Here is a 121,896-nt window from a genome sequence, read left to right as displayed (position 1 = left end):
CCGTAAGGCGGCTTCCTCCGTAGCGAACGAGTCCTACCACGTGCGTCCTTTACATCCCTCTCGCCTCCCTCTCAAAAAGACGGGAATAGAAAGGGGGGGGGAGGGCGGGGGACCCGGGACGTGTTTCTTCTCCCGGCTGCTGCGATCGCAAGAAAAAAAGGGGTGCAAGGCGCACGCCCTCCCCCAAGGAGAAAGTTGGTTTCGTCGGCCAGCGCTGAGAAGCCAGCGCCGCCTGAGCACTCGCTTTCACCACCACCACCCCCGCATCACAGCCTCCGCGATGCGGCCGGCTTGTGCCGAACTCCGACCCGGGGGGGGCGGAGCATGAGCGGGTTGAGATCGGAGGCGGCTGGCGGGCCCGTCGCTGGTGCGCTCTGCAGCGAGGGCGTTTCCTTATTCGGCGTAGTAGCGCCGCAGAGCGAAGGGAAGAGCTGAAGCGAGTCTGGCGGGGACGCCGAGGAAGGAAATCCCGGGAGGAGGGAGCGCTGGCGGCTCATGGAGGTAAGCGGGCTGAGCGCATATCTGGGCGGCGGCGGCGGCGGCGGCGGCGGGGAGGGGGGAGCCTCTTGGAGCAACCAGCCTCCTTCCCGAAGGAAAGCGGTTGGATCTTCCGCTCGCTCTGCAAAAGATGCTGTGATGCCAGGATGCGATCCTCCAGTGGCGGCCGTCTCTCTCTCGGATCTCCCCCGAGGAGGAGCTGGGTCTTGCTTGGCCGGGTCCTTCATCTTGTCCGCTGAAAGTTGGGTTCGTGGCCCCTCGATGAGGCGGAAAGAAGATGATTCAGCTGCCTGGTGCGCGTGAGTGAGTGAGTGAGTGAGTGGAAATGAGTCGATATATCAATGCGGCTTCGGGTGTATAAGCTGGTCCCAAACTGAAGGGGGGTGACGAGATGCCTGGAGCAGAAGGGGGGGTCCGGTGGGACTGGGACCTTGTTTCCGTTTTTTTCTTCCTTTGCCCCGGTCTAGAAACGTGTTTTTCTGGGCTGGAAAGCATTCGCCGCAATTCGCCGAGCTCAAAGCCTCGGATCCCAGATGAATGGAGGAATGCAGCCGCACCAGCTATTAAGGGAGAAAGTCTGAGCATGCTTTTAAAAACACACACCCTATAATGCAGGGGTGGGGAACTACTTTGTGGTGGGGGATCCCAGTTGACCCGCACTTACCCTCTGTGGATCAGATGATGTCAGCGGGCGGGGCGCAGCCGGGGAAAGCCCCGCGCAGGGAAGAAGCCGTCGCCTGTTGGGGAGGCTGCGCGGCGCGTGAAGCGCTATCTATTTGCCCTCCCGATTGGATGGGGAGTGGAGGGCCAAGGGGAATCCTCACTGTCACCTCTGATCGGTTGTAGCAAAAGGGGCCCACAGCTACCCCTCCCAACCGGGGAAGATAACAGCCAGGATTTCTCCTCCCGCTGTCCTCCAGGGGTGGGGGTCTTGGAGAGGGAGCCAGTGGGGGACCGCCACAGGCTGCATTAGGTTTCCCATCCCTGCTATAACAAATGCACTGTTGGTTAGCAGAGTTTTATGGGAGGGCCACGTGAAGGAAACTACCGCACAATTGCGCTCATTTCACATGCCAGCAGGGTGATGCTCAAAGTCCTACAAGCTAGGCTTCAGCAGTATGCGAACCGAGAACTACCGGAAGTACAAGCGGGGTTTCGAAGAGGCAGAGGAACTAGAGATCAAATAGCCAACGTTCGCTGGATCATGGAGAAAGCAAGAGAATTCCAGAAAAACGTCTATTTCTGCTTCATTGACTACACTAAAGCCTTTGATTGTGTGGATCACAACAAACTGTGGCAAATTCTTAAAGAGATGGGAGTACCAGACCACCTTACCTGTCTCCTGAGAAAGCTGTACGAGGGTCAAGAAGCAACAGTAAGAACCAGACATGGAACAACCGAGTGGTTCAAAATTGGGAAAGGAGTACGACAAGGCTGCATATTGTCACCCTGCTTATTTAACTTATATGCAGAGTACATCATGAGAAACGCCGGGTTGGATGAATCACAGGTCGGAATTAAGATTGCCGGGAGAATTATCAACAACCTCAGATATGCAGACGATACCACCCTAATGGCAGAAAGCGAAGAGGATCTAAAGAGCCTCTTGTTGAGGGTGAAAGAGGAGAGTGCAGAAGCTAGTTTGAAACTCAACATTAAAAAAACTAAGATCATGGCATCTGGCCCCATCACTTCCTGGCATATAGAAGGGGAAGAAATCGAAGCAGTGACAGATTTTACTTTCTTGGGCTCCAAGATCACCGCAGACGGTGACTGTAGCCATGAAATTAAAAGACGCTCGCTCCTTGGGAGGAAAGCTATGGCCAACCTAGACAGCATAGTAAGAAGCAGAGACATCACCTTGCCGACAAAGGTCCGTCTAATCAAAGCTATGGTTTTCCCAGTAGTAATGTATGGCTGTGAGAGCTGGACTATAAGGAAGGCTGAGCGCCGAAGAATTGATGCTTTCGAACTGTGGTGCTGGAGAAGACTCTTACGAGTCCCCTGGACTGCAAAGAGGTCAAATCAGTCAATCCTAAAGGAAATCAACCCTGACTGCTCATTGGAAGGACAGATACTGAAGCTGACGCTGAAATATTTTGGCCACCTAATGCGAAGAGAAAACTCTCTGGAAAAGACCCTGATGCTGGGAAAGACTGAAGGCAAAAGGAGAAGGGGACGACAGAGGATGAGATGGCTAGATAGCATCACTGATGCAATGAATATGAACTTGAGCACACTCCGGGAGAGAGCGCAGGACAGGAAGGCCTGGCGTGCTATGGTCCATGGGGTCACGAAGAGTCGGACACGACTGAACAACTGAAGAACAACAACACTTGAAGGAAGGGAAGTTGGGTAGGTGTGTCGGTCAGGTGTCCGTTGAAAAGCAGGGCCGCCCGGAGTAGCCCAGGGCTGAAACTTTAAACAGTAGCAGTTAACCAAGCAGAAGGCTCTGACTGTCATACCCAGGCTCACTTGGAAGGAAGCGTGCACAACACTTGTTAAGTTTAAGGTGTTAAGTTTATTTATAGTGGGGGAGGCAAGAAAAGCCATACAGGGACCAGAGTATGTTTAGAAGCAACATTTCAGGTCAGAAATAACTAAGGGTACCCAACTTGGTTTCAGAAGCCTTTGCCACATGTGAGGTGAGCCTCCTGAGCCAACCACTAGCTGGCTGAATAATTTCCTCAGGTTTTCAGGAGGTGGGGATTTCTCACAGCAACCCAGCTGAATTCATTCAGCCCAAGTGGCAGGAGTCCTATTCTAGCCTTGAAGGGCCTTGAGACTAGAACAGCATGAGAGAATGCACAGAGGTGGTGTAACAAGTGTATGCAAGCCATGTTTGCACAGAATGGTAAGCCAGGATTCTTCTGGATACCATGAAGGGCCTATGTGCTAGTGCATACAGTCCGTTCACTCCTGCTTGGTTTCTCATGTTAGCATGACCAACTAAACAAGGCAGAAATGTTTAGCTTTTCATCGAAACCTGGAATCCTGACTTGCTGCTGCCGTTACAAGCCAGGATTGTAAACCAGGATTTGTTCTTGGTTTACAAATTCTGGCTTGTTTGGTAGCAGCAAGCCATGATTCTGAGTTTGGACCACAAGCTAACTAAACCAATTTTTGATTGTTTAACTAGTTGTGCTGGCAGAAGGAGTCAAGCAGGGGTGAATGGATTGTGTGCACCAACATGCAGTTCATTCACAGTAAGACAGGATTCTTCAGAACACCATTCTGTGTCAACGTGGCCAATAATTAATATCCTTGTTAAGGACTGGCTGCTAACAAAACATGTTCAAATGATGGTTTGAAGTGAGTTTGCAAACCATGTTTTACATTAACCATGGTAAAGTTAATGATGGTTAGGGCTGCTTACCCACCTCTATGGTCTCTCTTCTTGTGAGGTAACAAGTAGCTCTTGCTGCGGTCTCAGTTTTTTTTTTGTTTCTTTGTTTATATCCCACTTTTGCTCTAAAGGTTTCAAGGTGGCATACATGGTTCTCCTTCCCTCCACCCATTTTATCCTCAGAACAACCCTGTGAGGTAGATCAGGCTGAGAGGTGGTAACTAGCCCAAGGTCATCCAGTGAACTTCATAGCTGAACAAGGTTTTGAACATGGGTTTCCGGAGTCCTAGTTGAGCAGTCTAACCACTATGCCATGCTAGCGTGTGGTTTCGTTGTATATTTAGGATCTTAACCAGAATTTAATTCTGGCAAGCAACAGGAACAGCCTTCAGAATCCTGTGCCACAGAAGGAATCTATTTTTAAGAAGCGACTTGCAACGCAAGGAGGCAACAAGTTCCTCTTTCAAAATGACACTGAGTTGGGTCTCTTGTTGAGACTCAGCTTCAGAGACATGGACTGGAGAAGAGGCATTGTTGCACCCACCCTGCATCTTGCTCCTCAGTTTGTATATGGAGGAGAGTTATGGGCTTTGAAGTCTTCCTATAATATGGAAATGCTTCAAAACAAATTGCTGAGAACAATTCTAAGTTTGATAAGGTGTATCCCTGCTTCATTTTTACATTCAGAAACTGGTGTAATACCAGTTAAATCTATCATGGTCATCAGGGCCTTTAATTATTGGCTCAATATTTTTTTTCTCTCCTTCAGCTAGATTTCCTAAACTGTGCCTTTTAGAACAAATGAGAGTTAGCCCATCAAACACATTATCCTGGTTTCAGACATTAATTTCTTACATTCATTATTATGGTTTTTCCTTTAAATATTTTACCACTTTGAATGTTGCCCATAGCAAAGAGGTTTTTAAGGAGAGGGTTTACAGTGTTTCTATCCAAACGGATCTCTGTTCACTGTCTAGTAACAAGATAGCACCTTGGTTTGCAAAGACCAAGCTTAAATTTGAATGTGAACACTATCTGACTTTAATTACAAACCCTCGTCTTAGATCCGCTCTCACACGATTGAAGATGGAGCAAATGAAAACAGCAGTTTTAGAAGGGCGTTTTAACAAGACTCCCTATGCCTCGAGACTGCCCCTGCTGTAGTGGCAAAGTGGAAGATCTGCCTCATTACTTATTCTACTGCCCTATTTATTCCCGAATTCGTTCTAAATATTTGCATCGTTTTCTTGAAAAAAAGTCCAGCTGGTCCGATTTAGACAGAATACATTTTTTGTTTACTTCCAAAAGGCAGTCTTACTGGCATTGGCCAATTTTGCTCTCACAGCCCAATCGCATAGAGTTAATTTTACAACCTTGCAGGAAATTAAAAATTGATATGATTTGTGTGATTTCTTTTGTGTATGTTTTATCTTTGTTATTATTCTGCTTGTTGTAACCTCTGTTTGAAACAGTAAAAGCTTTGATTGATTGATATTGCTCATCCCGAGTAAAACCACTTTGTTAAGCAGCAGGTACAAAAGAGATACACACCTCTATGGAGCAGGGAGTGAGAAAGCTGAGCCTTGTAGCTTCTAGGAGCAACAATTGCCTGTCAAGGTCACCCAGAATTTGTGGACTCCTGGTCAAGGCAACAAAACATGCTTAGCACTAACCATTTTTGCATGTTATTTCTGCACTGGGCCATTGTCACTGGCAGAATTAGATAGCTTCCCCATCATTGCACTGGCAGTTGCTGTGTGGGATGTGTTTAATACAGTCATCATAGGCTCCTACTGGACAGTACATGTGAACGACACCAGGGATGAGTGACACAGCAGCTCCCCACCACCCACTGCCATTCTCTGAGCTTGTAAAATTTTATTTTGTTTTATTTTTAATAATGATTTAAAATGTGATAATCGTGTTTTAATTTAATGCTTCACATGCTCAGCGCCTCTCCAGCGCACCACTCCGTGATGAATGCATGTGCGCGCGCGCACATATATGTATAATTGGTAACCTGGGACATTGAATTCAGCGCTGTGGGCTTCCTCCTACAATTCACCCTTTCCTGTCTTTTAATACAGGGCACAACTGGAACCTTGAGTCGCAGGTGGAAAGCAGCATGGCTGCTGCTTCTGGCATTAAAGGCCTCTGGGCTGAAAAAAGGTAAGGGATTGGTGTCCATTGCTTCCCTCAAACAGATCTGGCTCCAAAATTCTACAGTGGAGCTCTCCTTGATTGTGGTCCCCTATTCTCTCATGTATGCGCACTCCCACAGCTGCATGGAACGGCTTCTCTGTGGCAGTATCCCACTTGGCTGTGGTATTTGTGTGAAGAGCACAGCCTCATGGGACTTTCCTGCCAGGGGTTGACAATTTTAGGCTGGCCAAGCCAAGCACTGAAGTCACCAGCCGCCCCTTCCTGTCCTGGCAAGGGGAGCATGCTGACTTGGATGCCACTGCTTGGCAGTGTCCCAAGCGCCTTTGGGCAGCACACCCAGCCTTACTCCACATCTGCTGGCTTTTCCCAAGGGGAGGGCTGGTGGGGAGCATTCCAGGTGGGGTGCTCCTGTGTGAGGGTGCTCCAGACCATCAGGCAGGAGCATCCAGTTTTCCCTTCCCTCCCCCAGCCATTCCTGACTACACCGTACCCCAAACACCTTTGCAGCTTCAGAGTTTCAGGGGTGGAGGCTAATTTTTTTAATTTATTGTTATTCATTATACATTTATATTGGTCATATCTCCAGTATCCCTTGAGTTCCTCCAAGGAACCCTAAGCGGCATACATGATCCTCCTCCACTCCATTTTATCCTCACAGCAACCCTGTGAGGTAGGTTAGGCTGAGAGTCAGTGACTGGTCCAAAGTCACCCAGTGAGCTCCATGGCCGAGTGGGGACTAGAACTCAGATCTCTTGAGCCCCAGCTCAGCACTCCAGCCACTGCATCACACTAGCTCTCAGTTGCTGGCCACAAGGCAGTGTCACACTTACCAAGGTGCGCATAACTGTCAAAGCCTGTTTCCCACTCAGCTGGCACCCCAAGATGGTGGTGGTGGTCATACATAGCACCGCAGGAGGAATCTGTCCCAGCAGCTAGGTCTGTGTGTTGGGGCATTGTAGGGAGCTTCCTTTGTGCCTTTGAGATTCATATCCTTTAAAAAAAAACACTATCAAACCTTGTCATAATGGTGGATTCATAGGATAGAATCCCGCTAAAGTCTTACTTAGAGTAGACCCACAGAAATGAATGGGACTTAAGTTAGCCATGACTAGCTTGCCCCATTCCTTTCAGTGGGGCTACTCTAATTAGGACTTTAGTTGGATTCTACCCATAGGCTTGAGGATCGGTTTGTAGCTGTGACATAAGTGCGTAACTTGTCCCAAGGCTGAATCCTGGAATCTGTTTTCAAAACCTGGTTGAATCCTATAATACAGGAGGCAGTGAGAAAAGTGTATCAACTGGTCCAGAATGCTGCTGCCTGGTTGTTTACAGGCATAGATCATGGGCTGTGAATATTGCATTATGCTTGTTGCAGTGATGCCATTGGGCTACAGTGGTGTAATATCACGGAAAGTTCATAGGCTTGTCCAGGTACAAAGCGTCAGCGTCGGAATGCTCTCAGTCCAGCTTCTGGAAAGGAAAGGAAAGTTGTTAGTTTGGCTTGGGTTAAAAACCTCTTGTAGACTGTTGGGACAGAGGGATGTGTGAGGCAGGCCAAGGACTAGAAAGCTACATGGAAAGAGGTCCCAGGAAGCTAATAAGCAGGGAATCTGGAGGTGAGGAGGCTGAAGGAAGACGAAAGACCAAGCAGTTGTCAGGGTTGGATCGGAGCCCAGAGAGCCCCAAGCAGTTCTGATTCTGAGGAAGAGATAGAAACCGCGGGAGAGGAACCCGTGCACTGTTCAGAGGAGCAGCCAGGGGGAGAGCCCCTCCCGGTACACATTCCTGAGAGTGATAGTGACCCTGGCAGGGAGAGGGAGGCACAACAGCAGTTTCTGGATGCTAGGCGCTGGTGCAGCATCAAGCGGGAGGTGGCAGGCGCTGAGAAGAGGCGCTCAGCCCACTTGGCGCGATGGCAACAGCGGCACCCCAATGCCCCACGGGAAAGGGGTGGACTCTCTCCTCCTAGCCCATAAGTTCAGAGGTTTCCTGCCTTCCCCTCCAAACGGAGATCAACTGATTCCTAAGGTTAGAACCCCCAAGTAGGCAACTCTCTTAGGTCTCACTCGTAGGATCAAGCAGTTAGGATCTGTAAGCGTCATTAGGTTGAATGGAAATAAAGCCTTGGAAAAGAGTCCTATTGTCTGCGTGTTGATTCTGGCTACCTGAGGATCTCAGAAGGCAGCAGGGGCGACCTCCCAACAGCAGTGGTCTATAGAAAGCTGACGGAAGTATAGGTACAGAGGACACTGCTGCATGAGGAAAAGAGTAAGGGGGACAATGTTCAGGAACAGGGGCTAATGAGAGAGGGGGCTCTTGGAGAAAAACCCCTCACAGGCTTTAAGGTCAGGAGAGGCAGTGGGCCAGTTCACACATCACAGCAGCAAATAGCCCACGATTTTCCAGGATGCACACAGTGCACGAGCCACTTCCTCTTTCTGTAAACAACCTCCAGTCAGTCAGATCAGAGGTTATGAGTGTGATGTGCAGACCCGGACTGATACGTTGTTAAGAGCCTAAACAACCCAATGGTTAACCCAACAACAAACCACGGGTCAACTACAGGATTTTTTAGCCCCTAAACAACCCATCAGTCCAGGTTTGCACATCATGCTAGCAACTTCCGATTGGGTCGATCAGAGGTTGTTTACAGAAAATGGAAGTGCCTCATAGGCAGTGCGTGTCCCTGCGAATTGTGGATTAAATAACCCAGAAATTGTCCACGATGATGTGCAAACCAGATCGCTGCATTCTTTTGGGGAGGGAAGCTATGAATCATGGTGGCCAAAGAAAGTGGGATAGAAGAGGCTAGTAGAAGTAGACTGAGAAACAGGGGTCTGAGGAAAGGTTAGATGGTGGAGGCATAAAGTAGAAGGAGCCAAGGGGAAAAGTGGGGCTAAGGCAAAATGGAAGATCTGTAAAGTCTAGAAGGCTGTGACGTATTGGCAGGAAGGAAGTGGAGAGTCTAGAGAACTTTGTGCAGCTGGGGACTGTGAGTAAGAAAGGCAAGTAGGCCTCAGGTTGTCAAGTTCAAACTGTGAAGTAGCTTATTTTAACCATGGCACAGAAGGGAGCTTCTATGCCATAGCAGGGGGGCAGCCAGAAGTGTGGCTTATCACCCATTTACTTGACCCTTGGAACCGTTTACTTGATCCTTGTAACTCTTGTGTGTGGACAGGGGGTGGTGGTGGAGGAATGACTGACTGCGTCCAGGACATGGTTAGTGCTACTTTAAAGGAGGCGGTGGTCTCAACCACTCTTAGTAAGTTGTTCGTTAGGCGACTCCCAAAGAAATATTTTTGGTCAATGCTGATTATCTGAATCCATTTCAATCCAGCTTCAAACCAAGGTTTGGTACAGAAATTACCTTGGTCACCCTGGTGGATGACCTGTTCTGGGAGAAGGGCAGGGCTGTGCTCCTGTTGATTTCCTGAGACCTCTTGATAGCTTTCGAGACAATCAACCACAGTATCTGATTCTACTTCTAGCTGGCCAGTAGGTTCCAGAAGGAGGTGCTAGATTATTTTAGTTCAACCCTGTGGCGCATTCATTGTGGAGTGCCCCATGACGCATATATTATGGTGTGCCTGGCAGTGGCAGAGCCGGCCCTACCATTAGGCAAAGTGAGGCAGCAGCCTCAGGCAGTGTGGGGAGGAACAGTGAGGTGTTAGAGGACAGAGCTGTGTGTGTCACATGGCCTCCTTGTGCCTCCTAAGGTAGCCTGCTGCCCAGGGATGCAATGGAGGACATTGACCAATTACCGATGTTGAAGTGGGATCCAATGTGACACTGGTCAGCTTTTATATATGGGTTGAGAGAGAAGATGCCATCTTGTCTTTCACCTCAGGAAACAAAATATCTTGGGCCAATACTGTGCACTGGAGTTTCCTGCAACAAACAGTGTGTGGGGTGGTATACCATGTGGCTTGATAAATGCTCATTCACATGCATCTGGGAATTCTGATTGAGCCAGGTTTCCCAGACACACCCATGTAGGGTTTTAAAGGCATGCATGTATGTACACCAGTAAAGCAGTTTCCTGAATGGCTTCAGGAGTGGGTATAACCTCAAGACAGGAAGAGGCCGGGGTGTGATGTGAAAGGAGTTGTGCTCAGTTGGTTGCCTCATCAGCCGTTTCATTGAAAGATTAGAAAGCCACTGGAAAGATTACCTCAAGACTCTGCAGCAGCTCTCAGAAGGCAAGCAGAATGATGGGAGAAAGAGGATGGAATTCATCAAGTGACTTAGAAGATGTTAACCTGGGTTCCCCCTCCCCCCTTTGTGGTACAGCTGAGCATGTCTGGGCTTTGTGTTGGGAGGGGTGGGAGGGGATCGCTTGGAGCAGCCTCCCTCAACCTGGTGTCCTCCAGATGTTCTGGGCTACAACTCCCGGCATTCTTGACCATTGGCCATGCTGGGTGGGGCTGATGGGAGTTGTAGTCCAAGACATCTCGAGGGCATCAGGTTGGGGAAGGGTGACTTGGAGTATGGAATGTTAAATAAACTGAGGGGTGGGGTGGTTGGAGGGGGCATAAAATGACTTTTTAGGTGGTGGTGGGAATTTGGTCGGGTGAAAGGAAGGAGAGAGCAAGGAATCCTAACTTCAAGAAAGGTATTATGGCACCATGGTTCTCATTTACTGCCTGTGTTGAAGCGCTTCAAATTTTTTATCAAATTCCAACCAAATCCAGTAGCATACATTTTTTCTGACTAATACACACATGTACACAATATCAGAGACATTCACACACACACTCCTTTTATATGCTGTACACATTGAATTTTTACTCTTTCATTAGGTATTGAGCTCCTACTTGGGCTGTTTGCCTGTGGATGTTCCATGAGCACATCGGTTATAGACTAAGAATTATCATGAGTGAATTCCTTTGTTTCTTTAGTGATCTTGATTTATTATTACGTATGTTCTTTTTCTTCTTTTTGTTGCCTTTATTTTGTTAACTTTATTTCAAACTAAAAGTTCATGGGGGAGAAAAGAAGGGAAGAGGGTGGAGAGTAGAGGGGCTTAGCTGGGTGGGAATGGGTTTAGGACAGAGATAGGCAGCCTGGTGCCCTCCAGATGTTTTGGACTACAACTCCCATCCGTCCTAGCCAGCATGACCAGAAGCTGCCTTATACCGAGTCAGACCTTGGGCCACCTAGCCCAGTATTGTTGACACTGACTGGCAGCCAGGGCTCGCCAGGGTTTCAGGCAGGAGTTTTTCCAGCCCTACCTGGAGATCGCAGGGATTGAAGCTGGGACCTTCTGCATGCAAGGCACGTGCTCTGCCACTGAGCTACGGCCCTTCTTTCCAGTTGTAGAGTTACCGTTTTGTGGTCTTAAAACATCTGGCAGTATGGGGGCAGGGGTGGCACCAGATTGCCTATCCCTGGTTTAGGAGATTAGTTGTTCTAATTGCATTAATCCCAGACTTCAGTTCATTGTGGACTTGTTTTCATTGTTCCTCCTCGAAGAAACACTCCATTAATCCTTGATAATTGTCTGTGAAACCCCTCCTTAGACCCTTTTGAGCACGTCCCCTCACACCTACACTGTACTGTTACAGGACACTAAGACTGCGATCATGGCTTACAATAATAATTGATACATCGTAAGTGTTGCTGCTGCAGGCAAACACCGTTGATGCTGTTCACAGAGTCTTCTCCTCATGCTCAGTGGGCAGCCGAGGCTGGTGGCTCCGATGTCAGTGGGGCAGTGAACCTGCTCCGAGTTTCAGTCAGAACTCTAAAGGAGCTATCCAAGGTGCTCCTTTAAAGTTCTGACTGGTTCTGACTGGAACCTGGCATGGATTCACTGCCCCACTGACATCAGAGCTACCAGCCTCCCCTGTCAGGTGGCCTCTTTTTTGTGTGTCTTTTTTCAGCGATTCCACGGACAACTTCACTTGCTGCTGTTTGAGGGCCTCCAGAGAGGCTCCCAGGGGTAGCATTCCACTAGGCCAGGGATGGGGAACCTGTGGCCTTGCAGATGTTGCTGGACTACAAATCCCATCATCCCTCACCAATAGCCATGTTGGCTGCGGTTGGAGCTGGAGTCCAACAATATCTGGAGTGCCCCCCTGCGCTAGGCCTTGACAGCTACCATGGAGGATCATATAGCTGGTCAGGATGGTGGGGAGATTTCAGGAAACCGCTGAAGCAATGGCAGATGGGCAGAGCCGGGCTGAACTCCACCCTGCCCTCATCCTACTGTATGCTGTTCTGCTGTCCCCGCTCCCAGATAATTGCTGCATTGGCTTAGGAGGATCCTGAAAATTGTTTAGGTTTCCTCTCCCAAACAGTAACCTGTATCCCTGCCATACATTACGCCCATACCATGGCATAGATGATTTGCAGCATCCCAATTATGGATGATACTAGAACATGAAGTCGAACACAGGGTGTGACGTGATCTCTTTGTGCTGCGCTGTGTGCTGCCCTCCATCAGCAGTAAATGATACGAGATAGGGGCAAGAGTTGGACCGGACTGGACAGATGTTGCATTGTGGTTGAGGGTTATGATCTGGAATCCCCTGGTTCAAACCTGAACCCTGCCATATACTCACTGGGTGAACGCTATCTCTCAACTTCAGCCCTTCCTTCCCATAACATGTGGGTGACAATATTAGCCTACCTTGCAAGGTTGTTGTGGTGAGTGAATTACATGAATGTTGACTTCCAGTCAATGATGGATTTTCCCATGGATTTTAATAATATGCTGGCTACAATTACTATGGTTTTGGTGTTGATCTGGGACTATATCTCTGTTTGCAGGTGACCCAGATGCCCCCGTGGGTCTGCAGTGTTACCTGTCAGTACCGGACATCATTATGAACTGCAGCTGGTTCATTCAACACCCCCCAGATGTTAATGCCATGATTGTCCTCCACTACGAGAGCCTAAAATTGTAAGCCAAGTACCGCTGCTAGTGAGCCACTGTGCTGAACTAGCCCCAGTTAGCCTGGGGATTTCAGTTTGAAGGAAACAGGACTTCCCAAACGTCAGTCAGTCAGTTGGCTATTAGCCTTCAGGTGTAGATGTGTCTGCCTTACTTGTATGCATGGTTTGCAACACCCACAACACATTGCAATCTGCCCAGGGTTTTTTTTGGCAATGTTGATCTCTGAGGCCAGCAGCAGCGGGGAAAGAGCGATCCGTGTGATCGGTGGGGGGCAGAATTCAGGGGTGGGGGTGTCAGAGGGGCTGCAAGTTGTGCACCCCTGCCTTAGAAGCCCCAAATTCACAAAGGCTATGCTCAGAAGAAAATTACGCATGCAAATCACAATACATCAATACATTCATTTTTGCTTAACTCAATTTGTATGCTCCGTTTTGAACTTGATACATCTGCAGAATGTAGGGTTTAGTGGGAAAGTTTTGTAAGGAGGGGTGTGAGTAAGTCGTGGGCACTACCAATCTGCAATTAGGGAGGTTCGGCTATTGGGCGGTATAGAAATGAAATGAAATAAATAAATAAATAAATAAATAAATAGGGAGCTGCACATGCTTGGTACTGATTGATGTTGGCTGCTGCCATGATTTCTTTATTTTTGTGGTCTCTTTTTTTTTACTAGCCGTCCTAACCAAATTCACTTGGTAAAGGCTCAGAGTGAAGAGAACTGGCTGCTGATTGGACAAAGCACAGTGATACAGGGGGACGACTGCAGCGTCTGGGTGGAAGTTCACACTGCAGCTGGGACTGCAACCTCCAATAAGCTAAACTTCAGCATGTATGAGATAGGTTAGAGAAACTAGGTGCAGAGGGCCAAAGTGCTGGGGGGGGGTGTGTCTAGACCAGCTTTCCCCAACTTGGTGCCCACCAGATGTTTTGGACTTCAGCCTCCATCAGCCCCAGCCAGCACGGCCAATGGTCAGGGCTGATGGAAGTTGTAGTCCACAACATCTGGAGGGCACCAGCTTGGGGAAGGCTGATCTAGACAACCTTGTGGATACGTTTTAAGGAACCTTTCTCCCCACTCTAACAGAGTACCAGCCTGTTTTCTTTCCCACCTGTGCAGGCCCAGTGTTAGCACCTGGCACCCTCAGGCCACTCTTGAGGTCCTTACAAGGCCTCCTTGCACTGACACTTGTCCTGGGGGGGCACCTTCCAAACAGTTGGGTCTGTGAGCCACCATTTTAAATTCCTCACAATGTTCCCAATATAGCATCGCTCCAGGGCCTTGTGGGAAATTTTCAATGGCAGCTCAGAGCCACCCACTGACGCCATCTTCCAGTGGGTTGTGCAGCACACTGAAATGTCGCCTCCCTGACTGCCAGAAGGTCATCCCACCCCCTACCCCCGGCTTCTGAGAATTCACTAGCCATGTTCTTCCCTCGGTTCATTGGGACGAGTAACTTCAGTAATAAAACTTAGTGAAAGCTGAGAGTAACTTGGTCAGTTCTGTGCTCACTTTGTGAGAGTGTGGACATGCTGAGCTTTTACTATGTTCCCAGATTCCTCAGTGTCTGCAGTCCAAAGTAGGGATCTCGGAGAAATCCACAACAGAAACAAATGAGTTCAGATTTTGATGAACGTAACTGGCAGATTCCACAGCGGACTGGCTTTCCCTTTGTCAGGCGGATCCCACTGACTTGTGGACCGTTTTTCTAACTTTCCGGATTTTGCACAAATTTTGTTGTTGAAAAATACACAAAAAATTAAAAACCGGCCAAAAATGCGCATTTCCCCATAGGCTGAAACGTCAAAATGCACACCGGGGGGGGGGGGGTTTGCACATTTGGGGGGAATTTGCACATTTTTGCAAACACCCCCCATGTGCATTTTGATGCTTCAGCCTATGGGGAAATGCACATTTTTGGCCGGTTTTTAATTTTTTGTGTATTTTCATTTTTGCATGTGCAAATTTGCACAAATGCATATTTGCGCAAATTTAGGAACTACAAGAATTAAATTCCTTTGATGGGCAGTCTGCAGAGCTAAAGTCACCTGACAATCCGCAAAACACAGACAGAACGGATTTCACACAGTCTGTATATCCCTAATCCAGAGTGCACATGCCTGCTGACTGGTTGTTTCCTGGGAGTGGGACTGGGTTAGCTTTGGTTGTCGGGGCACAGTGCTGCTATCCTTAGCAGTTGTGGGTGGGGAATGGAGTTCAGTGGTAAGAGGCACAGCTTCTGTTGCCTGAGAGTCTCTCCTCTGTTGTGCTTCTTTCAGAGAAGCCTCCTCCTCCAGAAGTAAAGTCTGTGGAGTGTGATTCCTATGGGGCTGAAGTAACATGGAAGCCACTTATTGACCAGCATCTCATCTATGCCCTTCGATACAGGGCATCCAAAGACCATGACTGGACCTATGTGAGTCTGTTGTGTGTGTGTGTGTGTGTGAGAGTGAGAGTGAGAGTGGGGGGGGGGCGGTGTTTCTGTGTGTGCCTTTCCTTCCCTGCCATCTGGCTTGTCCTATGAGAGGAGAGCTCCTGGCTGAGGAGACCTGATGCACTTAAGGCGTTTTTGTGCCAACAAACTCAGCGGGGTGAGGATGTGCTCAGCAGGGAGCCACAGCCAATCCTGGCTCTCTGACCACTGTACCTACGTGGTACACATGTTTTCAGACACCTACCTGTCGCATCCGTACGGGGCAAGCGCACCTTGAAGCTGCAGTGCTGTGGGATAGAATCAGAACCAAAAGCCCCAGTGGAAGTTAAGCCACATGCATACAATCCTAGGCATGTCTCCTCAGAAGTAAGCCCCATTGACGTCAATGGTAGTCCCAAATAAATGTCCATAGGCACTAGAGCTGTGGCCATTCCCGTTGGATTCTTATGGGGATGTTCTGTTTTTTGCTTTGACTGGGGTTGTGATGTGTGTGTGTGTTTGTTTTTACCTGATTTATAAGCTGCATTATAAAAAGGAAAATAAAAAGCATTATGTTTTGTTTGTTTTTACCTGATTTATAAGCTGCATTGTAAAAAAGAAAATAAAAAGCATTATGTTTTGTTTGTTTTTACCTGATTTGTAAGCTGCATTGTAAAAAAGAAAATAAAAAAGCATTATGTAAAGGCTATAAATACCAAAAATAATATTGGTGACTATTTTCTTTCCCAGCTGCCTGAGGAACTTGTAGGCCAGGCGAACCACTACATTGAGGACCTAAAGGCGTTCACTTCCTATGAGGTGCAGGCGCAGTGCAGGCCGGAAAAGGGGTTTTGGAGTGAATGGAGTCCTTCCAAGCACTTCCGAACTCTTGAGGCTGGTAGGTACCACCCCGGAGGAAGCAGAAACCCATTCTGATTAGAGATGGATGCAGTAGCAGCACCGCAGAAGCCTGGTTGATATGCACGTTCTCAAACTGTTGCATTCACATCTTACATTTTGAGATGTATGCTTGACACTCTTGGATGTACAACTACAAGACGCAATATGTGGAGAGGCTCCCTGTCTAAGGAGTTCCCTTGTACTGAAGGGTTTGGGTAGGGTTACCTTAGACTTCCAAGATTCTGTTTCTGTTCTGGGAAGAGGTATGGGTCTAATAGTTTAAAACCGTGACCTCAGAGCCTCAGCATCTGGGTTCAGTTCTGTCCTTGATAAATTACCTTTGTTCTCTGAGCCTTTCTGCATGAGGCATTTATTGTATGTTTGCGATTCCTCACTCATGGTAGTTTGCAAGCGCTTTAAACAACATTGTCATCCTCCAGGGCCCCCCATTCTTTGCAACCATTTTAGTGGGGGGCAGGGTTTCTAATGACGAAAGTTGGGTATTTCCATGAATGGCAGCATGAACTTTTGTGTAATTGTGCAATTCGGCTGTACCACAGCACCACCTAGTGGTTGTGTAATGGAACATATAGAAAGGCAGAGAAAGGAAACCCTAGAAAAAAACATGTGCAAAGGAGCAGATCTTAATCCTACAAAGAATCCAGAAGCGCAGGCCTTGGTAAAGTGGCAGGTAAGACACCTCATGTAGAAAAGCCCTTTGCTTGTATCCGTATGGAAAGAACAGATAATTCATGGTGCTAGCCCATCGTTTGTTTCTTGCCCATATTCTTTGGGGAAAGCACCTGGGTTTGTCCAGCTGCTCTATTAATTCTTGCTAACCATTTGTTGCCTCTCTGTTACCTTTAGGTCCACTGGGTCAGGTAGATGTGTGGCAAAAAGTTGATGTCTCTGACAATCAGAAACGCCTCCTGCTGTGGAAGGTAAGGTGGACCCCACTGGCCTATTCCTTACATGCACCGCTCTTATAGTACAAGCCAGTCCAGTTTCTCTGGGGCTGTGTCAGAAAGTAGGTGGAAGGATTTTAGAGACAAGCTAAGGATGATCTGGAGGAGTGAACATAAGAAGAGCCCTGCTGGATCAGACCAAGGTCCATCTAGTCCAGCATGCTGTTCCCATAGTGGCCAACCAGCTGCCAATGGGACGCCCACAAGCAGGACATGAGTGCAACAGCACCCTCCTGCCCCTGTTCCCCAGCAACTGGTGTACATAGGCATACCCCCTCTGATCCTGGAGGTAGCATATGGAAAGACAGTGTTCGGAAGGTGTAAAACTTATCCCCATGACTTGTCAAAAACCACAGCTAAGTGATACTTTTTCAGGGCACAAGTATTAGAGAATGCATTAAGAATGAGCTTGCGCAGGAAGGCACATGAACACCTTTCCACTCTGTTTAAGAGCATAAGAAGAGCTGTGCTGGATCAGACCAAAGGCCTCTTAGTCCAGCATTCTGGTCCCACCCAGATGCCTCAGTAGGAAGCCCACCAGCCGGATGTGAGTGCAATAGCCCCCTCCTGCACTTGTTCTCCAGCCACTGGTATTGAGAGGCAGACTCCTGCCTCAGATACTGGAGGTGACGTACTGTATACACATAGGTTTTATACACATATGAAGCTGCCTTATATGAGTCAGAGCATTGGTTCATCCAGCCCGGTATCATCATCTCTTTCTAGCAGCAGCTCTCCAAGGTCTCAGTTAGAGAAACTGCCAGAACTCCTTTAGCTCAATGGTGGGGAGCTGTGGCCCTCCAGATATTGTTGGACTCCAGTTCCCATCAGCCCCACCCAGCATGGCCAATGGGTAGGGATGTCCAACAACATATGGAGAGCCAGCTGTTCCTCAGATGTTCTTTAACTCTCACTCTCTCTGTGTGCCTGTCCTGTCCTGTCCTGTCCGGCTGTCCTGCCTTAATGAGTCAGTCTATACTCTCATTTTGAGTAAATTGTGAGAGCGTTTCTGTGCGTGTTTCCTGTGTCTGTGTAATGTTTGCTGCAAAAGGGGAAGTTTATGTTTGTATTTGAGCTCTCTCCCATGGATGAGGTATTAGGTTTTTGCTTCCAAGAAGCATGGGTGGAGATTTCCAGTAACATATGTAGTAAAAATGTTTTGGGTTCTTTTGTGTTGTTGAACATAAAATAGCTCTCTCTGACTGTGTGTTGCCTGCATAATTGTGCTGTATGAGTCCAGCATCGGGGGCACAGTAAGGGGCTAGCCCCAGGGCCCATCATGGCCTCGATCCAGCCCTGAGGATCATAGCTTTTGAGTTCTCCAGAGCTCTTCGTCAGGCAAGATGGTAAACAAAGCAAAAGGAGGCGGGAGGAGGAGAAAAGTGACTGATACCCAAGTCATGGAGTCTTAAGATGGAAAGGAGGCTGCAGACATTCAAATTAGACTCTACCAGTTACAGAAGCTCTTCTAAACAGCTTGAGCAGCACCATTTCTCTAAGACCAGCAGCAGAGGCTGGAGCAGCTTCTGAGCTGGGGGGCTTACTGGTGACCCCAGCATTGTCCAGAACCGTCGTGAGTTGGGGTCCTTTTGCTGAGAAGTGGGTGACCAGACCTATGGGTGAGAGAAGAGAAGGCATAGGTCATCTTTCCCCAACTTGGTGCTGAACGACTATTCCCAGCCTCCTGCTGGGGGATGCTGGGAGTTGTAGTCAAACCCATTTGGAAGACACCAAGTTGGTGGAGGGTAGCAGGCAAGGCCAGTCTTAACTTTTTGAGTGTGCTGGCACTTGGCAGGGAGAGGGTTGAAATGACTCCAAGGTGCCTTTTCATTCTGCTGCTCTCAATAAAATTTTGTTTCGCTTGTCTTTCACTTGCCAGCTTGGTGCTTTTAGCAGCTGTGTGGCAGCCTGTGCAGGTGTTCTTATCACGACAGTGTTATGCTGAGAGAAGCTACACCCTGTTGGATTTTTTTTTGCCCTGTGGCGCAGCTTGTAAAGGGCACGCTACCAAAGTAGTAACCCTATGTACAGTGTGGTGGTTGCAAACGTGAGGAAGGCCTGCCCTGATAACCTGCTCCAGAGGGGCAGGTTATGTGTGGCTGTGAACGTCCTGGCTGCAGGATTTGTTCATTCTCTCGCCCTCCCCTTCCTTTCTTATAACCCCTTTATTGACAGTGAAAACCTCTGCCCTCCTCCCTTTTTACAGGCATTGGACCCAGAGGCAGCTCAGGGAAACATCCTGGATTATGAAGTTAGCTATCGGGACCAGGGGGGGAACCTCGTCAAGAAGATGTGGCCTTGCTGCAAAGCTGTTCTCCCTCGCACTGCCAACTATGCCTGGGTATCAGCACGCAATTCTGTGGAGAAGACGCTGCTGGCCAACCTCAGCTTGGAGCAAGCAGGCAAGGATTGATAATGCGGCAGCAGAGGCCTGTGGGGCTTCCTGCACGGGGTCGAACCAGTAGAGCCTGGTGACTCCTATTTCGGTGGGGCTGTGAATCCACTCTGGGTTTCAGCCAGCACTAGTCAGAATTCTAAAGGAGCTACTCAAATTGCTGGGTCCAGCACCTTGGATAGCTCCCTTAGAGTTCTGACTGAAACCCCCTGCAGATACACAGCCCCACTGAAATAGGAGCCACCCGCCTCCACAGGTCTGTACAGTCCTTTTCTCTTGTGCCCTATTTCCTGCCACCTTCATTAGGTGAAAGCTGAGTCATCCTCCCGCTGAAGGAAAAGCGGTTGCTGTTGTCCTGTGTGCACTCCCCCCCCACCTACTGGCAAGAGCGCTTCATTTCCCGTTGCCCTTTCTCTCCCCACCCTTAAGAAAATATCTTCATCTATGCTAAGTGTATAAATAGGCCCATGAACCACTTGAGTTCATGCCCAATGGAAATGAAATGGGGCCATCCCAAAATAAGGTTGTGATTTCTACATACTCAGTGGGCTCCCGTTATAAACAGAGGTGGGTATATCCCTTCATAAATTTAAAAATTAAATTTTTAATTTATTTGTTTTGTTTTGTTATTTGTTTTGAAAATGAATTCAAAACAAAACAAAACCCCACAACCAAACAGTCAGGCAAGGACCTGTAAGCATCCAGGAGCTCAGGAATATAAAGGATGTGAGTTGATGGGGCTTGGAGAGGAAGGAGAACGGGAAGGGCGGGAAGAAGAGGGACTTGGCCTACTTAAGCCCCAACAGCTTATTGTAGCCGTCCCCCGCCTGGCACTTCCAGATATGTTGGACTACAGCTCCCATCTGGCTGAGGATGATGGCAGTTGTAGTCCAACACACCTTGGGGGTGCTAAGTTGGGGAAGGCTGGTTTATCGTAAGTATCCTGGAGGTGGGGATTAAGGTTGTGTGCAATAAAAGAGGTAAAGTATGAAGGATTAGGGTATAGAAATGTAATTTCTATACCTTAATCCTTCATATTTTACCTCTTTTTTATAATTTTAATTTTAATTTTTTAAATAAAATTGTGATTTTATCAAATTAAATAAATGAATACAGGATTCCAATACATACTGAAATCCCTTAGTTGCTAAGAGAAGGGGAGAGAAACATGTGATGGAGAAAAACAATCTGCAGTTCCTTCTTCAGCTGGGGTTTGTCCAGATTTTCTGCATCTTAGATACAAACTACATGTTACCTTTCCTGCATAGTTCTGGCCTTGAGGGCAGTGTGTTTTTGTTTTACAGATTGCCAGCTAAAGAGGCAGATCTGGATTGGAGCCCTAGAGGGGGAGGCTTTAACCCTTTACCCCCCGGCTATGCTCCCATCTGGATCAGGGGGATTGCTCTTGCAGTTTGCATTGTCAAAAAAAATCTATTGAAAGAAATAGAAGGCAATGTATTGAGGATGATAGCAACGCTCTGTAAAATGACAAGCCATTTTGCCTTTTCCCAGCACTCCCTGGTCCCGAGGACGTCCGGGTACTGACTGAAAAAGGCCTGGGTCTCAATGTGACATGGAAGCCCAGCACAAGCCCTCTGTGGGTCCAGCCTGAGGAGTATGTGGTCGAGTGGAGAGAAGAGCTCCGCAGCAAGAATGAGATGTTGAACTGGACACGCAGGCCTGTTAGCAGTGAGAGTGCCCTGCTGAGAGGTGAGTGGCAGTGCAGGGCACGGGGGCAGCTTAGGGAGAGAGAAACTCAAGGCCAACCTACATGCGCCATTAACTGCACTTAGGCAATTAATGTGTACATTTATTTTGCTATGTGAGGACATAGCTCTCCAAAACTATGAGTTGCATTTCGAGGGAAGTTCCCACTTGGAATGTAAATAAGCAGCTTTGGAGAGGTTGTTTTTGGTCCATGGCAGGAAAAGACAATGTTAGATTTCCCCCTCTGCAGTCCCCCAAGGATGCTCAGAATTCTCCATGACTGCTGTTGACTTAATAAAAAGCGTGCACACTCATCACACTTATGCAATTCACCTCACGTCTGTGTCTCCCCCAGTGTTTGCAAAGGGGGCGGAGTAGGAGGCATGCTGTGCCAGCCTACATAGAGAAGCTTAATTTGGGGCACATGGGATGTGGCGGTTGCTGGGAGACCAGGTTTGATTCCCTGCTCTGAGGGAAAAGGCCACGGAATCCAGTGGATAGAGGGTGATGTGGTGGGGGTTTGCCTGCGCTTTTGGATTCTGCCCTGGTTTTCCTTCAGAAAATGCTGAGTTTAACGTAGGGAATATCCATATTAATTTTAGTTTCTGCAAACAGGTCATATATGTCTCCTGCCCGCATATGTGTGGGATGGAAAGAAACTGTGGTAACAAACCTGTAATAACGTCAGGGGCCATGCTTTCTCCATGCTTCTAGGGAGTGGCTTGTGCAACATACGTTGCTTGCTGGTGGTACCGCCTTCAATTGTCTGTCATTTTTTTTGTCTCCCCCCGCCCCTTGCACTCCTCAGGTAACTTTATGACAGCGCAACCATACCTTGTGCATGTTTATGCTCTGTATGCTCATGGATACAGTGCTTCGGACCCAGTACGAGCCTATGCCGCGGAAAAAGGTATTCTCGGTGGGCACGGGGGAAGTGGCACTTGTCAGCACGATTGGGAAATGTTCCAAATATTCCTCACACACCCCCACACACCCCAACTGATGTATTAGCTTTGTCTTGGCAGGGAGGCGCGTGTGTGTGTATATAGGTGTGTGTATATTTACAGTTATATGCATGCGTACGTGTGTGCATGTGTGTGTATGAAAGATAGAAAGACTAACAACTGAGCATCCAAAAACATATTTAAGTGAAATGTTTCGGCTTCCACCCTCATTGGTAGCTCTGCTGTTAAATGGATATCTGGCACTCCTAATATCCATTTAACAGCAGAGTTACTGATGAGAGCGGAAGCTGAAACGTATTTTGAAGTAATACAATCCATGTTATCTCATTCCCACTTCATTCTTCGAGCCTTTCTACATGAGGCTTTTACTGTGCACTCGTGATTGCTCACTCATGGTAATTTGCAGGTCCTTTACATTACATCGTCATCCTCCATGGTGTCTCCTGTGCTTTGCAACCATTATAGTTTTTTTTTTCCTTACAAGGAAAATCTGGTATTATTTAGAAATAGCAGAATGAAAGTCTTGTGTAATTGCGCAATTCCGCTATACTACAGCATCATCCAGTGACTGTATAATGAAACATACAGAAAGGCAGAGAAAGAAAACCCCTTAATCCTGCAAAAAATCCAGAAGCAGAAGCCTTAGTAAAGGTGCAGGATAAAAGCCTGATTTAGAAAAGCCCTTCATGTGGATCTAGACATTGTTCCAGCTTGCAAGAAGGGGATAATCCAAGACTCAGGTTTCCATGTTTTAACACCATGCTAAAGTATAGATCTTCTTATTTATGTAGCCTTTTAACCAATCCAACACAACTTCTCCTAGTAACAAAGGAAGTCCAATCATCAACTGTATGTTATCTGCCACAATTGCCCAATAAGGCTGAATTTAAATACCGGACCACAAAAAAGGAACACCTGGAAGCCAGGGGAAGGGCTTATTTAGAAACATCATGCCCACTAGGCATCCTGTCCCCCCCCCCCAAGCAAAGGAAAGACCAGACAGAGGGAACACAAACAGCATGTAACAACATCATAGAGACCGTTGACATGCCCAGAGCAGCCCACACGAGGTCATCCCAGTGCGCTAGTGAGGGCAGCAGCTAAGGTGTGGCTTTGGGGTGCTGGGATACTTACGTGTGAGCTGGGGTGGGTGGCAGGATCCTGCCAATGGGTCACATCCATGGGGCAGCACCAAAGGGGATCCTCCCTTTAGGGTTAAACAAGGCCAGGTAGTGTGCATGTGTGAGACAGACAGACAGAGAATATAATACTTAATCTGGATAGCATGTAATGGTATTAGTGCAAGGTTTTAACTACTACTTCCTTTTAAAGCAACACAAACCAAAGAACAATCTCCTGTCTTAAACACATAAGACATCTTCAATAAGTACAGTTTTATTTAAATCCCCTGTCCACTTAAATTTAGAACATGAGACAAGACCTGCTGGAGCAAAGGCCTGTCTGGTTCCACATCCTGTTTCTATAGTGGCCAACCAGGTGCCCCAAAGGGAAGCCCACGAGCAGGAGGGCAGCCGCCCCTCTCCTGCTGTTGTTCCCCAGCAACTGATATTAAGAGCCACGTTGCCTCTGAGCTTGGAGGCAGCATGCAGCCATCATGACGTGTAGCGCTTGATAGCCGTGTCCTCCGTGGATGTGTCCCAGTTCCCACTTAACAGCCATCTAAGTTGGTGGCTGTTAGGACGTCTTGTGGCAGAAAATTTTGTAAGTTAACTCTGTGCTGTCTTTTGCCATTTTAATTTAATCATAATTGGATATATTGTAGATCATCAATCGTTGGATTTTAATTAGCCATTTCCTGATCTGTTCAGAAGCGGGTATTTCCAAAATATCCCTTGCACTGTGCAGACATGTATCCATAATAAAGAACATTAACTGTAGATAATGCAAGATGGAAGGTCTAGAAATGAAACCACGCTTTACGCATGTACCAAAGCACTCTGTCAGTTCCAGCCTGTCCTTCTCTTTTCTAGCACCATCAAATTGTCCCCAGGCACTGCAGGACAGAAGCGTTTCCTCTACAGCCTCTTTCATCTTCTGGGAGGAGATTCCCTTAGTGGATCGCAACGGGCACATCACCCACTACACACTCTACCTGAAGCAACCATCTTCAAGGACCCTCGAGGCAAATATGACCAGTAAGTGAGACCCAAGCCCGAGTGGCAATTAACAGCATGGATGGGGAGGAGGGAGGAATTGGGTTGGGGTCCCCCCTGGATTTGCCTCCATTGAGCGCTTTGTTACAGCTGCCTACATGGATTTCCTCTAGAATTTGCAGATACAAAAGGTCTGTGGCAATTTGGGGGCTGGGAAAGTTTCTGTCTAACATTTTCGGGTGGGAAGCTGTATTTCTTTGTTCATGTGCCTGTCCCGTTCATGGATAAAGCAACATGGGGTCTGTTTTTTTCAACAAAAGGGGTGTGTTAGTGAGAGCAGCTGAACCCTCCACTGCCTTACGTTGCTATGCCCTGTCACTTGAAGCAGCTCTGGAAGTGAGTGGAGCTGGGGAGAAAAGTGCCACAAGAGTCCCACCCGATCATATAATTGTGGGTATCTTTCAGCTTGTATGACTCAGGGTTGTGGACGAGCTGCTTGGAGAACTGAGGCCCACCATTTGCCCTCTGGACCCTTGTCCATCTTGGCTCATGAAATCAGCAAGAGCTGGGCTGGGTATTTGGACCTCAGAGGTGATTGATGCCTCCTTGAAGAAAGAGGTGGTCCCCACTAGCTGAAAGGAGGCAGTGATGAGGCCACCGTTAAAGAAACAACGTTTAGAGCCAAAGGTTTCTGGTAATTACTGCCCAGTGTCAAATTTGCCATGCTTGGACAAGGTGTTGGAGCATGTGGTGGCTTCTCAACTCCAGATAGTATTGGATGATGCCGATTATTTGGATCCATTCCAGTCTAAAATTAGTGTGAGTGTGAGCACAGCCCCATGTGCATCCAGAAATATACATGCACATGCATCTTGGCACATGCCATCATACGTGCACACATCTCAGAGTCTTTCTACACTATGCTTTTACTGTGCGCTCATGACTGCTCACTCATGGTAGTTTGTGGGCGCTTTACGTAACATCGTCATCCTCCAGGGTCTCTCCTGCCCTTTGTAACCATTTCCCTGGGTTTTTTTAGATCAAGGAAAGTGTGGTATTATTTAGAAATGGCAGAACGAGACTCTCGTGTCTTTGCGCAATTCCGTTATACCACAGTACCATCTAGTGGCTGTGTAATGAAACATATAGAAAGGCAGGGAAAGAAACCCCTCATAAAAAGTATGTGTAAAGGAGCCGATCTTAATCCTGCAAAGGATCCAAAAGCAGAAGCCTCAGTAAAAGTGAGGGATAAAAGCCTCATGTAGAAATGCCCTCGGTCGGCAGGGATGGGGAGGTTTAAATCTTCCCACTAAGATCTAGGGATAGCTGGGGTGTGTGTCGAGGTGACGGCCTGATGCCTTCTCCGTGGATTGAATTTGGGCACAGCATTTTCACCACAGAGATGCCAGGACAGTGTCTCAACCCCTTTTGGCGTCACCAAAAGTTATGAAGGCCATGTGGGGGTTTGGTCTCTGTCTGTCTTTCTATGCCAGAGACAGGGGATGTGTGGCCCTCTAGATGTTGTTGCACTGCAACTCCCCTCATCTCTCACCATTGGCTCTGCTGGCCAGGGCTGGTGGGAGTTGCCGTCCATGAACATCTGGAGGGCCACACGCTCCCCACCCCTATGATATGCCATCTTTCTGGTTCCTGCCTCCCTGCCCAGCATGAGGCTGGTGCTGTGAACCCTGGATGGTGGACGTTGGCCGCCGGCTGCCTAGGCTCAGCCTCTCTTCTCCTAATTGCAGTTGATGCGACAGAGAGGAGCCGCATGCTCTCGGGTCTGACGCCGGGGACGTCCTACCAGCTCTGGATAACAGGCTCCACCTTGGCTGGAGAAGGCAGGCCCAGCCCACTGCATCACTTCCACACGCCAGGTAGGACGGGATGTTGGGCTGCCTAAAGCAAGTGAAGCCTAGTTGGTGTGTGGACAGGAGACATCTCAGGAAACACCGGAGCAGGAGGGGCCCTTGATATGCATGATGGAGGACACCTCTTTACCTTCGAACCAGGTCTGGTCTCGGGGGCACCTGCAAGGAGGAGAGCTCTGGCCAGCCCTGGCTGTTGTGCAAAGGCTTCTTGGCATCTGCTCTGCCTAAAGACACACACACACCTGGGAGATCTCTGTCATTGGGGTCGGGGCCACCTAATGTCAAGGGGGTGGTGCGGTATTTCCCTACAGCACCCTGCTCTGCCCAAGTGCAGGATTTCTACTCTGTCTCCTGGGAGTGAAGCGCGACCTCATGTGGGAGAAAGTAAAGCAGCTCACACCCTTGTTGCAGGGTGGGAGGTTAATTGGGGACTGTCGATGCATGGTGGCGAGAGTAACCTTGGTGTCATCCTCATGATCTGCAGATGGCCACTGGCTGCGCGTCGTGGTGGTACTCCTGCCAGCGGGACTCCTGGTTATCGTGGCCTTGGTTGTGGCGCTTGCTAAGCGCAGATGGTAGGTAATGAGAGGCGGAGGGGGAGTGTGGTCGGGTCACATGCTGTCTCACCCAGCCTCTGTGGGCATCCTGAGTTTGTGGTGGGCACGGGTCCTCCCTCGCCCTGATTTCTTTTGTAGTCCTGTGCAGAAGCTCTTCTCCACTGTCTCTTCCCCGCTAGGGTCCGCAGCTTCTGCCATAAGATCCTGCCCCCATGTTGCTGGGAGGAAATTCCAGATCCAGGGCACAGTGCTGTTGTCCTGAAGATAAATGAACAAAGCACTGCACCTGGCATGGTAAGAAGCAGTGGGGGTTAAAAAAAAACAACGCACATGCACATTGCAAGAAATTTGCAGTGGGGGGTAGGTGGGAAGTATCTGACTTCTGGAAAGAACTTACAGACCCGGCCGCCTCCATGTTCTGAGTGTTCCCAATAAGAACTAAGGCCAGTAACAGATTAAACAACGCTAGATGATTGATCAGCCATCTTCGAACAGACTAACTGATCATGTAATCTGTTTCAATGCATGTGTTTATTGCCCAAATCCTTAAAACTGAATCAGTGTGTGTACACACCTTAATCCTTTCTTCTATATATTGAAAAGATATGTGCCTTGTTAAGATCCTGACGGAGGTATTAAGGTGTGCACACACCATGCTGATTCTTCTGGGAGGAGGAGAAAGATTGGGCTGTCACTCTTTCTCTCTCTTCTGGACCATTTGCTATTGCTGTTTGCAGGCAGGTAGGTGTGTGTGTGTGTGTGTGTGTGTATACACTGTTTGATCTGCTGGTTGGGAGGGCTCCAGCTTCTTTCTTGAAATGGTGCCCTCCTTGGCTGGCATCTGTTGCAGCTCTTGCCAGTCAACTGGCTTGGGCTGGGGAGCGCATCCTTCTACCGCTTGAAATGGAGCGCTCTCTATAGCACAGACATTTTGCAAGGGCTGCAACTGGTCTGCTCGTTGTGGGGGGCTCTTGTTTCAGACATGAGTCAGGAGTCCTTCCAGGCAGTAAATGTGTTCTGTGCAACATCTGTTTAGACATTGGGGGAAAGTTTCTTTCTCTTTAGAGAAGAGCATTCTTCCCTTCACAACTAACCCAGAAGTAGAGCATTGATCAGTGACTCCAGTGGGGAACTCATGCAAACCACCCAGAAAACAAACTGGTGTGAACACAGTTGAGGATAATTTGAAGTTCAATATATATAGCCAGTCTCTGTCCAACAGCAAGTGGCTTCTTCAGTGTATTCTTTTTCATCCCATATTATTGCAGCGCATCAGCACCAAAGTAGTTTTGCTATTGTGTGCCCTTCACCTGTGGATGTGCTGATTTTAAAAATGGCCTCCACTGATTAGTGGATGTTTTGTTTGAGTTACTAATTAAAGCTTACAGTCCTAATAAGAACATGTTAAGAGATGCAGTACAAATCTTATGAACAACTAAGAGTAAAATCCCCAATGAATGGAGCTTCCATTCATTTAGATTTTCCCCACCCTGTATTAAGGGCAAGCTATAATACATCCATACCTTCTTTATCCTTGCAAAACCCTCATGATGTAGGTAACATTCCCTCCTTTTTTGGCTGTACCCTTTTCATAGCAGCCTATCAAAACAGAAGTATGAAGTATTTTAAAGACTGACAGAGTTATTGTAACATAATGCATGCATATTGTAGCATAATGCACAATACATCAAATGCATGAAGTGGACTCTCATCCACGAAAGCTTATGCCACAATAAATCTAGTAATGTTGAAGGTACCATAAGACTCTTAGTCTGTGGCAGCAAAAACAACAAACGCTTCCAGGGATTTTTCATAGAAATGTAAGCCTATGAAACTACTCCTGACATGGAGATGGAGTGCTGAGGGAAAGCGGCACCAGTTTTAATTTCCTTGTGTCGGGCTGTTGAAGGCACAGGAGCACAGCCACTAAAAAAATAAACACATGGCAAAGCCCATCACTTGATCCACTGGATCAAGGAAATTACCCAGGATCATGTTGGGTGGCTGGGTCAGAGCAGGAGACTAAGGCTGGTCTCCATGCAGAAGATGGTTGGCTTCTGGCTTTTCACTTTGCATCCTGGAGAGCTTGGAATTTTGGTGAGCAGACGTCCACAAATCCACTCACCAGGGGTGACTTCCTCCAGCGCCCTGGTGAGCAGGGCATCTAGCATCACCAGACAGATTCCCTCCCCAGAGGTAAGAAATAGCATGTGTCCTGGGCACTGACTGTTTCTTACCTTTTCCATACTTCGGCAAAAACAAGAGAAGAACCTGTTTTTCTCCCATGCCCTCTGCACCTGATGGAGGAGTGGTGGTGACCCCAAATATTGGCTGGCTGGTAAGCCAAGCTGACTTTTATGGATCTCTGCCAATGACATAGGGTGGCCCAGCTTTGGGATCTGAAGAATGGATCTCAGATACTCGAGAGCCTTGCTAAGGATTTATCTGGGGGAATCCTAGGGAGGCCTTTCCATCACTTTAGCCACTTGTCATGAAGATGTGGTGGTCAATTATTGTCGATTTGCTGACCGTTGAGTCTTCATATTACTCCCCTGCATTTCTTGCAGAATGCCCTAAGCCAGGACCCAGCCCTGTCCCCAGAAGGAGTGGACATTGTTGAGATAAAGGAGCCAGTCCCACAGCCAACAACGCCCCCTGCTCCGGTGGAGATCTCTGGTTATGAGAAGCGTTTCATGCCCACCGTGGAAGAGTTGCAGAAACTGTTTTGAGAAGGGAAAAATCAACGCTTTCAACCCCTGAGGTCCACTGAGGCGCTAGCCCTGGTCCGGCCAAAGTTCCGAGTGGCATTTCGTGGGGGTTCATTCCTCAGCCTGGGAGATGGCTTAGGAAAAAGTCTGTGCCATATTCTTTAGCCTCTGATGTGCCTTTATGACCAAAGAGTGGGACTTCTGGTTACAGCCCCAGGTGGTCTGCAGAGACGATGCTTCTGTCCTCAAAACAGCACCGAGTGAGCCCTGGCCAGGGAGGACAGAGACTGTGCCGGATGTCTGTGGGAGGCATCGCCCCGCTCCGGACTTCCTCAGGGATACAGGGGACGTCCTCTCCTGCTGAGTTGTCACACTTCTACCTGGGCTCAGTCTTTCTGCCCAGACGTGATCTCATCTCTTTGCCCTTCTTCAGCCCATCGCCTGGATGCTGGAACCAAGAAGGGAGAGTTGGGATGGCCGCTTCTTCCAGATACAGGGGCTCCGTTTGTCTGATTGGGCTCTGCTTCAGACTCCCATTATAAACAGCTGCTGCCAGAAACAGAGTCTTGACATCTGTAGCCCCAAGACAGTGAAATTACCTCATGGGTGAACAGAGGAAGCCTTTGCTTCCTGTTGAGAAGGGCTCTAAAAACTTTACTACTTTTTGGGGTGGGGCGGGTTCCTCTGCACAAGGAGTTTTATTACTTGTCACTTACAAGCTGTTGGTTAGATTTTAAATATAAATTTTATATGTTTTTATAGGATTGTTTTGTGTCCTCTTTCGTAAGCTGTATGAAAAGCAGCATAGAATTGCCTGGAAAGGATGGGTTGCGTTTAAGCAAGACCACATAGAAGATGTTGGGTGCATACAGAAGGGCACTTTGGTGCGGTTTTCCCCATCCTGTCACTGTGACCCTCACTTCCTGACCTTTGTAACACTTGCAGCTGTTTCCCCATTGTGAAGCTGCTTTCCGTTCACCATCTCTATCCACCATCAAACCCTGGAGTGGCATGCTTTCCCCCATCCCCCAAAGAGAAGTGTTTTACATGCCAGGAGTTCTGTTTTTACTAAGGATCTGATTAATATATGTTTGAGGGGTGTTCTTGCCTTACTCTTCAGTCTTCAGGTGGGTGGCTTGTTCTTTTTAAGTCCCTTTAGAACATAAGAAGACTCGTGCTGTATTAGATTGAAAGTCCTTGTTGCCCAGCATCCTGTTTCCGCTAATGCAGCCTTCCCTAACCTGGTACCCTCCAGATGTGTTAGACTACAACTCCCAACATCGCATTGCATGGCTGCCTGGGGGATGCTGGGAGTTGTGGAAACTGTTTTGAGAAGGGAAAAATCAATGCTTCCAACCCCTGAGGTCCACTGAGGCGCTAGCCCTGGTCCGGCTGAAGTTCCGAGTGGCATTTCGTGGGGGTTCATTCCTCAGCCTGGGAGATGGCTTAGGAAAAAGTCTGTGCCATATTCTTTAGCCTCTGATGTGCCTTTATGACCAAACAGTGGGACCTCTGGTTACAGCCCCAGGTGGTCTGCAGAGACGATCCTTCTGTCCTCAAAACAACACCGAGTGAGCCCTGGCCAGGGAGGACAGAGACTGTGCCAGATGTCTCTGGGAGGCATCGCCCCGCTCTGGACTTCCTCAGGGATACAGGGGACGTCTCTACAGGGGATACACATCTGGAAGGCACCAGGTTGGGGAAGGCTGCGCTAGCAGCTTGTCCAGTTTCTCAAGAATGAGGCTTCAAGCAAGCGGGGCTTTGTTGTTGCCCCATAGCAGCTGGTATACAGAGAGGCTAATAGACATCGATTGACCAGATCTTCTCATCGGCTTCTCAAGTCATCCAAAGCATGGGTGGGCAGAATGTAGGTCTCCAGATGTTTTAGACTTCAACTCCCAGCTTTCCTGACCATTGGCTATGCTGCCAGGGGGCTTCTGAGAGTTGATGTCTCAGTCATCTGGAGATCTACCTTCTGCCCAGCCCTGATCTAAACCACTGTCGAACAGCACATCTTGTTTAGGCGCGCATCCCTCATTTTGTGCGCATATCCACAAATACCTCTGTGTATTCCTCCATTGTCCTTTGTGGCTAATGAAGCTCTGCTGTATGTTGGGACTGTGCAAATGGAGACGGTTCTGATGCTGCTTTGGCTCACATACTAATCCCACAGCAGCGCTTGCTGTTTCTGAAGATTCTTGGCCACCTCCTTTGTAGTCACTGCATGTGAAGAGAGCGCCAGTCCCTTCAGTGTCACCGCCAGCTATGGAAAAGTTGTCTTGGTAGAGCCTGAACAAGATTTCTTAGCTCAGAGCTGTGACCTTGAGCAGGGATTAGCTCTGTTATAGCACTACACTGCGGCCCATGAAGGGCCAGGGGAGCCAGGGAATGCTCCCCGGGATGGCTGATGTGGAAGCGTAGGAGTGTTCCATGCACTGGCAGAAGACTGCACCCTCGGTGGAATCGCAGCTAACAGGACTTGCAGCTGAAATAACCTGAAAAAACGTTTCTAGGAAAGATAGTGCTGCTCCCTAGAAAGGTGCATGTGTATCGAGAAGGGCAAGCCATGTATTCACACAATGTATTCATACCATGAGGTATCTATGTAGCCTTAGTTGCACACTTTCCTGCAAGGGCAATTGGCAGCTCTGACAGAAGTTTAAAAGTTGCAAGTACAATCCCCCTTTGCCCACTAGGCGGCAGGACAGTTCAAGATGCTTTGGACACAATTGCTGCCCCTCCTCCTCCCTCTCCCGGTCCAATCCACCAATTCCATCCATTGAATTCCTGTTTCATTGCTTCTTATTTTGCCCCAGCAGTGGTGTCACACGTAGTCTTCATGCCTTCCCCAACCTGCTCCCCTCCAAATGTTCAGGCTTTTCTACATGAAGCTTTTAATCTGCATCTTTACCGAGGCTTCTGCTTCCAGATTCTTTGTGGGATTAAGGTCGGCTCCTTTACACATTCTCCCCCCCCCCCGCCCCCAGTATACTTTCTCGCCTTTCTGTATCTCCCATTACACAGCCATTAGGTGGCGCTGAACACCCCCCACACACACACAATGATTGCAAAGCACAGGAGAGGCCCTGGAGAATGATGGCATCATGTACAGGACCTGCAAACTATTGTGAGTGAGCAATCATGAGTGCACAGTAAAAGCCTTGTGTAGAAAGGCTCGACAACTTTCATAAGCCCCAGCCAGCATGCCCAATGGTCAAAGATGATTTCTTTATATTTTCATTTATATCCTCCCTTTCCACTAAAAATAGTACTCAAGGAGTGAAGGGAGTTGTAGTCCAAAACATCAGGAGGGAACCGGGTTGCAGAAGGCTGCTGTGTGGAATTTCATATTTCATGCACAATTCTCAGTATTTAGGGCTTTCTTGGGGTAGAGCCTAGAAATCCTGCCTGGAAACATTTCTAACCCGAGCCCCCAATTCCTGGTATGTCATGTAGAGAAAAGCCCTGGAGCAAGCTTCCCCAGCCTGGTGCCCTCCAGATGTGTTGGTCTGCAACTCCCATCAGCTCCAGTTGTAGTCCAAAACATATGGAGGGAACACTGCTCTGGACTCGTCCATCTTCATCCCCACCCACTGGACACAACTGTCTTAAGCCTTCACATGGGACCAATCCAAATGACATATTTACTGCGCGTGCACCACAGTTTGTAGCAGTAAACACAGTAAAGCTTGAAGCAGAGCAGGAGAGTCAGTCAGGGCTCCCTAGCAGGCGTCCATCCCATGCCTTGAGTGTGTTTATATGGTTCAGCCTTCCCCATGGTGTGGCCAACACTTCCTTGAGATGTGTTGGCCATGCTGGGGAAGTCTGGATAGGCAGGGGTGGTCAACTTGTGGCCCTCCAGATGTTTTGGTTACAGCTCCCAGCATCACTCACCACTGGCTATGCTGGCCCAGGCTGATGGGGGTTGTAGGCCAAAACCCCTAGAGGGCTCCAAGTTGCCCATCTTTGGGCTAGAGCAAGTGGAGCTACAAGGTAAGGGTGTGTGATTGTCTCCTGAAGGCCGAGTCCTTTTTGGTTTCGGTGGGTGATGTGGGACTGGGAACCAGGGCTCCTGGGTTCACTTATTCCCAGCAGTGTTAAATGGAGACAAATGATACTTCCTCCCTTTTGTGAACTGTCCATGAGACAAGAGCCTATCTCAGCCCCTTGGTGGAAATAAAATTGTTTGCTTCTTCTGGCAAGCCCGCTGATGGCTCTGCTTCGCTGTGCACTGAACAAAGGCTGGGCCCGGTCAGTTTCACATTTCACTTGTGGAGTTACCAGGCTGGAGTAATCTGTGCCCCTGTGAGAACCTGATGCCGGGCGCTCCTCTTCCAAGAATCTGACAAGCTAACTGCTGCTTTTGAAACACTGGCAGGGAGGAATGGGAGCATCACAGTGCTTTTGCAGAACTCCCCGTTCATTTCAATTAGGCTTGTGCAAACCTTTATCATGGCTTGTGAGCAATCCGCCTCCTACGCTTCTGCCCACAATGGCACCCCAAATCTGCCATTTGAGGCAGATTTGGGGTGCACTGCAGGATGTCTGCTGACCATACGGCACCAGCAAGAAAGCTAAGCCACATGCTGCGGGGATGAGACAACTGGGGAGAAAGCACTTCTCTGCAAGCTCTGACCCTTTTACTGTACACAACGTGTTGGGGACTCTCCAAGTAAAGCTACGTGGTACAGGAGAAAGGTGAACAAAGCTCTATGCTGTAGGGGGCCAACCTAGAACATGGGCGCACATGGCACAGGGAATGGGGTTGCAGCATGAGTGGTACCACAGGCCTGGCCTCAGATGACGCAGAGCCAGGCCTGCTCTCCTGTGAGTCTCTCCAGCACAGTGCTACTTCCTGATTCAATAACCCACAGGTAAAGAAATTCCAATTCCTGGGGCAGGGGGTATGTAAGCACTGCAATGCACGGCAGCATGGCAGCATCTTATATTGTGGACTTCACACATGGCACTTTTGCCCGAAAGGTTGACAATCGCTACTGCTTACTACTGAAACACCAGGCCTTTACCATGAGCAGCTGACCCAGCAAAATCCAGGCAGCCTTTCTTAGATGAGCAGGACTTTGACCCAAACTCTCTCCTATCCAATCACTTTGTGCACTGCCACCCTCTCGGTGTGCAAGTATGTAGATAGCTGACATCATGTGGTGGCCTTAAGTGTGTGCTGTGAGCCAGGAAGATACACACCCCTCCTTCAAGTCTCACCTCGGTCAGAAACTCATCAACCCTATTTAAGCGATACACCTAACATTGGGTTAATAGTCCCCTCTTTCCAGGGAACCCTGTGAATTGTAGTCCACCCAGGAAGAGAACACTAATACGGAACTCTCAGCACCCCACCAAATGAAGACCCACATGATTTGGGATGGGAAAGCCATGACAGATAACTGGAATAAAATCAGTACAAGTTTGTAGTGTAGATGTGCTCACCAGGTGGCTTTAAGTCAGCCACTACTCTCTCGGTTTTCTCCATTCCCCTGCAACTGCAAATTGTGCTCACTTACTATTTTGCCTCCATGCACTCCATCTTCCCCATTTGGATTTGGGCCTGGAAGACCAAGGAAAACTGTGGGTGCATGGAACATAAGTTGTAAGCACACACAGTTTCTGACATAGCACAAGACCATTACTGATCACTGGACATGCCTGTTAAGGCATCAGCCTCTGCTTCCAGTTTTGGGGAGCCTGAGGCAATATGAAGTAGCCTTAACTCTGGTCTTAAATGGGTAGGTCTTATAAACAATTTAATTATTTTTAAATTATTCATACCAATCCCCATGTTGGAAAAAGGCTGCTGGTGAAGCGACTCTTAGCTGCTCAGGACAAGGGAATGTAAGCCAGGACCCCTGATCACCCCTCCACATGCCTGCCTTCTAGCCCTGCTGCTTCTCCAGCTGTGGTTTTTGATGATGATCTTACCAGATAAGATGCCAATACCCAGAACGTCTCTGCTGAACCGCACCATTCCCGATCCAGAGCACAAGACCCTTTTTCTTACCCCCAAGCACAGCCAGAGGTCCTGCTTATCACTGCATCTGACTTTTAATTGAGACTCTCTCTCTCTCTCTCTGTCTCTCTCTCTCTCTCTCCTGCCCAGGAACTGACATGTAAAAGGCCCTTACTGGCTTTGGTGGGGGCCCTAACAGAGGTTATACGATTAAAACAAAGTGCATAGAATAAACCATAACAAGAGGGGGAGGAGGGTGGAGGGCTGGGGGTCTTGGTGCCCTGGCAGAACACAGGCCCAGTGCTTGTGACAGGAACGGAGGGATCGTCTCTCAGTCTGGCCTTGTGAGGGGCAGCGTGAACTCTGTGCCGTGTGAGATCTTAGGGGGGAGGCCACGATCAGCAGGGAGAGTTCCAGCAGTGCCTTGTCCAAAGCCTCAGCAAGGCAAGGAGTGCACTTGTGTCCAAAGTGTCACACAATGTGGAGCCTTGCCCGCCAGATCAATCGCGTGCAGCTGGGCCATCTGAGCAAGGGGGCAGGAGGCAGTACCGGAGGGGAAGAAGGTTCTGCTCAGCACCTGGAATGGGCCCAGCCTAATTTGACGAGTAATGCCGAGTTGGCAGAGGGAGTCAGGCACATGCGGAGAGTGTGGATGTTGAGAGTTCTGCATGCGTATGGGTGCCTCAGTGTTCAGCCCTGTGAGAGTCATGTACAAGTGTGTGGAAGCAGGCATTTGTGTGGTGGCACATAAAAGGCGGGGTTTTCCCAGCCTGTGAACTGATGGACTGCAAGCCAGTGAAAGCAAATAGGTGACTGTCTGTATGAATGTTTCTACCTGTGTACGCATGTTAGAACACCTGTGCACAGGCATGTGCATTCGAAATGTGCCATGTGCACGCATGCACACCAAAAGTGGGTGGGATGCATACACATGGAACAGAAGTGGGGGGAAAGGTGGTGACGTTCAGGCATCAGTGCGTGACAGTGTGCCAACAGGGCCGCAGGCCTATGCTGCAAGTGTGTGAAGGCATGTGCGTACTGAGTGTGTGTCTGTGCATGATTGCATGCATGCCAAGACATGCAGGCACCTCTCAAAAAGCTAGGGCATTGCATTTCCCTCCCATTCACCAACTATGGGGGAGCAGAGAGGGGTGCTGTGTGATACAAGTGGAGAGGACAATCTACTCCTTAAGCCATCTCTTCAGGGGCCCACCTCCACAACCAGCATCTGTGGCCTCCAGGGAGTGTGTGTGCGTGTGTGTGCGTGTGTGTGAGTCTGTGTGTGTGTGAGTGATGCCTACACTGGACCACTGACAGGGCACGTCACCAATTTCAGAGCCTGCCACTGGGACCAGATCAACAACTCCTGTTCCTGAGGGGGCCGGGGGGGGGGCATCCCAGCTGGGCGAGAGTGCCCGGGCTCACATGACTGAGCAGCACTGGCACGACTTCTGCTTGCGTCTGCCCTGCCCCTGCTCTTGGCCCTCCCCTTGGTGGGGCACTGCAGGCTGCAGCTGGCACAACGTGGCAGTGTTGGCAGAGGTGGTGGTATAGGTCGGGGCCTCCTGGCTGGGGGCTGCCTGAGGCTTGACGATCCTGGCATTGGGCTGCTGGTCTCCCGTGGAAATGTCTGGAGGGGAGACTGAGGACTTGGCCTCATTCAGTAAAGGTTGTTGCTCAGCATGGAGATTTTCCAAGACTTCGGTCGTCTCTGCTGCTGCTGCTGCTGACCCAGCCAGGCTGGCAGCTCCATCTTCTGTTAGCTCCTGATTTTCCAGTGTTGCAACCTTGTCCAGGAGGGGCCGGACAGGGTCTTGGCTGGATGAGGGCAGAATGTCAGGAACGGCTGGGGCTTGGTCTGGCAGTGTCGGTGTCTCTTCTAAAAGAGATGGGGGAACCAGCTTTTCTGGAAGGGGCTCTCCCACTTCCTGGCCCTTCAGAGAGGTTGGCGTCTGCTCTGCTAGAGTCAGCTGGGCCTGGTCTTGAGGGGACCCTTTTGCTCCCGGGAGATGAGGCAAGGCCTGACTTGGGGGCGATGCCACAATCTGGTCTGGAAGAGATCCTCTCACCTCTGGCAGAGGAGGAGGGGCTGTGCCCTCCAGAGATGTGGGTTTCTGGTCCTGCGGAGCCAGTGGGAGCTGGTCTGGCACAGATGTTAGAGTCTCCCCAAGAACTGATTGTTTAACCTCATCCACAGGGGATGGGACCTGGCCTAGAAGGAGGTTGTTAGCCTCTGGCAGAGAAGGGTTCTGGGCCTCTGGAGATGTTGGCATTTGGTCTTGCAGGGCTACTGGAATCACTTCCGAGGACAGTCCTTCAGCTTCTTGAAGAGCAGTGACTGGATCGGACAGAGAAGGCTGATTAGTCAAAGAGACAGTTATGTCTGGAAGGGATCCTTTAGCTTCCAGCAGAGTTGTTGATACTGGGAGGGGTCTCTCTGTTCCATGCTGTCCTGGAAGAGCTGTGAACTGATCTGGAAGAGGTGACAGCATATGATCTGGTAGAGAAGCACTCTGTTCTTGTAGAGCTGTTGGGATTTGATCCAGAAGTTTCCCATTAGCTTCGCTTAGAGGAGATGGGATCTGGTCCAACAAGGAGCATTTAGCTTCCTGTGGAGAAGTGGTCTCACCCTGTAATAAAGATGGTTTCTGTTCCAGGGAAGAAGATAAATGGTCCTGCAGAGATGGTGGGTTTGGTTCTACAACAGGTTCCTGCAGTGGGGATGGTATCTGAGCTAGAAGAGATTCCTGCAAAGGAGGAGCTGGGTCCAAAAATGTGGACAGACATGGGCTTGGCAACAATGGCAGCACTGGCTCTGGGAACGAACCCTGAAGGTACTGAGAAGATGACAGGGTCTGGTCTGTAAGGGATCCCTTAGCATCTTGCGGAGAAGGGAGCTGATCCTGAAGAGTTAGTGGAATCTGCTCTGGCAGAGATGACGATGGAACTGGATGTAGAAGGAGCAGCTTGGCCTCTTCCAGAGAGTTTGGAACCTTTGTTTCCTGCGCTGGAGGGATCAGGTCTGGATAAGATGGTTTGGGCTGCTCCTGGCAAGACTCCCACCTCTCTCCTCCTTGCCCCAGGACTGTTGCCTCTGATCCCTGGAGCTCCTGCAGCCCCTGCTTCCCAGCTTGATTTTCCTGCTCTTGAGCCACTGGTTCTGCTGCAGGAGCATCACCAGCTGGTAGATCCTGGGCAGGCTCTGGTGTCTTGACATCCTGGTTGGGCAGCTCCTTCTGCCCCACTCCCATCAGAGCCGCCTCCTGGGCCAGGGAGCCCATCTCCGGTTCCCCATCTGCCTCCCGCTTGGGGGAATCAAGGCTGCTAGTCTCCTCCTGCAGGAGCTTGGAGGGACTCCGCTGATCCCAGGAAGTGGGGGACTCCCCATCTGGGCCATCACGGCTGCCAAGCTCACCGTCCAGTTGGCCTTCTGTGGCTCTGGGGGCCTCCTCTTGACCTAAGACACTGCAAAGAGGGCCCGGCCTACTCCACCCTTCACATCCATTCCCCAAGTCGGTGTGGCCCTCCAACTCTTCCTCCTTCCCGATGGATCTCTGTTTCTGCCCAACTGCATCCATGCTGCCCACTTCCTGGCCCAAGTGGTCCCTGATTACCATCTCCTCCACTGCCAGCTTTCTGTGGTGGCCAGCAGGGCCTTCGCTGGGGTCTGAGCTCTGGCAGGCTGACTTCACAGCAGGAATGGCCATGGAGCTCCCCCGATGAGGCTGAACGTCCCCCCCTTCTACAGCCACAGGGCTCACCTTGACGTTCACCTTCTCAGGGCTACATTCTCCACCAAGCACACCTGTGGAGAACAAAAACAACATGATGTCAGATGCTCAGGTCCTCTGATACATTCTTCTTGTTTAAGCTCTGCCAGTAATGCAAAGAAGCATGGCTGAACAAGAAGGCAGACCTCTGGACGACAGCCGGTCCTTGGCCTACGCTCTCTCGGCATATCTACATTACGAAGCCATATTGGTCATATATCGGCTCGATCCATCATGGCTTCCTTCCCAGCCACCCCCCACCCCCAAAACCTGGGAACTGTAGTTTGGTGAGGGTGCCAGAATTCTCAGAGATTCTGACAGGACTACAGTTCCCAGGGGTCCCTGGGAAGAGGGCACAATGATTAAGCCCATTTACACCTGTGGAGCAGATACACCCAAAGAGCAAGGCTAGAATGGAAGCCAGGGCTCCTGCCTGATCCTCTCCCCTTCTGATTCAGTCATCACCCCTCAGCCCTTTCCTGACTTGGCACTTAAGGTTGAGCTCCAGTCTCCCAGCAGCCCTTCTGAAAGGATGTAGGAACAGACTGCTGGCTGGGCAACAGCCTTTGCTCGAGCTCCCTGCCTGCTGTACTGTCTGGCGCTAATCGCTGTCCTCTGCTTCGGCACTCCCGAAGTTGACACCTTTTCTGTGTCCCCCACCTGCCCCGTTCCCTGACTGCTTTCCCTTTGTTTCCTCCCTCCCTCTATCATGCCACCTACATTCTGGCGTGGCCCTGTCAGTCACAGGGCCCTTTTCACCTGCCCCCACCCTGCTCCGCTGGTCCAGCTCTCATTCATTTCAAGGAGGCCTGTGCAGGAGAACTTCCCAGTGAGCCTGGGCCTCGCATTAATTCCCACTTCATGCATCAAGAAGACTTGGCCCAGCCCTGAGGAGCAGATAGAAGAAACCTTTGGCATAACCTTTTAATCCTCAGTAATCGAGTCTTAAGTGCATGTAACTGCATTTGCTCACATCCACCCTTCCCTACTCTGATCTAATTCTTTCCTCCGTCCCTTCGCTGACTACTTTGGACTGTAAACTCCTTGTGGGCAGGAGCCACTCTGTGTTGTGCCTATGAAACTTTGTAAGGCACCAGCTACACAGATGGCACTGTACAAACTACAACGCTGTAATGTTTACTTTCTCAGAAGCACCTTCATTCAACAGTTTTTAAATTTTCTAGCTTCAGGGAACCTGACTACCAAAGAATCCTTGCACATCTGCCATGGAACCCTTCCATGTTGTAGAGATGGGTGGGCAACATGTGGCCCTAGGGCTGTTTCTGGCCCTTGGCCTAATTCCAAAAGTCCTCTGCAAGCCATCAGTCCAGACCTCTGGCAAGAGCAATCTGATCCCCCCGTGGCAGCCTGCTGGCCAGGGAGGAGGGCAGGAGACAAAAGGGGTATCAGAAAGCAAAAGAGAAAAGGGGTGGCCCTGCCCACAACCTCCATGCGCCTCCTGACAGATTACTCCCAAGGGAATGTGGCCATGGTAGGAAAAAGGTCTCCTCTCCCCTTCACAGAGTGTCCTGGAATCCCTAACCATTTCATGCGGGGCCTCGGACAGCCCTGTTGGGTCTTACTGTCACTCTGCGTACATTGAAAATGCTCCCTAACATACGCCTAATTCTCCTCCATGGCTTAGCATCTTAGGGAGCAATCTGTAGCGAAGGGCGAGGCAACCTGCCTTTCAGGGCAGCTTCTCTGCCATTGCTGATCATTTCAGTGAGGAACCATTCCCTGGAACACTGTTTGAAAATCATGGCCCTGGTAGGTCTTCCTCTGCTGCACAGGAGCAGTACAGCAGATGTGCACAACCTTTGCGGCTCCAGAAATCTCTAGATCTCAGTGGGCAGGGAGGCAAGGTTTAAACCTCCCCAACCCTGAGTGCTGAGATGTGGGGGGGGGAGGAAGCGTGTGCGGCCTCGGTGTTGGTTGGGGGGGCAGGGGCTACACATGCGCACACACACTTTCTCCCCCCACCCACACACACACACACACACATCTCAGTACATAGGGAGGGGGAGGCTTGAACCTCCCCCCCCCCCGCCCACTGAGATCTAGGGACTGCTGCAGGGGTGGGAGGTGAAAACCTCTCCCATCTCCCAGCAATTGTCTCCGAGACGGTTGTTTCTCTGCTGTTACTAGCAGCAGGAAAGCCGTGATCTCAGAAGCTGGGGAGCACCCGTTCCCCACCCCCCTCCCACAAACACTTACATATATACAGCCCAGCTTATCAGCTGAGCGGTGGGGAAAAGTGGGTGGCGTCGCGCCAGCTTTGGGGGGTGCACAGGGGGTGGCCGAGGGCCGCAGTGTGTGCCTCGCTGCAGGACAGGATAAAGGAAGGACAAACAGGAACATCCAGGCAGCAGGTGTCAAAAGCCACAGGAAGGGAGCAGCAGAGCAGGAGGCTGCGCCTTGGCAGACATCAGGGTTGGATGAGCAAATGAGCATCAGGAATCCAGGCTTGCAGTGTGACACAGTGTCTGGCTAGGGCACCTACAGAATGGGGTTTGCTGGGGTAACCATCCACTGGAGCTTGTCAGAGCTGACCCACTGGAAACAAGGCACGTCCAAAAACACCACTCCGCCTCTCCTCAAGCAGGTTGGAACTGGAAGATTGCTCACACCGAGGCCAGAGTCTCAGGGCCAAACCCTCCTGGCCTCCTCGTGTCACCTGGCAACTGTTGAGCTTGAAGCTGCCGCCCTGCCCTCAGCCAGCTGTGGGGAAGGTGCCACGGCGCAGCAGAGAGCAAGCCAGCAGAGCCCTCTTGTAGCACACAGCCAGAGCAAGACAGAGAGCAGAGCAGCAGGGCCTGGTTTCTGGAAACCCTGGCTGGATACCCATGGGTCCCTTACAGTGCTTCAGGATCTGGTGCAGGGAGACAGGCATGTTCCAAGTTCACCAATGGTAGCCTGCAAAAACTTGCATCTGGCCATGTCCCATCAGCTCACAGCAAACAAGAAAAAAGAAGAGTCTTTGCCATCATCCCCACTTCAGACCCCCAATTGCTCTTCTAAATGCATCCTCAGAAATGGAGTGAATCCTCATGAGTCCCAGCTTCCTTGGACCCAAAGAAAGAGGCAAAGACAAGAGCAGGACTTTGTATGCTTTATACTAGAGTAAAGGAATATTCTGCACCAATAAGCCCATTTTGCACTAAAATATCCAGAAGTCTTCAAGCACGCATGCAAATTAAAAACATTCATCCATCCACATAGACAAAAAGCACACACACTTGCTTGACATAATTTATTCTACTTTTGCCAGTCATGGGGTGGGGTAAGGAGCTATGCAGGATTCCTGGCTCCTGACTAATTCTTACTAACTCCCTGCCTCAGGAGCTTAAGAGCAGCCCTGCTGGATCAGACCAAAGGCCGATTGTGTCCAGCATTCTGTTCCCACAGTGGCCAAACACATGCTCCAGTGGGAAGGCCACAAGCAGGACGTGAGTGCAATAGCACCCTCCCACCCATGTTCCCCAGCAACTGGTGTACATAGGCACACTGCCTCTGATATTGGAGGTAGGACATAGCCCAGGACCAGTAGCCATTGATAGCCTTCTCCTCCAGGAATTTGCCCAACCCCCTTTTAAAGCCATCCAAATTGGTGGCCATCACTACATCTTGTGGTAGTGAACTCCATAGTTTAGCTATGCACTGTGTGAAGAAGTGCTTCCTTTTATCTATCCTGAGTATCCCACCAATCAGCTTCATGGGATGACCTCGGGTTCTAGTATTATGAGAGAAGGAGAAAAATGTCTCCCTACCCACTTTCTTCACACCATGCATCATTTTGTACACCTCCATCATTTCTCCCCTTTTTCATCTTTTTTCTATGCTGAACAGCTCCAAACATTGCACCTTTCCTCATAGTGATCATTCTGGTTGCCCCTTTCTGCCCATTTTCCAGCCCTCCAATACCTTTTTTGAGGTGGAGCGTACAGTTTGGGTCACAATATTCCAAGTGTGGTCACACCACAGATGTTGACCTTCTGAGATCCCACAAGGAGGCCTCTCTCCGGCTCTTCTATGCCAAACTGTGCATCCAAAAGGGCCAGAAGTCTGCTCTTAAAAGCTGAGATTTTCAAGAAGCCAAATCCTCTGCTGTTCCATCCCATGGCCCATGTCTGCATGAAATTGTGGGACACTTGTGTTCCACCTTTTGCTCTCTGCTGGAATGCCAATGGGATCTTTGCTGGAATGTCCAGGAGTCTTAGCAGTGGTAGCCCCTCCCAAGTGCCTGGCCTGATCCCTTACCCAAGGGCAGATCTTGCCAGTTGCCAGTACCCACCAACTCCTGACATGTCTCCATTCTGCAGTTTCTCTTTGGCCGCTGCCCGCACAGGCCTCTTGGGTGGGACAGGAGCCAACTCAAGTCTGGACTCAGTGCTACTTCTCCCTGTAAGGAATTCATTAGGTCACATTCAGATGGGGTTGCCAGGTCCCCTCCAGGGGTGTGCGAAGCCTTGGAGCAGAAGGGCGCACGCTTCATAGGTCAGAGGGGGAAGCCTGGTCTGGAGTGGGAGATGGCACATGGTGGGTCGGGAGGAAGTGCCTTGCTCTGGCTGGTCATTCAGAGTGCAGCCTTGTGGACATGGGGGCAAAGCTAATACCAAAAACCTTCAAACAGGTCTCCTCGGTTCAGTCTATCACCTTGAGATTTTAGTTCAGCCTTCCCCAACCTGGTGCCCTCCAGGAGTTTTGGACTACAGCTCCCAGCATTCTGGACCATTGGCATGCTGGCAGAGGCTGATGAGAGCTGAAGTCCAAGACATCCAGAGGGCACCAGGCCGGGGAAGGCTTTTTTAGCCCATCCCCTGGAGAGGAGATCAAAACCCTGAATATCTCAGTCAGGCCCTGAGACCTTGCAGATCTAAGTTCAGGGAAGCTAAAGCAGGATCACTCCAGTGTCTCCTAACGGTACTGTGAACTGGGCAATACACTTTCATATTGACCAATATCTATGAGAACAAGACCATGTCTGCAAGAACAGGGAACTCTAAGGAGCATATAAAACTAGCCTGCACTTGTCGGGACCCGCTAAGCTGAATGAAGCTAAGCTGAAGCTATACGTGACGACTGGGGTGCAACAAACCCCCTAGTTATGCTCCCTAAGACTGCAGAAGCAAGGGAGTTGGCAAGCAACTTGCAGGCCACACTTCATGGCTGGCCGTTGGTTTTTGGCTTGGTGGGTCTAAGTCTCAAGAGGGCTCTAAGTTCACTATCCTGTTAAAGATGGGATGTGGAAAGAACAGGTGACATTGAGATGGGGAGGGATGAAGGGAAATGCCACTTGCCTAAGCAAAGGAAAGAGAAGATGGTTGGAGTACATGCCAGCATGCGCAGAGTGATGGCAGAAGGTGGAATAAAGGTTGCCTAAACAACAAGCCTTCCAGAGCTGGGCTCACAGAAGATAAAGCAGAAACACAGTTGAAAGAAGCTGGGGGGGAAAAACCATGACTGTGTCTTGATCTGAATGCCCTGCAAGGTTGTGCCAACAGGCTAGAATAGATAAAGAAATTAAACTTTTGCCATTTCTTAGAACAAACAGCTATATATGAATCACAGGCTGTGTTCATTCCAAGTTACTCCAAAGCTCAGAACCTGCCCTTTGAAAACAAGCAATTGGCTGGTGATCAGTTTTCAAATGGGTGTGTATGTGTGTGCATGAATGTTTCGATACATATTTGAAGTAGCAAGTTGTAGAATACACTTGAGGAAGTGAGCATGCTTTTAGCCTTATCATACTCCAGACCACCACTAAAACAAAATCCTGCAAGACAGAGTCAGGATAAAGTGAAAAGAGTATTGGGAAGTAGTAGCTTAAGACAGGCTAGGATGTGAATTCACGGGTCATGGCTGGGACTGAACCTGCATGGAAGAGACAGTAACATCTGGACAGGTGTCCTAATCCTGTTTACTTCAATGGAGCTTGTGCAGAAGAATTCCCAGGTGGATTGTGCTCACTGTGATAAAGTACCAAAGGTAATCTGTATCCCAGCAAATATAACACCTTCTGGAGAAAAGGAAATGACTCACCTCCTGGAGAAGAAGATGTCCTATCAACCTGAAAGCAAAGAAAAAAATGTTATGGCAACAGTCTCCAAAGAGATCACAAGTGAGCTAGATAAAATGTTTTTGAGATTGCTTTTGCTTGTTCTCAGAGTGCTGTTTATTCATCGTATTTGTACTGTGCCCTTCCTCAAAAGAGCTCAGAGTGGTATACATGGGGTTCTCCTATTTTATCGTCACAACAATCCTGCACATTACGGCTTTTTAACCCACCACTTTCCTGAGGCTTCTGTTTCTGGATTCTTTGTGGGATTAAGGTCGGCTCCTTTACACGTGTTCTTTTCCAGGGTTTCTCTCTGCCTTTCTATATGTTCCATTACACAACCACTAGGTGGTGCTGTGGTATAGTAGAACTGCACAAATACACCAGGGTTTTATGCCGCCATTCACAGAAATACAAGATTTCCTCGCTGGAAAAAAGCTATAATGGTTGCAAAACACAGGAAAGGCCCTGGAGGATGACAGTGTTGTGTAAAGCACCCGCAAACTAGTGAGAAATCATGAGCACACAATGAATGCCTTGTGTAGAAAGGCTCGTAGACTGAGCAGGCATGTAGTCTGCCCTTGGAAGAAAATGGTTCCCCACCACTGCATTAAACCTTGCAAGCATCAGGATATGCCTGACCCAGCTCATTTCATACAAACTGATAAGCTTGACCCTTTTCCTATGGCCAGTTGTCTCTGTTATGCACTCTACTAAAGTGGTGCAAATCTTTCCACAGGTAATTTGAGCAAATGCATCCGGGTGTCTCAAACCCTAGCCACTGCCCTGCCTTTTCCCCTTCCTCAACACAGCCTTCCCCACCCCGTTTTCGGTATTTTTAAAATCTAATTTTGTGTATATATCCACCCATTAATCATAGTCCCCAGCCCTGCCCCTGGCCTGCCCCCAATTTATTTGGAGAAGGAAAGTGTTTTCTCCCCTCACACAGCTTCACACTCCCGTGGAGGCATCTCAAGCCTCTTCCTCCTCCACAACATATCAAAGTTACTTGCCTGTGTATGGGTACATGAGAGTAATTCAGCAGGCTGTGGGTTGCTGTGTTGTGTTTTGTTTTTTAAAGTAAGCCCACATCCTGATCAGAGGCGGAGACTGCCAGAGGAGTGTATCAGAGCAAGATGAAACCACAAAGAAATGCATCAAGGAGTGCTGGTGCAGACATGCTTCCAGGGTCCAACTGATCTCTGTATCAGGGCTCAGATTGGCCAAGGGGGTAGCTTTCCCTTGCAGTCTGTATCAGGGCTCCATTATTCATCGTATTTGTCATACTTGTCTAGAGTCTTCTAGAGGTTATTTGCTCTACAACCTGATCCTAAGCAGGTTTGCCCAGAAGTAAGCTCCACTGAGTCCAATGAGATTTCCTTCCTTTCAGATTGCAGCCTAAGTGAGACGAGTGTGGCTGCTTTGCATACAATACAAGTATAGATAGATTTCCCCCCTCTGCCTGTGGTACACTATGATCTGGATTGCGTAGGTTGGTCTGTGGGGCCTGCTTCTGCTTTTGTTGCAGTGGGGTGAGAGAGAAGGTCCATTCCAAACCTGTAATAGGTCAGGATCCCTCTTTGGGTCTTGGTAGAATGGAAGCATATGGTTATTAGTGACTAGGTGGGCAGTAGGAGCAAATGTCCAGGAAAGACAAAAAGAGGTACCAAAGCACTGGTGTCCTATTTCTGAACAAAGTCCTGGCATTTGAACTTTCACTTGGTATTGTCCATGCTTTTAAGCTCTTCTCTATCGCCATTATAGCTAATTTTTTTTTTTTTTAAGAATGCTGAAATTCTCAAGATGCCAAATTGTGTGCCAGATTGCCAATTTTGCACTTGCTTCGAAATCCTGCGGCTGCCCAGGATTAAATGTATCTGCTCATACCTCCCCAATGCCATCCAGTGATGTCTGCTTCACCTCTTTCAAAGCCTTCACAGACTCCTCGGGCTGCCGTCGTCCCTGGTGAAGCTCTGGATTATCCAGCTGCTGCATCTGAGATTGGAGTCTTCAGAGACAGAGAGAAACAGCCAATAAGGACAACATGACAGGCTCCTAGCAGACTGTGAAGTAATGGGGAGCAAAGCATCTTGGAGCACATGGTGTTAGAGACCAAAGATCTATATTGTTATAGTGGTGTGGAGACCTGCAAACCAGGCCTCTACTCACAGGAGACTGATGGACTTGGCCATAGTAACATATGCCTTAGTAACTTCTAGACTGGATTACTGTAAACTGCTCTATGTGGGACCTACTTCTGAAGTGTACTCAGAACCTGTAACTGGTCCAAAATATGGGGGTCAGTTAACTGGCTTTCTAAAAATGAATAAAGAAGGAGCCTGGCAGGTTTCCACGATTAGGAGGCAACCACTGAGAAGGCCCTGTTTCTCATTGCTACTGGCCTTAATTCAGAAGGTGAGGGTAAGGTTTCATCTGCAAAACTTCCTCAGAAGATCTTAAAGTATGTGGGAAAAAGGCAATCCTGAATATATCCTAGTCTCAAAGCTGTTTAGGGCTTTAAAGATCAAAACCAACACTTTGAATTGTTCCCAACCACTATAAGACCTGGCTTTTTAGAGAGGTTTCTGTATGCTGCTAAGAGTGCTATAGACTGGTTTTAATTAAGTGCTGCTTTATTGATTTGATGTTGATTGTCCATTTTGTTACATTGTGTTTTATTGTGTTGTCTTATTCTATTTGTCATCTGTTTTGAAGAGCCTCAAGGCTACAAAGCAGGGCATAAATGTTAAAATAATGTATCTAATTGTTTGAATAGGATTTCAAGCTGGAGATCTTGAGTCCAATTCTAAACTTTTTAGTATCTTTAATATAAGCTGGACTCTGCTTAACAAAATATTGTGAAAAAGAATCAAGGTATTGTACCAAGGGTTCCAAAATGGATGTAATACAACAGGTCTTCCTCAGGGAGACCTATTACATCAGGATCCATTTTGGAACCCACAGCACAATACCCTGATTTGTTAAGCAGATCTCTACCTAAAATCTACCATTGCCTATTCTAGGGCCAATTTGCCCAATGTCCCTTTACAACAGTAATGTGAGCTGAGCACAATAAATTTGTTCTATGCACAGGCATTGTTCTCTTGACATTCTTTACTGGGACAAATCCTGGCTATTTGCTTGTGAAATGTTCCCCAATTTAAAACGGGGCTGTTGGAGGGTTGCCTGCCCACCCCCACTTGCTTAGTTTCACTTTTGCACTGCCTATGGGCTGCTGCTGCTGCTGCTAGAGGGCGATTTGATCCTCAGGACTGTTGCTGACTCATCACTCAGTTGGCTCCCCCAGCCTCCATCCTCCTTCACTCCAGCTCCCTCAGGCCAAGCAGTGGTTTCAGGCTTCTCAGTCCTGGTATTTGTTTGTTTCATTTTTCAAAAAACACTCAAGCATCTTCTCTTCCGGAAAGGAGACGTCACAAAGACAGGAGGGAGACACAAAGTGCCAGCTAAACAGCCCTCTTCCAGGTCCCCTGAGGATTTCAACGCCACCATCAGTTTCTCTCTGCAGCGCCAACCAGAATAGCACATTGCTGTCATTGTTATTTATTTATATATCACCATCAAGAGGAAAGGTCCCTGTACTGAGGGGCTTCCAATCTAAAATTCCACTCAGGGGAAAGAACAGGGATGAGGGAAGGGGAAGGAAATGGAGGCAGGAGAGGTGAACAGGGAAATAACATGTGTTCTATTCAGCTGCAGGTAGTTAGGCTTAGTTATACTAGGCCAGCCTTCTCCAATCTGGTGCCTTCCAGATGTGCTCAACTGCAATTCCCATCTTCCTTGACCACTGGCCATGCTGGCTGGGGATGATGGAGGTTGTGGCCCAACATCTGGAGGGCACCCAGGTTGGGGAAGGCTGCTCTAGGGCACGGGGACTAGGGGGCTGTGCCAAAAGCTTCCCAGAAAGGGCAAGTTTTGAAGGAGGGCCTTGGAAGGAGGCAGGAAAGGTGACAGCATCATGCAGATGTTCTGGGAGGCAGTTCCAGGCATAGGGGGCAGCAAGGAGAAAAAGGGCAAAGTTGTTTGATGGAGCAGAAAACTTTCAGACAGGTGTGAGAGTGTGGCACTGGGGGCGGGAAGGTCACAGGCAAGATGATCTTGATATCAGTTGTACTGTGGCTGTTCATCAGCTGCTACACCACAAAGGTGGCTGTAATTGAGGGCAGAGGATCAATCTCCTTAAAGCATCCCTGTCTTCCTGCTAGCCAGCTGGGCACATAATTGCTTTTGAACGCTGTGACCCTTGCGCAGCTCTTGAAACAGCTGCTCTGTTTCATCTTAAGAAGAGGCTGCTGCTTCTCTGTGCTGGATGGCAAAACCACGGGAAGGGGAACCCCTTTGAGCTATTGTCAGTGCTCCCCCAGCCCACCATCACCCAAGACACACCCACCTGGACAGGTCTTGTTCTAATCCTTGGATGCGAGCCTCTGCCTCCCAGACAGAAGACATGTGATCATTGTCATCAGTGGGTGCGGACATTCCCTCCATCAGCCACCGATCGCGCAAGGATTTCCTCTGAGGAAAGAGACAGAGAATGCGTCGATCAGCTCTCCTGCCTTGGACATGCACGCGATGTGGACACGTGGGCTGTCAGAACACATCGAGGCAAGAGAACTGACTTGTCAGTCAGACAGATGGGCACGCATACAGGCACATCCACACACAAATTCACGCCTAGGCACATTCAGAAGTGTATGCATAATCAAGCACACCCACCCGTATGCCCATATGATGTATGGAAGCACAGCTACACAGGAAGCTACATGGCTTGAGAGCAGATACTGAACACACCCACTAGTGCGGATACTCCATCTGTAAAGCTCACAGAGTTTCCCTGTGAGCTCCCTCTCTCTCACACACAAACAGGCTAGCCAAGCATTTTCATAAATAACCACATTATGTGTCCACAAATAACCGGTGCATCTCTCTCTTTTGCTCTCTCTTACACACACACACACACACACACACTACCTAAGCATTTGCTCACAAAGAACGTGATTCCCACACCCTGAATTTCTATGGGCTCAAGCATCTGCACACAAGTGGTGGCCGTTTGCACAGGTGTGAGCTCAGCACTCATTTGAACAGGATCGTCAGAACAAAGGGCAAAACCAGAAAATCAATGCCTACTCGCACATGTCTGAGTGGGTATCGATGTGCAGAGTGTCAATGTGCATGTATGAGCCACAGCGGACCACAGGCACTCCCCTCTCCCCCAGGGGAGCCTGATTGGCATGTAATCTCGCCCCCAGAGGTCCACACGGATCCCCCCCCCCTCGCCCATTCTTTACTCTTTCATCCTCCCACTCCCGCACCGCCACCTCCATCCCTTAGTCCATCCATTCCTGCATCCCTTTCCCGGGTGGTACCTTGAGGCGCTGGGCTCGCAGTCTCTCCTCTTCCAATTCCCGGCGGGTGGCCAGGATACGCTCCTGCAGCCTGCGCCGCTCCTGCAGCAAAGCAAAGGGACCGGGGCGGGGGGTGAGGCGAGGCGAGGCGAGGCAGGAGCCGCCCTGCAGAGGGGCGGACAAAGGGCCCGCCGCGGAGGAAAGCAGGGCGGTACCGAGCCCACGTGGGCGACAGACAGGCGAGGCTCCTTGCCCGGCCGATTGCGCCGCTGAGGACTTAACCCCAACCGCACCGGCTCAGCCTCAAGGAGCCACCCTTAGGCCACCCTCCTCGGCATCGCCTGGACGAGGACGAGGGACGAGCCCCACAAACGACTTTTCTCCAGTTGCGCTCCTTATTGCGTCCCGCCCGGAGATGCTGATCACTCACTTGCCGGTTCTCTTGCTCGACCTCCCTCCCCACGTATAAAAGAGCGCATCAGTGCCGGCCGACCCACCCGCCCGCTGGAGGGTGCTGTAAGTGTCCCAGCGCTTCCCCCTTTTAGAAGCAACTAAAGCCGGGAGGAGGGGTGGGGACACTGCCACCCCACCCGCAAAGATCCTGCCCCCTTAACCCTACCAGGACCACCACCAACAATTTTGTTTTCCCCTTTTCCCATTTTGTTCAGGATGTTTAACAGCGAAATAGAGATCCTGCTCTTGGTACCTTATTTATTGGAGCATTAAAAAAAAACATTTATATCCCACCTTTCTTCCTAGGAGTTCAAGGTGGCTAACAACATAAACAATATTTTTAAAAATCAAAGCTTTAACAGTGAAAAAGATCTTTCAATTTACAGCATAAACACTAAATATTAACACATGAAAAGAGCAGCAGCAAATAATACAACAGCAATCATATATATACACACACACACACACTATATATATATATATATATATACACACACACACACACATACATACATACACACACAGAGACATTAAAAACAGCAAGGTAAAATTGCAGGCTTAACTGCCTTCCTAAAAAGGAAGGTCTTTATCAGCTTCTGAAAGGTCATCAAGGATGAGATGAGATAGGCCCCCTTTGGAAGGGCGTTCCAGAACTTAGGTGTAGCAGCCGAAAAGGCCCTCTCCCTAGTCCCAACTAAACAGATCTCAGGAGTTGTTGGGATATACAAGCGGGCTTCTGAAGATGACCTCAGTAGGTAGGCAGGTTCACATGGGAGAAGGTGGTCCTTCAGGTATCCAGTCTCAAACCATACAAGCTTTTAAGGCCATCTCCAGGCCTTTGAATTTTACCCAGAAACACACTGGAAGCCAGTGTTGCTGTTTCAACAAGGGAGTTCCATGTGCCCTGTATGTGCCCCCTTCCTTGTTAGCAACTGGGCTGCAGCTTTCTGAACCAACTGTGATTTCCCAAAACTGGTATACCTTTGTGGAACCACTTTCATGGCCTCTCATCTCTGAAACTATATGCCACCAACAGACTAACTTGGGCAGTCCTCTGGAATTTGAACAGACTGGTTCACTTCAGATCTATTTTTTAAATTATGTTTTAAATTTGTGGCTGCCTCCTTTCACTCAGACAGATGAGGCTCCTGGGTGATTCTTCCCATTCCTACAGTTGATATAGGCCCATTTGAGAGGTGGAAATCCCTTGGTACACTGATGCTGGATAGTTTGTGTCCCCATAGTCCCTTCCATTCAAATACCCCAGTAAACCAAGCTCATCCAGCCATTCTCCAGATTTGCAGGACTCTTAAAAAAGAGGGGGGAAAGATGAATGACACTTGCCACCAGCACTGCAGACAGCAAGGGGAAATCTCCCCTTGCCAGCTGAGCACTTGCACCTTCTGATGAGGAGCGCACTGCCACTGTTGCTGTGCATGCTTGCCATGGAGCACCTCCATGGGCCAGTTCCCATTTTGAATATTCAAGCCACCCTCCTATTTATGGCTTGTTTTAGATTATGTAAGGGTTATTTAACCCTCACACAACCGACCACCGCCAGATTCAGATGACACAACAAGCAGCAGTTGTGGCTTGAATATTCAAAAGCCGCCCAGCATGTGCCAGCACACACCACAACCCACCATGGCTTAACTAAACCATGACGGGTTGTGGTGATCATACAAACTAGGTCAATGTCACTCTGATGCAGACCTATGCATAAGAAATGGTTTCTGGCTCCTATCCATTTAGACACAGCTGATTTAAAATGTCCTGTCGTAAGCTAGCTGGAGAACTTTGGGTTCTAGGGCAGCCTATCAGTGCTGTCATTTAAATTAGTAAAAGTGGGGAAGGGGTATGTTTCATTGCTGTTTGGGGGCCCTGAATCCTGCTCCACCAGCTCACTCTCTTTCAGCTGTCTTAGGGTCTCTTCCTCCCTCGCTGAAGCAACTCTGCCCTTGCTGCCCCTTATGCCTAGTACTCCCTAATAAACACAATAATATTTTTTATTTTTAATTATGTTTATATAATTATTATAAATAAAAATAATAATAAACTCCCTTACATAATGCTCACACACACACACACACACACACACACCACTTTCTCTCTCTTGAGGGGTATCTTGGGCAGCAGCCCTATGCCCACTGACCAGGGAATAAGACTGCATTGTCAGTCTCTTAGAACCGATCCCCTACAGCAGGGGTGTTGAACCTCAGGTCTGTGGGCCAAATCCAGGCTGCTTGGGGTCGTAATTTGGGCCTCTGGGGTTTGCCAGATGGCCACCCCCCCTTCCCCTCACCCTACACCATTTCCTTGACCACCAGTTGTTTGGTGGCTTCCTGGCTTTTGTGCTATTTTCCCCCCCATCCTAAAAAGTTGAAATGCCTCTCCTAAGGTTTAATTAATGAGAGTAGGAGCTTGAAGCTAAAATATGCTGGCATGCTTGGTATTTTTGGCCTTGCTTTTGCCTTTGGCCCCACCTACAACTGGAATGCACTCCCCACCCCCTGGAAAGCTTCTCCGAAATTGAATTCGGCCCTTAGGCTGAAACAGGCTCACCACCTCTGCCCTATAGGGAAATTAAGCCTATGTACGTGCAACATAAGTGAATGCCCATTTTGAAGTTCTGACCACAGATCCATTGAGGCCACTGCTGTTTACTCTGACAGGCAGTAGCTTTCCAGGGTCTTAGGTTTCTCCCAGCCCTGCTACCTGAGACTGTTTATTTAGAAATGTCAGGGATTGAACTTGGGACCTTGGGTACGCAAAGCAGGTGCTTTACTGCTCACCTACAGACCTTCCCTGTGCAGTAAGAGGGCAGTAAGTAAGGCAGCTGCCTCCAGCAGTGGATTCTGGATACCCTTGATGGTGCAAGGGCAGGACACAGACAGATTTGACTCAAAGGACACAATCCACCAGGATGTTCTCCTGAGCAATTCTCGTCAAATGAATGGGAATTGCACACAAGCAAATGAGAAGGAGCCCTACCTTGTTGTTTGGGTGACTCATGTTGATGAGTGTGTGCAGCAGAGGGCTTGCTTGGATTGCCTTGGGCTGGCCCAGCTTTCTGCGCATGCACACTCATGGGTGAAAAGGGGATTCCAATCTGCATGATTGATTAGGCACATGAAAATAAGGAGTGGTATTTACTTTGGGGCTTACTTACTGCTGAGTACAAGGGTGTGATCTCTGATGAGGTGCTTGGGTATGTGCCTCCAGAGGCTGTGCTTTCTGTGTGCAGAAGTATCCTTGCTGTTTACAGAGTCTGTGTCATGCGCTCAGATGCCCTGCCACAGTCGTATAGCCATAGATGTGTCTGCTGCTATTCACATACTCGAGGCTCTGGTGCATTCCTGCTGCTATTTGTAGCATCTGCCTCCCTGCCACCACCACCCCGTGTTCTCTCTCCACACAGAAACACCTGCTGAAACATTTCTCACAACAATCAATGTTTACTACACTTTCTGGCATGCACCATTCATGACAACATCTCCACCTGGATCTGTGCATGGGGCTGCGCACAAGGGCAGCCCAGCTGCATCCCCATCGACAGTCACCAGTCCCACCCCAATCCCCGCTTCTCCCAGTCCAGGCAGCCCTCCAGATCTCCCTCCTTCTGTTTGGTTCAGGTTGGAGCTACTGCCTGCCCAGTGAATAATTCATTTGTTCCAAGACAGGATGAGCAAAGAAAAAGGGAGCTCAGGTTACCCCGGGCTTGCTCACTGCTTCTTCCCACAGAGCAGAGGAAACAAACAGCCTGGATTTAGCCCAAATCCAAAGATGTTGGGACTAGATTTACGGACTGTAAACTAGGACAGACCTGCTCTGTCCTCCCCTTGCAATAGCCACATAACTGGGGACAAAAGTTATCCAGTATTTTAAACAACAAAACCCTCCCCTATGCTGTGTTTCTGATCTGGACTGGGAGCCCCATGGCTGCCCCTGATCTTCTGGACATTCTTCTCATTCGAGTACATCACCTGGATGAACCAGGAAGCTTCTGGCTGCATCACTCTCTTCTAGAAAAAATGGGATGTACTGAGTAACCGATCAGGAGCAATTCTTCTGAGGGCGATACTTTCTCCCAGAGCCTCTCCCAGGTGAAGCCATATGTGGGACTGGAAGGAAGATCCCAGAAATGTCATCTTCAGCAAGTCATCTTTTTAGTGAATGGCAAAAAACATGGTTGCTCCATTCCCTGCAGGAACGTTACATGGGCTTGTCAATGGCCACTAGCACAGCCTGGGTAAGGAAAGAATTGCCTGTCAGCAGCAGGGGAGTTTGTATAGAAGGGATGAGAAAAATACTTCACATACATTATTTCTGTCATCTTCACATCAACCCAAGTATGTTGCTGCTATTAGCCCCTTAGTCTGGTACTAAAAGAAAGCAACAAAGCATCCAGTTGGCTAGATGCAAAAGAAGACAGGGCTCCTGCATTTTTAACAGTTTTGTAGAACTAGTGGGTTCAGTGTATGCAGCTTGCATGCTAAACCACACCTGCTGAAATTCCCTCAAGCTGCACTGTCCTCTTTTGCATCAGGCCATCCTGCATCCAATGAATTCATGGGTTTTTCTACATGAAGTGTTTAACTCACCACTTTACCGAGGCTTCTGCTTTCGGATTCTTTGTGGGATTAAGGTCGGCTCCTGTACACGTGTTCTTTTCCCCAGGGGATTTCCTTTCTCTGCCTTTCTATATGTTCCATCACACAATCACTAGGTGGCACTGTGGTATAGCAGAATTGCACAAGTATACCAGGGTTTCATGCCGCCATTCACAGAAATACCAGACTTTCCTTGTTAGAAAAAAACCCACTATAATGGTTGCAAAGCATGGGAGAAGCCCCGGAGGATGACAACGTCACATAAAGCAACCACAAATTACCATGAGTGAGGAATCACAAGAGCACAATAAATGCCTTGTGTAGAAAGGCTCCACATCTGAAGCAAAGTTTGAGCTGGGAAGGCCTCAGCTCTTAGCTAATGTTCTTTCTTAAGGCCAAACTAGACATCACTTCCATGGTAAGCTTGAATCCTGTGCTTCAGATGCCCCATGTCTTTTTCTGATCTAGATTGGGAGCACAATGGGCTGGACTACAACTCCCATAATTCCAAGCCAGCATGGCCAGGTTAGAGAAGGCTGGGTTAACCTTTTCCCAATGTGCCGTTTGCCTACTGAAAATCCAGCCCCAACGCTCTCTGCTGTTTGCAAATAACTGCTTTGGGGGAAAAGACAGTGATTTTCAGCTGAAAAAAATATATGGGGTGAAATGAAAGGGTTAAAAATACACTTCTCCCCCTATGCTGTGTTCCTGATCTGACACAGTGGCTGCTTTTTGTAAAGAAGAAGACATGGGGAATCCCAAGCACAGGATTCAAACACACCATTTACAGCAGGGGTGGGCAACTTTTGTGGCCCTCCAGATGTTTTGGCCCACACAACTCTCATCTGTCCTAATGTCAATGATGAGGGAGGATGGGAGTTGTAGACCAAAGCATCTGGAGGGCCGCAAGTTGCTGACCCCTGATTCACAGTAATGTCTCATTTGACCCTAATAAGCACTATTCTACAACAGCCCTTGGCTGCCCAGAGAAACTGCGGGTAGGTTGCAAGGGCTGGTTGTGTGCTGGGGGTGCATCTGACCCTCATCTTGCTTGATCACTATGGGAACAGGCCCCAAGGCAGCTACACACAGCAAAGCGCTCTGTCAAGGTATTTTGTTTTCATATATGGGAGTGGCTGATTGCTCGGCATTCAGGGCAGATAGAAATGAGATCCTTATTCAACGTCCACCTTTTCCACAACCCTCCTTGATTCCACGTCCTCCTGTACTCAGCCTGTAACGGAACCTAAACACGTGCAACTGGAACAACTGCATATCACTTCCCTGTTTACCCCTGCTTGCCTCTTCTTCCCCTGTTGTTTCCTTGAGTTGAATCTAATATTGCAAGCTCCTTGGGGTAGGGATCTGTCCTCTTGAACCCTGCAAAGAGCAGTGCATATAGATGGCACTAAATCAGGGGTGTTGACTCTTCCAGGCCGCGGGCAGAGTTTCATTTCAGAGGAGCTCTTGGGGACTGCGTTGTAGGTGGTGGGCAGGGCCAAAGGCGAGGGCGCGGGCCAAAGGCAAAGGGGCAGGGCCAAAAATGCTAGCGTGTTCTAGCTTAACGCTCTTGCTGCCAATAACTAAGCCTTAGGGGAGGCATTTCAATCTTTCAGAATGGGGAGAAAACTGCACAGAAGACAGAAGAACACCAGACTATCGGTGGTCAGAGAAAAGGGTGTGTGGCTATCTGGGGAACTCCAGAAGGCAAAATTGGGGTCCTGGGGGGGTGTGGGGGGGTGCATATTGGGGCCCGGGCCTGAGGTTCGGCCCCCCTGCACTAGATAAATAAATAACTTCAGACTAAAGGTGGTGGTGGTGGAGGGGAAAGTAGCCAAAGAAACCTCCCTGGAAGTAGAAATCTAGCAGAGAAGAGAATGGGCTGGCCTAGGACATTTCTCTCTGATGTTCTAGTTATATGATGCAAGGTTGTTCTGAGACAGCGGCAAAGCACTCAGAGGTAGCATTGCCCATCTTCAGCCCCAAAGTGGCGCTGTCCACTGCACCACCTCAGGATTCCATCATCTCCTTCTTCAGGAGGTGCCAGCCTTTAAATACCCATGAGCTAGCTTCACTTTCTGAGGCACTGTGGGAAAATTAGAAGGTGGCTATAACTAGCTACCCAGCACTGCTTGGAGCTAGGGCGGCCAGATGCAAAAGAAGCCAGGGCTTCTGCACTTTTAACCATAGTGTTGAAGAGAGGATGAGGATGTTGCCAGGTGGAGCATAGACAACAAACTGCGCCTGGTGGACTACCCTCTTCTACACACGTTCAGAGCGCAAGAACCCTGCCCTCTTCTGCATCCGGCCACCCAACTTGGAGCACTCCAACCATGCCTGGCGGTTCAGCTTGGAAGACTGAGCCAGGAAAAAAGCAAAGCATCACAGGACTTTTCCTGTGTCACATAAATGTGATATAGGATGATCAAAGGAATTATCCCTTATTTCAGAACCCAGCAACTTCATAGGAAAAAAACAACCACTGCCCCACAAACCTGACAGAACAGCCATTGTTCCACAAATACGGGGGTGGGGAACTTCAGGCCCATGGACCAAATCCGGCCCTCCTGAGGTCCCAATCCAGCCCTCCAGGGTTCCCCAGATGGCCACACCCTCTTCCCAGCCACGCCCCCTTTCCCCAATTGCCAACTCCTTGGCCAGTGTCCAAACAGAGGCAATGCTACGGAGTCCAAACAACGCTACAGGGTCCAAAAGTCCAAACTGGCTTTTGGGCTGTGTCCTCCCCACTAAAACTTTGAAGTGCCTCTCCCAAGGCCGAGTTACTGGCAGTAAGCGCTTTAGGCTGAAATAGGCTGACTTTTTGTTTTGGTATCTTTGGCCCCGCCCCTTTTGTCTTCAGCCCCACCCACCACTGGAATGCAGCCCCTGAGAGCTTCTGCAAAACAGAATTCGGCCCTTGGGTTGAAAGAGGTTTCCCACCCCTGCGCTAAAAGCTGTGCCATAATTGTGCCATCATTTCAATCCCTGGGGAAGACTCCTCTTTTTACTTCTCTTGCTCCATGAGCACAGGGATGACACAGATTCAGAAGGACCATCCTAACTTCTGGAATGTATATATAATTACAAAGAAGTTAAAGTATAAACAGCAGTTGCACACAGGTTGAACCCTGTGGGAAGTGATTGGTTAAAACTGGTGCAAGTGTTAAAAAATCATTTTGCATCATTAAGAGTACTGCTGCTGAAATGCCAGGTTTTCCACTACTCAGATAGACAGTTCCTGCTGCTTGCATGTTTACAGTGAGTCAGCTGAGCGACTGAGATGGGTGGGGTACCCAAATCACACACCATCTCTTATTCAATCAGCAGTAGCTGAACAGAGTTACATGCCACCAACATATCAACATTCTCCTTCCCATCAAGAGCACTGAATAGCTGGATTACTGTCTTAGGCTGCAGTCACAGGGCAAATCATGAGGTGCTACTGCACCTGCCCTGCTGCCCTCAGTAAGCCTCCCGACAAGCTGATGTCAGTCTTTAAAATGTGTCTGTTCCAAACTGAAAAGAAAATATTACATAATGTCATGCAGCCTTCCCCAACCTGGTACCCTCCAAATGTTGTGGGACTCCAACTCCCATTAGCCCCAGACAGCATAGGTAATGATCAGGGATGATTAGAATTGCAGTCCAAAACATCTGGAGGGAACCAGGTTGGGGAAGCCTGAAATGTAAGTTGGGAAATGTAATTATATTTGCATGAGGTTTTAGGCCCAATCTTACATCTCTCTGTGTCCAGGTTGTGCCTGATGAAGACACCCCTCTATTGCCCTACCCTAGTTATGCTACTGTGCATGAAAGTCACTTATTGTGGAAAAACTGGTCCCTTCCCCCCCCTCTCCCATCTATGGAACACTGAGGGACTCTCATGGGGAATAGAGGGACAATCCTTGCTCAGAACTCTTGAGTCCCATCTCTGCACAAGTGGGGCAGGGGCGGGGGAGAAGTGAGAACACTTACCGTAATAGCTTGCAGGCGCTGCGCAAACCGGGAGTTCTCTGCCATTTTCCCTCTGAAAGACAAACAGAGCCTCTTGGGATGTGTCCAGAGGACATTGGATGCCAGTTGGATGCCAGAACTCACCTTCTCTCCCTCCTCCCCCAACTTCCGTCTCACGTTCTTATTTGCTCTGATCCTTGCACACAAACATACCCCCTCCCCCCCACCTGACATCTGGTCACTGCATTCATGGCATTCAGTTGCAAGCCCAGGCATGGTGGGGGGAAAGCATGTGTGTGTGTGGGGGTGCAAACAGGATCCTCTTCTCTGGCATCTTCCAATATTAGTCCCATGGTTGTGTCTATTTATTTTATTGGAATGGATTACCATTCCAATGCTGAAGGTAAGTATCCTGATACAATCACAGCTTAAACACATAATAGATGACTCAAGTTCCAAAAGAGAAAGAGATTCTTCCAAACAGTACTCAAGGCCAAGTCACATGAGGACTTCTGACAAGGCAGTGACTCTGCAAATCTGCAGTTACTATAGGCTCAGGCAGTGCAGGAACAGCCAATAACATGCTTAGAATGCTGCACAGATCAACCTTCAGCATGCCACTGGCACCGCAAGCATGCTTTTCCAGGCTATTGCAGTGGCATGTGGGAAGTTGCTCTATGCAGAATTTCACACACATGCTCAGTAGTCATGCAACTATGCACGACAAGTTATCCATGCTCTAGTCCAGTTTCCCAACCAGATGCTTTTGACTTCACCTCCCATCAGCCCCAGTCAACATGGCCAATGGTCAGGAATGCTGGGAGTTGTAGTACAAATCATCTGGAGGGTATCAGCTTGTGAAAGGCTGCTCTAGTCGCTTCCAGACTGGATTACTGGAATGTGCTTTACATGCGGATGCCCTTGAAGGCAGGCTGGAAACTTGAATTGGTCCACAATGCAGCCACAAAGTTTTTAATCTGGGGCTAGCAGATTGGCTAGTATTAGCCTAACCTTTTTTCAACTTCAATGGTTGCCAATCTGTTTCTGGGCTTCATTCAAGGCTTTGGCTTTGATCTTTAATGCTCAACATGGCTTGGAAGCCCCTCTCCCCATATACACCTGCTTGCTTGAGAACGTCAATGGACATCCCTTCCCTTCTCCCACACTAACAGATGTGTGGCAGGGAGGTACAAGGAACAGGGCCTCTTCAGTGGCAGAACCCAAACTGTGGAATGGTCCCCCAAGAGAGTCATGCCTGGCTCTTTCATTGCCCGCTCTTAGGCAAGTATTCAAAACAATTTTTTGAATTGCTGCTGTGCCTGCTGCTGCTGCTGCTGCCACCATCAACATCAGTCCTTCCCTGTGGACTTCTGCCTGGTGGACTGCCAGTCCCTGCAGGACCAGGCCCCCAGGTACTGAGCCAGCTGTGTTGTTTCCACCTGCCCCTTCCTGGAGGGGCTACATAAGCTGGCTGGCTGAGGTGGCCTGGGAGAGCCAGGGCCTGCAGGAGAAGCCGCCGCCACCACCACCACCGAGGAAGAGGCATGCCTGCTGCCGCTGTGCTGCCACCACTATCACTACCATGGACTCCTGCCTGGCAGGATTTTTAAAGGGGATTTTTTTAATTGTTTTTTTTTTAAATTTGGGGGGGATTCTGTTGTGTTTTTAGGGGTGGGTTGCCTGCCTGATAGGTGGGAGTGAGGGGGCATGTGGCCACCTGATGGAGGCAGCGGGGGGAGCATTAGGGGCCAGAATATACTGAGGCTAGGCGGCAGGCGCTGGCGGAGCACTAGGGACAGGCCATGCCAGGTAAGGGGAACAAGGGGGAGATGTGTAATATCTGTCCCCTGTTCTAGGCCTGTTCAGAGCCAAAGGATGGCTGGGGGAGGCGTGACTCCATCTTCTGGCCTTTGATTGCTGCTCTGCAATGCCAGGTCTGTTACCCAGAAAACATCCCTCATCCATGACATGATCCTGGATGAGGGTGCAGACCTGGCCTGTATTACGGAGACCTGGATGGCTGAGGCCGCTACTCCAACTCTTGCGGCCCTGTGCCCAGCTGGATTTTCGTATGCACTGCAGCCGAGGGCTGGGGATCGGGGAGGGGGAGTGGCTGTTACCTACCGAGAGTCCTTGGTCTTCACCAGACCCCCTCTCCAGGAGACCAAGGTTTCTGAGTGCATGTACTGGAGGTTGGGCCCAAAGGGAAGTCTGGGGATTCTGCTCGTGTACCATCCACCCCGCTGCACAACTGACTCCCTGGCCACAGTGCTTGAGGTGGTCTCTGATATGCGGGTGCAGTCCCCTAACTTATTGATGTTGGGGGACTTCAACGTACATTCAGAGGCTGTCCTCACAGGAGCACCTTGGGACTTCATGGAGACCATGGCTTCCTGGGAGCTGCACCATATTCTAACTGGGCCCACCCATGTAGCCGGTCATGCACTAGAACTTGTGCTTGTTTCTGGAGAAGCAGGGAGTGATCTGGAAGTTGGGGGTATATCCACCACCCCCTTGTCATGGTCAGATCACTATCTGGTGATGTTGGACTTCTCGGTTCCACAACCCCTCCGCAGGGGTGGAGGACCCATTAAAATGGTCTGCCCCAGGTGTCTTATGGACCCGAATGGATTCCTGAATGCGCTTGGGGATTCTCTGGAGCATGCAAATGGCCATTCGGTCGAGACCCTGGTGGGTGGCTGGAATGTCGGAATCACTGGGGCATTAGATCGGGTGGCTCCGAAACGCCCTCTCCCCCTGAACAGAGCTCGGGCTGCACCATGGTTCAATCTGCAGTTATGAGCTCTGAAACAGGAGGTGAGACAGCTAAAGCGCCGGTGGCGGAAGTCTCGCTCCAAAGATGATCAGACACGGCCTAGAGCTCTATCTTCTGCCTATCATGTGATGATGAAGGCAGCAAAAAAGGAATATTATATTGCCTCTATCGTGTCCGCAGAGTGCTGTCCCAGAACAGGAGGCTGTTCCAAGTGGTCCGGAGCCTGGTTGGTCCAGTTGCTCCAGAACTGCTGGAGCATTCTAAGGCCTCCTGTGAGGATTTGGCAAGGCACTTTGCAGATAAAATTGATCAGATTAGGAGTGTTATTCCGTGCGCTGTGGATACAGTCAGTGAGCAAGAGGCGGTCTGTGGCAAACCAGTTTTGTGGGATCGGTTCCAGCTTCTTCCTTCTGATGAAGTGGACAAGGTGCTTTCATCTGTAAGGCTGACCACCTGCTTACTTGATCCTTGCCCATCTTGGCTCATTATGGGCTGCAGAGAGAGGCTGGGTGAGGGGATCAGGGCGGTGGTGAACGCCTCCCTTGAGGAGGGAGTGATGCCATCAGCCCTCAAGGAGGCAGTGATAAAACCGCTTTTAAAAAAGCCCTCCTTGGATCCCCAAGCTCTGAACAACTTTCGTCCAGTCTCGAATCTGCCATTTTGGGGCGAGGTGATTGAGTGGGTGGTGGCAATGCAGTTGAAGGCACACTTGGAAGAAGCCGATTATCTAGATCCATTTCAGGCTTCAGGCCTGGGCATGGGACAGAAACGGCCTTGGTCGCCTTGGTGGATGATATGAGGAGGGCTCTGGATAGGGGCGAATGCTCCTTCCTTGTTCTCCTTGACCTCTCAGTGGCTTTTGATACCATTGACCACGGTATCCTCCTGGACCGCCTGGAGGGGTTGGGCATTGGAGACACTGTATTACGGTGGTTCCGGTCCTTCCTCTCCAGCAGGTACCAGAGGGTAGCACTCAGAGTGGAGGATTCGGACCCGTGGCCGCTCACTTGTGGGGTGCCACAGGGTTCCATCCTCTCCCCGATGCTATTTAACATCTATGTGAGGCCGCTGGGGGCTATCATCAGGAGGTTTGGGGTGCAGTGTCATCAGTATGCAGATGACACGCAGCTCTACCTCTTGTTCAAATCTTCACCAAGGTTGGCCATAGAATGTCTGGAAACGGTGAGTGGCTGGATGGGGAGGAATAAGCTGAACCCTGACAAGACCGAGGTACTTTTGGTGGGAGACAAGAGGAGGTTGGAGGATGGTGGCCTGGTGTTGAATGGGGTATGGCTATCCTTGAAAGACCAGGTCCACAGTTTGGGGGCCATCTTAGACTCCCAGCTGTCCATGGAGGCTCAGGTGTCAGCTGTGAGCCGGACAGCACTGTACCAACTCCCTCTGATATGGCGGCTGCGCCCCTACCTTCCTGACTATCTGCTCCCATCGGTAGTACATGCCCTGGTCTCCTCTCGTTTAGACTACTGTAATGCGCTCTATGTGGGGTTACCCTTGAAGATGGTTCAGAAGCTGCAGCTGGTACAGAATGTGGCAGCTCACCTGATTAAAGGCAGCCACCGGCGAGATCACATCACTCCAGTGCTGAAGGAGCTGCACTGGTTACCAGTTTTCCAGGCCAAATTCAAGGTGTTGGTTTTGACCTTTAAAACCCTATATGGTTCCAGCCCAGCCTATCTCAAGGAGCGCCTCCAGCAACACCAGACAGGCAGCTCAACGAGATCAGCCTCGGATGGCCTTCTCTCTGTCCCATCAGCCAGGACAGCTAGGCTGGTGAGGACAAGGGAGAGGGCCTTCTCTGTGGTGGCCCCCACTCTGTGGAATTCCCTCCCTAGGGAACTCCGCCATGCCCCCTCTTGAATGAACTTCTGCCACGCACTAAATACGTGGTTGTTCAGGCAGGCATTTGGGGTTGGTTAGGGTAATTTTAGAAATGTGATGTTTTTAATGTTGAATTTTATTGTTTTGAACTGTTTTTAATGTTGTACATCGCCCAGAGTGGCTGGGTGACCAATAAATTTAATTAATAAATAAATAAATTTATTTCAGTGGATATGTTTTGTTTGTTTAAGTTCTGGCTCTTAGTACCTTTTTAAATTGTATGCTGCTTTTAAATCATAGAATAGTAGGATTGGAAGGGGCCTACAAGACCATCAATTCCAACCCCCTGCTCAATGCAGGAAGCCTTATTCCCAGGCAATCTCCCATCCAAGTACTAACCAACTCTGACCCTGCTTAGCTTCCAAGATCAGATGAGATCAGGCACATCCAGCATAACTATCCCAGTTCATGCACTTGGGCAGCTTCCATGCTCTTGCACTGCCCCCTATCAGGTCATCTGCTCCTTCTAATATAAATTTAGGTTACTCTGCCAGCAGGCAATTGGGCTGATCAGATATGCATGGGCATGACTTGCCTTCCCTCCTTTTCCTAGCTCATGTCAGTCCAAACTGCGCAATTGCACATTCATGCATTGTGACAGTGTTTGCTTGGGGGCAGTGAGAAGGAAACTATATTTTGTGTTTATGTTAATGAGTGTTGGGCCTTATCTAATGATGCTCTACAACTGTGCAAAATAATAAAAGATTGAGAACCTATCTTCCTTTTGATCTAGGGGACACAGAGAAGAAAGGGGGTAAAAGAAGGTAAGTAGGACCTGACAGACTCCATCCACATTAGCTGCCATGTCCAATTTGCAAGATTTCAGCTATATGCACTAGAGGTGTCAAAGCCAGCAACCTGGAGCATACTGCCACATCTACAGCAGGCAGAAAGCTGGTTACCACTAGCTCAACAAGGTTGGGGGAGGTGAATCAAGGTGGGTATTGGGTGAACAGACAGGTAGGCAGATACGTTGGCTAGCTGGCTGACATAGCAGGCCTGCTGATAACTGCTTGGGTTATTTCCGCACTAAAGCCCTTCAGTACTGCAGAGGTATAATTTTTCTATAACTACCCAGAAGTGGAATTAAAATGTAGGTTCCACATGGCTCACTATAGTGCTATATTACCAGCAATGTCCTTCTCCACAGCCAAGGACCTTATGTTTCCTCAGAAGCAAGTCCTGTTCAGCAAAGATGTTTTCCAACTTCATTAAAAGGTTTCCTGTTTGCACATCCTGATGGTTTTATTACTTCCTGCTTATTGTGGTTAGGAGATTAATAATTAAGTGCTCAATCCTATGCATGTTTAGACAGAAAAAAAGTCCTACTGGCTGGAGCATACTGGGAGTCGTAAGGCTTTTTCCTGTCTAAACATGCATAGGATTGTGCCCTAATAGTCTCCTAATTCCCCCATTTAATAGCCTCTCTTAATTGCCTCAGTGTCCATTTCTGTTCCTGCAGAGGGGAGGCTTTAATTGCTAATTTCCTCTAATTTTTATAGCAAAATAATGCTATTTCACTATAAGAAATTGAGAGGAAATTAGTAATTAAAGCCTTCTCCCTCCTCTACCCCATGGGAACAGAGGCTAACACTGGGGCAATTAAGAGAAGCTATTAAATGGGGGAATTAGGAGACAACCCATCACTTATCACAAAACTGCAATCAACAAGAAGTAGTAAAAGGGGAAGGAACTGCAAACAGGAAACTTTTTATTAAAGGCACAGGAACCCCAAAAAGCTTCATAGTGCTTTCCCTACTCCATGGGACAAGCTGGTGGTGCTACAATTGTATTTAATTTATTACCAAAAAGAAACAAAGCCACAAATCAGATTTGAAAAACAAAATAAAACATGGGGGGCAACACAGAAAACACTGGACTGCAACAATCTGGCAAAAATGTCTGGATTCTCCTTAAAAAGTGAGCAAACAAAGGATGGCAATTTCAGAGAAAAGGGCTAAGGTGGAAGCAACCTTGGTCTTCATTCATGAAACAAATTGGTCAGACTAAGGAGCCAGGCCAGACTCTGAGGCCTTCTATATGGCGAGAGGAATTCCCATTGGCCCTTCAGGTCACTCGACAATCAGCGAAGAGCAGCAGTCTTGTAAGCTGGCAGGATGGATGAAGAAGATTGAAGAAGACCAGGAGCAACTGATTCAAGATGCAGGGCAGCGTGGGGATGGGCTTGAAGGAACCATTTGAACATTTCACTTGTACATGTAGATTGGGGTGGGGGGCATGTGGCCTTCCAAATGCTGTTGGACTGCAACACCCATCAGCCCCAGCCAGTATAGCTAGTAGTGAGAGGTGAGGGGAGTTGCAGTCCAACAACATCTGGAGAGCCTTACCTTCCCCATCCCTGATGTAGAGGAACCACTGAAGACGAACACATTGAGCCCCTTTGCCTCTTGGGCTACCTAATACCTTGAATACCTGTGGCCTAGCCCTGTGCTCACCTGGGATGGGGAGGCGCTACTGGGCACTGAACTCTCTGTTCAAAGGGAACAATCCTTGATCAGGACAACAGAGGTTACTCAAGTCTAGCCTCACCAGACACACAGGAATAGTGTGATCAGCAAATACTTAGGACATTGATTTTGTAACCTGAACAACAAAAAGATCCAGAGACAATGAAAAACTATTGGCTTTGGAACCTGTCTGGAATGATCAAGGGAAGCAGTGTCCCTGGGTCAATCTCCTCATTTTAACTCTGGAAGGATGGGGTAAGCCTTAGAGTTTTAAAAATATACTATTATTCATAATTTTCTCCAATACAAAGTATAATTAAACCTATCTTATCTCATATTTAATACATCCAAATTCACAAGTACCACATATAAATAATTTTGACAAAGTTTTCTCTTGAAAGCATCTGTAGTACATGCCTGAGAGAATTTGCACAAACATATTCCCACTGTGTTGTCAGAATACCAAATTCTCCAATTTCTGTTTAATTACTTCAATACTATTGTTCTCTATATCCAGTGCCATTTTGTGTATGTTAGACAATAACTCTTTATTTATTCCAGAAAGCAAAATGGATAAATCTTCCCCTCTAATAATTTCTAATCTGAATATACTGAAAGAATGGGAGATGCTGATATTTCCCACTAACTGGGTATACAAAGCAATAATTCCCTGCGATACAAAATCCTAACCTTTTACCAAATTATTATCAAACCAAACTGAGTAATTTGCCATTTCCGTTGCTTCACAGAGACCAACGCTATTAAGTAGTGGAGTCAAGGGCAAGTAGTGGATTCCAGGTGCCAAAAAAAGTCTATATTTTCCCCAGATTCTAAAAATTAGATTTCTAATTTTGTTTTGCTGCACTCTGCATCTTTCTTGCCAATATAACCACATCCAGCCTGCTAAAGGGATGTCAATTCCAACAAATCAGGGTGGAATGGTTTTAAGAAGAGATTCTTTCAACCATGTGAGCTGGCCTGTTTACTGAGGACCCTAAATTGCTAAATATAGAAACAGTCACATATGGCACCCCCCACATTGTAGGCCATTTCTTACAATACTGTTATGGATGCTGCCTTAGAATTGTTTGTTAGGCTGATGGCTGGCTAATAATCCAGGGTGAATGGTGGATGATTCTTCAAATGCAGCTAATAATAAAAGACATTCTCCTGATAGCTGGGAAGCCCTCTCCAGTCTTTGGAATGATATACCCATCAAAGTTTGGGAGGTGACAGCCTCCACCTAGTGGGAGGGAGCGGAGAAACAACTTGGAGCCAGGCTGCAGTTTGATTTAGAGAGAATCAGGCAGACACCCATGAGTTAGCTGAAGGTTATACAGTGAAGGGTGTACTTGCGCTCTTTTGAGGACCTAGTGCAAGTGCATATTGTAGGAGTGCCTATTTCCTTCCAAAGTGCTCTGCTTTCATATTTGTAAATAAAGCAGATATCACAAAGACACCATGGATCTTCAGTGTTCTGTCCTCTAAAGGAAACTAAACCCTGAAGCATTGTCCCTAAAATCTCTCACTGCTCAGACATGGACAGTGCATAAAAATATTTTATGTACTTGGTCCAAGTACATAATCCATGTGCCTTGTATCAGTTATGAATAGCACATTGAAATAGCCACATTTTAAGGCAAAATATATTCTATGTAGAGACCTGATCCTTTACCAATTGGTACTTTCTTGTATTTTACTGAGAAAATGTATGGTTTAAATATGCATGCATAGAGTTGGCCTTACCATGAGGAAAGGAGAGGTGGCCATCTCAAATGGTGGATTGGGAGCATCATTATGGAGAGCATAATAGGAAACAGGCATATCTGATGCAAAGGGAAAACAACCCACTTGGGAATATCTCCTGTGCAAGCCCTTTGGAAAAGAGAATGCACACGGACATTGTGTGCGTATGCCTCCACACATGCATTCAGAAAGGCAACTGGTATTCCTAGATGTACACATAAGAGCTGACACACATACGGACAAATGAACCTGTCCTGAGATGCCCAGATCCATGGCCACTGATAAGATATACACATTTGCAGGCAGGGGAAACTGAGAGACAGAGCATGAGTGAGTGTGCCGTGTACACAAGCAACACAGAGAAGTTTCCACACACACCAGAGAACCACACATGTACAGGCAGATAATGTTCCATTGCTGAACCTGGGTTCCTACTGTGAGTGCATGATTACTCAGTACCCAATACTCTGCATAGGGGCGAAGGAGGGATTTGAGCTCATGGGCACACTCCCAGAAAAAGCCCCGTGGCTAAGCCACCAAGCCACGCCGCTTTCCAGAACTGTCACATCAGCATCTCTCCCTGTGACCCTCAGCTAATGCCCATTTGTCAGGTGGATGAATTGCCTATTCCTATGACTTGCACAGACCTTAGCCTGGCTGCAAAAGCACATTCGCCCAGCCCAGTTTAACTCATACCCTTTAACCCTTTTCACTGAAATCATTTGCGAGGGGCCAGCCTCGGCAAAATACCCATTTGCTGAAGCTGTTTTCCTGCTCTTTGGGCTGCCTCCCAGAGGCATCCTGCGGCTACCAGGTTAATATTCCAAACCACAAAAAGTGCCGCTTCAGGAGAAAGGGAGGCTTACGGTTCCCAGGAGTAACTCCAAAGGTTGCTATGTGGGAGGGGAGGGCAGCCAATGGGGGCAGCAGCCACTTTCTGCCTGCTCTCAGTGCCAGGCCTCCAAACTGGGGGAAAAGTTAATATGTGATTACTATCACTTGCTTGAGCTCGGCTGGGGAACATCAGCACCTTCCAAGCCTGCAGCCCTATCTCCCAAGCAGGGTTGGCCCAACCATACAGGCAGGCCCAGCATTGAACTGGTACCTGCCTACCAGTTCTCTGCATGCCTTTGCAAGGTCACAGGTGTACGCCTAGTTCACATAGGACACCCCCCGCCCCAAATGCAGTAAAACTCCTTGGAGCAGGTCCCCTTAGTATGCATTGCCAAGTTTCATGTGGCTAGGTTTCACAGATGTGGCACTATGGCATTGACGGACAGATGGACAGACAGACACACATCTGCTTTGATTATTATAGGTTGTTGTTACTGTATGCAATTCTGAGATTTAATTTTCTTTATTGTTTTCTACAGCATCTAGTTGTTTGGGCACTCAATGAATAATAAATACTGACCACAACCCATCCAAAGTTAAGCACTCTTGATTTCAATGAAAGAAACTTAAGCACACACTTAGCTCCCTCACTGAAATCAATGGGATTCAAAGTGCTACACTTTGGCTTGATCATGTCCTTTATGACATTATTAGATATTGAGCTCCATATATATGGAGCTCAGGGTGGCATATGTGGTTCTCTCTCCACTCATTTTATCCTCACAACAACCCTGTGAGGTAGATTAGGTTGACAGCAAGTGTTTAGTCTAAGGTTGCACAGTGGGTTTTATGGCTGGGTAAGGATTTGAACCTGGGTCTTTCCAGTCCTAGTCCAACACTCTAACTTTTACACCACGCTGGCTCTCTAAGATTTGCTTTATTATGGTTGCACCTGGCACTATTCATTTGAATTATTTATTTTTAACATGCATGTCCTGCATTTCTGTCCAACATGGATTTAGGCCCAAACTATATGTTATCAGGAGGAAACAAGCAAGGTGAATCCATCTCTTCCCTTCCCCCACCTCCCTGATAAGATGTAATTGACAAAATGCGGAACATGACTCCAGTGCCGGCTCCAGGTTTTTGAGGTCCTTTGGGCAAGACACCCTCAATGGGCCCCCTCCCTCAGTGAGTCTGCCTTTTCACCACCTTTGTCACCAGCTGCTTTTGCACCTCTTTCTCCTCGTTGTTACCCCTTGCTTGCTTGACAGGCAGAGAGCCAGGGAGCAAGTAGCCAGCGGCATCTACGGCTCCTGCTTCTCACCACCACCACTGCCTGGCCAGACAGAACAAGAGGCAAGTAAACAAGCATGTTGCAAGGGTTAAGAGGAGAAGCAACTCCAAGGGCTCTTGTCAATGGGCCCCTGCTGGGGTGTGGGCCCTCGGCAAGTGCCCCACCACGCCTAACCTTAACCCCAGTGCTGCATGACCCCATCACAGCCTTCCCCAAACTGGTGCCCTTCAAACATTTTGGACTTCACACACACACACACACACACACACCCATCAGTCCCAGCCTGCATGGCAAATGGTCAGGAATGCTGAAGTTGCAGTCCAAACACCTGGAGGGCACCAAGCTGAGGAAGGCTGCATTAGCATTTCCACTTCATTGGCTGCTGCTTGCAGGTAGTTCGGTGTGTGGAAAGACTAACACAATGACATCATGTCACATGTTTCCCCACATTACTACAGAGACAGACACAAGATGGGGGTCAGCAGCACCTGCCCATCTCCCTGTAAACTGTAGTTTGGTCCTCCAACGGCTTACAATTTATCAACAGAATCATACTGAAAGACAAGTAAAAATATACCATAAAACCGATATCATAAAAATATACGGACAAAATAATTCATAGGTTAAATATCCAATAATGATACCTGCCTAAACAGGAAAGTCCATACCTGCGTTCTGAAAGAAGATATAGTCCAGCACTTGTCAAGACTGAGTTTTACTAGTGTGGTGACTGAAAAGTCCTGCTCAGTGTTCTAGCAGGAGGTGGTAGCTGGAGCAGTTTTCACCCGCAGATCTCCAAGGCCTAGAGAGTTTGTAAAGAACTCACCAACACTCTGAATTGGAGCCGGAAGCTAACCACAGACAGTGTAACTCACAGGGTATTAATTATGCACTTTCATCAAAAGGAAGTGGTGAACTATGAGCACCGGTAGATCTCTGTATGATTTGCAGTAGATTGGGGCAAGGGTTCCTGACTCTGAGTTGTTTAACAACAGCAACAAATAGGCTTTCCCCCTTTCTAAATTAGACTGTTGAGAGGGAGGAAAACTTGGGGGGGGGCAGGAGTGGATTTTTGTGTGATGGGACTGGGAGCTCGGTTCTGGTACTTAAAACAAATTGCTTTGCTGAGCATGTGCTCAGAGGCACCCTTGTTCCTTAATTAGAAGAGTATGGTGTGTATGTCCCCCATCCTGCTAAAGGGACTGTTTTGCGCCTGGCTGCCCTTGATGGATCTCAAGGTTCTAGTAAACAACTTGCAAGCCCACCTGAGCCCTAGGGCAAGATAGTTGTTGTTGTTCAGTCGTGTCCGACTCTTCGTGACCCCATGGACCATAGCACGCCAGGCCTTCCTGTCCTGCGCTCTCTCCCGGAGTGTGCTCAAGTTCATATTCATTGCATCGGTGATGCTAAGGGCAAGATAGTGGGCCCCCTTAAAGAACTAAGGGTACACATTCAAAGGCAGTATTCCAGAGTCCTCTGCCCAGATAACTCATGTCGGTAAGCCAAATTAGAGGCCACATCCTTTTTCCTTTCTATTTAAAACTGAACGCTCCATGACATAAGTAAAGGTAAGTAACGGGCAGCTTTGTCATTCTCCATAGAAAGTGCTGGGAACAGCCTCAACTCCTTTTCCCAATCTCTTGGGCCACCTACACAAGATCACACCTGAGAGATGCAGAAACCTCTGGCTGGCTACTGCTGGAAACAGAACGCCAGATTAGATGGAACTTGGTCTGATCCAGCAGGGGACAGCTGCTGTTTTCTTAACAATTAAGTATGACTGAATGTGAGTGACTTTATTTGCAAAGGGCTTAGCGAATATGTCACAGTAAACAAAGGAGGCATCAGTGCCTGGACGCTAAGAGTGTGCATGCCATACACACTATAGATGCCCACCACCTCTCCCAGATGTGCACTCTGGAATGCCCTATGCATACCTCTGAGACACATGTGACATGTTCTCCAGCAATGCTACACACAATATTCCCCGCACTGTGTGTGTAGACCCACAGAGATACATTTTTAAAATAGGTAGGCATCCTATAGCAAGGACAGGGAACCTTCACCCTGTGGGCCTAATCTGACCCACAGAGATTTCCCAACCAGCCAGTGGAGACTTGGGCTCCTGCCATGGCCCCACCCACTCTTCTCCCCAAGCTGGAGGCTACCAGAAGCTTGGGGAGGAAACTGCTTGTTATCTTCAATCTCTGATCAGAGATCACAAGGAGATTCTGCTGTGTGCTGCTCCCCCAAACAATGAGAGGGTGAGCAGTGTGAAGGGGAATCCACACTGACTTCAATCACAGATCAAAGATAAGAAGGCGATTGCCCTGGGGAGCAGCACACTAAAGACTGTGCACTCTGCTGGTGCTTGCCAGAGCTCCTGTGAGCGCTGGCGAGTGCACTTTGCTTCTGCTTCTCATTCCCCGTGTGGAGAACTAGCCAAGCTAGCTACGAGCAGGAGCAAAGCTAGCCGGCTTCGCTCATCTTTCCCCTTCCCTGTGTGGGGAACAAGAAACAGGAGTGACTCCTGCTGCACAATTGGCTGGCAAAGCTTCACTGCACCCGGACCTTCCCCAGTGGGGGAACCCTGTGCACAGTGAAGCCAGGTCCTGCGCCAGGTGGATAATCAGCTGGGGACCAAATGAGGTCAGGGTGTGTGGTCCCACCCCTTAACGTCAGGGGCGAGGCCATGCCTGCTGACATCATTGGGTGGTGAGCCTGCCAGGCAGTGGGCCAGTCACCATGGCAGCAGCATTCCCTTTGATGCCCCAGCTCCAGGAAGCTGATGAAAGATGATCCAAGGTTGGCAAAGTGCTGAATCAGGGGCCTGGTCCCATGAGGAGGCAGCACTCTCTGCCCTCCAGGAGTCTTGGGGGGGGGGCACTAGTGGCTGACAGGCAATAAGATGGCAGGGTGCCCTGGCGATCTACCTGGGAAGCTGGTCCCACCGTCATCCTCTCCAAGCAGGGGGTACTTTGGTCCTTTACTTCAAATGGATGCGAAGTAGCAGCCTGCCCTGGTCCATGAGGGGGCTGGGCAAAGTAGATTGTATCAAGGATTTGCAAGCAGGATCAGGTCCACAGGGAAGTTAAAGGACGTTGAAGGAGATTACTTCTTGTAGGGTAGGCAACTTGTGGCCCTCCAGATGTTTTGGGCTACAACTCCCATCAGCCCTAGCTAGCATAGTCAATGGTGAAGGATCAGGGGACTTGTAGGCCAAAATGTCTGGAGGGCCACAAGTTGCCCACCCCAATTCAATAAGCCTTCAGGGGTTAAAGCAAGCAACTGTGCTGCCTCAAAGAGCACTGGCATTCTTATGCTGAGAGGCAGTCAGACCTCCTCCTGAGCAAATTTTTCAGCAAGTCCCCCTCCCCTTCGCATTGGGCTCCCTGACCTCAGCTGGTAATACAGAGCAATTATTCAGACACTGAGCGCTAAGACACACTAGTGTGTTATGGAAGACTGTGCCAGTGTATCATGATAAATTAATTCAAGGCTCCTGTGAGCCTGAGGTTCCCAAACACAGAAGAGGGAGTCTGCTGTGTCTCTGCATGATATACTGCTCTGACCTTACCTCTCGCCAGCCTTCCCCACCGTGGTGCCCTCCAGATGTTTTGGACTACAGTTCCCAGTATTCCTGACCATTGGCCATGCTGGCTGATGGGAGCTGAAGTCCAAAACATCTAGAAGGCACCAGTTTGGGGAAGGTTGACTCTCTCCAATCAGCCTCTATCAGAAGCCGATAACTCTGCTGGATGTCTGCACACTTGGATCATTCAGTCACTGCAGAGGCACAGCAGAAACATTCATTGCATGAATGACTGCTCTGGCCTTGCCTATCTCCTGTGAGAAGGCACACTCAGAACAATACCTCACACAGAAACACAGGGATGGACTCCACTGAGGACAGGTACTTCATAAATAAGGTGTTTGGGGTATCAAAATTAAGTGGGCCTCCAGCTTTTAATTCAGAAAAAGAAGGGTGCCTCAGTGAGTGGAAGGTTGGAAAACACCGATAGACAACCAGCTTTATTTACTGTGGATAAATGATTAGTTAGATGAACTAGATTATTTAATATGGGGTTGCTTATTAATTCCATTCATTGGAGTCCTTCAGGGTCAGCACTTTGTTGAGAGCCACCCAGTAAAAAGAAAAACCTTGGCTATTTCTCAGTCACTGGGACAAGGAGAACTAGTGGTCAGATCCTGGTCAGGACTGGGATCTGACAGGTCTTGAGTCACAGGTTCGGAGCTGGAGGAAGCGCCACTGACATGTAAGGTGCTGGAGAACTGGGGCCACGTAAGCAATGGAGGGCAATGGCCTAGACCGAAGGCCACTGGCAGGCCTGCCTGGCTGTTGCCAAGGCCATGACTAAGAAGCAACAGAGGGTGACCGATTGGGAGCAACGTGCAGTGCTACGTCCCAAAAGGGCCCTTCATCACCAGCTTCCCACTTGCTAGCCTGGGTGGTGGTATTTTGGCCCACCAAAGCCAGCATATGGATTGAGCAGGGATCCATCCCACTGCCAAGGAGTGCCTCACCTCCAGACAAGGCTGGCCTAGCCCTAGCCCAAACAGTCACCCAAGCCAGGTGCCATGTTTTTAAAAATAAGGGTGCTAATGAAGCAGTGTACAATCTGAGAGGTACACCTCTCAATCTCCTGCAATGCCACAGAATAGAAGTGGACATCTGGCAGACAGACATCCAAATAATTGTTCTGGCCACATCCAGGAGGAGATGGTATGCCTAAAAACACTTGCAGCTCTCAGAGCGTTGTCTGCAGGAAGGGGCTGGCCCCTGAGACCACATAAGTTGGCCATTTGAGCCAGAAAGGATGCTGGAATGCAACCCTTGGATCTTATGCAGGACTGGAAGTTCCAAATGTTTAAAATCCTACAAATTTTTAATCCGGCCATTGTAAAAGTTTTGCCCAGCGCTTCACATGTAATTAAAAGAAAACACATTTCCCAAATGTCTTTGGATTTTGCATGCAGTGCCCTAGGCCACGCCTAAGAAGATGCACTCTGTAACTGCTCTCTTTGCTAGGTGGCACCAGCTTTATTATGGAGCCTGGTCCATCCAGCTCTGCTGAAGTCTGATGGCAGTTCTTAAAGGGCCAGTGTCCATTCCTGCAGTCTCATGGGCCTGCCTGGCTGAGAGACAGGAGAAGCTGCAGGGGAGTTGTCCGCAGAGCCAGATGATGGGAGAGCTACATCCTCAGGCAGGGGTTTGGTAGAGAAGGGGGTGGTGAGAGCTCTCCCTGAAATAGGGTGACCTGTGACCCATGTGAGTCTTCCTCTGGCTAATGCAGAGCCTCAGAACTAGGGGACACAACAGCTCTAAGGAGTGGGCCCTCATCTGTGTAGAAGTGGGAAGGGTGGACATGATCACTGCTGCTCTGGCCCCTGCTAGCTCAGAGGCCTTGGCACTGGAACATTTCCCATGATGCAAGGCGGCCCTGGCATGCATAGCAACATCCTGTGCCTTGGAGCAGGCTGGAACTTGTACAGCAGAGACTGGCCCATTCTTGCCATCTCCTTGCCTGACGGAAGTCCAGTTGAGAGTCCCTAGGAACACTCCAATTACATTGGTTCTAGGGACTTCCAAACAGGCGCAGGCCCAACCCAGATCCACTTTGGCCCCTGGAAACTCCTGCTATGGACTAAAATAGATCTGGGAGCCACTGCCCATATCGTGGATTTTAGTGCATCCTATTCCAAAGTTTGCGGCGGCCTTGGGCAGGGCACCCTCTGTGTCACCTCTTAACCTGGAAGAGACAGGATATGCGAACCAGACCTTCTTTCATTAACTTTCTGGGTGCCTTATACTAAGTGAGAATGCTGGCAATGTTGGGTTGATGGGCCCTTCATAGTCCTGGGGCCCCAGCAAAGGCCTGATCTCACCACCCTTTGGAGCGGTCCCTGCATCTCTAATTCCTGCTGAAGGGGTTCCAAGTTAGTGTTGCCTTGGTACAATGGTAACCTGACCTCCTGGACTGATCCTGCCAGTCCAGAGCGCAATCAGGACAGGGATTTCCCCACCTCTGCTTTCTCACCCACTATGATGCACTATTCTCTCACTCTCATATCACATGATATAAAGCAAGTATGGACAGACTTCAGGCTTGTGGGATCTACCTTGTTTTTCACTGGAACCCCAAAGGCCACCAACTGGAGCCAGGTGCAAAACAGTGGCTCAGGAAGGCAGACCTAGAATTGTGGAACAAGGTGCCCCCCTGAGCACATGCTAAGCCCAGGAATTAGTTTTCAGTACCAGATCTGGAGTGCACATACACAAATCCTCACACACACACACACACACAAATCCATGCCTGTTTTTTTCCCCATCTAAGCTCTCTTGATTTCAGCAGCCTAATTTAACAGAAAAGGGAGCTTGTTGCCTTTGTTACTACTGTTAACCATGGAGAGTTGGAATAAATGCTTGCTGATCTACTTATTGCAAATCACCTGGAGATCTACCAGTAGATCCTGATCAACTTGCTGCCCACCCCAGATGAAAAGGAAATGTTTCTATCTGAAGAAGAAAATGACACAAGGCTGTGGGTAAAGTCCCAGAGAGTAGGTGAAGAAATTAACATTTGAATAAATAATATTCAAATTAGACTGGAAACAAAAAAGGCCTGAAGGCTCTGTTTCCTAACCAAGGCCTCTCCCAAAACCTCCCAAGTCATTCCAAGGCCAGCCCAAGGTTACAGCTGTTCCTGAACATACAGGAGACAAACCTAAAATACGCAAGATCACAGACTTTTAAACTCTGGGTGCTTCCAGGCAAGGCTTTTATCAAGGAATTTTACGGGGTGGGGGGCAGGGGAAGAAACATGACATCTTCCACTGTTAGCCCTCTCATGTGTCCCCATTGCTTCTTCCATCTTTCTTCTTACAGCAGAAAATCCAGTAGGAAAGAAAAACAGAATAGCTGCACAATGCCTTTTGAGTGGTACCACTAGGGGCTCTGTCTGTCTGGAAGCACCCTCTCTGTGTTCATCTGGAATAACTATCATCCCTTAAGTGGTATACAGTCACTAAAAGGAAAAGATTCCCCTCTTGTTTCATAAGTATATTCTGAAGCACTGTTGGGGAAGAGAGACCACACTTTTACCACATTTTTGCTTACACAAATACACAGGAGAGTTAAAGGATTTAAAAGAGAAATACACCCCTGTTAAGTCATCCTCAGTGTGGGCCTGGGAATTCATACATATGTGGATGCCCAGGGGGCCATCTACATGAGCCTTTTACTCCAGGGTCGGTGCGAGTGGAGGTCCTTTTGATTAGTTGACGCAGTCACCACTTCACAGCCATCTGTGGTTTTCTCCTGGAAAATGTGGATTTCCAAGGAGTTTTGCTGCAATGTTTTTGGTTTGCTGCGGGATTCCCACGGTTGCGAGCTGTCTGTCCCTTCCCCAAACCGACTTCACATTTTGCGATGGGCATGTTGTAGGCGTGCATAGTGCATGCGTTGCTCTGTGACACCCCTTTACTCCCCCCATCCCTTCGCAGCTGCGCAGTTACAGAGTCACAGAGACGTGTTTTCATCTATTTAATCACACTTTCGCACATTTTTGCAGCTTTCTGTCTTCGCAGTGGTTGCTTTTGGACTTGGTGCCTAAGGGCCGGGGGGGGGGGGGGTCTTGAGGGAGGACCAACATTGCTCCAGCCACCATTTCAGAACAATGGGTAGCCACGTACCGCTCATGCTTGTGAATGCAAACCATCAGAAGAGTCTCAAGCTGGAAAACTGACAAACAGATGGCGTGGAAATGAAGGAGCACAAAACGCTCACTTTTTACCTAACGAGGGACAGAAAGACACAGCAGAGCCCCTAAAATATAAAACAGCCACTGACGTGTTGCACCCCCACACTCACGGGGCAGCACAGCTGTGCATTTAAGTATAATGGCAAAAAAAAGAGGGCACGGTGGAGTCTGTTAGGGAAGCGCACAGTAAACTGCTAGCATATACCACCAGAAACTACTTCAAAGCTGAAATGCTGCGCAGTTGCGACGGGGTGGGGGGTAAAAGTGGTGCCATGTAGATGGGGCCCAGGAGTGATGTTTTCCACAAGTCACATTGGGATAGTACCATATGGACCATTCAGGCTCCCTTGAAATTTCCCCTTCAGCACAGTAACTACACCCTGGAATGTGCAGAGTAACCACAAAGGTAAAGGGGAAAGGTTAGGTGCCCCTGAGGTAAAAAATAGGTACATATGTTCCTTCCCACAGATACTTGCGCATATAAATAGTGCCTGAGGGAACCTGTGGGACATTAAGGCTACCCTTCCCTCAAGGCTGACCCTCATTGCAGCCCTGGGTTTGTGGTTTCCTCTGCCCAGAAGGCAGGCCCTACATGAAACCTTACTCTCTGTAGCATGACCATATACAGAGGATAAAAATTTCAGGAAGGGGCAGCTTTTCTCCTCCCTACGTGACAAGCTCCACCTGCCAATATTTCATCTCCCACAGAACTATTAAAGGGAGCTTGCCTGTCTCTGCATCTGGTCATCCTAACTCCCAAAAAGTAGTGCAGCTAGGCCCTGGGGGCCAAAGTCCAGAACCCCCAAATGACCAGTCAGAAAGTAGCATCAGGGCAGCAGAAGCAAACTCTATTTTATTCCTGTAGTTACGATGGTGCTATGACTTTAAGTGAGTTTAAAATGCAAAACTGCACATGCTCAGAGCACTTTTTAAAAAAAATCAGGGTTGGCAAACAGTCTAAAATATCAGGAATGTCAAAGCAGCTGTATATCATGGAATGGCCGGTGGGGGGGAGGGCAGGGGAGAGAAAATAAATGTTAGTTGTGTGCCTCACAACTGAAGTAATACACATGACCATCTAAAGGGGACCCCCATTAGACCATTAAATGCAGGGTCTAAAATTACCTCGGGGCACCACTGCTCCCAGAGTCATGAACAGCAAACACTCTGATGGTGCTTAGCAAAGTTTGTGCTTGCATGACAAACCAGTTGGGCCCATTTTCCAGCGTCTTAAATGGAGGGACTGGCTTTGACCCAACAGCAAACTCCTGGTATTGTGCTTTTTTGAGTGTTGCCTTGGTCTAATCCAGACATTTCCCCTAACACTACTATGTCATCCTCTCCAGTCCATAGGCCAGCACCTGCCACAGCTACTCTGGCTTCTCCCCCCAGCACTTTTTACTTACCGTTGCAGCAGCCGATACCCAGAAAGCAAACTCTCTTCTCCGGGGGTGAGCTCCTACTGTTGCAGAGGAGAAAGTGGATGAGGCCTCCACAGGACGAGGGGGGAGGGGGGTCTTCTGTCCTGCTGAGATCAGCACAGAGGGATGCCTCTGCACAGTCAGAACGACAAAGTCAATGAGGAGGCATCTTTTTACGTCCCCAGCTTGGCAGGGCCCAGCTTGGCTCCGCTCTCCCTTGTCGGTGTGTGAGTCAAAAGGCAGAGATGGGGGAAGAAAGTCTTGCCGGAGCTGGTCAGGCCGGTTTGGGTTCAGGGAAAGCGGAGAGGCAGTCAGAGAGACGTGGGCAAAGGGAGGCGAGTTTCCTCTCAGGCAACACCAGCAATTCCAGGTCCTGGTGCCCTTGAAAACCTTCCCCCCCCCTTCCTGGGTCAGAGACGTTATCAGCTGTCTAGCTGAATTATTTACCAGCATTCCTGGGCTGCCTTGTTTGGTTACCTGCCTGGTTTGTCTTTCTTTCCCCCCAAACCATCCAGCAGCCTGACAATTAGAGAACAACCGTGACACCCTGACTGCCATAGGATAGTGCACACACTGTAAGGTGGTTAAACCAGCCTTTCTCAGCATGGTGCCCTCCAGGTGTTTTTGACAAGTTCCCATCACCCCTGACCAGTGGCCATGCTGGCTGGGGCTGATGGGAATTGTAGTCCAAAACATCTGGAGGGCACCATGTTTGGGAAGGCTGGGTTAAACTCTGGATCCTTAGTGTGCAAGCAGGATATATCCGTTCTCCACGTTAGTCTTCTTCTAGACCATCTGGGTCTTCACAGCACTCTGTATTGTACCAGGACATGCCTGTCACCATCTCTTGTATTGCTTGGCCTTTTTGGCCTTACTTTGTTAAACAAAACAACAAACTATCTTTCTTTCCCCTGTACTCAGGGTATATATACCTACCCACTTAGGTATTCCCTTCATTGAGCTGATAAATTAGGGGCTGCCCTCAAAGGCTTATGCCATAAGGTGCCAGTAGACTCTGTTGTTTTTGCTTCAACAGACTGAGGGCACAAACCCAGACATGTTTAGACAGGAAAAAGCCCTATGAGCTTTTCTACACCAGGCTGTTAATTGCTGTGTCTACTTTCAATTTTATCACAGAATAGAGATCCAAACTCTAGTTTTTCCTTCCATGCTTTTCCACGACATAACCTCTAGGTAGCGCTGTGCTGTAGCAGAATAGCACAGTTACACAAGTAGGTAAATACAACAGAAATAATATCCCATTTTTCCTGCTCTAGAAAAACCTGAGACTCTGAAAAAACAAACGAAACTGGAGGATCACAACTTCATCTAAAGAACCCGTAAACAACCATGAGTAAGGAATTGCCAATGCACAATAAATGCCTCATGTAGAAAAGCTCCACAATTCCCAGCATGCTCCAGCCAGCAAATACTGGGAGCTATAGGAGTTCTTTCTGTCTAAACATGCATAGGATGGTGCCCTAAGATGTATACAGATTTTCCTGTGGTAAGAAAAACGAAGGAAGACGTGGTGGGAAAGCACAGGTGGCTAACAAGTGGAAGATGTCAATTCTGTATTTAAGGCAGGGCAACTGCAAGATAAAAGCCTCATATAGAAATACCCCTCTAGCAGCACCCCTCAAGTCCTGTTCAATACTGCAGATGTGAGGGATGGCAGGCAGTAGAAGCACCAAATAGTTTATCAGGAGGAGCCATGGCTGTCTTTGCTCTTGCTTCAGATAGTTACGTCCAATGTCTGGGTAAGAGGTGGCCATGTTACTAGCTGTTACTGCCAAACCTGGAGTCGCCATCTTTAAAACCAGCTGCTGTAGTTATGCCCTTAACCATGCCCGGCTCTGTAGCAATTAGCAGGAGCAGCTTGTCATGACATGGATCACTAACTATTATTATCTACTGTTTCCTGTGGGTTAAGTGGCTGCTAAAAGGCACAAGAGGTGTTTTTTTTTTCCTGGTCACACCCTGAAGAGGGCGCCCAAACAAGCCTTTATTAAAGCCAGCTAGAGCTACATCTCCACTTATTTCACCATGTGCCAATCAAACACAGTACCATTGGGGCTCTGCCCAATCCAGGGCCGATGTCAAGGGTAGGCGCAACTGGGCACCTGCGAGAGGCCCACACCCAGCAGGGGCCCACTGACAAGAGCCCCCCGAAGTGCCTCCTCCCCACTGGAACCTGCTTGTTCACCTGCCTCTTGTTCAGGCCCAGACAACCCTGGTAGTGAGAAGCAAGAGCAGTAGATGCCGCTGCCTACTTGCTCGCTAAGTCTCTGCTTGTGAAGTGGTACAAGTGGTAGCGAGATGAGAAAGAGGGTGAGGAGCAGTTGGCATCTAGTCATAATGGTGGTGAGAAATTAAGAGTCACTGAGGGAAGGGCCCATTTGAGGAGGTCTTGCCCAGGAGCCCTCAAAAACCTGGAGCCAGCACTTGCCCAATCTATAATCTGAGAGGAATCCCACTTCCCTACTACATTAGTCGCCCCTTGATGGTTCAAAAATCCCATTTAGCTCAAGGTTTAGTAAGCCAAGCCTTAGATTAGAGGCCTAACTTGCTTTCTGTCCTAGCAATTTGCCAGGAGCAGGTTGCTAGGCCTGACAGCCCTGAGTGGTACACTCAAGTCTCAGGCCTGTTCCAAACATGCAGCAGAATGAGGTAGTAGAATGGACTGCACCAATTAAAGCTGCAGGTGGTGAGCTGCATTTAGGATTCTTCTCCTGTGTTAAAAACTCCCTGCAAACAGAAAATCAGCATGGCAGACAAAGGGTTAATAAGGCAGGAGTTTATTATATGGGCAAGCATTCAAAAGTGGTATATTTCCCCCACCTATAGTCTGATGTGGCACATTCTACCACCCCAGGACTCATTTATTGTATTATCACCTCATTCAGCTGGATGTGTTCTTCCAGGTTCAGACACCCATGATGGCAACAAACAGCCCACAGTATCAACTCAGCCCTGGCCATGGAAAAATCTGGGTTAAAATCTGCACTCAGCCCTTAAGCTTGCTGGGCAACTTTGGGCCAGTCAGTCTTTCGGCATAACCTACCTCACAGGGTTGTTCTGAGGGTAAAATGGGATAACTCCTATATATGCTTTCTTGAGCTCCTTAGACTCTGCAACACTGCAATGAATCCTGGGATATATTCCTCAGATCGTGAGGAAATAGCCAAATGCTTTGGGCATTCCATATCCCTGCCTTAGAGGAAGAGTGCAATACAAATCTGTCAAAAAGAGTATGAATATTCTGGCTTTAATTCACCTTACTTAAGGTTAGGCATGTCTGTCACAGAGCTTCCCATGCTGCTTGGATGGATGCCAATGCTTTAGCACTAAACTGTGGGGGCCCAGGAAATGGCTGAGGGTGTTTGCCATTGCTCTGTGTGGATTGTGCTTTCTCCTGCTTACTCCATAATGCCCCTGCTGTGCATTATACTAATAGGGATTTGTCCAATGCTCAGGGTTGCCGCCGTTTTTTTACAGGTACCGTTCCTGTGCCATGAACAGTGGCATGAAAAAAAGCATCTTATCCCAGAATGGAGATTAAAAAGAGGCAGGAAAAGATTCATCTTCTACATTTGTTTGTCAGGCTGATCTTAGCAGGCTTCCCCAAGCTGGTGCCCTCCAGATGTGTTGACCACAACTCCATTCATTCCCATTCCCAGCGTGGCTGGGAATGATAGGAGTTGCAGTCCAACACATCTGGATGGCACTAATTTGGGGAAGGCTATGTTAAGAGGCATAGAAACAGGCCTGTACTGAAAGAAAAAAGAAAGAAAGAAAGAAAGAAAGAAAGAAAGAAAGACAGCATTATAGGTGCAGCTTGAGCATGTGTACTGAGTCAGTACATCTAACACCATCTGCTATGTGAAATGCCCTTGCAGATGGGATGATCAGGGTCTGGATACCTCTGAGATTGTGGCTGCTCCAGTTCTTACTGCTTAGCTCTTTAACTTCCACACCCTGGTGAAAAGCTGGACAGTATTTTTAACAGACAATCTCGTCGTTTGACATACAAACTGCCCACAGGTAATATAGTAACAGCTGCTTTTTAACAAATGTTTTATCTAACTGCAGACACCTGAGCTCTGGAAAGCACATATGTCAGCCATGTGTGGTATAGCAGCAGCGACAGTGTTGGGCTTGGATATGCGGAAATCTGGTTCAAAACCTAGCTTGCGGGCCTTATGAAGGAGCAATGGCCAGTCCCTATCTGCCAGCCTGACCTTAGAGAAAGGTCAAAGCTCAGTCCTAGAGCACATGTTTTGCATGTGGAAGGCCCCAGGTTCAATCCCAGGTATCTCCAGGTAGGGCTGGAAAAGACGTCTGATTAAAACCCTGGAGAGCTGCCGCCGGTCAACGTAATACCAAGCGAGAAAGACCAATGGCCTGACTTAGTATAAGCCATGATCCTGTGACCTACCTCGCAAGATTGCTGTAAGGCTGAAAAGCGCTGAGCTCCTTGGAGGAAAGATAAGAGCCAAACAGAACCTGTAACTAATGCGAGAGTGTCTCAGCAAGTTCTCATCCATGAGGTGTGCAGACCCTAGCTCTTAAAAGTGAGTACACTGGAACACTTCACTATAAGTGTTAGACCTGAACTGAACAGCTTTCAATCTGGTCGCTTCTGTTTCCCCCGGCTTTACAGGTGGAAGAGAAGTCACTCACTGCATTGGGAGCATTTCTGGTTAGTCCTGCTGCACCCCCTGCTGGCAAGCAAATACAGTGTCTGCTTTCTGGTCTTCTTTTGCAGCCTCCTCCCTCCTCCCCCATTTCCATTGCTGGTGTCTCATCTTGATCGTATCCCAATGCTCTTGTTGCACTCCCATATTTCAAAACCTACTGTCCCAACAAATGTGCCATCCTTCCTTATACACATTCTGCTTCCCACAGCTATTTAGTACTTTTCATTTGCAAAACGCTTTAACAATACTGATGTTGAAGAAGCTGAGGTTGATTGGTTCTATGAAGACCTACAACACCTTCTAGAACTAACACCAAAAAAAAGATGTCCTCTTCATCATAGGGGATTGGAATGCTAAAGTAGGAAGTCAAGAAATCACCGGGATAACAGGCAAGCATGGCCTTGGTGTACAAAATGAAGCAGGACAAAGGCTAATAGCGTTTTGCCAAGAGAACACGCTGATCATAGCAAACACTCTTTTCCAACAGCACAAGAGGCGACTCTACACATGGACATCACCAGATGGTCAATATCGAAATCAGATTGATTATGTACTTTGCAGCCAAAGATGGAGAAGCTCCATACAGTCAGTCAAAACAAGACCTGGAGCTGACTGTGGCTCAGATCATGAGCTTCTTATTGCAAAATTTCGGCTTAAATTGAAGAATGTAGGGAAAACCACTACACCATTCCGGTATGACCTAAATCATATCCCTTATGAATATACAGTGGAGGTGAGGAATAGATTTCAGGGATTAGATCTGATAGACAGAGTGCCTGAGGAACTATGGATGGAGGTCCGTAACATTGTTCAGGAGGCAGCAACTCAATCCATCCCAAAGAAAAAGAAATGCAAGAAAGCAAAGTGGCTGTCTGATGAGGCTTTACAAGTAGCTGAGGAAAGAAGGGAAGCGAAAAGCAAGGGAGAAAGGGGAAGATATACCCAACTGAATGCAGAGTTCCAGAGAATAGCAAGGAGAGACAAGAAGGCCTTCTTAAAAGAACAATGCAAAGAAATCAAGGACAGCAATAGAATGGGAAAGACTAGAGATCTTTTCAAGAAAGTCGGAGATATCAAGGGAACGTTTTGTGCAAAGACGGGCATGATAAAGGACAAAGGAGGCAGGGACATAACAGAAGCAGATGAGATTAAGAAGAGGTGGAAAGAATACACAGAAGAACTATACAGGAAAGATCTGAATGTCCCTGATAGCTATGATAGTGCGGTCACTGAACTTGAGCCGGACATCCTAGAGAGTGAAGTCAAATGGGCCTTAGGAAGCATTACTAACAACAAAGCTAGCGGAGATGACAGTATTCCAGCTGAGCTATTTAAAATCCTAAAAGATGATGCTGTTAAAGTGCTGCACTCAATATGCCAACAAATTTGGAACACTCAACAGTGGCCACAAGACTGGAAAAGGTCAGTTTACATTCCAATTCCAAAGAAGGGCAATGTCAAAGAGTGTTCAAACTACCGCACAATTGCACTCATTTCACATGCCAGCAAGGTTATGCTCAAAATCCTACAAGCTAGGCTTCAGCAGCATGTGAACCGAGAACTACTGGAAGTACAAGCAGGGTTTCGAAGAGGCAGAGGAACTAGAGATCAAATCGCCAACATTCGCTGCACCATGGAGAAAGCAAGAGAATTCCAGAAAAACGTCTATTTCTGCTTCATTGACTACGCTAAAGCCTTTGATTGTGTGGATCACAACAAACTCTGGCAAATTCTTAAAGAGATGGGAGTACCAGACCATCTTACCTGTCTCCTGAGAAACCTGTATGAGGGTCAAGAAGCAACAGTAAGAACCGGACATGGAACAACCGATTGGTTCAAAATTGGGAAAGGAGTACGACAAGGCTGTATATTGTCGCCCTGCTTATTTAATTTATATGCAGAGTACATCATGAGAAACGCCGGGTTGGATGAATCACAGGTCGCAATTAAGATTGCCGGGAGAATTATCAACAATCTCAGATACGCAGATGATACCACCCTAATGGCAGAAAGCGAAGAGGATCTAAAGAGCCTCTTGTTGAGGGTGAAAGAGGAGAGTGCAAAAGCTGGTTTGAAACTCAACATTACAAAAACTAAGATCATGGCATCTGGCCCCATCACTTCCTGGCATATAGAAGGGGAAGAAATGGAAGCAGTGACAGATTTTACTTTCTTGGGCTCCAAGATCACCGCAGACGGTGACTGTAGCCATGAAATTAAAAGATGCTTGCTCCTTGGGAGGAAAGCTATAGCACACCTAGACAGCATAGTAAGAAGCAGAGACGTCACCTTGCCGACAAAGGTTCGTATAATCAAAGCTATGGTTTTCCCAGTAGTAATGTATGGCTGTGAGATTTGGACTATAAGGAAGGCTGAGCGCTGAAGAATTGATGCTTTCAAACTGTGGTGCTGGAGAAGACTCTTACGAGTCCCCTGGACTGCAAAGAGGTCAAATCAGTCCATCCTAAAGGAAATCATCCCTGACTGCTCATTGGAAGGACAGATACTGAAGCTGAAGCTCAAATATTTTGGCCACCTAATGCGAAGAGAAAACTTACTGGAAAAGACCCTGATGCTGGGAAAGATTGCAGGCAAAAGGAGAAGGGGACGGCAGAGGATGAGATGGCTAGATAGCATCACCGATGCAATGAATATGAACTTGAGCACACTCCGGGAGAGAGCGGAGGACAGGAAGGCCTGGCGTGCTATGGTCCATGGGGTCACAAAGAGTCAGACACGACTTAACGACTGAACAACATGTAAGCCACAAGCCAAACAGAGTGTGCTCTCATCTCTTTTCCAGCCTGCTACTAATCTGCCAACTTTCCAACTTATTTCCTTCCTAAATGCCCTGGTCCCTAGAGAACAGGTAAGATAGTCATCAGGGCCTGCCAACCCTCTGTAGCATTTTCAGGAGGTGGGGATGGGGAATTCTTATGCCCGTAAAGTTGCACATGCCTAAATCTGGATCCCACCCTTGTGTGTTTTTGGATTTGTCTCTCCAACACACTATCAGATAGAACAGTTCTGCCTAGTTCTACTTCTTTCTTCCAACTTCCACCACTCTTATTAACACCTGTCTTTGCATTTACATTTCACTTGTGTAAGTGATAAACAGGAATACCTTTGTGTCCAGATATCCACTGCGATGCCATGGTGCTTTCAGCAGGACCTGCTTTTAAAATGGAAGCAGAAAGCCCCATTAAAGCATGGTCTCAACAGGGTTTGGCCCTGAAACACATTTTCAGCTCTATGGCTGAGTCTTGGAACATGTGAACTAAATGAGAGTGCCTTTCCTTTACCTGCTGAATCAGGGTAACCAGCTTCCATACATCTGGATAGAAGAGAAGGGCTTCCAGGGGCTTCTTCACAGCGAGATTTTATCCTGCTTGGTTACTCATGGAAGTTTGTGGGTCCTTTACATGATGTCATCAACCTCCAGTGCATCTCCCATACGAAATTACTTTTATTCTATTTTTTAAAAGATTGGAGATAATGAGCTATCAAATTACAGTGCTTGAGTTCCCTCCTGAAAAAGGAAAACCTACAATAAGCGAAGCTAAACTACAGCACCATGTAGCGGTTGTATGATTAAACATATGGAAGACTCAGATAAGGGGGAAAAGGAGGGGGAGGAGGAAGCGCGTGTAAAGGGAGTCTGTTGTAATCTTGCATTTAAAACAGAAGCAGAAAGCCCTGTTTTAAATGCGGAATTTTAGGCTGATGTAGAGATGCTCCAGGTCAGGCGGTGTAAGACATAACATCTGGCAGAACCTTCTTTTGAAATTAGAGACTCGGTCACCCAGCTGCGTATTTTTTAACCATTAAAAGCTGGTTTTTGTTTGCCTGAGGAGCCTGTGATTCTTTGACGTTCCACCCCACAGTTCATAGCTCCTCCTTGAGGCTTTCCCTTTCTTCTCTCAGGAATATTAAGGAGCTTAGAGCTCTAAAGACGGCTGTGTACCAAACACTGGGCCAGCAAGGCAGGGCTGGCGATTAGCAAGACAGAAATAGAAGTACATTCTTCTCGGTTGACTTGACAGGGTGTTGGGATAGGAGATGGTAGAATCTTTCATCAACTACTCAGTATGCAGGGTCAGCCCAAGACATTTGGCTGCCCCTCCACCCGATTACATTGCATTATCCAAGAGATATAACGCTGGGTTTCTTTACAAGGATGCTGTAGAGCAATCTCTCAGCACAACTAAGGGCCCTGGTGTGGAAAGGATTGGGGCTAAGTGTGAGAAAGAAGCATGTTGGCATGACAAATCACAACTGGGTATGACAGATCTCTGTTCCCCTAAGACAATTTAAACATTGAGCTGAGGAGCCTGGAACTGTGCTTCCCCTATACGGCCTGTACTGTGTTAGTGTCATTTTCACTGCAGTCCAGGGCATTTGGCTACCTCAAGCAGCTGCACCTCATGATCTGAGGAGAGCATCCCAAGATCTATTGCAGCATCTCAGAGGGTGCTGGGGCCCAACTCTCAGACTATGTGCAAAGGAATGTGGGGTGTCTTGAATCACATACGGCTTCATTGACACCCCTAATTATATTGCTGTTCCCCCGCTTTGCCCCCTCCCCCGCAGTGTACCTCTGGGCAGCTGGGGCGGTCAGGCTCAGCCTGTGCAGTTGACCTTGGGCTCTGTCTCCCTCTCTCCTTTTTCCCTGGTGCTTTCCTCCCCCTTCCATTCACAGAACTGATCCCAATCTCTCCTGGGTGACGTGAAAACACTTTGAAGGAACATTTCCTCCCCATTGCTACAGGGCTCTAGAATCTGGATTTGTCCAGTTCCAGCCTGGGTAATTATAATGTGCGTAGGACAGGAGGTGACTTTGTAACTCTCCGATCCCGGAAAGGGCCTAGGTTGAGCTTGGCACCTCCAGGCACCATGGCTGCCCACCCCCCGCCCCACCCAGCTGCACACAACGTGGCAGGTGGATCCAGTCTATGCCAGGCAGTGAAGGGTGGTTGTGCAAAGCCTCTCAGTCTGAGTGCAAGTTATTCAAGTCCCTGAGCGTCCTCTAATCCCATCAAACAATAGAACCTGAGCTCTCTCCCTCTCTCCCTCCCTCAGCCTCTCTCTCCACCACCTCCACACAACCCCCCTGCGAGAAAAGGTGGAAATGTTAGCAGGTTAAGATTTTCCTAGCCTGGAGATGCAGGGTGCTTCCACATGAGGCAGGCAGAAATTTAGCAGGGGATGCTTTCCCTATCGCTGCAGGTGCTTCCAGAGAGAGGGGTCCTAGCTCTACCAATCAGAAGGCACTGTGCACCTCTCCCATCTTTTCCTTCTTAACAGATTTTCCGGGGGGGGGGGGGTGGAAGAAGCAGTGGGAAAATACAGGAAGGCTACAAGTGGATGAGGACAACAACTGGATCCCCGTAAACATTCATGAATGAGTCCAGGCGATGATGCCATAAGCCTGCAGGTGCTTCCAGGTGAGGTTTTTATGGTGGCATCACCCTGCCTCATTCATGGGCCTATTAGGGCTCACTACTAACACCAGGCCTGGCCAGGCTCCCTGTGACAGGCTGCTGGGTCTGGGAGCCACCTGCCATTTTAAAATTTCCCACACTGCTTTGGAAGACCTGATGCAGTGCCGCGCTGGGGCATTGTGGGAAATTTAAAATATCAGCCAGGAGTCTACCAATGGAGGGGGGAGGCCTACCTTGAACATCAGCTTGCTCTGCCCCTTTCTGCCCTGTAAGGTTCCCTATATTCTGTGGCCTGCTCCAAGTCTTCAGTTGGCCCCACACAGTTCCACCTCAAATAGGGCTTGTGTGAGATGTTCTACTCACCAAACTGACAATTGTCTTGTATCACCGGAACTGCTGGTCTGTAAGATCTTTTTGTTGATGACAGCTTTCTCCCCTGAGCAGTTCTAATGTTTGTGAACAAGGAGTGTCCTCACACCAGCAGATCTGGTCAGTGGCAGAGGCTTCACCACCTCGACAGCAATACAATATAGACTGAACATCAGAGCCCTGCTGGATCAATCCAAAGGCCTATCTATTTCAGCATCCTGTTTCTCACAATGGCCAACCAGATGACCCAATGGGAAGCCCACAAATGGGCAACAGACTTCCCCAGCTGTTGTTCCCCAGCAGCTGGTATTCTGATGCATGTTGTCTTTGATCCTGGAGTAGTAGCCACTGAGAGTTTCATCCTCCATGAATTTGTCTAGTCCTCTTTGAAAGCTGTATAAGTCAGTGTCCATCACGACGTGCTGTGGTAGCAAATTATATAGTTTAATTATGCACTGCGTGAAGAAGTGCTTCCTTTTGTCTGAATAGGGTGACCACTTATGCATTGCCAAAAAGGAGAAAATGCATTGCCGAAAAAGAGGAAATAGATATGCTAATTTGGATGTATAGATGCTAATTCAGAAATAATTACTATATTGAATAGGAATCCAATCCATCTCACCATAGCTGGGAACACTGGGCTTCTCCACATCAGGATTTTTATCCCTCAACTTTACCAGGGCTTCTGCTTTCAGATTCTTTGTGAGATTAAGGTGGGCTCCTTCACACATACTTCCTGTTTTTTTCTGGAGGATTGGCTTTATCTGCAAGTTTTATATATTTCATTATACAGCCACTAGATGGCGCCATTGTTACAACACCCTCTTTACACGGACAAATTCAAACCGCTTCTTTTTATTACCTCATTATCTCCATTTCAAATAAAGCCGTGGAAATTATTGGAAAGCATGGGAGAGGCACTGGAGGTTGACGACATTATGTAAAGGACTTGTAAACCACCGTGAGTAACCAATCTCAATTGCAGGATAAAACCCCCATGTGGAGAAGCCCACTGTGAGCACGTAACCAGTGTGCCTGCTCAGTCTGCTGCTTGGATACTAAGTGTCTGTCAGTGGGCAACTTCAAGGCCCCTGCTTCTCTCCCTTCTTAGGGTTCCTTCTCTTTAAACTGGACTGGACAGCCCTTCAAACAGAGGATGCCTTCAAACAAAGGTATCTCAGTGCTTCAAATATAGAACTGTCCTCTGTAATGTAGGACACCTGAGCATCCTAGTCCTGCATTTCTTACCATTCAGCTTCATTGAGCTTCTCACCAATGAGCTTCATTGAGCTTCACTGAGCTTCATTGAGCTTCTCACCATTCAGACCACACTGGGGGCTTTTCTACACGAGGCTGTTAATCCGCTGCATCTACTTTTGGTTTCATCACAAGAGTTGAGATCCGAGCACTACATGAGCAGCATTTCCTTTCCTGCTACATAACCTCTAGCTGGCACTGTGGTATAGTGGAATAGCACAAATACACAAGAGGAAATGTTGCTTTCTTTCACCAATCAGAAATAATACCCCATTTTCCCTACTACAAAAAAACCTCACAGAAACACAAGCAAAACTGGAGGGTCATGTCGTTGTCTAAAGAACCTGTAAACAACCGTGAGTAGGGATTGATGAGCCCACAACTAATGCCTTGCGCAGAAAAGCTTTGAGTTCTAGTATTACAAGAGAAGGGAGAAAAGCTTCTCTCTGTCCACTTTCCTCCGCATCATGGTGGAAGGGACTCCCCCAACCCATTTGGGCATGGCTTCTCCCCTGCTCAGGGCAGGGGACAGGAATCCTAGCTGTGAAGAGGCAGAGCAGGCATACGGGCAGGTAGTGAGGAGGAGGTGTTCCTGACCTTGGTAAAAGTGGAACAAGGACCCTGCCTACACTGAGAACTTCTAATGTTTCCCACTCCCCTGGACTCTCTGTAGGAAGTGGGTCAGAGATTCTGATGCTGAAGAAATCTGCATACTCCACAAGTACACAACTCACAAGCAAAAAATCATAAAAATTGCTTTGCCTGATCTGACCAAGGATTTGGCTATTCTAGCATCTTGCTTCCAACACTAGCCTACAAGATGCCTCTGAAAAGCCCACAAGCCCTGTTAATAGAGCACCTGGCATCAAGAGATATACTGCTTCTGTACATGGAGGCTCCATTCAGACATTGTTGCTAATGGCCATTGACAGATGTGGATTCCTCCATTCATTTCTCTAAGAATGCCCCTTGCGCATGGTTAATAGTTAATGCTGTTGCCCAGCTGCCTGTGCTTTGTTGTGTGACTGTGTTTCGTGTTTCGGGGAGGGGTGGCCCTAGGGCTGTGCATTTTCTTGGCAACTCTTTGGAGTTGTACAGAAGCAAGGCTGCCTCCTGCCAGCAGATTAGCCTTGGGCGTGTAATTGGCTCAGGGGCTGAACATAAAGCACAAGGAAAGCACCTCCTGCTGGGACAGGCTAGGGGTCCGCAGCTCTGGCCAGACAGAATCTGGAGAGCGCCAGCGACAGGTAAGAGGAGCCCCAGTGGCCAGACTGGAAAGAAACAGAGTGTGTGTGTGGGGGGGGCATGACTGCAGGGATGGAAAGGGCAATCCGCCAGCAGGCAGTCAGCACCATCGGTTAATCCAGAGGAGAACTGCTGGAAGAGGGTGGGTGGAAGGAAAGAAAGAAAAAAATGGATTAGGGGCACATATGGTCAGGCTCTGGTGTTGCAGGGATTGGAGCTGCATCTTCCCAAGGAATGCTGCCCCTTCTGTCTGTCTGTCTAATCTATCCTCCATCCCAGTGCTTTGTAACCTGTCAATTGTTGGCATGACGTGACATCAAGGCCACCCTAACATGCATCTTCTCTCTGAGCCATGGGGGTCATTGTTTTGTTGGCTAAAAAGCCCTCATTACCATAGGATTGATAAAGATGTTTTTCCTTTTGCTTTTCACAAATGTACTTTTCTTTTTTCTGTTTTGCTAATGGGATGTGTTCTTGCTTCCTCTGTATTACCACCTACAAGCCAACAAAGGGCTATGCACTCATGTTCCCAGAGGCAGCTGGTTGGCCACTGTGTGAACAGAATGCTGGATTAGATGGACCCATGGCCTGATCCAGCAGGGCTGTTATGTTGGGAAGGTGTCCTGTAGCTGCATGTTTACGTCTTCATGTCTGCAGTCCACTGCAGCCTTTTCTCTGTATAAACCTCCTGATTTTTGTCTGTCAGTATAGACATTTATTCCCCCACCCCTCATGAAGAAAGGAGCCAATTTCCTGCTAACAGAAGCATATTTTGGGAGGTATGGAGGACATTCCTTCCCCCACACTGTTTTTCAGATCACCTATATAAAAGTCTTTCTGGCCAACTCACTGCCGCCGGTTGATCTGCAGTGATAACATTGCTCTAGTTACTATGAGGTATAAGAAGCTACCAAAACAGACACTCTTAAATACACTCTTTCCATCTACTTTGTTCAGGTTTTTTTGGCCAGGGGCAATTTAATCTTTGAATATATTATATATCTAAGAGCAGGCTTTCTAATCTTGGCCTCTCTGCTGAGTTACCTCTGCCCCACCTCCTACAGCTGAAACGCTATTGCTGCCTGCTAAGGATATAAGTATAGGACAATCTGGCTTTCAGAGTCACAACAGAACCCCACTAGTCCATCCCGGCAAGTGGTAAACTTTCTCAGCTTCCTGCTACTGCTGCAAGCCTTTAAGTGGTGATGGTAGGGACTGAACCTGGTCTGTCCCATGCAAGGCATCTGCTCTATCACCTAGCTATGACCCTCACCTGAAGACAGGTCAGATTCGCAGGAAGTTGCTGATGGGGATGACTGAAGAAGGGAGGAAAACCCAGAGCAAGCTGGGTGAGAAAGGAGACCCTCCTGTATTCATCTTTGCTGGTGAGAACTGGCAAGGGTTAAAAGCTAGTATGTAAGGGAAAGAGCCAAAGAAGAGGATAAAACAGTCTTCCCCAAGCCGGACACACACACCCCGCAAATGTTTTGGACTACAACTCCCAGCATTCCTGACCATTAGCCATGCTGGCTGGGGCTGATGGGAGCTGGTCCAAAGCATCTGGAGGGCAGCAGGTTGGGGAAGGTTGGATGCACACACAAAATTGCCCTTACACAGCTGGCCACCCATTCAGCACCCAGATTTCCCTGATGGGCAGCACGCCAGTCCCATTCTCTACCAGCTCACTGCATATATGGGTAAGATTGCATTTAGCAAGAACTCCACTCCATGCCTCTGCAAGCTTCGATGCAGGGCTGGCCCTGCCATTAGGTAGAGTGAGGCAGCTGCCTCAGATGGCAGATCTGGGGTGTCCTGAAAGGGCAGCAAATGGTTAGTTATCATCACCATCACTGTGTTTTTACTGCCAGGGATGGGGACAAGTGCTTGTGGGTTTTTATGCTTCATGTGCCAAAATAACGTGGCTGGTTTTGGATGCTATTGCCCTTGATGCGGGGGAGGGGGAGGGCATTTGCTGCTCTGCTTCAGGCAGTGAAATACCTTGGGCCGGCCCTGCTTCAGTGCCCTTCAGTGTTGTCATCCCATTGCCAGGAGGGGGAGCCATTACCTCATTCTTTCTTTAGATCAGGGTGACCCCTGCAAAGTAGGAAACCACAGTAAAGAGATGGATGCCTTTATTCCAGGTTTCTTGGACACAGAAGAGGTACACACTACCCCAGATGTCCACAGAAACTCTCCCACTGCCTCCCGCCGCCACTGGTCTGTGCCACAGAGGCCAGGAGAGCTCTGAAGAGGACGTTTTCAGTGACATGGTGGAGAGCAGGCACATGGCGAAGAACGTCCCTGTAACCATTGCACCAGACGATTCCTTGGTTCCCCCACTTGACGGTGCCATCAGTTCCCTTGCCAAAGACAATGTACTGGAAGCATCATCCAGCTCAGAACAGAAAGACAGCCATTTTGAGAAGGACTCCCCATCTACAGCCATGCCTTCAGAAGAGATTAAAATGGCAGATGTCTCAAACCAACCAAACCAAGAGCAGGACAATGGCTGTTCTGTTCATCAGAACAAGATGCCAGATCCCTCCTTGGAGCAACTGAAAGCTGATGAAACATCAAGCCCCATGGCCCAAGGGGAAGAGGGCAGCCATCTTGAGTGCCATGGCAAGACACTGGATGCCTTCTCAGAGCTACCGAGTCCTGCTGGAACCTCAGTCCAGCTGGTCCAAGGGGAAGAGGGCAGGTGCTACCACTGCCACAAGAAGGACCCAATTACACCTACTGACTCCTTGAAACAGTTAGAACTTGGCCAGGAGGCAAAAGAAAGTCCTTTTGTTCGTGATGGCGATACCTCAGACATTTCTTCAGAGCGACAGAAATCCACCAGCATCTCAAGTCAACCGAACATGAGGGAGGAGAGTGGCACTGGGGATAGCCATGGACAGCCTCTTGGTGAGTGTCCAGGATCTCCAGGGCAACCAGAACTTGCCGGTAGCCCCAAACCAGCAGTCTGCAGCAGGGAGAACAGCCAAGCTGGCTGTGCTGCTGTGGCTTTGCCTGACTCCCCTAGCGTATTGCTTCTGGGGACAAATTCTCAAAAGCAGCCATGGGAGGAAGACTGTTTAGTCTTCTCTAACCACCCTCCCAGTTCTGTTTCCTCTACTGAGTTATTTCATGCTGCCAAGATTAATGAAGGCAACAAGCCAGGCTGCCAAGAAATTACAGGGAGCAGTGAGGAGGAAAGAATGTGTAGTGACGGAAAGCCGTCACTAGCTTCAGAGGAATACTTGGGCAACCTGAATGGGCAGATCCCAAGGGAGGGCTCGGTGCACAACCCCCAGGCAACTGAGGAGGAGGTCGCCCAAGACAGTACCTGTGCCCCATCTACACCTTCCTTGGCATTAGCAGACCTGTGGCCAGATGCCGACACCGCTTGCCAGCAGAGGGCAGCAGCTACAGGTTATGACACCACTGCCCAGGTGCCAGCAGCAGTGCCAGCTCCGTCTCCTGTGGCAACTAGTGTCACTGATGGACCTGCCCACCAGGGCCTGGCTGCTGCGTGTGACGGGGAAGGCAGGGAAGGACTGGCTATTCATGAATCAAGCGGAGCCAGCAGTAATAGCAGTAAACTCCAGGGTGAGGCTGGCATCAAGGCTGAGCTGGAATCTGAGAGGGGAGGGGAGGAAGCAACCAGGGACGCCGAGCCTGACGAAACCGCCAGGCATCGGGAGGGTGCAAAAGATCCAGCTGGTGCCAAAGACCTGACGAAGGAATTACCTGGCTTGGAAAGGCTGACTGGTACAAGGGACCCAGCTGGTGCCATGGTTCTCGCAAGTGCTGAAGATCCGCTTGGTGCCAGGGACAGAGCAGACTCCCAAGATTTAGCCAGTAGTGCATATCCCATTGCTGCTTCAGAGCACGTTGGCTCCAGTCTGAATCCCAGCAAGGGATTGCTGGTTGATGCTGGGGACCCTGCCAATACTGACGATCTGGTGAGTGCTGCAGATCCAGTTTGTGCCATCCCAGTTTCCGGTGAGCCCTTGGTGACCAATGGCTCCAGTTGGCCCACGAAGTGGATGGGAAATGCCTCTAATCATCCAGAGACCCCGATTGAGCGAGAGATCCGTCTTCACCTCGAACGGGAAGAGCTCCTGAGGCGGGAAAGGGGCTTGGCCAGCCCCCGGGGCACCCAGGAGTATGTGGAGGTGCGCATCAGGCCTATCCTGAATCAAAGCATGGCGTCCTCCGTGCTGCCCAAGGAGAAGGAGCGCCAGTGGGCCGGGGCCCAGATGCAGCGGGAGATCCAGCGAGAATGTCGGCGCGAAGAGGACCTAGTGCAGCTGGGGAAGGTTAGGGGGGCCTATGACCGTGGCACACCGCAAGAGCTGCAGGAGAAGAAGATGATCTTTGAACAGCACTCCAGCCCAGAGGCTCTGGCCTCCAGGAGGATGGTGTGCAGCAGCAGCGCTGAAGGGATGAGGGGCCCATCCTTTGCAGAGGCCAACCATGCTGCCAACATGGTCATCCTGGACTCTGGGCCTTTGCTTCAATCCCAACAGCTCCCACCAGAGAGGGCCTCTTCCGCCAACCCCTTCTTCTGCTTGCATGCCAAAAGTCCCCAGTTCCTGCTGGAGCAGGAGGTCCAGGAGGCCCAGGAACGGGAACGGGAGCTGCAAAGGCAGAGGTACCACCTGTATGGCTCAGCATTGCCTTGTCGCCCAGCAGAGATCTCTGATCAGGAGGAGGAGATGCCCACCCAGCCAGGTAAGTGGTGGCAGAGGGGTGAGACGAAGGGGGGGGGAGCGACATGAAAGAAAAAGTGGCTGGTGCCTAGTTTCAAATAGCCTTCCCCAACCTGGTACCCTGCATGTTTTGGAATATAACTCCCATCAGCCCCAGCCAGCATGGCCAATGTTTAAGGACAATGGGAGCTGTGGTCCAAAACACCTGGAGGGCACCAGATTGTGGAAGTCTGCCTTGGACTGTGCGGAAGTGGGGACGAAGAAATTGGCATCAACCAATGAAATCGATAGGCTGACGATTTAAAAATGGACACATGGAAGTACTTCTTTACACATCTCATACTTAACTTATGGAATTCGCTCCCATAAGATGTGTTGATGGCCATTGGATTAGATGTTTTTAAAGGGAATTAGACAAACTCTCTTAGGAGCAGTTTATCAACAGCCATTTGCTGTGATAGCTAAATAGAACTCCCATCATGATCAGGGGCAGTGTACCTCCAAATAACACTCGCACGGTTAGACTGTTGCCTTCATGCCCCCCTTGTGGGCTCCCCAGAAGCATCTGGTTGGCCACTGTTGGAAACACAATGCTGGGCTTGGTGGACCCTTGGTCTAATCCAGCGGGGTTCTTCTTATACTCTTTAATTTTGAGAGTAGCTGTGTAGTGGCAAAGAGTGCTGTGGCATCTTAAGGAAGCGGCTGCTTTATTGTGTGGCAGGGATTTTCTTGGGCAAGACCCTATGTCAGCTTGTGTAGGAAGTGAACTGAGAAAGCTGTGCATCAGCCTTCCCTGACCCGATGCACTGGACTGCAACTCCCATCATGGGGTGAATACCGGCCTGCATTCCAGGGTTGTTGTAAGGATGACTGAAACAATGTGTACAGTGCTCCTTGAACACTCTAAATCAAGATGCAAAGTAAAGCAATCTGCAGTGCACAGAAGCATCTCTGGGAGTGATGTAACATTTGGTGTTTTCTCGGAGCCAAACTTGATATGACAGTGGCTGCTCTGTGTGCTTTAACACCAAACTGCCCCAGTCATAGAAATGCATGTGCGTGCATGCGTGTGTGGTTTTAACAGCACAGGGGGCACAAGATGATGTAAAACCCTCCCCCACTCCGCTTACTTCCCAATAGCTTCTTCCCCATGTACATTTCCCCTCTGCTGAGCTCCAATACAGGAAGTGACCTTAGCTGGGTGAAAAGAATTTGGGATGAAGGGCTGCTAAAACCAGACACTCGACCCGACTCCTCCTGCATGGTTGAGGGAGTTCTATGTTTAAACATGTGGAACTGCCATCAGCACGTCTAGTTTGGCCCTCAGAAGACCAGTGAATGTGCATTTGTGCTTGGAGTTCTATATGCATGAACCTTGCACCTGCCTCTATGCTCTGTGTGTCTCCAGTTTCTCTTGTACATTCAAGGCACAGATGCCCACATCTATCAAATGCACATTTTTTATGTGGGATAATGATGTAACTGCACATCTGTGTGTATATACATGTATATGCCTTATTCGTTTAGTGTGGTGCTTGCATTCATGAACCTGAAGTAGACACATTTATGTGTGCCTGTGTGGTGCACCACACATACATGCACAAACCCCATATTTATGCCTAGTGTGTACAAATGTGTAACTGGAAATAGAGACAGGTCTTGGTCTGTATGTGTCATGCACTTGCTCCTTAATCTGTGCATGATTTGACCTCAGCCAAGTCTGTGCGTTTCCTGCAGTCAAAAAGGAAGAAGAATCTAAATTCAGTGCCAAGAAAAGATCAGTTCTGTGATTTGTGTAAAGTATGCAGATTTACATAGTGCATGATAAGTTGCATAATTTATGATGAACTCCTTACTGCTCAGCATAATTTATTCCATCTTTTGCTGGTTATGAAAAAAGTCAAGGAAATATGCAGGGGCTCAAGCCGTGTTTTGTGATTGTGTGAAAATCTTACCCAGCCAGCTTCTGAGATTTCAGCAGGCATTGCCCACACATTCTCAAGCATACTTTGGCAGCCTTAAGGTCTAGACATGTGTTGTTTGTCGTTGGACTTCCTGCCTCAGCCACCAAAATCTGTTGGGCCATCTCTGCTTTTTGGGTGAGGAGATACTCCACTAAGTGCTTGAGAGGTGGGCTAAGACTGACATGGAGGCCTCTGCTCTCATTTCCTTGCCTCCCTCAAACAAAGTACATAAGATCTAGTGTGGTGTAGTGGATAGAGTGTTGGACTAGGACTGGGAAGACCTGGGTTCACCAGCTCTTAGCCTAATCAACCTCGCAGGGTTGTTGCAAGGATAAAATGGGGGAGGGGACCATGAATACCACCTTGATCTCCTTGGAGGAAAGGCAGGAGATGAAGAAAATAAATAAATGAGGGTCCCAGCTGCAGTACTAGAACTTGGCATCCAGCAGAGTCAGATTGTGTACCTAGTGGGTGTTATCAGGTTTCCCAGGGTGCTAGAGCAAACACAGGGCTGAACTTTAACTGAGGCAAGCCCGAAACAGAAACCTACCTACCTGTCGTCAGTGGGTGTGACCGGGGACCAGGAAATACCCCCAGAAGGGCACAGTAACTGTAAATTTCACAGAGAACGCAGGAAGCCGCTTGCCAGGCAGGAAAAAAGGACCTCTCCCTGGTTCCGCAGTCACACTGTCTGAATTTAAAGCCCTTCCCTCTACCACAGATGGGTGTGGACTGGCTCTGGTTATTCAGCATTAAGGGAAATGCACTCTGCACATGCTCAGAAGTACTCTATCACCGAGATTAAGCCCTGCTCTTCTCATTTTCAGAGAGACCTTCCTGCAAGAAGCTGGACGTCACGTGGCCCCCTCTGAGCCCTTCTGAGACCTCCCAGGTGAATGGCCTCCATCAGGTAACATCACAGCAGCCACTGTTATGTCTCACAGCTATGACTGGTGGTCTGTGGCTGTGCTTAGGAATGCCACTGTCTGGCTATGTGGGCCAGCAAACACTTACCATTCCCAAACACACAGGAGTGGCAAAGACTGGATGAAAGCAGAGGGCAAAACACCCTGTGATGCACAACTGCAATTCTTACTTGAAGTGTCAACAGGCAGGGTGACCTCCAAATGTGCCTCAAGGTAACAGCAGGCAGACAAGAATATTTTATATTAGTGCACATACACAATGGAGCAAAAGATGCAAAATTTGTTCAAATGAACTGCCTTACAAAAACAACTACCACACAAGGGCCAGGGTGCAATGGGTGGCTGGGCCAGAGTCAGCATATTTCTCTGACCTGTGAACCAACCAAAACCCAGCCCAGGCACCCAACACACAGAATGGAATCTGTTCACCAACACTATAAATGCCTCCTAACTGACCAACATGACATCTGCTATTAACTTAAAAAAAAACACACTTGTAGGAGATGCTAATCACAGATCTCCCGCATCCTACCTAGCTCTCACGCTCACTCATCCCTTATCACCCTTTGCTCCCCTCTTTGCTTAGTGACATAGGGAACTCATCTGCCAAGTCAGACACGGGTCCCTATAACTCATTACTGTTTATACCAGCCTTCCCCAACCTGGCACCCTCCAGGCGTGTTGCACTGCAACTCCCATCATCCCCAGCCAGCATGCTGTCTGGGGATTATGGGAGTTGCAGTCCAAGACGTCTGGAGGGTTCCGCATTGGAGAAGCCTGGTTTACACAAACTGGCAGGGTTTCAGATGGGGTCTTACCCAGTCTTGGACTGAACCATGCAAAGCAGCACGACTGAGCAACAGCCCCTCTGCTGGTTGTTACCCATATCCTTACAGCTCCCTTCCCTTTGCTACTTTTCCTTCACTGTTATTTAGATTAGAAATTCCTTGGAGGGAAAAGACCTGTCTGTTTTGCTTCTGTGACTTTGTACTGATGGGGTCATATAAATAAACCAAAATAATAGTAAGGGCTAGAAACCTCTTCATTGTTTATTACTACTAACCTCAGGTTAGTTTTATTGCTTTTGTTGTCATCTCCTTACAGTAACTCAGAGCAACCCAGTGCTGTATTAAGGAGTATGCATGCACACAACTATAAACAGACTGAGCCAGCTACAGGACTGTAACCGCACTATGAATATTTGTGCAAAATAAGCTTGTTCCTTGACACAGGGGCCACACTCTCAAATGAGCTTTGTAAAGCGAGAAGCACAAGCTTGACATGGCAATAGTTTGAAACAGGTTACCTGGAAATCCAAGTCCCATTCACAGCGAGGCATGATGAGTGGGACTTGAAAGACATTTTGGTCTCAGCTTGCAAACTTTGGGCAGCAGTGGAGGGGACAACAGGGAGGACACAGCCCCCTTTCTTTTTATGGCAGCCTCCTTAGCTACAATTTTCAAAAGCCTATGGGGGATTGTGCACATGAGTCATATCTGCTTGAAGCGCTGCTGCCCTTAATGGCAACACAAAATCCACCACCAGTGGAAACAACAAGCAGTGTCAGTTATCTGCTCCTTTGCATACCTCACCCCCCTTTTTAACAAAACCTCAATAGGCTTATTGTAACACATTTAAATTTTGTGTCCTTTGCTGTTGATAGCAAGAGGCAAGCAGATGGTACATAACAGTGCTGAGCTGTCATTCTTAAGATTTTTCATGACTGATTTCATATGGCTAAAAAGGCTAGCAAGAAACTTGGCATTCCTTTGTTTCTTTTGCTCATTTACTGATATGATTTTGTAAAACACACACACCCAACCATTTCATTTTTGAATGTCCACAGTCCTTCTTTGTTTCCAAGAAGATACAATGGCCTGCTCCAAAACATTAGAAGTAACTTGCTGGATCAGATCAAGTCCTACCTAGACCAATATTGTTTGCAAGAATCTCAACAACCAGTAGGAATCAAGTTGTCCATCAGAAACTAGGTGGCCCTGTGGATCACTGGTGAATGATGATCTACCTTTTGCCCACACCTGCTGTACAACATAACATGCACTTGAATTATCAGGTACCACGTGTAAACCTATAGCCATGCCAGCCCCTACTTTTGGAAGCTTGTTTGAGATTCTTACTCAGCCTTCCCCTACCAGGCAGGGCCAGTATCAATGGCAGGTATGGCTAGGCACTTGCCAAGGGCCCAAACCCCTGCAGCGGCCCACTGACAGGAGCCCCCTGGAGTTGCTCCTCCACTTCACCATTGCAGCCTGCTTCTTCACCTGCTTCTTGTTCTGTGGTGGTAGTGAGGGGGGCAGTAGATGCCCCTGCCTGCTTGCGCCTTGGCTCTCTGCCTGTCAAGCAAACAAGTGGCAGCAATGATGAGAAGGAGGGTGATGAGCAAGAGCAGCTGATGACCATGGCAGTGAGAAAACAGACTCATTGAGGGATGGGGCCCATTGAGTGTGCCTTGCCCAAGGGCCCTCAGAAACCTGAACCCGACACTGCCTCCAGATTTGCTGGACTACAACCCCCATCATGCCTACCCAGTATGCCCCCCCCCCGGCCATGCTGGCTGGGGGTGATGAGAGTCATAGTCCAAATATCCAGAGGGTTCGTGGTTGGGGAAGGCTGGTCTAAACCTTCCAAAGGAACAACATTATTTTGCACCAATTTGAATAATGCAATTACTGTCTTGTAACTACCTTATTTCTGCCTCCAGCACTAAAATGTCTTGCATGTCATGAAGCCTGCAGTCCTTAACTCACTTGCTAGGAAGTAAGCCCCACTGAACAGAGCAGGACTTACTTCCAAGTGAACGTGCATAGGACTGCGGTGCATAGGCACAAACCACTACTCAAAATGTATGGTGGTACCTTAAACTTGTGGATTCTTCTTAAGACAATGTGCCTTCACCAGGTGCATGATGAAGCTTAATTTGCACTAGAAGAATGGGTGGGATGAATCAGGGATTGCTTTATTCATTTATTACATTTCTATCTTGCCCTTTGTCATAAAGAGCCCAGGGCAGCTCACAAATATATAATAAAATACAATAATGCCATCATCAAAAATAGACAAACAAAGAAAGCATTTGTCTATACCTCCAAAGATTGCACAAGTAAATGCATTTTCAGCTGGTGTTTTAGGTCTGGAACTCAGCTCTGTGGATCCTTGAATAATTCTCAGGGCCCCACGGAGCTGCCCAACAGCAGCAAGTGATGGTTTTGCCCCTAGGGAAAAACTGTGTTTCCATTGAAGCAATGAGTTCTTCTTGATCCCCACAGACTCTTGCTCACTCTTTCCCCTTTTCTCTCTCTCCCTCTTGCTCCTCATTCAACCCCACAGCTGGAGAGAAGCCCTCGAATGTTTCGTCGCCAGCGGAGTGCCTTAATTCAGCGTTGGGAGTCGGGGGCTGTTGGCAACCAGGAGAGTCAGGATTAGGGGGTGCCACAGCAAGAAGAGGCAGTGGGCTTCATCTCCAGGGATAAGATGGTGGGGGCTCTCTGATGCCTTCTCCAACCCTGCACAAGCATAACATGCCATGCGAGCACACCTCTGGGGCTGATCATGTATACTTTCCACTCAGCCTTTTGATCTGACAATTGTTTCAAAAGCTTGCCTGCACAACCACTTTGGCCACAGATAGAAAGAACGTTTATAGATGGCTGCCTTGCCCCACATTTTTCCTTGGAGCAAGGAGGAGAGACGAAGGGGCGGGTTCCAGAGCATTACTTACTATTCATATCAGTTTCACCCTTCACATCTGGATGGACACCAATGCCTCATCCCAAGTGCTTTCCACACAGAGCTCTTTGCTAGGCTTTTCCTAGGCTAGACCTATACTGGGCAGCTGCACACAGAAGTTCATGTGTGTATCCATGCGGGAGGCATGCACTGGGGCAGCGGTGGCTGCACCTAGGAGCATGTGAGGGTGGCCAGGTGTCCTCTTTTACAGAGGACAATCCTCCAGTTGAAGTGCTGCCAGATGACAGTCCTCTGTTTGAAGGCCCTGTCCAATTCCAGTTTAAAGATAAAGAGCTATAAGGACTGTTGCCCATTAGCAGTTAGCAGCTGGACAGCACCCTGAACTAGCAGGCACACAGGTCTCCTGGTCACAGTCTTCTGCGCTATATTGAGACATACTGCATTTCTATTTAAATTATAATATACATATTTCTAAAGTTGCATCTATACATTTACATTAGCATATACAACTGTTATGCAAATCACTGTCCTGTTTTTTTTTTGGGGGGGTGATGTATTTCCTTCTTGTTGGCGGTTCGTAAGTGACCACCCTAGGCATGCTGTGGAGGTGGTTAAGGTGCATGTCTGTATGGAGGAACTGTGCTAGCAACACCTTTCCCTGTTGGGACTGGCAGTTAACTGGTTGCAGAGGGCCAATATAGTCCTCAGGAGAGCAGCCTCATCAGAGCACCAGTTCCTATAGGACCTGTTTTTGACTTCAGGTGTGACCATATTTGACATGTCACATGTTGGTTTTGTCCTTGGGTATTCATACTCTAGATAAAATAAAATTAAAGTCTTGTAGGAACCAGCCCACAGACAGCTTATTATGTTATACCATTTCACCAGGGATGAATAATGGCAAATATTTACTACTCCAGAGCCGCCCTTTTGAGTATGTTTTTCCACTGAGTTTTTCGTTCAGCAAAGCAAGAATCCCATCAGTCAAAAGTAATGTTTGATCAATGCCAGCAGAGATTAAAAAGTCATTCAATTAAGAGTGACTCCAAATTGTTGCCTTCTGTAAGTGCTACAAGAAGAACGGAGAGAACGAGTCCCCAACACTTTTGGAGGAAGTGTCCCAACAGTTTCTCTCACTGATAAAATAAAGGACAATTGTTTTTCCCCACAGCTAGAAGCAAACAGGGGTTGGACTCGATGGTCTTATAGGCCCCTTCCAACTCTGCTATTCCATGATACTATGAACCCATTGCAGCAACTTCTCAGAACCCTGCTGTTGTTTTTTTAAAGAAAAAAACAGCCAGAAAGACAGTGGAAGGAGAAGCTCCAAAAACGTTTGAGTAACACAACAAAGCACAAACAAATGTTTGTAAAGCAAAAATTCAACCATATATTACTATCAAATGTGTATGATTGTTTTACCTAATATTAATCACTTATCCTTCTGCTTCAGGGAGGAATTACTATTAATCACTTGTATTCGGTATTCAGGATAATGACAGCCACGGAGTGTTATTGAATTACACAAACTGTTGACTTTATGTTGCAAACATGTAGAATGCAGAAAAGTTGCAGAATGTGTTATTGACTACAGAATTCAGTTTATTTGAGCCGTCCCCTTTTTATTAAAAACAAATCAAGAAACAATATTTCTAGCCTTTATGGTTATGAAGAGATACTTGAAATTGTGTGGGCAAGGCCTGCTGAAAGCTCAGAAGCTGGAAAGATTGTTTAATAGGATTTCCAAGGATCAGGTGGTGGAGCTAGTAGCTGCATAACTTTGTGCCCCTCTGCACAATTACCGGAAGGACACAAAACTATGCAGAACACTAACAAAATATTTTTAAATTGCAGAATAAATTGCACAAAGTATGAGAAAATATATACAATTCCTTGATTTACATAATTAAATGGGTGGCAGAGTTCAGCTTTTCTTTTCGCCAAATTGAATTATCTTAATGTGTAAAAGGTAGGGTGGCCATTTGTTCTATTTTACAGTCCTGTATTTGAAGGTCTATCAGAGGACAGTCCTCTGTTTGAAAGCATCCTCTATTTGAAGGACTGTCTAGTCCAAATCCAGTTTAAGATCAAAAACCATAAGAAGGGACAGCAGGGACCTTGAAGTCACCTACCAACAGTTAACATCTGGGCTACAATCTAAGCAGGTACACAGGTCAATTGGTTACAATCTTAGTTTTCCCCAGGACAGTAAGATGTATTGCATTTCTACTTAAATTATAGTCAGTGTTTCTAAATGTGTGTGTGTGTATGCATATGCAAATTGTATGCACATCTTTATGCATATCCTCCTTTGTCCTCCTATTTGGCGATGCAGAAGTGGCCTGTCTACGTGGAGGTCACATGGTCCTGTTAACCGACTATTAACTTAGTAAAACATCCCAGTATCCAAGGAGTCAAATTTGACTGCCCTTTTGCTGCCCTCAGATGTGTAAATGCATTCCTACCCTAACTAAGGAAGGAATACCCCCTAGTTCAAAGGAATAGTTTAAAGCAGTGTTCCCAGCATGGTACCCTCCCCACAGTTGTTTTAGACTACAACCTCCAGCATTCTTGACCACTGGCCATGCTGATGGGAGTACAAAACATCTGGTGGACACTAGGTTGGGGAAGCCTGGTTTAAAGACTGCAGTTTGTATATGTGCAGCAGCAGGCTGGCTCTTTAACCTACTCTGTAGAAACTCCTCATAGTGATTGACCTTTTTTCTGCCTTGTACAGTGGAAACTGATATACTGACTACTCTGGTTCTTTCTCCCTCCCAAGGGAATTAACCCAGTAGGATTCCCTTCACTGTTATTAAAGCCACAACAGAAGGAGCCAAAGGTGACTTTACCAAGTAGTGGTAAGTTATGTTATTGTTAAGGGTGGCACAGTGGAAGACTGGTCTGAACCATGAAACACAATTCACTGCCACAGCTCTCTTTCATCTGAGCGAGGCACATGCAGGATAACATTCTGATGGTGGATTTCCTACACTAAACTGTTTTGGATTGGCACTGGTAGACACTCTTAGCAGCTCTTCTCCTGGCTGCAACTCAGTAATGCATCTGCTTAATTTTTATTTAGTGAGATAAATCTAAAACAGGATTCCCTTTGTAAAGTATTAAATTTTGAGGAATTAATGTGGCATTTTATGTGCATTCAAATACAATTGAGTGGCGGAGGACTGCTATCTGACTTGACTACCTTCAATGAATTAATGTGGGATCTTTTGCACAATAAAATATAATAACAGAAGATGGGAACTGTCTGTCTTGGCTGTTTTGCCTTAGCCCCCTCTTTCTTCTGTTTAGTGGTAACAGAGGGAAGAATGTGTCAATACCATTATCTTAGAAAGGCAGAAAAGTCCTTCTGTTTATCCGTCCAGAGTGTGAATACAACGCAAAGGCTTGAGTTGCCAGTGTCATTTTACTGCTCTAGTACAAAACAACACACACATTCTGGAGGGTAGTAGGTGCTGGGGTCTGAAAAGCCTTTATAATTCAGAGCCAACTTAGCAAAAAATGTTATTGATCGCATGCTCTCCACTACCCATTACTCACCAAATTCTTCCATGGCTCCTGCCTCAATTCTGCCAAGTTCTGCCTAGGTCTGCTGGGGTGGTGGTGGTTAGAGGCAGTATTTTTTCATGTCAAAAGATGGCATCCTTTCAGAGGCCTTACTGAACGGGGCTAGAAGTAGGACTGCTACTGTCTGTGCCGAGCCAGGGCTGTAGGGGACCATCCTGAAATCTAGAGCTGGAGGGTGCATTCTCCAGCATAAGTTCCCTGAGGTGAGCAGCCAGTGTTGGAAGCTAGAGCCAAAACTTTAATTCTGGGGAAGAAAGATAGGGGGCTTGATTAATCCTCAAGCCCCAGCCCCCTCTAATCTTAGCGAAATTGCAACAACCAGTATCCTTTAAAAAACAGTAATGAACTCCCTTCCCTCACCCTGAAATTTGTACACTGGCTAGACCCAGAAGTGCTGAAAGGAGAAGGTTCTTCTAGGCCAGGGGTGTGCAACTTGTGGCCCTCAAGACGTTTTGGCCTACAACTCCCATCAGCCCTAATCAGCATAGCTGAGGGATCAGGGGAGTTTTAGGCCAACAAAAATCTGGATGGCTACAAGTTGCCCACCCCTGTCTAGGCCGACCAGGCACAGGGAGGCCAGCTGACTAATTAAGGTTACCAACTCTGAGGTAGTGGGGGGACATCCTAGTACCTGAGCAGAGCCCGGGAGATGGAACCCAGGATAGGTCTGGGAATTGAAACCAAGGCCCAGGGGCAAAGCCTACCACAAAAGCTATCTGCTCACCTAAGGTGCGGGGTGGGGAACCTTTTTTCTGTCAAGGGCCACATTCTCTCAGGGGCTGCATAGTAGTGCTGAAGCCAGAGTAGCTGGGTCCATGCCCATCTCTCTCTGTCGCTCTCTGGGTGCTTCCAGACAGACAACTACAATCAAGAGGCATTGTACAGCCATTCTCTCTTTCCGTCCTTAATAGATTTTTATGTATTAAGAAAAACGATGGGGAAAGCATTGGGAAAATGCGGGGTGCGTGGGTTAACAACTGGAATACAACACTGCCTGTACCACCTATAAAACTGTTTGAGACAGAGCAAATGCACAATAAAAGTCCCGTCTGAAAACACCCTCTCTCCCTGCTGCCCTCTTTCCTTTCTCCTACCACTCCCTCTTCCTACCTGCCTTGTAGAATGCCTGGGGACAGACAGATTGCTCTTGCCAGAGGTCTGAAATGATCACTTGCAGAGGGATTTTGACATTAGGGTGAGGGCCACAAGTTGCCCACCACTGACCTACGGTGTACAAGTTTTTGAAAAATAGAGAGGTGGAGAGAACTGCCTCTCGCCCTGTTTTTCCAGCAGTTGGCCTAACCAACCCACCCACCACCAATAAGAAGAACAAGCTGCAAGTCTGCACAGCCCTACTCATAGTATACGAGGCTGTTTGGCCAATCCAAAGGCTTCATAGAATCATAGAATAGTAGGGTTGGAAGGGGCCTACAAGACCATCGAGTTCAACCCCCTGCTCAGTGCAGGAATCCAAGTCAGAGCATCCCTGACAGATGGCTGTCCAGCCTCGTCTCAAATGCCTCCAGTGTGGGAGAGCCCACCAACTCCCTAGGTAATGGGTTCCATTGCCGTATTGCTCTGTCAGTCAGGAAGTTTTTCCTGATGTTCAGCCGGAATCTGGCTTCCTGTAACTTGAGCCCATTATTCCGTGTCCTGCATTCTGGGGTGATCGAGAGGAGATCCTGGCCTTCCTCTCTGTGACAACCTTTCCAGTACTTAAAGAGCACTATCCTATCTCCCCTCCGTCTTCTCTTCTCAAGGCCAAACATACCCAGTTCTTTCAGTCTCTCTTCATAGGGCCTTGTTTCCAGTCCCCTGATCATCTTTGTTGCCCTCCTCTGAACCCTCTCGTTTGTCTGCATCCTTCTTAAAGTGTGGTGCCCAGAACTGGACACAGTACTCCAGATGAGGCCTAACCAGTGCTGAGTACAGGGGAACTGGTATTTCCCGGGATTTGGAAGCTATGCTTCTATTTTGCAGCCCAAAATAGCATTTGCCTTTTTTGCAGCCACATCACTTTGTTGGCTCATATTCAGCTTGTGATCTACAACAATTCCAAGATCCTTCTCGCTTGTAGTGTTGTTGAGCCACATATCCCCCATCTTGTAACTGTGCATTTGGTTTCTTTTTCCTAGGTGCAGAACTTGGCATTTATCCCTATTAAATGTCATTCTGTTGTTTTCTGCCCAGCGCACCAGTCTATCAAGATCACTTTGAATTTTGTTTCTGTCTTCCAGGGTATTAGCTATCCCACCCAATTTTGTGTCATCTGCAGATTTGATCATCATTCCCTGTACCTCCTCCTCCAAGTCATTAATAAAAATGTTGAAGAGCACTGGGCCCAGGACTGAGCCCTGCGGTACCCCACTCATTACTTCTCCCCAGTTTGAGAAGATCCCATTGTTAAGCACTCTTTGAGTCCGATTCTGTAGCCAACTGTGGATCCACCTGATCGTTGTTTCCCTTAGCCCACTTTGAGCTAGTTTGCTCATCAGGATATCATGGGGCACTTTGTCGAAAGCTTTGGTGAAGTTGAGGTATATTATGTCCACAGCATTCCCACAGTCCACAGGGGAGGTTACCTTATAAAAAAAATGAGATCAGATTAGTCTGGCAGGATTTGTTCTTGACAAATCCATGTTGTCTTTGAGTAATTGCTGCGTTGTTTTCAAGGTGCTTCCAGATGGATTGCTTTATAATCTGCTCCAGAATTTTCCAGGGATTGATGTCAGACTGACTCGTTTGTAGTTCCCAGGTTCCTCCTTTTCCCCCTTTTTGAAGATAGGGACAACATTAGCCCTCCTCCAGTCATCTGGCACTTCACCCATTCGCCATGATTTCTCAAAGAGAATAGACAGTGGTTCTGAGAGCTCTTCTGCCAGTTCCTTTATTACTCTAGGATGCAGTTCATCTGGCCCTGGAGATATGAGCTCATTCAAAGTAATTAGGTGTTCCTTGACCATATGCCTATCAATCTCAAGCTGCAATCCTGCCCCTTCAGCCTGTACTTCAACTTTGCCAGGGGGTCATAGACCCTCTTTTGGGAGAAGACTGAGCCAAAGTAGGAACTGAGCACTTCTGCCTTTTCTTTGTCATCTGTTATCACTTTTCCATCCTTATGTAACAGCTGAACCACCATTGCTTTCCTCTGTCTTTTACTGTGCATGTATATGAAGAAAGCCTTTTTGTTGCTTTTAGCATCCCTCGTTAACCTCAGCTCATTCTCAGCTTTAGCCTTCCTGACGCCATCCCTGCAATTCTGTGCTACCTGCCTGTACTCTTCCTTTGTTGCTTGTCCTTTCTTCCACTTCCTGTATGTGTTCTTTTTTGTTTTCAGGTCATCTCTAAGCTTTTTGTGAAGCCACATTGGCTTATCCTGTTGTCTTCCCCCTTCTTTTCTTGTTGAAATTGTTTGTAATTGTGCCTTTAGAATTTCCTTTTTTAAAAACTCCCACCCATCTTGGACTCCTTCTCTTGTTAGAATCACTTGCCATGGGACCTTATAATTGTTCTGAGTTTATTAAAATTGGCTTTCCTAAAATGCAGGGTACACGTTTGGCTACACTCGGCTTTTGCTTCCTTTAGAACCAAGAACTCAAGTATAACATGGTTGCTTTCCCCCAGAGTTCCCGTAACTGCTACTTTATCCATCTGCTTCATACTGCCTGCCAATGGCAAGGTCTGTGAAGGATCTGAGAACTGAGTGAAAATGGGACTAGTTCCATGAGTCTTTGCCCCATCCTTTTTTTTAATGCAAAGCAGGCCTGGGTGGCTAAGGGTCATGAAGGGGAATGATAGACAGATGCTGTTTAACCCTTTCCCATCCTGCTCAAAATCACTCTCCTCAAGTTCTTTGTCCCCCCACCCCACCCCGCAAAGGGAAAAGACTGGGATACCTATCTTTTTGCTTTGTAGGGAGAAAAGCAGCAGGGGTGGTGAGGAGAGATTTTAAGTGGAAAGGCCAGCCCAAGAGGAAAGAATTCATTGCAGCCCCCTAGGGCTCCAATCTTCCTGCCTCTGAATCCCCCCCCCCCATCCTGATATCACTGGTAGCAGCAGCAAGGAAAAAGCGATCTGTATCGGTATTAGAATTTGGGGGTGGGGAATAGGTATGGAAGGGCCTGATGAAATCCACAACCTTCATTCCTTGACTCCCTACAATTTTAGTCAAATTGTTATGTGTATGTGCCCCCCTGCCACCCCATAGACTTAAAAAAAAAAGTTACTTATATCGTGCCTTTCTGCCAAGGAGCCCAAAGCAGCATACATGTGCCTACTCCTCTCCATTTATCCTCACAAGGTTGTTAGGCTGAAAGTCAGTGTCCCAAAATCAAGTGAGCTTCATGGAAGAGTGGGGACTAGAACTGGGGTCTCCCCAGCTCTAGTCCAACACTCTACTATACCACACTGGCTCTAAAAACAGTATCTAAGGGAGTAATCAGAAAAGATAAGGTAGCCAGGGTCCCTCTGTCCACCCTGGGACTGGTCTCAGTGCTAGAATAGGGGAGAATTTTAAAAGTTTATCTGCCTAAATAAATGAGCACAAACAAAGAGGTGGTGGCCACCAAAGAGTGGTGACCTAAACTACAGTCTGTGGCTTTAGTAGAACTGGGGTGAAATTCAGGATAGTCATGTGCTATACAGTATTTCTTGAAGAGGGAGAAGTAGAATTGAGACACGCTATTTTTTCAGCAAGCATCAGCACTGAAAACATGGCTTTTTAAAAACTAATTTCAACCACTCTCTTCCTAGGCCTTTTTCTACCCACAGTAGAACTCTACAATGCCTCTTTTCTTCCAGAGACAAAGTATGTCAGGGACAAAAGACACTGGGAACCTAGGATTGTAAACAGTGTCTAATCTCCCTCTGAACAAACAGCATGGCCAAGGAGAGGGAAGTGGGAAGGATTGGGTGGTGCAAAGATGACCACACTCCTGGCTTGCTCTGTGCCTGTTCACCCTCATTACACTTGCCATGTTCAAACAAAGAAATATTTAAGCAGGGAAAAGAAGGGATTTGTTAGGTTTCCAGATATCCTTCATGCTTTAAGGTTATTCCTCAGGCTGTATCCACATCAGCATATCTGCATCACAATCTTTAGAGTTTTAGTTCTTAATCCTCCTAGGCAGCATTGGAGTGGAGAGGGGAAATCTTGGGCGAGTAACCTGCTTTTGCCCCAAACCATCTGCACTAGCCAGACACCATCAGGACTGGCCCAAGACCGTTTGCTGCTTCAGCAGGCTGCACTGGGTAATTCAGGAGATATCCCATGATCCTTTGAAATGTAGCAAACATTTCTGGGACACAAACCTCTCCATGCATTAGATAGAAACTAGTGCTGTGCCGAAAATTTCTCCCACATTTTTTTCGACCATTCTCATTCAATTTGATAGAAAATAAATTACTTTCAAAAAGAAATCCAAAGAAGGAGAAATTTTGGAGAAATTCTCATGGGTTGGGTTTGGGGTTCTTGTGCTCACCTTACTTATGAGGTGGCTGAGAAGTGTGTGTGAGTGTCCTGTCTGTCATCGTACAATAATCTCTGTGGCAGCCTGTAGCCTCCTTGGCTTCCTGCACTTCAGTTGAAGCCATCATGAGGAAGACATCACGAGGCAATTCCTCCCATGGGGCTTTTTCAGTTCAGGAAGTGCAGGTGGGCTGGGAGGCTGCAGAGCAATGGAAAGATGTGTGACAGAGAGAGAAAACACACACAGCCCCCTCGGCCACCTCGCAGTGATTAGGTAAGCTAAAAAATACCACCAAAAGAAATTCAAAGCTCTGCCTCAGAAAAGGGGAAACCTCAGCACAGCCACTTACAGAAGCAGTGCAATAAACCAAAAACCCTTAGGAAAAAAGAAAGAACCTGTGCTACAACCCCTGCCAATAGTGAGCCCTGTCTGTGAGAAACTGTTGGAGAATTTCTCCTCCCCAGGAGAAATTCAGTAAAATTGTACCCCCAATTTCTCTGTCCACAGATAAGCTGGAGAATTTTGAGAGGCCATTTGTGCACAGCTCTAATAGAAACATTACTGCAAGGGACGCTGCAGCGTATCACTTTGATTATCCAGTGCTCTATTGGTGCCCTTAAAACTCCAAGCAGCCTTGAGTCACACATGTGCAGTTGGGCTTGCTCTAGTTCCTATTTGGGGTGCTTCTAGATGAGGCCCTTATGGTGCAATCACCCTGAATCATTCACATAATTTTATGTGGATTCTACGTAGTGTCATCTTCCACTTGTAACCCTCCTCTGTTTTCCTGCTGCTACTTTCATATATTTTCTTACCTCAGAAAATGTGTTCCTGAAAAAGATGGAATAGTGCTAGGAGTCCTCCATCTGGAAGCACCCCAGTATTTTGTGAGACATCAGTTTTCCCATTTAATCAATCAGAATTGTATTGACAAGGTCAGGGATGGGCTGTATGTGACCCTACCCCACCCCCACTCTGGCAAAAAAAAATCCCCAAACCCTAAATATTTTAAACAAAAAATGGCCACGTTAGCACTATGGAGTGCGAAACTGGCCAAATTTAGCTTGTTTTTAAGCAAAATGTGACCCGGATGGTGCCCTGTAGCCACTACAGAGCACTATATGGTCAAATGTAGCTTCAAAAGAAGTGAACTTTGGCCCGTATAGCGCTCCGTAGCACTAACGTGGCTATTTTTGGGTTATTTTTTTCCCCAGCTGGCCCACAGAGTCCAACCCATGGAGGGTGGGTCTTGGGGGGAGGCAAAATGTCCCTGGACCCCCCCTAAGTTGCCCACCCCTTCTGTAGCTTATAACAGTCAAAGTAAACAAAAGTGATATGTGTCATTACACAACTCCAGAAGGCAATACACATTTTAAATATCCAACATAATTGACCATCCTTTATGCTGGCCATTTCCAGCAGGGTAGCTAGCCATGTTAGTCTTTTGCAGCAAAAGAAACAACAAAGACTCTGATAACATTAAGATGAACTACCACATTTCTATCTTTAAAAAATTGATACAGTTAAACAAACAAAGCTACCTTTTTTTAGTAATGTCTCTTTCACTTACTAAGAGTAAATCCTTACTGTTCTGCTGAACAGGGGTGGGGGCGGAGGAAGTCTATGAACACTACAATCTTATATCACTTTTATACCAATTTAACTGTGGTGTTTTCCCCCAAGGAATTCTGGGAATTGTGATTTGTTGAGGGCACTGAGGATTCTTTGACTAACCCCCACTACTCAGAGAACTACAGTTCCCAATATTACCTAGGTAGAGGAAAACTAAAGGATTTTAGGCTGGTGTAGAGATGCCCCAAGTCTGTGATGCAGATGCTTCCTTAGTCTAGCTAGAAACTGAGCTATTTTCTTTGTACTTGGACAGAAAGTAGTCTAACAAATACCAGTGCAGATCTTCCATAACCTTTGTACCACAGACATAATAGTACACAGATACAAAGGTGTTTTTTCTGCGCCGCCCTTCTAAAACAGGTATTGGCATGAGATCCTGGTTTGATTTCAAAAACAACTTCAGTAGCCATTGCTACAGAGTGCTTCTTAGTTTAAAGTTCTCCTATGATTGCTGGTAACTAGAGCTGTGCCAAATGTTTATGGGGTTCAATTTTGGCTTTGAAAGTTGCCACTTCGGGGGCCTAAATGTTTTCAAGCTCTATCTTCACCTTCCAGAGTTTTAGACATTTGTTCCCACCTGTTCTCAACCCGGGTTCTGTCATAGTCTGCTGCTGCTTGCTGTGGTGGTAGTAGTAGTGGTGGGGGATCCCAGACGCCAAGGCAAACTGGCCAACGCTTCCTTTTTCTATGAAGCTGGACTATCAGACTGGCTACCCATCAAGGAGTTTGATGAGGAGCTTGTTCTGTTAGATTAAGTTCTAGCCTTAAAAGTGTGCGTGTGTGTGAGTGAGAGTGAAAAGCAGGTTGTATGATCCCACAATACTGACTAGACAGTGTCTGTCAGTGAGATCGTTCCCTCAGAGCTGAACTCCTAAATACTGGGAAGTAAACCTCACAGAATTCAGTGTTTGAAGGGCCAAAACAGACATTGCATTAAATCCTTATCTAGCATCTTACTATGCCTAGTAAGCACCACGCAGGTATCCCCAATCTGAATCTTAAAAGCCCCCCATAACCCCATGCTAGGGTCCCAATCCAGATGGGGGGGCTGCACGTACTCTAGAGTAAAAAATGGGAAAAAATGTAGTTTCTAGATATAAATTTAAAGTATTTTGCTTTGCCCTAAAATTGCACCCTCAATGCCACATACGAAAGGTAAATTCGAATGCAACTATAGTTGAGGTTTATTTGTATTAATTCCATACAGGGTTAGTAAAACAATACCCAAACCCACAAAGTAGCGTGCAAGCTTTCAAGTTCAGCAGAACTCTGCTTCAGATTGGATATTACGCAAAACAACAACAATATCACAATGACAAAGTTGTGGGCAGGGGCATAGGAGACGTTGCTAAGTATGATGGAAGCCCCAGCTTGCAGTTTGTAACAGTGTTAAGGCAGAAGCTAAAAGGTATATTGTGGACTTACAATCTGATCTCACACACTTTCATTTTAAATTCAGGCTGCAATTGTATACCTATTTACTTGGAAGTAAGTTGCACTGAACTCAATGGGACTGAACTCTGAGTAGACATGTATAGGATTGTGCTGTTAGATTGTGCCTGCTAGGCCTCACAGTGACCACTCTCCTTTTGAAAATATAGAAGCCAGCAGCTATTCAAACCTGAGGGAGAGAGAAGGTGTGTGTGTGTGTGTGTCATTATTTCTTTGTCTAGTCAGCCTTGTTGCAACCTGAGATCTTTTTACAGCAGGCACAATCAAATGCCTCCTTCATTCCATTTTAGAACTGTTACGAACTGGTTCCCCTCTGCTGTGCACACAAACATCTCATGCTCTTCATGACTCACCTTGCCGCTGAATTTAAAAGAATATATATTTTGGTAAACCTCTAGCTTGAAGAAGCATTCTGGTGCACTCAGACACTAGCCTAGTACATTGTGGTCTGTCACTGTATGGAATTTTCTAATGGACTGACATGGCTACTTGTGCTTTTTATCTATTACTTGTATCCCTCTCTTCCTCCTTGGAGCTTAGGTTGGTGTACATTTTCCCGCTCTTGCTGCTTAATGAATATTATATGTTTGGTTATCATGGATGCCTTCAAAGGGCTTGGCAACAGTCAAAATCCTATACTGCTTACCTATGATTGCCAAGTCTTCAGCCAGCCTTGCTCCTGTGCCCTCCAACAGCAGCATCAGCTGCAGACAGTAGCAGGTGATAAAGTTTATCACCATGCCATAAAAAGCTTAATCTGCTGGTTTTTGCACCTCTGGCTGCTATTTCTCCTTCTGTTTTTGTGTGAAAAATGTCTATGGACAAATTTAAAACAAAGAGATACAATCCCACTACAAGAATAGATAGATAGATAGATAGATAGATAGATAGAGTCCAGGTGTCCTCTTTTACAGTCCTCTATTGGAGATCTGTCCAATTCAAGTCTGGCTGAAAGCTGAAGACTCATAAGCAGGGAGCATGGGGGCCTTGAAGTTGCCCATCAGTGTGTAGCACCTTAACAGACTGAGGGGATCTCTACATCTCAAGTTTATTGTGCATTCATGGTTGCTCACTCATTGAATTGTGCAGGTCCATTACATGACGTCATTGCTGTCCAGTAATTATTCCACTATTTCCTCCCACCTATCCCCTAAATCATATCCCTTATGAATATACAGTGGGGGTGAGGAATAGATTTAAGGGATTAGACCTGATAGACAGAGTGCCTGAGGAACTATGGAATGTCCGTCACATTGTTCAGGAGGCAGCAACTCAATCCATCCCAAAGAAAAAGAAATGCAAGAAAGCCAAGTGGCTGTCTGAGGAGGCTTTACAAGCTGAGGAAAGAAGGAAAGCAAAAAGCAAGGGAGAAAGGGGAAGATATATCCAACTGAATACAGAGTTCCAGAGAATAGCAAAGAGAGACAAGAAGGCCTTCTTAAATGAACAGTGCAAAGAAATCGAGGAAAACAACAGAATGGGAAAGACTAGAGATCTCTTCAAGAAAATTGGAGATCTCAAGGGAACGTTTTGTGCAAAGACGGGCATGATAAAGGACAAAGAAGGCAGGGACCTCACAGAAGCAGATGAGATTAAGAAGAGGTGGAAAGAATACACAGAAGAACTATACAGGAAAGATCTTAATGTCCTTGATAGCCATGATAGTAATGTCCTTGATAGCCATGATAGTGCGGTCACTGAACTTGAGCCGGACATCCTCGAGAGTGAAGTCAAGTGGGCCTTAGGAAGCATTACTAACAACAAAGCTAGTGGAGATGACAGTATTCCAGCTGAGCTATTTAAAATCCTAAAAGATGATGCTGTTAAAGTGCTGCATTCAATATGCCAACAAATTTGGAACACTCAGCAATGGCCGCAAGACTGGAAAAGGTCAGTTTACATTCCAATTCCAAAGAAGGGCAACGCCAAAGAGTGTTCAAACTACCGCACAATTGCGCTCATTTCACATGCCAGCAAGGTGATGCTCAAAATCCTACAAGCTAGGCTTCAGCAGTATGCGAACCGAGAACTACCGGAAGTACAAGCTGGGTTTCGAAGAGGCAGAGGAACTAGAGATCAAATCGCCAACATTCGCTGCACCATGGAGAAAGCAAGAGAATTCCAGAAAAACGTCTATTTCTGCTTCATTGACTACACTAAAGCCTTTAATTGTGTGGATCACAACAAACTGTGGCAAATTCTTAAAGTGATGGGAGTACCAGACCACCTTACCTGTCTCCTGAGAAACCTGTACGAGGGTCAAGAAGCAACAGTAAGAACCGGACATGGAACAACCGATTGGTTCAAAATTGGGAAAGGAGTACGACAAGGCTGCATATTGTCACCCTGCTTATTTAACTTATATGCAGAGTACATCATGAGAAATGATGGGTTGGATGAATCAGAGGTCGGAATTAAGATTGCTGGGAGAATTATCAACAACCTCTGATATGCAGACGATACCACCCTAATGGCAGAAAGCGAAGAGGATCTAAAGAGCCTCTTGTTGAGGGTGAAAGAGGAGAGTGCAAAAGCTGGTTTGAAACTCAACATTAAAAAAACTAAGATCATGGCATCTGGCCCTATCACTTCCTGGCATATAGAAGGGGAAGAAATGGAAGCAGTGACAGATTTTACTTTCTTGGGCTCCAAGATCACCGCAGACGGTGACTGTAGCCATGAAATTAAGAGACGCTTGCTCCTTGGGAGGAAAGCTATGGCAAACCTAGACAGCATAGTAAGAAGCAGAGACATCACCTTGCCAACAAAGGTCCGTCTAATCAAAGCTATGGTTTTCCCAGTAGTAATGTATGGCTGTGAGAGCTGGACTATAAGGAAGGCTGAGCGCCGAAGAATCGATGCTTTCGAACTGTGGTGCTGGAGAAGACTCTTACAAGTCCCCAGGACTGCAAGGAGGTCAAATCAGTCAATCCTAAAGGAAATCAACCCTGAGTGCTCATTGGAAGGACAGATACTGAAACTGAAGCTCAAATATTTTGGCCACCTAATGCGAAGAGAAAACTTACTGGAAAAGACCCTGATGCTGGGAAAGATTGCAGGCAAAAGGAGAAGGGGACGGCAGAGGATGAGATGGCTAGATAGCATCACCGATGCAATGAATATGAACCTGAGCACACTCCGGGAGAGTGCGCAGGACAGGAAGGCCTGGCGTGCTATGGTCCATGGGGTCACGAAGAGTCGGACACGACTGAACGACTGAACAACAACAACAACAACATCCCGTGTTTTCCTCAAACGGAAAAAATTGGGTATTTTTCCAGATATGCACGAATGGAGAGCCACGTCCTCCTCATGTATGTCTCCTCTAGCATGAATTAAGCACTGGGTGTGGTTGTTGGGGGCGTGGTCATGATGTCGAAGGTGGTGACTAAGGTCTGATGGGCATTCAGCATTCCAGCTCCTGCGCCATTTTGTCTCCTCGCCATTTTGAGCCTGGCTGTTCAAATCAGAGCGGCAGAGTGGCAGCGTGTGGTGGTGGTGGGGCAGCAGAGTGGAGGAGCAGCAAAGGGGCTGAGCCGCAGGGACAGGCCAAAAGCATGGAATAGGGAGGTGGGACCCAAGGAGATTGGTGGGAGGGCTGTCAGCTTGTCAGCGATAGAATCATAGAATCGTAGAATAGAAGGGTTGGAAGGGGCCTAAAAGACCATCCACTCTGAACCCTCTCCAGTTTGTCAGCATCCTTCTTAAAGTGCCATGTGCAGAACTGGACACAGTACTCCAGATGAGGCCTAACCAGTGCTGAGTAGAGGGGAACTGGTACTTCCTGGGATTTGGAGGCTATGCTTCTATTAATGCAGCCCAAAATAGCATTTGCTTTTTTTGCAGCCACATCACATTGTTGGTTCATATTCAGACCCTCTTTTGGGAGAAGACTGAGCCAAAGTAGGAATTGAGCACGTCTGCCTTTTCTTTGTCATCTCTTATAATTTTGCCATCCTTATTTAATAGTTGAGCCACCATTTCTTTTCTCTGTCTTTTACTATGCATGTATCTGAAGAAAGCCTTTTTGTAGCTTTTAGCATCCCTCGCTAACCTCAGCTCGTTCTCAGCTTTAGCCTTCCTGACGCCATCCTTGAAATTCTGTGCTACTTGCCTGTACTCTTCCTTTGTTGCTTGTCCTTCCTTCCACTTCCTATTTGTGTCCTTTTTTGTTTTCATGTCATCCCTAAGCTTTTTGTGAAGCCACATTGGCTTTTTCTGTTGTCTTCCCCCTTCTTTTCTTGTTGAAATTGTTTGTAATTGTGCCTTTAGAATTTCCTTTTTTAAAAACTCCCACCCATCTTGGATTCCTTTTCTCGTTAGAGTCACTTGCCATGGGACCTTACTTATAATTGTTCTGAGTTTATTAAAATCGGCTTTCCTAAAGTCCAGGGTACGCATTTGGCTACACTCGGCTTTTGCTTCCTTTAGAACCAAGAGCTCAAGTATAACATGGTCATTTCCCCCCAGAGTTCCTGTAACTGCTACTTTATCCACTTAGTCATCTCTGTTGGTTAGGATCAAGTCAAGAATAGCCTGTCCTCTAGTTCCTTCCTCTACTTTCTGTAGGAGGAAGTTATCTGCAACCCAAGTCAGGAATTTCTTGGAGGGGCCATGTTTTGCAGAATTTGTCTCCCAACAAATATCGGGGAAATTGAAGTCCCCCATTACTACTACATCATGCTTCCTTGAAACATTGGCTATTTGCTTTTCAAAAGTTTAATCCTCATCTTCTTCTTGGTTGGATGGATAGACTCTGACCACCATGTTCCATTTATTCTTTGCTCCATTTATTTTAACCCAGATGCTCTTGATGGGGCTACCAAGCTCATCCTCCTGTATTTCTGTACAGAGATATGTATTTTTCACATATAGTGCAACGCCACTCCCTTTCTGTTCCTCCTGTTCTTTTTGAACAAGTTATATCTTTCAATTGCTGTATTCCAGTCATGAGAGTCATCTCACCAAGTCTCAGTTACACCTATCAGGTCATAATTTCCCTCCTGTATTAAGAGTTCAAGTTTGTTCTGTTTGTTTCCCATACTCTGGGCATTAGTATATAGACATCGAAGACCATGTGCTTCATAGTCTGGCTTTCTTCCTATATGTTTGTGAAGACTATTATTGGGTGCTATTAGAGCTGGTCTCTCTGTTGCAGTGCATGAGCATCATCCATTGTTACCCCCAACTTTACGTCTCCCTTCCCTGTAGGATTCAGTTTAAAGCCCTTCTGATAAAGTTCTTCATGCTGTGGCCAAACACATTCTTCCCATCCTTTGTGAGGTGCAACCCATCCCTTGCCAACAGTCCGTCTTCCAGGAAGTATAGCCTGTGGTCCCAGAATCCAAATCTCTGTCGTCAGCACCACCTTCATAGTCAGTCATTCACCTGGAGTATTTTTCTTTCCTTTTCTATCCCTCTTCTAACTACTGGAAGGATGGATGAGAAAACTATCTGGGCCCCAAAGTTCTTGAGTTTCCTTCCCAAAGCTTCAAAGTCTGACGTGATTTCTTCGTAGCTCCGCTTGGCGGTATCATTTGTTCCCACATG

General features: G+C 47.9%; 3 protein-coding genes across 6 annotated transcripts; 2 read left to right on the top strand and 1 right to left on the bottom strand.

Annotated features, from left to right (window-relative positions):
- Window positions 1-319: 319 nt before the first annotated feature.
- Window positions 320-30,257, top strand: IL27RA (interleukin 27 receptor subunit alpha). Of its 2 annotated transcripts, XM_084835802.1 has the most exons (15): window positions 320-501; window positions 5,932-6,013; window positions 12,779-12,911; window positions 13,579-13,745; window positions 15,183-15,319; window positions 16,067-16,214; window positions 17,084-17,157; window positions 19,388-19,583; window positions 21,089-21,286; window positions 22,092-22,193; window positions 24,240-24,404; window positions 26,111-26,239; window positions 26,718-26,808; window positions 26,970-27,084; window positions 29,358-30,257. In XM_084835802.1, exons 1-15 carry the CDS (start codon window positions 496-498, stop codon window positions 29,517-29,519), a joined length of 1,905 nt encoding a protein of 634 aa, XP_084691928.1. In that variant the 5' UTR covers window positions 320-495; the 3' UTR covers window positions 29,520-30,257. The 2 variants fall into 2 exon arrangements, with proteins under 2 accessions (XP_084691928.1, XP_084691929.1); XM_084835803.1 differs by lacking the exon at window positions 26,970-27,084.
- A 4,979-nt stretch (window positions 30,258-35,236) lies between these two features.
- On the bottom strand, window positions 35,237-80,125 carry PALM3 (paralemmin 3). Of its 3 annotated transcripts, none has more exons than XM_084835798.1 (8): window positions 79,882-80,125; window positions 59,696-59,747; window positions 50,679-50,759; window positions 49,700-49,824; window positions 47,179-47,299; window positions 45,276-45,303; window positions 43,528-43,635; window positions 35,237-39,268 (listed from the first exon to the last, which is right to left on the bottom strand). In XM_084835798.1, the coding sequence occupies exons 2-8, from the start codon at window positions 59,738-59,740 to the stop codon at window positions 36,885-36,887; spliced, it is 2,892 nt and encodes a 963-aa protein (XP_084691924.1). In that variant the 5' UTR covers window positions 59,741-59,747; window positions 79,882-80,125; the 3' UTR covers window positions 35,237-36,884. The 3 variants fall into 3 exon arrangements, with proteins under 3 accessions (XP_084691924.1, XP_084691927.1, XP_084691925.1); XM_084835799.1 differs by lacking the exon at window positions 79,882-80,125 and adding an exon at window positions 71,363-71,448 and having other exon boundaries at window positions 35,243-39,268; XM_084835801.1 differs by lacking the exon at window positions 43,528-43,635.
- A 12,732-nt stretch (window positions 80,126-92,857) lies between these two features.
- Window positions 92,858-108,846, top strand: MISP3 (MISP family member 3). The gene is made up of 4 exons (XM_084835796.1): window positions 92,858-92,910; window positions 95,050-97,630; window positions 100,400-100,482; window positions 103,847-108,846. The coding sequence occupies exons 2-4, from the start codon at window positions 95,086-95,088 to the stop codon at window positions 103,940-103,942; spliced, it is 2,724 nt and encodes a 907-aa protein (XP_084691922.1). The 5' UTR covers window positions 92,858-92,910; window positions 95,050-95,085; the 3' UTR covers window positions 103,943-108,846.
- Window positions 108,847-121,896: the final 13,050 nt, after the last annotated feature.

Source organism: Heloderma suspectum, chromosome 2 (genome assembly GCF_057233095.1).
Source record: "Heloderma suspectum isolate Gila_16-S chromosome 2, 16-S_ref, whole genome shotgun sequence".
Lineage (NCBI taxonomy): Eukaryota > Metazoa > Chordata > Lepidosauria > Squamata > Helodermatidae > Heloderma > Heloderma suspectum.
The sequence above is the reverse complement of the archived record's forward strand: the minus strand, read 5'-3'. Positions and strand labels throughout refer to the sequence as shown.

Excerpts from the sequence above, each read along its gene's own strand:
- IL27RA (XM_084835802.1), top strand. Across the intron at positions 6,014-12,778 it reads GGCCTCTGGGCTGAAAAAAG|GTGACCCAGATGCCCCCGTG; the intron begins GTAAGGGATTGG and ends CTCTGTTTGCAG. Across the intron at positions 26,809-26,969 it reads GCGCTTGCTAAGCGCAGATG|GGTCCGCAGCTTCTGCCATA; the intron begins GTAGGTAATGAG and ends CTTCCCCGCTAG.
- MISP3 (XM_084835796.1), top strand. The coding sequence starts at position 95,086 with ATGTCCACAGAAACTCTCCCACTGCCTCCCGCCGCCACTGGTCTGTGC. Across the intron at positions 97,631-100,399 it reads GGAGATGCCCACCCAGCCAG|AGAGACCTTCCTGCAAGAAG; the intron begins GTAAGTGGTGGC and ends TCTCATTTTCAG. Across the intron at positions 100,483-103,846 it reads AGGTGAATGGCCTCCATCAG|CTGGAGAGAAGCCCTCGAAT; the intron begins GTAACATCACAG and ends TCAACCCCACAG.
- PALM3 (XM_084835798.1), bottom strand. The coding sequence starts at position 59,740 with ATGGCAGAGAACTCCCGGTTTGCGCAGCGCCTGCAAGCTATTACG. Across the intron at positions 50,760-59,695 it reads AGCGCCTGCAAGCTATTACG|GAGCGGCGCAGGCTGCAGGA; the intron begins GTAAGTGTTCTC and ends GCTTTGCTGCAG. Across the intron at positions 47,300-49,699 it reads TTAGAACAAGACCTGTCCAG|ACTCCAATCTCAGATGCAGC; the intron begins GTGGGTGTGTCT and ends CTGTCTCTGAAG.